The 144,179-nt window shown below is 46.2% G+C and overlaps 1 protein-coding gene across 2 annotated transcripts; it reads left to right on the top strand.

The window, feature by feature from the left end:
• The first annotated feature begins 28,274 nt into the window (after positions 1 to 28,274).
• Positions 28,275 to 110,948, top strand: TNC (tenascin C). Of its 2 annotated transcripts, XM_084821087.1 has the most exons (26): positions 28,275 to 28,737; positions 33,109 to 34,701; positions 37,054 to 37,317; positions 39,204 to 39,319; positions 39,421 to 39,577; positions 40,106 to 40,375; positions 44,273 to 44,458; positions 45,497 to 45,586; positions 48,257 to 48,520; positions 57,670 to 57,942; positions 60,759 to 61,031; positions 63,213 to 63,485; positions 64,985 to 65,260; positions 67,534 to 67,806; positions 72,198 to 72,470; positions 83,101 to 83,223; positions 83,385 to 83,528; positions 87,867 to 87,986; positions 91,152 to 91,295; positions 93,517 to 93,647; positions 95,023 to 95,155; positions 96,644 to 96,795; positions 99,321 to 99,417; positions 100,921 to 101,082; positions 106,162 to 106,325; positions 110,838 to 110,948. In XM_084821087.1, the coding sequence occupies exons 1-26, from the start codon at positions 28,275 to 28,277 to the stop codon at positions 110,946 to 110,948; spliced, it is 6,525 nt and encodes a 2,174-aa protein (XP_084677213.1). The 2 variants fall into 2 exon arrangements, with proteins under 2 accessions (XP_084677213.1, XP_084677214.1); XM_084821088.1 differs by lacking the exons at positions 63,213 to 63,485; positions 64,985 to 65,260; positions 67,534 to 67,806.
• Positions 110,949 to 144,179: the final 33,231 nt, after the last annotated feature.

Below are 144,179 nucleotides of genomic sequence, written 5' to 3'. Positions count from 1 at the left end.
AAGGGGCGTTTAGTGCAGGAGATGCCTTGGAGGTTCACAGCATCATGTAAAGAGCCGGCAAACTTCCATGAAGGAGCAATCTCCATCACAGTATAAAAGCCTGGTGTGAAGGAGCCGACACATTTCTGGAGCCCAGGATGGCTGATCAATGTTCACGTGGATGTTGTTGGACCTCCCTTTATTCTCCACTGTGGGCTATGCTGGCAATGGCTGGTGGGAGTTGCAGTCCAAATAGCATCTGAAGGACCACATGTTGCCAATGCCTGCTAGATGTGAGAGTAAATCCTGCTTTGTTGAGGCTGTGGAATGTGTGGAGGAACCCTGTAACGTTCTGTTTTCGGAGGGGGGGGGGAGATCAAAATCAGTGTTAATACAACTAGTCCTGCATCTGCACATAGTTGGTGTCAGACCATTTTGAGATCTTGTCTTCCGAAAGAGGACTCTGCTGCCTTCTCCATATGGAGTGTTACTCACAGAAGGCTCTTTCCATAATTTGACTGTTGGCTACATTTATAGCTAAATTTATATGCTGGGTTGTTGTTTTTTCTGTCATCAAGGCTCTCAAAACAGCTTTACAACCAGTGTGGTAAAGTGATTAGAATGTTAGATTAGGACTTGGGAGACCAGGCTTTGAATCCCCCATTCAGCCATGAAGCTCAGTGTCAAAAGCAGTTGTTGGTTCCTCCCCCAGTCCAAACTGCCATTTGCCCCAGTTGTGAAATAATAATAATAATAATAATAATAATAATGGCACTTCTGAGGAGGGGGGGTTTGAAACGGTATGGAGTAAAGGTGTCCAACCTGTTCGGGTTGGTGGGCCACATTTGGAATGCTGAGAATGTGTCGTGGGTGCTCTTAAACTGAGAGGAGGGGGATGCCTATTCATAAAATGGCTACCATGGTGGTCATAGCTGATTGTGAGACACTCATTTCCTAGAAGGCAACCTGGTGAGACTAAAAGAAAAGTCAAGACTTCAAGTACAAGGTGGGGTCTGAGCTCCAAAACACTCAATCATGCTTTTTTGGATCAAAATAAAGATGGTGCTGAAGGGCAAACACTTGCATTGCAACATGCCAGATTTCCAGTTTAATTTTTTTTACGTCTTTAAAATAAAATAAGAATCAGGCAGGGCATGGAGCTTGGCAGGCACAAAGAGAGGTGTCTGCTGCAGTTCACAGCAGGGCCTCATGTGAACCACTCTTTGGGAACAATGGATGCTACTTTATACTGAGAGAGACCACTGGCCCATCTAGGGCGGTATTGTCGACACTGATCAGCAATGGTTCTTCAGTATTTCAGGAGACTTTTTTCCAGCAGGCATCTTTCAGGCAAACCTTAGGAGTAGGGATGTATGAGAAATTCGTCTCAGTTCATTTTTTACCAGAATTTCCCCGGTTGGCCCCTCCCAGAACCGAACACGGACCTGGGTGCAGTCTGTGGTTAAAATCCATACATTGCTGAGTTTGTGATGCAATTCACAGGAACAATTGTATTGAACAAACAGCCCTAATTTCAGGGCATTGTGGGGAAATGCAAAATGGTACCCGGGTGCCAAAATACTTGTTGTTCTGGGCACTTGAACTGGAAAAAAACCACACAACCCTTAAGAAAAAAAGAAAAGAAGTTGTGCTATGGCTAATGGTGAGTTTCAACCTTGAAAAACTGTTCAAGGGTTTCTCCCCCACCATAAAAAGAATGGTGAAATCCCCCCCCAACACATACAAACACATTTCTCTGCCCACACATAGAGTAGAGTATTTCAAGAGGCCATTTGCTCACAGTTCTAAAAGTCCAACCTTAGCCATAGCCTAAAGGATGGATAGTTTTCCCTTCTGTTTTATTTTCACTGACATCCATTTCAATATGAACTGTAAACATGTCCCTTCTCTAAAACTCTTCTGTCTTCGCTAAACATGTCCAAAGGGGGCCTTCTGCCTCTCCACAAAAGTTTCCCGTCTTCTTCCCTGGAGTGCTTCTCTGAACCCATTCCAGCTTGTCAGTCAGTTCTCAAACAGAAGATGCTGCTCAAAATAAAAATCTTCCATGTTGAGTAAGAACAGAAACATTACTTCTGCAGCCCTAGAGATCATGCTTCTGTTGCTGACTCATTTTTTAGTTTGTTGTCCATTTATAGTCCCAAACTAATGTTCTAGCCAGTTGTCATAACCAGCCAGTCTGGCCAATACTTGTAAAGAGTGCTTATCTTGCTCCTTATCGCAGCTCAGCTCGTATGCATATTGTGGGGCTCTAGATCTGCTCTTTATTTCAGGGTTCTAGATTAACTGATCTTGTTCATTTAACAAAATAATGAGAGATGTAATGCAGACAATGCCCCTTTGAGGCAAATTATGTGGGCATGTCCTGTGGTGGCTTCTTTCAAGTTGGAGCCCCTTGTTCATATACATTTTGTTCTTGAAAAATCTGTGATAATTGTGGATGGTCGTGCACTTCTAAATTACATTGCTGTGATGCAGAGATGAACAAATAGATGGCTACAGTAGACATTGAGAGCCCTTACAGTTCCAAAGAGACTCATATTTCAAGCGTGGCAGGATAAACACTCACCCAGTGGTCTGAGGACCTTACTGCTCTTGCTCTATTTGAACATATATTCTATCATAGAATCATAGAATTGTAGGATTGGAAGGGGCCTATAAGACCATTGAGTCCAACCCCCTGCTCAATGCAAGAATCCAAGTCAAAGCATCCCTGACAGGTGGCTGTCCAGCCTCACCTTGAATGTCTCCAGTGTGGGAGAGCTCACCACCTCCCCAGGTCATTGGTTCCATTGTCGTATTGCTCTAACAGTCAGGCTTCCTGTCACTTGAGCCCATGATTCCATGTCCTGCATTCTGGGATGATCGAGAAGAGATCCTGGCCTTCCTCTCTGTGGCAACCTTTCAAGTCCTTGAAGAGCTCTATCCTATCTCCCCTCAGTCTTCACTTCTCAAGGCTAAACATGCCCAGTTCTTTCAGTCTCTCTTCATAGGGCTTTGTTTCCAGTCCCCTGCTCATCTCCATTGCCCTCCTCTGAACCTTTTCCAGTTTGTCTGCATTCTTCTTCGAGTGTAGCACTCACCCAGGTTTTATATCCATGGAAGACAAGTGACTGTAGAGTAAACTCAATCAATCAGCAATGTGTAAGAGTAGTCTCTCTCTCTCTCTCTCTCTCTCTCTCTCTCTCTCTCTCTCTCTCTCTCTGTGGGGTGTTGTGTGTGTGTGTGTGTGTGTGTGTGTGTGAGGCAGAGATCTTTTGTATAGGGATGGGTGAATGAGTGCAAACAGGAAACTTGCATGAATTGAGCAGCGATTGAACCAGAGGTCTGTGCAAGTTTCCCCAAATGTGAACAACTTTCCGAATCCTAATGCATGTAATTTTCCTCCTGAATATGTGTCGATTCAGTCTACAGAGGAAATCGGTACAAATTGAGCTGGGGAGTCAAGAACAAGAGGAACGCGAGCACATGCTCGGCAGTTTACAAATATTTACAGTGGACACATGTTTGCGCTCATGTTCAGAGCTTCGAATGGGTCGTGCTCACATGTGAACCGCCCAGAAAGCTTTGGCTATGAGGCGGTATAGAGCTATAATAAATGAAATGCATGAAGCGTTCCATGAGCAAAAACAAAATTCTCATACATCCTTACCTTTGTCTGTCAACTGAAGCATGATGTACGCACAGACACGTGTGTGTGTGGCCCCTTTGAAAAATGCAGGAGGGAGTGGCTGTGCAGGTGCTCTGGCTGCAAGGGGAGATTGGACATTTCATGCATCTGCATGTTGCACTGATGCTAGCCTGGGGAAAGACTTCAAAGGCTATATAAGGCCACCCTGCCCCTCCCCAGCCCCCTCTTTTGACTAGTGGAGCCCACTCTCCCTTCAGGAAACATTGTAAGACTAGTTGGCATATGGGCCAAGTGGGGTTTATGCATTTAGTGCCTACATGTAAATTAGTTTAAACTTGCAGACTTTGACTGAAATACACTTAGTGTGGGAAAGCATGCCTTCTTTAAATAGGAATTGATCTGGTCACAGGAATATATGGGGAAAAATGGAATAAGTAGATATTTGGGTGAGAAACAGGGAGATTGGGTTAACCTCTCTCTCTCTCTCTCTCTCTCTTTCTGTGTGTGTGTGTGTGTGTGTGCGCGCGCGCACACATGACACATGCAAGTTGAGTTGCCACATAGCTCAACAGTTTAGTCCAAATTTATTGTAGTTTATCTTTATGTCATCTCATTATTCCTGTGTGTACTCACTTTTGTCTCTGAGAAGCTGGAAGGGATGTGACTTTAGTCCAAGGTCACAGCTACTCACACTGCTGCTGGGCCAGGAAGAAAAAAAAGTTATGCGGGCTGGGAAGGAATTAGGAGAGGTGCTTTTGTCAGAATGCTGGGATGAAAATGTGGGCATGGGAATATCTACATCAGCCTTTGCCAAGTATTTTGGACTACAATTCCCAGCATGCTTGGCCATTGGCTATGCTGGCTGGGGCTGATGGGAGTTGAAGTCCAAAGCATCTGATGGCCACCAGGTTGAGTAAAGCTGATCAATGCAGATTGTTGAGATTGTGATTTTATTATATGACCTGAGTTTGTGGAAGATAATAAGGCAGGATGGTGACAACCTTGGGTCTCCCCCCCCCCTGCTTTCTGTGAGCTCCCTCCACCATTTTATTTTATTTATTACATTGTTCTCTTCAATATGAGTGTAGATTTGGGGAGTTCATGCTGACTTCACTTAGCATTTCCTCTTTTTTTTCTTTTGGGAGGTGGTAGGGAGATGGTTGCTTTTTTGTTTCTCAAAGAAATGGCCACATGAAGACCATTTTCCATTTTCTGCTCTATCCCTCCCCCTCCGAGAAGGCAAATTCTTGATTTCAACATCTCTGACAGAACTAGGCCATCTAGCTGAGGGTGTGAGCGATCTCTTAATGGGAACCTTCTAGGAACCACTTCTGTGGTCTCATGGGTGGTAGAAAATGATTTTTCTTGTTTTTTCAAATTTTAAATATACTAGTACCAAGGACAGAGGAGTTCTGATGGATGCAACATCAGCTGAGCAACCCGGGAATGATTTAGCGGGGGGGGGGGGATTCTCACCAGGGAAACTTGTCTTAGAATCATATAATGGAAATGTTTAATTCATTTTTAAGCCATTTGTGTTCCTGATACAGGAATCCAGGGAAGAATATCCAAAAACATTGTTTGCAGAGCTAGGTAGCAATGTAACAAAAAGATAACTGAATTTTCAAGCATTCCCCACGTCCAAGTTCCACACTAAGCATTAGCCTGGCCATTGTCCATGGTGCCTGAGGCTGATGGGAGTTGAAGTCCAAAACACCTGAAGAGCACCAAGTTCAGGGAAGCTGATGGATGGGGCTTCATGTCTTTCTCTGAATTTTGTTGTGGTGACCTGGAGTAGAATCCAACATAAGTCCTCCTTAGAGTAGACTGATTGACATGAATGGGACTTAAGTTAGTCAAGACTAAGTTAAGTTCCATTCATTTCAATGGGTCTACTCTATGGAGGACTTAGTTGGATTTTACCTCTGCTGTTTCCAGTCTTTATGGGGGTGAGGGTTGCTTGAAGTTGACTGTCTGAGGCCCCTTCAGTCAAGCCCTGGAAACTGTCGTAATAGGATCAGGCATTACTTTGCCATTGAAGGAAAAGCTCTCCACTTCACAATCGATATGATCGTTCTACTGGCTTCCACCTCATCTACTTTTTTTTCTTGGAATAATATGATTACAAGCCGATACCCGCCTTCTTGTTCCCTTTACAGCTTTGCCAAATATATTCATAATTAATGTAGATGTGTAAACCCTTTCCATTGAACTGGGCAATAAACTGAAGAAATTCCTGATGTCCACATTACAGACAGACCAAATGAGGTTCATATAGTGGAATAACCATTCAAAAATAGGATTAGTAGTTTAAACACCCACTTTTCCAGAAAGGCTGTTATTATGAATCCATGATCATGCTTTTTGGAAACGATTCTACAGATCCTGGAAATGAAACTGCAGCCTTATGTTTAAAATTGACATGAGTTGCTGTGATTTAGTCAGGAGAGAGGGGGAAAAGAATTACAAGTTCTGTAAGTATGAAACTGAGGCTGTAAAGGGCTTGGCATAATTTGAAATGAAGTCATTGAAAAAAATGAGCTCCTGACCATGTGTAACTTGGCAAAGGAACTTTCCAGAGGCAAATTTAGAAAGCTGTAGATCTCATGCCAGCTAGGCATATGTCTTTCCTAAAGGAGGGGTAGGATGATGGGGAAGCGTCATGCACAGCTGGAGTGCTGGGGGTGATGGGATATGTAGTCCAACACATCCTGATGGTGCCATGTTGGGGAAGGCTGCTCCAGGGCATATTAGGCAGAAAGCAGATGTTTCATGTTTGACCTATTTGTTCTGAGCCATGCTAGTTCTGCTCTGTAGAACAGCTGTTTGGGCACTTTCCATAAGACGAACGTGACGTTGACGGAGGGGAAGCTATGGGCAGTCATCGTGGCAAATCACCCCAGGTTGGCTGGATTCTGGGTTTGGAAGAGGAGTTATGAGGTTCATGAAGAAAAGCAACTGAAGTGTGTGTGTGTGTGTGTGTGAGAGAGAGAGAGAGAGAGAGAGAGGAGGGGGTGTTTCTAAGATTCAGGTATTACGATGGGACCACAATGGGTGTGCCAGGGTGCCCAGGTCTGCATCACCTCCTTTGAGGGCTTGCTCCTGATGGTTCCACATGGACCTATAGCCTGATTGGAGTCCACCAGGAGAAGAGCCTTCAGCGTAGCGGTCCCCTTTCATTGGAACTCCCTACCCCTGGAGGTCAGGCAGGCACCAACACTGGGTAGTTTCCGGTGCCTCCTGAAAACAGCACTGTTCCAGGAGGCATCCCTTAATTGACCAGTTTCGTTCTTATTGGCATTGTGTTTTTTAAACGAGTATAGTTTTAATGTCGTGTTTTAATCTTTTTATTCTTTTAGTTGTTGTTGTTGTTTGTAGTCACTGTTCCGGAATCTGCTCTAGATATGGAGTGGTATAAATATTTTTGTTAACAACAACAACAACATGTAATTGTGTATTTTAGCAACATACATTTCCAATGCATTCTCTCCCAGTCATTGGTGTAGACAGGGTTGGTTGAGAATTTTGCTCGGGGGGGGGGTGTACACACACACACACACACACACACACTTACCAACATTTCCTAATGTCTTCATAAATGTGACAGAAAGACTTTTTATTTTTATAGTTTGTTTGTTTTTTAAGGCTGTGGGAGAAAGCAAAACTGTAGGTAGGGTATGGCTGGACCAGGCTCAAGTTAAACTAAGGGGCAACCCAAAAGCAAGTCAACCAGCAGGGAACATCCCAAAGCACAGTTTTATCAGGCAAGAGGGAGCAATCCAAAAGAGAGGTCTGAAAAGCAGCCAAGGCCAAAACACAGATAGTCAGATACAATATCCAGTCCTTCTTCTCCATCTTCTCCTCCTTCTCCTCCTCCTTCTCCTCCTCCTCTTCTCTTAGTGTGAATGGCTTGATTATTGTCAAGACATTCATGGGCAATAGAAATGGGGTGTTACCAGTATGCTATTTTTATCTGCAGAAAGTGGGAGAGCATGCTCATCTCTTTAAAAAGAAAAGAAAAGTGAATCCAGATGTTTTACCTGTGGTTTTGTAAGTCCTCATAGGGCCAGTGTCATGGGTTGTCCTTTGGGGGCTCCTGCTAAGGCTCATCCTCCAGCATGGGACCCCTAAGGATGTCAGAGGAATCTGGTTGGGGGTGGAGCTCGATGAGCTTTTATCAGCTCAGCCCCCTGGATTCCATTCTGTCTTCTGCCAGCTGACCCGACTAGATGTGCAATGAGTCGGGCCATCTGGCAGAATTTCCGTGAATAATACTGTATTCGCATTAAAATTGTTCAGATTTCTGCTGCAAATTGCACACATTTGCGCAATTCCTGCAAATTAGGGTCATGATTTCCACAAATTACACAGGCTCGCACAATTTTCAGCAAAAATGTGTGCAAATTTGCACAATTTGCAGCCATTATTTGCGCATATCTCTACTTGCGCAAAGTACAGCCGAGCCCACCTCTGTTAAAAGTCCCCAGAACTCAGGGAAACCATGCAGCTAGGCTCGCGAAAGCAAGCCAAGTTGGGAGCGTGACAGAGGTCTGGCAAGCCTTCAAAGAACTGGATTTCCTAGCAATAGAACTTCCTAAGGGCCACAGTGCTGGTCCCCAGTCCCCCCTGACCCTGCCTCTGCTCTTTCTTGCTGACGTTGCCTCGCCAAGGTGTGCAAGTTGGAGGCAAGAACAAGGAGAAGCAGCAGCATCGACCTCGTGACTTTCCCTCTCTTGGGCAGTGGTGTAGATTGAGTCCAGATCCAGAAGGAGAGGACATGGGTATGCAGTGGAGACAGTGGTACAGATATGGGGCCATTCATTGTGGGGGGGGGTGGTACTGAAGGCATCTTTCTCAAGGATCCACCCCACATTCTGGGTCCTGATCCTACAAGCAGAGGCCAGACACCTCCAAGGCAACCTATCGCTGTTTGCACAAAGTGCAAACATCATTTTGGGTTTTGCTTTGGTTTTTTTATTGTTTTTTTTTAATTGGTGTGTGTGTGTGTGTGTGTGTGTGTGTGTGTGAAAATCCATGCTCAGTGCATGTTGATTGAAGATCAGATTTTTACAGGGCACAGCAGCACTCTCCAATGTGCCTGAAGATGATGAGACCGAGAACGAGAGAGAGAGAGAGAGAGTTTCCAAACAGAAACCAGCAAGGGGGGGGGGCTCTCTTGCTTTCCAGGGAGTCATTTCAAGTGGCCTATTTCCATAGTCTATTTTCCATTTTTAAAACAGAGTTCTCCTTTTCCGCTTTCAGTCTGAGTGTTGCTGTTCATCACGCCGAGGTGACCTGCTGTTTCCAATCTATGGCTTTTCTCTAGATTGTATCTGCCTGGGGCTCTTTGTGGGCGGGCCCTGTGGAAACTGGAATAAGATGATTGCTTTGCTGATGAAGGGAAAACTCACCAGTGGGTGATGAACATTATTACTCTTCCTGCTTCCACATTTGACATTGACTGTGTTTCATGTCTTCATGTACATTCTTAAGTAACTCTACATGGCTGATTGGCTTTGCACCCTGCTGGGTTTTTGCACACAAACCCGAAAGCTTCCTGCCAGCATGCTGGCTGGGTTTTGTCATCTGCCACTTTCTATCCTAAAGTAAGCCCTGTCTAAGACTATATTTGGAGGCTGCTGGCTCTGATCTCAGCTGGGCAGTGAATCTGCTCCAGGGTTCAGTCAGAACCAGTCAGGACTCTGAAGGAGCTGTCCAGGGTGCTTATGTTCTGACTAGTTTTGACTGAAACCAGTTTTCCCCACTCCACTGACATCAGAACCACCAGCCTCTACCAACTGTAATGCCCAGGAGGTTTGGGTGGAGGGGCCTCAAAATGGGAATCCCCCCAGCTCAGAAAGGTGCTCACCACCTCGAGTGACCCCCACACTCCTTTTAGGGTGCTCAAACTCCCATGAGAATGGATGCAGGCAGAATCAGTGGTACACCCAAGGTAGGACTTGGTGGCAGACAGAGGGCCCCCGAATGGACCTCAGCTGGCTTATTTGGAAATAAGTGAAGTAATGTGTGTTGCCATCTAAAAAACACCCCCAGCCCCGATGACACCATTCTGTCCCATCTAAAGATCCCTCACCCCCATAAGACCTTTCAGTCCAAAGTCTAACATTACCTAGCCACACCAGTGAATTCTATTTGGCTCCTCCTGTCCTTCAACTGTCAACTGATAGCAGCTGCTCCACCTGCCTGCAGCAGAGGGAGAGATGGGACAGTGGGGACTGCTCCATCAGTTCTGCTGAGAGACCAGCTCCATCCGTGCTGCTGCCAGTGTAGAACATGGGGGAGATGTCCAGGGCACCCTCGGCAGAATGGTCAGGAGGGCCCCAGAAATGTGGCTTCCCACATTATGAAGGAAATGGAGTAATACACATTACCAGTGGAGGCTGGTGGGTCTGATGTCAGTGGGGTGGTGAATCTGCTCTGGGTTCTAGTCAGAACCGGTCAGAAATCTAAAGGAACTATCCAAGGATTCACCACCCCACTGACATTGGAGTCACCAGCCTCCACTGCCAGCACTCTGGTGCCTTAGCACACTAGGCAGACGAGGCTGTTGATAAGAAGAGCGCCCTCCATGAGTGCCAACTGGAAGTTCTTGTGAGGAAGATCGCATTACTCAAACCCAGAAGGAAGCCCGTTTATACTCCTTCCCAGTGGAACCTGGCGTCTCTGATGTTGGTGGGCAGTGAATCCGCTCCAGGTTTCATTCAGTACCAGTCAGAAGAACTCTAAAGGATATATCCAAGGACAGCTCCTTTATAGTTCTGACTGGTTCTGACTGAAACCCGGAGTGGATTCCCCACCCCACTGACATTGTAGCCACCAGTTTCCACTGCACATTACCATCTAAAGTGGGTGGTATAAAGCCATTAAGCCTAGAGTCTAAAACAGGGATGGGCAACTCACGGCCCTCCAGACGTTTTAGCCTACAACTCCCATTGGCCATAGTCAACATAGCCAATGGTGAGGGATGATAGGAATTGTAGATCAAACATCTGGAGGGCCACAAGTTGCCCAGCACTGGTGTAAAATTATCTAATTGAACCACTGGGCAGAACTGAGGAATACAAGCAAGCTATGTCTATGTCTGCCTTGAATGTGCATGAACTGCTCCTTCTGCCTCTGGCCAAAGGACCCAGAAAGCTGAACCAAGGCTGAGGAAGGCAACTCAACAGGTGCTCCAACTCCTGGGAGGAGTGCCTTCTTCCACTGAGGCCTGGGATTACAAGTCCCATAATCTTTGGTGGGAAATGTCCATGGAAGATAAGGCTATCTATGGCTGCTAGTCACAATGGCTATATATTACTTCCAATATCAGGGATTGCATGGATGCTGTGTTATGCCAGTTGCTGGGGAACATGAGCAGGAGCATGCTGTTACCCTCATGTCCTCCTTGTGGGCTTCCCAGAGGCATCTGGTTGGCCATTGTGGGAGCAGAATGCTGGACTAGATTGGTCTGTTCTAGAAGGGCTCCTCTTATGACCCTCTGTGCATACTTTTTGTGAAGACCCCCCCCACACACACACATATACATACACTAACTCAGCCGTTAGTGTCATTGGGGAAGGGTTTAAATATCCCTATAACCATCAACTACAGAAGTCGGTGCAGACAAAGAGTTGGGTGAAAGGAACGCCATCCTAGAACCTGAGAGATGATCAACTGTGCTTTGTGCTCCCCCCCCCTTCATCGTCGTCTTCTTTTTGGGTTGATGCCAAGCCATCTTGGCTACTTCCCCAAGAAGTGGAGCCTTTCACAGCTGAAGACCATCCACTGTGGCCATGAATCTCTGACTGGTCTGGGTTATGTCAGATAAACTTTGAATGCTCTATAAACACAGTTGCTTTGAGTCTAAGTAGCACCAAGGAGTACATTATGTAATGGTTATATTTAGCCAGCCAGATTTTGGAAAAAGCCATGTTTTTTTCTAAATACAGGAATCTATGCTCTCCTAATAAGTCATTCCTGGAAATGAGACAATCAATTTAGTTCTGTCTGAATAAACGACCGGTATATATAATACCGAATTAGACACTCTGTGCTCATGTCTCAGTGTTTAATCTCATGTAAATCCTGTTAATTGTGTGTAATTAGCACCAAATCAATGTGACATCTCAGCTGGAGATAGCCCATTACCAGGCGATGGAAGACGTGCTGAGTTTTACTTTCACCCTGGTTGCCACTCTCTAACCGTTTCATCGAGGAGGTGGGCAGGTGGGACGGGAACATTCGTACCAAATAGGACTCCAGCTTCTCCTAGCAAGACAGGATGTCAACTTTCTACCATGCCATGCCAATGCCATGCCATGCCAACTACATTTAGCAGAATAATATGGAGCAGCCATAGCCCAGCTGTAGAACACATGCTGAAGGTGCCAGGTTCACTCTCCAGTTAAACTATCTTACCTGCTAGGGCTTGGAAAGAGCTTCTACCTGATCATTACCAACTACTGCTCCCTTGGTAGAGGTTACTGGGCTAGCTGGCTCGGGTCACTAGAAGGTAATTTGTGCATGGATTATGTGGATGAGCTGTAGCTCAGTGGCCCACTAGAGTTATGCAGAAATGGACTCTCACAATTTTCCACCCTGTACCTGGAGGATATCCAAACTGTGTTCTCATGCTTTTATCATTCCAAATCGAGTTCCTTTTTTCCCACTGATTTGGAGACAGAGTCATTTTTTCCTCTATTTGATGGCTTCATGTGGTGAATGCCTTTTGAAATCCTATCCACGCCTGCTCATCATTAGTGCATATAAACAAAGGGATTCATTTACATGCATCCTCAAAGAACCTAGGCAAAGGGTCCTGCCATGCACAGTCCCCCCGCCCCCTTTGTAATGGGAGAGCCCAGGGATGATACTAATCCAAATGATGGCGGTGGTTCTGGTGTTGTTGTTGTTTTAAAGTAGAACTGACAGGGTTGCCAGATAATGACCCGGCAGCTTTGGCTTTAACAATGCACAAGCAGTGACAGAACTTGTCACTGGCATGCTTCCAGCCCCCATTCCTTCCCAGATCCCTCTGCTTCTCTTTCTCCCCTGTCTGCTGCAGCAAGAGGGACTTCACTTCTGCCTCACACAACAGATAAGGGAGGAGGAGGAACAATCGGTTCTGGGAATGAATAGAGCAGGATGAATGTGGCAGCAACCTTTTCCACCGCAAAGTTGCAATATTATTTATTTATTTATTTATTTATTTATTGCATTTATATGCCACCTTTTCTCCTCCTCAAAGAACCCAAGGCAGCATACATAATCCTTCTCCCCTCCATTTTAGCTTCACAACAACAATCCTGTGAGGTAGGTTGGGGTGAGAGTCTGTGACTGGCCCAAAGTCACCCAGTGAGGTTCCATGGCCGAGTGGGGACTAGAGCCTGGATCTCCCAGCTCCCAGTCTAACACTCTCACCACTACACCACACTGGTTCTCAATCTTTGGCTTGCAAACTGGGGCCAGCCCCAACAGCAGGAGCTTCTTGTAGCTAAGATCATAGTATTGCGCCACTGAATTAGCTGTAATCATAGAAGTTTAGAAAGTTTTCAGCAAGGAGAGCATGAACAAACTAAGAATGATTTGCACTTAATTTGGGGCTTGGATACATACGCCTGACTACAAACGTACACATCCCTAGAAAGATGAAGTGTGTATGTACCTCATTTGTGATACTTGTCCCTTTCAAATACATGAATTGAGGGCCCAATGCTTTCTGGATCACTGCTCCTGTGTATTTTCAAGGAACAACCCAAACTACATGAGTGAGCCCTTCATATCTGACGAGGAGCACATGTAGTCTGGATTCAGACATGCCTAACTAAATAAAAAACAGTTAAGTGATAATTGGTTCTGAATGAATCAGTCACTGCTGATAACCTTTTTATGGGTTGTCAGCAGTGGGTTAGGACTTGCATGGGTTAGAACCAGAGAAGCACATGAGTATGTCTGCTGTATGCCACCCCAAAATCTTGATCCAGTCATACACAGAGTCACATCGAGACTGTGTTTTTGTGTATTTATTTCTACAAGCTCATGTGAACATCGGCAATGACAGGGAGAGAGACAAATGCATGGTAGGAAAGGAAAACAGTCATGCTTTCACATACACCACTTTCAAAATGAATGTTAGGAATTCTCCCACTTAAAACCAGAATTCAGAAGTAGTGGAAGGTGTTGCAGAGTGAACCAGAGAGAAACAGAATAGCAGAAATCCTCAAATCCCTAACCATTTTTTGGGGGAGGGGTCACTTTGTCCCCCCAACATACACTTGTGAAGAAACGAGTTGGTAGTTGGATTATGGCTTTGGTCTGGAACTTATTTATTTATTGCATTTATATCCCGCCTTTTTTCGTCTTGCAAGGAACCCAAGGCGGCTTACGTTATCCTCCTCCTCTTCATTTTATCCTCACAACAACAACCCTGTGAGGTAGGTTGGGCTGAGAGTCTGTGACTGGCCCAAAGTCACCCAGTGAGTTTCCATGGCCGAGTGGGGACTAGAACCCGGTTCGTTCAACACTCTCGCCACTACACCACACTACACCAAGTTGAGAAGAACATGCAGTGTCCTCAACTTGGATCACACCATGCTGGTTCAAGGCATTGTATCAGCCAGCTTGCTGATCTCTGCCTTTCAGTACCTTAAAGGTGAGGTGGGGGGGGCGATGTACCTGTCTGCTCCATCCCACCTCATTGGTCAGTGTTCAATGGACTAAATGTAGTTCTCCATTCCCATAACCTCTCAAGCTGACAGGCAATGAAAGATAGGTTGTGGGAATGACTCTTTGCCTTCAAGGTCAAGTGTTCTCTCCACTAACTTACCTATTTATGTGCCTGCATTACCTTACAGTTGGGACCAGAAATGGAAATAGCCAATCAGCAAGCACCAAATAGACAATCAGTCAAATACTAAAAGGTACTAAACATTATTGAGTAGGCAAAAAAGGTAGTTCTTGAAATAGCAGAGACCCTCCCCTCATTTCTTACCTAAGTCCCTAATGGGCAACGGACTAATCTCATGCTGGTGACTAGGGGGTTGGGGTGTGGGTGCGTTGGGTTACTGCACTGGATCCAAAGCAGCCAGGCTGGAGATGGTGATGCCTTAAATTGGTGCATGAGGTCCCCTTCCTCGCCAGCCAGACGTGGGAATGCTCACTCTGCATGTCTCCTAGAGGACAGAGTGAGAAAAAGTGCTTCCTTCTGATCTTCGAGGGATCAGCATTCTCAAATGCAGGGGAGCTCAAGAAGGCACAGCATCTTCTGCTAGTTTAGAAAAAACCATGGCAGCAACATATACAAGCACATCAAAAAGCTTCTCACTCCTGCTGTGTCAGAAGCCACAATCCTCTCAATCTCTCTGTATTTTTTTTAAACTTTTCAAGATTCTCTGTGTGTCTTTTTTCCCTGCTAAGTGCCAAAAGATGGCCCTGGGCCCAGAGTCTTTTGGCAGAGATCTGTGCTGCTAGCAGTCTTTCTTTGAACTGGGTGAGCCATTTCAAGCTGTTCCTCGTGAAAATCCATCCTGGCCGCCAGTGTTCAGGTTTTATTAATCTGCTCTAATGAGGTCCCTTGCATCTCATCAGAACATGCACGAGTGAGCTGACCTCACCGACTTCTCTAAGTTCCCACACCAAAATTGTTTGGCAGTTTGAAATATATAGGCAGAGAGAAATTGGCAGGGGTTAGAATAGGCTTCTAAATAAGCCCTTTAGTTGTTTTAAGGCCTCTGATTATCAGTTGATTTCAAGGACTCCAGACAGAGTAGAGATATAGGGGAGCAATTCATTCAGTTCACAATTTAGTGTGAACTCACCTAATTTTGCATTTGTGAACCAAAACTACATATCCTTTGAAATTCACACTTATCTGAATTGTGCAATGGAGTGCACCATTACCATTCTTTTTAATGCATACCCAAATTTGTACAGTAGTGAAATGGGCAGACCAAATACATATATTAGTGAACATAACGTTCAAGAATGCATTATAGTTGGAAAATTACTTGCCAACAAAAGGAATATGTTAGGCAAAATTGCATACAAAAAGGCATGTGTTTGAAGAAATATGCACAAAAAGGGATAAGTATTTACATGCAGAGTTTTTAAACCAATTGTAAGATTGGTAAAATTCTCAAAGTTCAGGACAAATGGAACTTAAGACTGGAAAAAAGAGAAACCAAAGCCAACAGATCTGTCTGTTCTTGCTCACAGCATTGAAGCTGGCGTACCATGACCACCACTACACACACACACACACACACAGCACTGATCACAAACTTAGATAAACTCCAATGATGTTTGGGATCAGCTCATCACTTGAGTTCAGGATCTGGGACGATGAGCTACCTAGAATGGTGTATGCTCAAGCCTCAGAACAGTCTTTACTTGCTCAAAGGAAACAGTACCTTAAAGTCATGGTGCCAACATTCAGGAATGGGGGGCTCGTAATTACAGATGGTGCAGGAGCCCCCAAAGGGGTGGAGTCCGACAGACTGCTCGCCGAGCCCTGGGATGCTGATGGACGGACCCAGCCTCCAAGCGCCCCAGAGCTGGGCGAGCAGCTGGGAGCACCATAGCACCCCAGAGCTCAGGAGGAGGCCAGGGTGAGAGCACTGGGCCTGGCCACACCAAGGACTCAGTGATCAAGTCCTTGTGTGCATAAAGCACAAGGGCTTGACTGCCGGAGTCTGTGTCGCAGAGAGTAGGGGCAGCTCACAAGGCATTGTGGCCAGGGAGGATCGCCAAGCAGGTCCGGGCCGTGCAAGCTGGGGGAGGGCAGCTCATCGAGCTCCCCCACTCTGGATAGAGATGGGTCTGTCCATCCCTACTATTAATTATGAACTCTGAGTGCATTCCCACCCCCCACCCCCCGACTGTCGAACGAGCTTCCCAGAGAGACTGGCTTGCTGCCTACATTGTGCTCTTTGCGGCACCAGATGAAGGCCATTTTTTAAATTCTCCTGGGCATTTTAGTTCTTCAGTTTGTTGTTTATCTGGTATTGTATTTTACATTTTTTCACTGCTGCTAACTTCTCATTGGTTATCATTGTTACTTTTATATTGTAGTTTAAAATGTTTACATTTTATATTGTACTTTATCATCTGTATTGTATTGTCTTGCATTTTATGGTTGTGTTTGTTGTGAACTTTCCAGACAGTTTCAGCTATTGAGTGGCATAAAATGTAGATGATGATGACGATAATAACAATAATAATAATAATAATATCCAGTGATTATGAGCAGAGCTCAAACACTACTGACATTCAGGCTTGGCTCATAATCAATTAACCAGTGTATTCACTAGATTCCCCACCACCACACCGCAACTCCCCTTCCCACTTACCTTGTGGTAGAGGTGGGAATGGGAAGAAGTCCTGGGAAGCCTCCCTGCCAGGACACCATTCCTTGCTCCCTGATGCCTTGAATCTTCCAACACAGTATCACAGGAGCCCTGGGTCCTGAGAAAAGTAGTTCTCAAGGTTTCCTGCATCTTTAGCATGCGTCTCAGGTGCTCTGGAACCATAAGACTCTGCAGCTTCTTATACCTGGGATTTGTCTGGGATGTGAAGGGGTGTTTGCTCATCAGCACCATCTTCTTCCTGCCTTCCCAGCTCTAACTTCTTTAGGCTCAGTTCAGGCTCCCAGCTCTGACGTCAAGAACCAGGACTGGCCCAAGACATGTGGCTGCCTGAGACAGAAAACAAGATCCCCCTGCCCCGCCCGCCCCATGCTCAAAAGCCGATTGGACTGGCAGATAAATCTGTCTTCAACACTGATGATGGGGCAGTGTCTTCCACCACACCACAAGGCAGCAGGCTAAATTAGGGGGTGCAGAGCAGGCCGTATGACCCACATTTCTCTTCTCCAACACCTTGCTGCCATTTCCCAGCATCTGCCACCTGAAGGAACTGCTTCACTTTGCCTAATGGTAGGGCTGGCCTTGTTAAGAACCCTGAACAGGAGAACACAGGGTACTGCCACTAGGGTGGTCATGTGCCCTGCTTTCCAGAGGACAGTTTCTTGTTTGAAGGTGTCCTCTATTTGAAGGGCTGCCCAGTCCAAGTCCAGTTAGAGCTGGTGAAACCTAAGAAGGGAGAGAAACAGGGGATGCTCATCTATAGTTAACACCTGGGCAGCAGACTGAGTAGAAGACACACTGTGCAACTTGCCCAGAATGTATTGTATTGCCCTGGTGAAAGTGGAGAGTGCAAAAGCTAGTTTGAAACTCTACATAAAAAAAAAAGCCAAGATCATGGCATCTGGCCCCATCACTTCCTGGCATATAGAAGGGGAAGAAATGGAGGCAGTGACAGATTTTACTTTCTTGGGCTCCAAGATCACCGCAGATGGTGACTGTGTAGCCATGAAATTAAAAGATGCTTGCTCCTTGGGAGGAAAGCTATGGCAAACTGAGACACCATAGTAAGAAGCAGAGACATCACCTTGCTGACAAAGGTTCATATAATCAAAGCTATGGTTTTCCCAGTAGCAACATATGGCTGTGACTGTGAGAGCTGGACTATAAGGAAGGCCAAGTGCCGAAGAATTGATGCCTTCGAACTGTGGTGCTGGAGAAGACTCTTACGAGTCCCCTGGACTGCAAGGAGGTCAAATCAGTCCATCCTAAAGGAAATCAACCCTGAGTGCTCATTGGAAGGACAGATACTGAAGCTGAAGCTCAAATATTTTGGCCACCTAATGTGAAGAGAAAACTCCCTGGAAAAGACCCTGATGCTGGGAAAGATTGAAGGCAAAAGGAGAAGGGGACAGCAGAGGATGAGATGGCTAGTTAGCATCACCAATGCAATGAATATGAACTTGAGCACACCCCGGGAGAGAGTGGAGGACAGGAAGGCCTGGCGTGCTATGGTCCATGGGGTCATGAAGAGTCAGACACAACTTAATGATTGAACAACAAACCACAAAAAAACCAAGATTCTGGCAACCAGCTTGATTGATAACTGGCAAACAGAGGGAGAAAATGTGGAGGCAGTGACAGACTTTGTCTTTCTAGCCACAAAGATTACTGCAGATACTGAATGCAGCCAGGAAATCAGAAGACGGTTACTTCTTGGGAGGAGAGCAATGACAAATCTTGATAAAATAGTTAAGAGCAGAGACATCACATTGACAACAAAGGTCCACATAGTTAAAGCAATGGTACTCCCCATAGTAACCTATGGCTGTGAGAGCTGGACCATAAGGAAGGCTGAGCCAAGGAAGATAGATGCTTTTGTACTGTGGTGCTGGAGGAAAATTCTGAGAGTGCCTTGGACTGCAAGAAGATCAAACCAGTCCATACTCCAGGAAATAAACCAGACTGCTCACTTGAGGGAACGATATTAAAGGCAAAACTGAAGTACTTTGGCCGCATCATGAGAAGACAGGATACCCTGGAGAAGATGCTGATGCTAGGGAAAGTGGAAGGCCAAAGGAAGAGGGGCTGACCAAGGGCAAGGTGGACGGATGATATCCTGGAGGTGATGGACTCGACCTTGGGGGAGCTGGGGGTGGTGACGTCCGACAGGAAGCTCTGGCGTGGCCTGGCCCATGAAGTCACAAAGAGTCGGAAGCGACTGAATGAATAAACAACAAATTCCTAAATATGTATCTAGACATACGGATAGGAAAGGAAAAGGAAAGTTTCCTCCTGTGCAAGCACCGGGTCATTATTGACCCCTAGAGGGACACCGCTTATGCTGGCGTTTTCATGGCAGACTATAGCGGAGTGGTTTGCCATTGCCTTCCCCAGTTGTGACTACCTTTCCCCTACCGACCTCGGAAAGATGGAAGGCTGAGTCGACCTGAGCAGGCTACCTGAGACCCACCTTCTGCTGGGGTCGAACTCAGGTCGTGGAGAGAGTTTCAGTTGCAATACTGCCACCTACCACTCTGTGCCACACAAGGCTCTAAGACATACAGATAAGCATATGCAAGTCTATGTCCTCTTTGGAGTCCTCTTTTCTCTGGTCATTATTTGGAGGTGTATTTCCTCATGGGGGGGGGATTTTAGCTTGAGTCCCTTAGTATAGGAATGTCAGCACTTCCAGTCAAGTATCCTACATTCTGTTTCATTCAGGATTGATTCTGGTTTTCGTTGTGTATTGAGTTGTGACCAGCACTACAGGATCCAAGCAGGTCGTACAAACACAATTGTTATTGTTCAACCATTCTGTAAGGTTTATAATGGAGGCAGCATAGGAGAGATGTCTTTTGTATGGTTCCTTCTCTGCCATTTCTCAATCCTAGCTTAGCCTTAGTGAGTGCTAAGCAACAAGAAACATTTAGAAGGGCCCTTCAGAAACAGACATCAATAGCAGATGATCACAAGTCTCCCTGTGTGGTCTATATGATGCATTGAACTGTTACAGACACATACCAGAAGGACAGGAAAGAATGTGGAATTGGTTCCATAGTTGAGATCTGGCTATTTTTTTTTTACCATGTATTGTGTGTGTCAAGAACTCCAACACATGAACCGGGAACCCTTTGATGTGATTATTTATGGGTGGAGGAAGTGAGTAATAATTAATACATATAAACACAGTAACGTTACATATCGTTAAATTTATAATGCTAGATTTATTGAAATGAGAGGGTTCTGCCCTTCAAGGAGGTCTAAACATCGTTTTAGATGATTGATAGATAGATTACAGAAATAAAAGCATTGATAGATAGTGAAGATTTCCATAAGTCTTCTCAGTTAGCCAAACCATCTTGACTCTTGAAGCATATGCAAAGCATCAGATAGAGAAAATAAAAGTTATAGATGAAGATAAGGTCAGACAACCTGATGGCCTCCAGATGTTTTGGTCTACAACTCCCATAACCCATTCCCATTGGCCATGTTGGCTAGGGCCAATGGCAGTTGTAGTCCAAAACATCTGGAGGGCACCAGGTTGACAACTCCTGGTCTATACCTAGATTTATTCACTAAAGTGAGGAAGGTCTCCACACCATTTTGAGCTCTCAGCATTAACCATTATAGTCGGAAGGGATCACTTTTGGAGATGGCTTTGCAAATAAGTTTGTGTTACCACTTTTCCTCTGTCATCATGGCCTTAGTTTTCATCAGCTACCTGGAGACAACCTCTCATTATCTCAGGCCAATAGTTCAAACACCTGGTAAAGGCCATCCCAAGATGGAAGAAAAGTGATTTTAACATAACATGTGAAGGGCTCTGCTGGATCAGATCAGAGGTATGCTCATCCATCATTCTGATCTCCAGGGAGGCCCGCCAGATGCCTCCAGGAAGCCAACAAGCAGGCATGAAGATAACAAACCTCTCCTGTTGATGCTCCCTAGCTACTGGTACTCAAAGGCATGCTGCCTCTGATCCTGGAGGTAGCATATTGTCATCAGGACTAGCAGTTGCTGACACCCTTCTCCTCCAGGAATGTGTCTAATCCAATTTTAAGCCATCCAAGTTGATAAACATCATGCAGACAATGGGGCTGTTCACACAACACAGTGACCTGCTCTCAGAGGTTGAATGTGGGCAGTTGTTGAGCTGTGGTTGTTTGCTGAACTGTGTGTTAGCGTGTTGTATGAACCCAGGACATTTTCCACAGGGGGGGGTTGTTAACCATGCAGTGTGGCTTGTTAACCATGCTGAACAACCCAACAACAAACCATGGGTTCTCAAGGTGGCTTGCTTGAGAAAAAAAAAAATAAGCCACACTGCACAGTTAACAAGTCACCCTGTGGAAAATGTCCTGGGTTCAGACAGCACACAAACCCATGGTTCAACAAACAACCCATGGTTCAACAACAACCCGCATTCAACCACTGTGTGTGGGTCAGCGTGTTGTGCAAACCAAGTCAGTGAATTCCATAGTTTGACTGTGCACTGTGGGAAACAGAGGAAATTGGGAAGTGTATACAATATGGCAGAGGGGGCACAATTATGGCCCTGGGTCCATTTGCAGCTTCCCAAGGCCTGGGTTGCACATGCCTGCCCACCCCCTCCAAGGGTTCCCTGACATACCCAGGGTGAATTTCCTCCCCCAGTGATTCTGATACAGATGGCTCTTTCCTCTCTACAGGAGCATGTGCAGAGGCTCTTCCAATCCCAGTGATCCTCATGAAGATGTATGAAGATCAGTGGGGTGTGTGCATAATTTTGATGTGTATGTGCACATGCGCTTGGCTATGTCTGTGTGTGGCTCCTGAACCCTGAGCCAGCAACAGATACAGTCCTCTGGAGGAAGAAAGTTGTGCAGCCCTGCTATAAGGTGAAGCAGGGGAAGACAACCTGGTGTCCTCCCACAATTGGATCACCCTTACCATTGGCAAGGCTGGCTGAGGCTGATGAGAGCTGTAGTCCCAAGCACCTGCATGGCACCAGGTTGCCTACACCTCTGGGAAATCGTATTGAACTCTGTGCGACTTCTACTGCAAGTCTCTCTCACTCCTTTTTGGTATATGAAGGAACTTCAAACACACCTGAAGAACCAGATGGGTAGAGATGGTCATTTTCCAGATGTCAGTCATGACTCCAATCCCTGCCCATTTGGCTCTGATTTCTTTCACAATAGATTTTAAAATTCAGCTTTGTCTGATGCTGAAGGAAGATAGTCTATTTATCGCCTTCCTGTTGCCGGAACAGCTGGAACTGTAGGGAGAAAAAGAAGGAAGAAAGGAAGAAAGGAAGAAATTGAAATGACTCTGTCAATATGCCTTTTGTCTGACTGTTTGGGCACTACCCTACACGAGAGCAAAGATAAGCAACTTAGTGTCCCCTAAATATTTTGGATTACAATTTTCATAATGCCTCACCGTTGGCCATACTCATCGGGTCTCATGAGAGTTGTAGTCCAAAACATCTGGAGGCCACCAGTTTGTCTACCCTTGGGGAGGGGGCATAGCTCAGTGTGATAGAGCACTTGCTTTGCATGCAGAAAGTCCCAGGTTTGATTCCTGGCTTCTCCAGGTAGGGTGAGGAAAGAATCCTGCCTAGAACCCTGGAGAGCCGCTGCCAGTCAGTGGTGACAATACTGGGCTAGATGGGCCAATGATCTGACTCAGTATAAGGCAGCTTCCTATGTTCCTAGGAACTAGAGTGCACTACTAAACACTGACCTGCATAGAAGTCTTCAAAATCCTTTAAACCTTTCTTATATCTGGAAGAGCTGTAAACCACTGCCTTGTTGGCCATCAAGGCTCACAAAGCCTATCTATGTAGCCCATATCTCTGGACTAATGACTAGCTATGTTTAACTAATAATAATAATATTAACAACAACAGCAACATCTGTTGTTTCTTAACAACAACGTGAAGCACCTTCTGGAGGTATAAGCAAGGTAGAATCTGTAAATGTTTATGAAAGTCTTGAGTCATCTTTGACAATATACTGGTGGTTTTGGGACTCTTCCTTGGCTTTGGGTAAACAGCATATCAAATGGATTATCTTAGGGGTGAGCGACATGTTATACTAGTTGCCTGATAGTTTTCTTTACTTTAGTGTAACTGTGCACAGCTGATTGGATCAGGACCAGCACACACTGGGAGGGGGAGGATTACATCTTCCCCCTGCATGAACTCCCCCCCCCAAACTCGAGGGGGGGGTAAAATTGAAGTCAATTGACATTTTCTCCCTTGTTTACCCCCCACCCCGCCCCAGGGTGGAATTTCAGGGGGAAATGGGTAGTATGCACTCAATATGCCCCTCAGTATGTACTGGTCCCAATCCAAATCAGGGCTGCATGCAGTTACACTCAAATAAAGAAAACTATCAAGCTCAGCTACACGCTACACTATTAACATAAGGTATTATTCCTCGCCAGTTAAGAGAACGTCCATTCCAATGGCTATTTCAGAAACAGACACTCCAGCCTTACCCTTTTGTGAAGAGTTCAAATTCATCCCTGTTCTTGACTATCCAGGAGGCTGTAGTTAACAGGGTGAGGCCTTCATGTGGCTGGTGAAAGGACAGATGTCAATAAACAGTGCCCTGGTATAAGGAATACTCTGTTCTTTTAAAAACAAAACACCCAACTTTTGCAGTTATATGGATGTAAAAGCTGCTGTTCTTCTTCCTTCGGGAAGCTAAAATGTAAAAATAGCTCACCTGGGCATTTCTACAGCCTAAAATCTGTAGAAATAAATTTAAAATGGGGCTTTCTTCTGCTTCCTTTTTAAATGCAGGATCACAACTGACTCCTTTTATGCACACTCCTTTTCCCCCTTCCCCTCTCCTCCCCGTATTTGAGTCTTCCATTATCTTCCATTGCTCTCACTCCTCTTCTTGCCGCTTTAACTCTTTTCACGGAGGAAGCTGAAACGAAACACAACAGGGCAATTTGATAGCTGATTATCTTCGATCTATTTAAAAGCAAAACAAAGGGCATTTAGTGCAGGAGACACAGTGTCACGTAAAGAGCCCGCAAACTTCCGTGAAGGAGCCATCTCAACTGCAGGATAAAAGCTCCATGTGAAGGAGCCCCCTGTCTGGCAAAATGGCTCTTTCATCATACTTAAGTCATTGTGGAACAGACACTGGCCTCTTTCTTGCCTCGCTGGCCCCAGTAGAATTAATCTGCTCTGCTTTTGGAGCTCTGTGTTTTATTATGTAAAGGAAACCAGAGCTATTTGGAAATTGGCATTACAAGAGGCCAGCGCCTTATCCTATGTCAGCTGGTGCAGAATGTGGCAGCTCGCCTGATTAAAGGCAGCCGCCGGCGTGATCACATCACTCCAGTGCTGAAGGAGTTGCACTGGCTACCAGTTGCTTTCCAGGCCAAATTCAAGGTGTTGGTTTTGACCTTTAAAACCCTATATGGTTCCGGCCCAGCGTATCTCAAGGAGTGCCTCCAGCAACACCAGACAGGCCACTCAACAAGATCAGCCTCGGATGGCCTTCTGTCTGTCCCATCAGCCAGGACAGCTAGGCTGATGAGGACGAGGGGGAGGGCCTTCTCTGTGGTGGCCCCCACTCTGTGGAACTCCCTCCCTAGGGAACTCCGCCATGCCCCCTCTTTAATGAGCTTCCGCCATGCCTTAAAAACATGGTTGTTCAGGCAGGCATTTGGGGTGGGTGAGGGTATTTTTAGAAATGCGATGTTTTAATGTGGAATTTTATTGTTTTGAACTGTTGCATTGTGCATCGCCCAGAATGGCCAGGTGACTGGCCAGATGGGCAGTTAAGAAATTTAACAAACAAACAAATAAATAAATGTCATACTGAAGAGTTTTTATTTTCAGACATCGTTTCGCCATATCATGCAAATAAGTACATTGTACCAGTGGCCGACACTCTGGCTATCTCCCCCGAGGGCCCAAGCTCCTCCTGGTCTTCTGGCATGGGCAGCTCCTTAATGCTGTCTCTGGGAACTCCAGATCTTCCTCTGAACAGGATTCTTCCAGTGGGGGCATTTTACAAATGCTTAATTCCTAGATGATATGGGACATAGATGCACGTTGCAGGCTTGTCCCTGGGTGAGGTTGTGTCCTGGAGTTTTTAGCTCCCCACACATGTTTCTAGTTCTTTTTTTGTGCTTGTGGAACATTGTACTGATCTGGATTATTATGGTGGATGGATAGGTGGTGGCGTCATCACATCTGTGGAGGGGGGGCATTGAGTTAGAATTCCTCCCCTGTCTAAAGGCCTACCCAACCCCCTTCTGTCAGCAGCTCTCTGAGATATCCGGAGTTGACTGTTATCCCCAGCCCTGGTATATGAGACTTTTTAAACCAGCAATGCCAGAGACCAAGGGGATCTCTACACCTCAAGTTTATTGTGCACTCATGGTTGCTCACTCACTGAATTGTGTGGGTCCATTACATGATGTCGTCGTTGTCCAGTCATTATTCCACTATTTCTTCCCACCTATCCCGTGTTATCCTCAAATGGAAAAAAATGGGGTGTTTTTTCCAGATATGCGCAAATGGAGCTCCATGTCCTCCCCGTGTATTTCTCCCCTAGCATGAATGAAGCACTGAGTGTGGTTGTTGGGGGTGTGGTCATGATGTCGAAGGTGGTGACGAAGGTCTGATGGGCGTTCAGCCTTCCTGCTCCTGCGCCATTTTGGCTCCTCGCCATTTTCAGCCTGCCTGTTCAAAAAAGAGTGGCAGAATGGCAAGGGGGGCAGCAGAGGGGCTGAGTGGCAGGGACTGGCCGAAAGCATGGAAGAGGGAGGAGGGGCTGGGGGAGAGCGATGGGGGGATTTCCGCATATCAGTCCCTGTCCACCAATAATGTGCAAGGGGAGGGAAAGGGGCAGGAACCCAGGTTCAGCAAGTATCCCTGAACCTAGATCATGTGGAATGCCTCTTCATGGAAATAGGGATGGCAGAGAATTCCGCCATGGATTCCAGTGAGGCTGAATTCTAAAGAATCCATGGTGGAATGGCCCCCCGGAATCCGTGGCGGAACAGTCTCCTGCCCCCTGCCCCCACCGTGGAATCCCCCCGGGACAGCACTTACGTGGGGCAGATGCAGTGGTGGCGGCAGCTCCCGCGACAGTGGCGGCTCCGGCAGCTGGTCCCCTGGCCGGCCGCGGCCGGGCTGCTGCTGCCGCCATTGCCATCCTTGCAGCCGTGATAGGCTATGTAAGAATTTACGTAGCCTATCACGGCTACCCCCCCCCAAAAAAACCCCAGTGTACGCAAATGGCGGCGGCTACAGCAGCCACCATTTGCGTTCCCTATTTTTCACCTATTTATCTTACATAAATATTTACGTAAGATAAAACGGCAAAAAAAAAAAAAAAGGAACACAGATAGCGTAGTGGGCGCTATTTGCGTTCCTTTATTTTTCGCCATTCTAGCCTGTGTAAATATTTATGTATATCACAGCTGCCTGGCTGGACGCAAATGGTGGCCGCTATGGCAGCCGCCATTTGCGTCTGCAGCAGCCCATCTGCAGCCGGAAATCCATCCGCAGACGGCCCTGGCCGTCTGCTCCGCAGCCTGGCCACAGAGCAGAGCCGGCTGTCGAGGACTCCAGGAGGGAGGACCAGATCGCCTCCCCTCTATCCCCCCCGACCGTGAAAGATTCCATGGAAAGGTAAATGAGTTTCGTACATCCCTACATGGAAACATAACACTATGGGAACAGCCATCTGCAGAGAAGGAAGAGCGTGTAAAGGGAATCAGTTGTGAGCCTTCATTTAAAACAGAAGTGGAAAGCCCTGTTTTAAATGCAGGATTTTAGGCTGGTGTGGAAATCCCCCATGCCTGCAACTTCTTTATAGGAGCGCAGTGGGTCAAGCTGGGAATTGGGGGAGTTTGGTATTCCAAACTCTCTAGTTCAGAAATCCATACTCCATTACAAACACGGTCCAAGTCCCTGTGAATTGACACCTGGAATGTAGCAGCGTTCATAGTAGCACCGTGCCAAAGATTTCTCCCACATTTTTTTTGACCGTTCTCATTCCATTTGATAGAAAAGAAATTGCTTTTTAAAAGAAATTCAAAGGAGAAGAAATTTCAGAGAAATTCTCATGGGTTGGGTTTGGGGTTCTTGCCCTTACGTTACTTATGAGGTGGCTGAGGAGTGAGTGCAAGTGTCCTGTCTTTCATTGCACAATCATCCCTCTGGCAGCCTGCAGCCTCCTTGGCTTCCCACACTTCAAGTAATTTCACATGGTGGCCGCCTTCCCTTTCTTCCCCACAAATGAAATGCCCCAGAACAATGCTAAGTATGGGACATTGTGAAGGATATAGAATGAGGGCCAGACTGCTGATGCAGTTGCTGTTATTTTCACTTGCTACGGTAGAGCACTCCCCCCCCCCTGCAAATAACCCATAGGAAAGGAGAAAGAAGCTGTGCTACAGCCCCTGCCAATGGTGAGCTCTACCTGTGAGAAACTGTTTAAGAATTTCTGCTCCCCCTGGGGAATGCCAGTGAAACTATTTCCCCAATTTCTCTAGGTGAAATAGGCTGGAGAATTTTAAGAGGCCTTTTGTACACAGCTCTAGTTCACACCCGCTCTCATGACCATACCCCACCAGTTCCCCCAGCTTCTAAGCCAGCTTTCACCAACCCCGTGCTCTACAGATGTTTTGGACTTCATCTCCCATCATCCTTAGGTAGCATGACCTAAGCTCAGAAATGCTGGGAATTTTAGTCCAAAATGTCTGAAGGGCACCAGGTTGGGGAAACGGTTCTAAGCAAACATATATGTCATCAGTTTCTATGTTGTGTTGTTTTTATTGTTGGGTTTTTGTTCAATTTTTTTTTTTAACTTTGTGCACCACCTAAAGTATTTCTATATAGGTGGGTTATAAATTTAATAAACAGCAATAATAATAATAATAATAATAATAATAATAATAATATCATCACTTCCCTGGTTCAGTTGGAGCTTCTAGCAATGCCCCCTAAAATCTAAATGGCTTAAGTGCAGCATATTTAAGGTCTCTCCCCTTCTACTTCATTATGCCCTTGATGGTCTTATTCAGCGGCAAACTGATAGCTTCCTCATTCACAGCTGACATCTTCCTGGAGGTCACCACACTGCCATGGTATTGGTTTCATAGGGATCTCACATGTTCCATGTAATTTTAACTGTTGCAGGACAATCAGGAGTGGGGAGAACTGAACAGCACCGTTGGATCGGAGAGGGGTCTTTTCATTTTCCTTTGAATTCTGCATACATCAAGCAAAAAGAGCGTCCCGAAGGATCTCAACCTCAAACATGGGCCTCCCTACATGGGCGCTGGCCTTGATTGCCATCTCTTTGCTCCATCAACATGTTCACGGTGGACTCATCAAGAGGATTATTCGGCAAAAGAGAGAGGCAGGGCTCAATGTCACATTGCCAGAGGACAACCAGCCTGTGGTCTTTAACCACGTCTACAACATTAATGTCCCCGGGGGTTCCCTTTGTTCTGTGGACTTGGACCCAGCAAGTGGCGACTCTGAACTCAAATCTCAGATTGAGCCCAGCAAACACTATCAGGAGCACATGTTGAACGAGGAAAACCAGATCGTCTTCACGCACAGGATAAACATCCCACGGCGTGCGTGTGGCTGTGCGGCGGCCCCTGACATCAAGGAATTATTAAGCAGGCTTGAGGAACTGGAGGGACTGGTATCTTCTCTAAGAGATCAGTGTGCCAGTGGAGCTGGGTGCTGCCCCAGTGGACAAACAGTGGAAGGTATGGTAGAGAGACAATGGAGATGGTGAAAGGAGGGTGGGTTAACTTTTGGTGCTCGGCTTCAGACAGCAAAATGTCCTGATTCCTGAGCCAAAATCATGGTTACATAGGAAGCTCAGGGCCAGAACAGTTTTGTTCTCTTCTCTTCTCTGAGCTGTTATTCGTTCATTCATTTCATTTCTAATGCCACCCAATAGCTGAAGCTCTCTGGACAGTTCCCAAAAATAAACCCCCAAAGTACAACATTAAACAATCACAATGATGAAAGCGTAAAACTACAATATAAAAGGACAACCGGAATAAAACCTAGCAGCAATGCAAAGATTTAAAATACAAATGTAAAGCAGCAAAGTTAAAAGGCAATAATGCTAAAATGCTGAGAAGATAAAAAGGTCTTCACCTGGCGCCGAAAGGAGTACAATGTAGATGCCAGGTGAACCTTTCTAGGGAACCCATTCCACAGCCAGGGGGCCACAGCAGGAAAGACCCTCTTCCTGGTAGCCACCCGCCTCACTTTCTTTGGCAGGGGCTCCCGGAGAAGGGCCCCTGAAGATGAACTTAGGGTCCAGGCAGGTACATATGGAAGGAGGTGATCCCTTGGATTCAAAGCCCATTTAGGGCTTTGAATGTTAATACCAGCACTTTGAATTGGGCCCGGACTTGGACTGGCAGCCAGCGCAGCTGGAAAAGTACTGGCATGATGTGATTTATTCTGGGGGTGGTTAACCATTTCATCTCATTCCATCATCATATATGCTAATAGCAATCGCAGTCGTTGGAGTGCTGGTTCTCATGAAGCAGAAACAGCACCACCTCATGCACAAGAGGGATGTATCAGCAGACCTGGAGATACCTTAAGGTTTGCAGAAGTACCAAAAAAAAAAAAAAGTTGGTAAAAAAAAAGGCATCAGAGGCAATGTCTGTCAGGAGATCTCTGGTGACCACTCTCATGAGAACCTCCCACAACTCAACCTAGTGAGTATTGAGCATGCTCAGTTGGCATCCCATGCCTCACTGCTGTCGGGTGGGGTGAGGTTGGGGATGACAGAAAACCAGGAGGAAGGGGGAATGGAATGGAGTATCCTGAAAAGGACCACTCTCCACTGCAACATCTTTCTGCTCTTTCTTGACACTCCAAATCAACTGCCTCGCTCTGCCTAATGGTAGGGCTGGCCCTGCGGGATATCCAGATCAATGCTAGGGAACATCCTTACGTTCCTATTGACATTTGAAGCAGGGGAAATGTATGTGACAAATGATGGGGATGTGCTATAGCTGAAGTATGGAAAGATGTGCCATAAAGTAATGGAAGGTGTGGTGGGGAAAGATGTGGCAAGGATGTGGAGTATGGAAAGATGTGGTGGGGATGTGCCATAGCTGAAGTATAGAAAGTTGTGGCAAAAAGTATGGAAAGATGTGGTGGGATCATAGAAACATAGAATAGTAGGGTTGGAAGGGGCCTACAAGGCTATCGAGTCCAACCCCCTGCTCAATGCAGGAATCCAAGTCAGAGCATCCCTGACAGATGGCTGTCCAGCCTCATCTTGAATGCCTCCAGTGTGGGAGAGCCCACCACCTCCCCAGGGAATTGGTTCCATTGTCGTATTGCTCTAACACTCAGGAAGTTTTTCCTGATGTTCAGCCAGAATCTGGCTTCCTGTCACTTGAGCCCATTATTCCATGTTCTGCACTCTGGGATGATCGAGAAGAGATCCTGGCCTTCCTCTCTGGGATAACCTTTCAAGTACTTGAAGAGCGCTGTCCTATCTCCCCTCAGTCTTCTCTTCCCAAGGCTAAACATGCCCAGTTCTTCCAGTCTCTCTTCAATAGGACTTTGTTTCCAGTCCCCTGATCATCTTTGTTGCCCTCCTCTGAACCCTCTCCAGTTTGTCTGCATCCTTCTTAAAATGTGGTGCCCAGAACTGGACACAGTATTCAGATGAGGCCTAACTAGTGCTGAGTAAAGGGGAACTAGTACTTCCCGGGATTTGGAAGCTATGCTTCTATTAATGCAGCCCAATGTGGTGGGGAAAGATGTGGTCAGGATGGGAAGTATGGAAAGATGTGGTGGAGATGTGCCATAACTGAAGTATGGAATGATTCCCAGATGGTAAGTAAAGTGCTTTTAAAATATGTGCTCAGTATCAGCTAGGGCATTAGCTAGATGCCTACAGTCAGGCATTATTTGGCATCTGCCTAAAGCCAAATGTCTCCGGGGGAGCAGAAATTCTCCAGCAGCTTCTCAGGGGTGAGGCAGGCAGCTCAGCATGAGCAGTGGCAGTAGCATAGCTGCTGCTTCTTCTTCTTCTTCTTCTTCTTCTTCTTCTTCTTCTTCTTCTTCTTCTTCTTCTTCTTCTTCTTCTGTCCTCCTAAGGTTAGTGTTGTTTTTGCTTGCAAGTGACAGCATTAACAACTGTGTTTATTTATCGTATTTATGTCTTTTGTGTTTATACTGCCCAATAGCTGAAGCTCTTTTGGCATCTTATTCTTGGCCACCATTTTGTATCTTCCACAATGCCACAGACAATCCTGGGACATTGTGGTTGTATGGCCGGGTGGGTGGCAGCCACCATACAATGGTGGAGAATACTGGGAGAAAATTCTGTAAAGTGGCCTTCTCTCTGTTTGAAAAATAAAAATCTCATGATTTCCCCCCCTCAGAATAATATCTTCAGAAAAACATTGGTTCTGCTATAGAGTATAGCATTGACTTGCCAGGGCCTAGAGGGCTTTCAGTCTGTATTAGTTCAGCAAAAAAGGGGAAGAAGAGGAAGTGCAGTAGAGAAAGGTTGCTGGCGGATAATGGGTACAGGATGTATTTATTTCATCTATTTAGTCTCTTTAATAATAGATATCCCATATTTCCAAATATTTGTCAAAGAGCCTCCCAACACATCCAGAACACAAAATGCATAAAACATTCAACATTTGAAAACAAAATCAATAACAAGTCCCATTAGCAGTCTCCCCCCAAATAATAATAATCTCTCACCAATGTGACTGGTATTTTTTTTTATGACTCACCTCAAATGGTGTGCCTGGGGAGTTGTATATGTTTGTGTGTGGGGGGGGGAGGCTGGTGTTGGCCTTCCTGAGGCATCAGGCCTGCTGATGGTAATTAATGATGCATACCTGGGCTTGAGGTTTTCCAATTCAAGAGTGGCTTAAAAATACTTGTAATAAATGGCAGAATCAGCACATGTATAGAAAATTACAGCAAAAGGACCAGTCCAATAAAAAAGGGTCTTCCGCTGATACTCCAAAAACATCAGAGTTAGCACCCTGCAATCTCCCTCTGGTGACCACTCACTTAACCTCAGTAGACAGGATAATTCACCACATGATCTCGGGATGAAAGCGAGTTTGTACTGATTCTCTGAAGGATCAGGTAGTCCTTCAGAGATAACAGCTGACTGGTAAGATGAAGTCAAGAAGCCCTTTCCTCTCCTGTGCTATCCTTGGAAGAAAGAGCATATGTTGTCTTTCCGCTGTGTTGGGCTTTCACTGCTTCTCACTGTTGCCACCACCTCTTGCAAAAGATTATTAGGAAAGGGCAGTCTGTGCTGATCATGTGAGGCAGGAGGAAGGGCTGATGCGCAGTGGGTGAGTGAACTTACGGAACTTTGTTTTCCCATAATATATTGAAAATGATGGTTGAGGCTGAGAAAGAGTAGCTTGCCTAAGGCCACCTAGTAAGACAGAAGATTCAAATCAGGGACATCTGGAGAATCTGGAGAGCTCAATCTCTTAGACTCTACACTACTATATCTCCTCTGATGACTTTGGGCAAGTCCTAAGCTCAGAGCCCAGGAGCACATAACCCCATGAGTAACACACTGCACAAAAAGAATCCTGGGCAATCAGGCCTACCATTGCACCATGATTGTTTTCTATCTGCCCTCCCTCTCCCCTCACCTCCATATATAATCATTGCAAGTGTAGGCAGCAGTAATGCCACAGAGGACAATGATTCAATTGAACCCAAAATGTGGTCTGAAGGCACATGAGGCAGCCACCTTGCTGAAGATAAGCAGGTCTGGGTCTGGTCAGTGCTTGGAAGCGAGACCACCTGGGAACCACATGTAGCCACCTTGAGTTCCACAATGGAAGAAAAGTGGGATAGAAATGAAATAAATAAATGAAATAAATAAATAAAGCTATGTCAAGTTCTGGTTAATTCAATTTCAGGATTTAATTTTAGTAATTGTCCAAGTTTAAACCAGAATTCAGAAGGAACACTCTGCATAGCAGAGGGATCCACAGGAACCATAAAAGAACAGAACAGGGGAGATCCCTTGGTCCCTATATCCCCTTACCCCCTTTTTATTGCCATCATTGGGGATAACATGCTTTCTTGTTTCACTGGTATAGGTCGCGTTGATGCCACGCCATACTGCAGTGGGCGGGGAAACTACAGCAATGACATCTGTGGCTGCATCTGTGAACCTGGCTGGAAAGGACCCAACTGCTCTGAAGCAGAATGTCCCTGGAATTGCAACGGTAGGGGCCAGTGCATCAATGGCAAGTGCATTTGCGATGAAGGTTACACTGGGGATGACTGCGGACAACTGACATGTCCAGGGGACTGCAATGACCAAGGCAAATGCGTCGACGGGCAGTGCGTGTGCTTTGATGGATATGCTGGAGAGGACTGCAGCCAGGAGGTCTGCCTGGTGCCGTGCAGCCAACACGGAAAGTGTGTGAACGGACAATGCATCTGTGAGGACGGCTTTGGCGGGGCAGACTGTAGCCAGCCCCTGTGCCTCAACAACTGCAATAACCGGGGGCGGTGCATGGAAGAGGAGTGCGTGTGTGATGAAGGTTACACCGGCGAAGACTGTAGTGAGCTGATTTGCCCCAATGACTGCTATGACCGAGGCCGCTGTGTCAACGGGACCTGCTATTGCGAAAGCAGCTTCACCGGGGAAGACTGCGGCGAGGTGGCCTGTCCCAGCAATTGCCACAACAATGGCCGCTGCGACAATGGGGCATGTCTCTGTTATGAAGGCTTCACAGGGGACGACTGTGGCAATCGGAGGTGCCCCAACGACTGCCACAAACGTGGCCGTTGCATCGACGGGCAGTGTGTGTGCGGTGAAGGTTTCTTGGGCATCGACTGTGGAGAAGTGAGGTGCCCCAACGACTGCCACAAACGTGGCCGTTGTGTTGACGGCCAGTGTGTGTGTGATGAGGGCTTCATGGGAGAGGACTGCAGTGAGCTGCGGTGCCCCAGCGACTGCAGCAACCGGGGCCGTTGTGTTGACGGGCAGTGCGAGTGTGATGAGGGCTTCATGGGCCCAGGCTGCAGAGATCTAAAATGCCCCAACGACTGCCACAACCGAGGGCGGTGTGTCAACGGGCAGTGCGTGTGCGACGAGGGCTTTGTGGGTGAGGACTGCGGCGAGCTGAGATGCCCCAATGACTGCCACAGCCGTGGACGCTGTATCGACGGCAAGTGCGTGTGTGATGAGGCCTTCACTGGGGTCGACTGTGGTGAGCTGCGGTGTCCCAGCGACTGCAATGGCCACGGACTCTGCATCCACGGCCAGTGCATGTGCGATGAGGGCTACATGGGCGAAGACTGTGCTGAACGGACCTGCCCCAGTGACTGCCACAACCGCGGGCAATGTGTCAATGGCCAGTGCGTGTGCAATGAAGGCTTTGTGGGCGTCGACTGCCAGGAACTGGCCTGTGTGAACAACTGCAGTGACCGAGGCCGTTGCATCAATGGGCAATGTGCCTGTGATGAGGGCTTCACTGGGGTGGACTGCAGCCAACGCCAATGTCCCAAAGAGTGCAGCAACCGAGGGCAATGCGTCGATGGCGTGTGCGTGTGCGATGAGGGATACCAGGGGCCCGACTGCAGCAAACCTTCCTGTCCTAACAACTGCAATGATCTTGGTCTCTGTGTCAATGGGAGATGTGTCTGTGAAGAAGGCTATGTAGGCGATGACTGCTCAGATAGTAAGTGCAGCTGACACATTGGCCAGCATGAAAATGGTCAACCTTGACACAAGATGTGGCATAAGTGCCATGCCCATAATTTATGTATCCGTTTGTGCACAAAGTGGGTTGTGGCTTCTAAAACACATGTGAAGGTGGCATAGTAGAGATTTGGTTGTGTTTCTACACATGTAGACATACTTTGCCCCCTGTCCCCATGTACATTCCTATAGGAAAACCATCATGGGGCATGACCATCCCATTGGATCAGACCATAAATCAGCCATTCTTTATGTGACATAGTGTCATTCCAGGGGCATTCGGGTGGCTGGGTGGGGGATGGCAGGTGGTGATGATCAGCCAGGCACATCTGGAATCTCATAGTGACCAACCAGGTACCTCAGCAATCTCATAAGTGATGGCCATCCCTTGTTCCTAGCACCTGCATTCAAAGTTATACCTCTGAACATGGAGGTTCAATTTATTTATGGTGGCTCTTACGCATTGATAGATAAGTGCTCTATGAAGCTCCTTAATAATTCCTAAAGCCATCTCAGCTCATGGCCATTACATCTTCCAGCAGTGAATTATATAAGTTCAGTAGCCATTGTATACATGAGCAATGTTGTTTCTTGTGTCCAAAACAGCTCTATTGAATCATATTAATCTCCTTCAAAATCCATAGAAAATTCAAGATGGTCCCCTACAGATCCCCATAACGCTTTCAATTCTTGAGACATACAATCCCTTCTCCTGTTACATTTTTAACCAATAATTTTATATATGGTTGAAGTCCCTATCCCATACCCATAGCCATGGGGTGAGCAACAGCAAATACATCAAACTCTCTCTCTCTCTCTCTCTCACACACACACACACACACACACACACACACACACCCTACCAAATCAAATGCCCTCTTCCACAGATAATGCTACCTCCATCCTCTTTAATCTCCTATATTTCCCATGGGCTTCAGAACACAAGGGTTAAATATACTCCATCTAAATTCTAAAATACTAACCTCAACTCTTGCAGAAAAGAATGCAGTCCTACTTAAGGACTAGCAGATTTCCTGTGGCAGAAACTATTTATTGTTAAGGTGCCACAAGTAGGATGGGTAGATGCAAAAGAGAACAGGGGCTCCTGCACCTTCATGAATTTCAGCAGGTCTAGCTTGTCATGGAAGATGCATTTGCTAAAAATCCCTCTTCTACACAAAGGAACAGGAGACCTGTCCATTCTTGCATCTGGCCACCCTAGCCACAACATGTCTTCTTCTTCTTCTTCTTCTTCTTCTTCTTCTTCTTCTTCTTCTTCTTCTTCTTCTTCTTCTCCTTCTTGTTTGTTTCAACTGATAGACATGGTTGTTGTTGTTGTTGTTCAGTCATTAAGTCATGCCTGACTCTTCGTGACCCCATGGACCATAGCATGCTGCTCTGCACATACAGCTTCTTATCGGCAGCTGGCTGGGGCAAGAAGGAAGTTGGAACTGAGCAATGGGCTCAGCAAAATCATCTTCCTTAAAGGCAGCCTAAAAATAATTACAGAAATCTGGCATAGTCCTTTTTAGACTGTACTATGTTGCATAGCAGGTGGGGGTGCCAATTTTGAATGCTCCATTACAATAAAAGCAACAACAAAACCCAGACTCCCTACATATACAATTCCATTGCATCAGTGGCAAAGAACAGGCATGATTCCCACCTGCAACAATAAAATACATAAAAACAGTTACAATATTAAAAGTGATAAAACACATAAAAACAATAAAAATAACAATAAAAGCCAACAATAAAACTGACAATTATGTTAACAGTAGCAACAGCAACAGTAGCAGTCATATCAATAGAAGGCCAAGGTAAAATAATACGTTTTCAAGGCCTTCTTAAAAGTCTGCAATGACAGAGCATGGTGGACATCCAAAGGCAGCATGTTCCAAAGATGTGGGGTCACTGCAGAGAAGGCCCTCTCATGTGTGTTCACCCACCTGACTGCTCTCACAGGTGGGCAAGTGAGAAGGACCTCTCTTTCTGATCTTAAAGTGTGGGCAGGCTGATATGGGTGTTGGCGGTCCTCCGAGTAACTTGGTCCCAATTTGCTTGCTTGCTTGCTTCCTTTCTTCCTTCCTTCCTTCCTTCCTTCCTTCCTTCCTTTCTTGTTTGTTTGTTTACATGTGGGATGAGGGGAATCCTTGAAAACAAAAAGACAATTCCCCATCTGTGGTCCAAATGGTTCCCTCCAGTGAGCTCTCTTTCACTCTCACATGATTTTACTGCATATGCAGCTCAGCCCATAGTACAGCATAGTTGAGTCAGTTTTACAAATGCAAGTCCTTTGGTGACTATTTTTTTTTTCTTATCTTCCTGCCAGTATCTCCTCCAAAAGATCTGATGGTTACAGATGTGACAGATAAGACTGTCAACTTGGAATGGAAGAATGAAAACATCGTCACTGAATACCTCATCACTTACATTCCAACTGGCATTGGTGGCTTGGAGATGCAGTTCCGTGTACCTGGCAACAAAACGTCGGCCACCATCCGTGAGCTTGAGCCTGGTGTGGAATATTTCATCCGTGTCTTCGCCATCCTAAAGAACAAGAAGAGCATTCCAATTAGTGCCCGGGTCGCCACCTGTGAGTACATCAAAGGCCAACAGAACCCTCTTGGCAAACTTGTTTGTTGACAAAATGATTTCTGTAACATGGAGAACGTGGGTGTGTCTCTGTTAGTTTCTACGTTTTCAAGAGGCTTAGCCTCAACATAACTAATGATGCTGGTGAATTTGGAATTAGGCCACTTCAGAATCCTTCTCCCAAGACATCTCCGATATTTTCACATGGCTCATACTGAGTTTTGTACCTACCACCCTGCCTACCAGTTTACTCCACTCCCCAAGCAAATTTTCACTCGTGAAGGAGGGGAACTGGCCATGGGGAAGATTCACTCTTAAAAAAGAGCTCTGATGGGCTTTATCTTTAAGGCCTTAATGTTCCTGAACATGCATTAATTTTTGATGTGGTAGGTAGGTTGTATAATTTCCTCTGCTTCTCAGTTCAAAGAATTGAGGTGGGAGGCAGAGGAAGCTACAGAACCAATGCCACCCTGGCAGGAAATGGTAACACCCATGCATGTCCAAGCCTATAGGAGTCCTGTCACCTTCGAGTAGGGATGGGTGAACATGTAATATCTGAGCTCACTGAGGTTGTCTGAATTCTTGATTGAAGCTCATTTTGCTTCATTCACATTCCCAAATGCCAGTGTCTTTTTTTTTTCCCATCAAGAAACAATATGTTATTTTTTTTTTAAGTGCGTATTTTCCCCAGTCGAAAATGTGCATTTCCTCCCATAGGCTAAAGCATGAGAACACAGATTTTGTGGGGAAATTTGCAGAAGTGCACAAGTGTGCACATGCACATTTTTCAACATGAATGCAAGTTCAAGAAACTGTGAGTTTCCTGAGGGCTGTGTCCCTGCTCGTTTTCGCATGTGGGGTTGAGAACCGGACATGTTTGCATGATTCGCAAACAGGAATGAAATTATGGTACTCCTTCAAGCACCTTTAGTATGAGCCAAGGGTAGGAGATCTGTCCTGTCTGCAAAAGCCCCTCCACACAACCAGTGCCTCCACCCCCCCCCCCGATTTAATAAGTTCAGGGGAAGACTGTGTGTGAGGGGATCTCGCCAGGAGAGCTGAAGTCACGTTTCTCAAGGTTTGGGTTTTCCAAGTTTGCTCAGACAGACCCCCAAACCTAAGAATTTCCTGAGAAACCTCAGGGAAAAAACCAAAAGAATTGGGTGATTTGGGAGGAATTTAGCCATCACTAGATACAGTAATTACAGGCTCAACAATAAGGGAAGGGAACATGTTTTCTTTTTCTCACCCTGCCCTTTGACTGTGCCAGGGGGAAGGCATTAATCATGGCCATTACTCTGATTTAGCTTTGCCCATCACCACAAAGCCAAATCTGAGTGAGGGAAATGTTTCCTGCCCTTACTCTAATGTCATATTGTATAGCCAAATTGGGCAGGGAGGGATGGCACCATGCAACAGAGGGGAGGGTGGTTTTTGCCAGTTGTGTTAAGTTGAGCAGTCCCTTTGTGCTTGTTCATAGCCCCTCCACCAGGAAATGCTAATGAGGAGCTCTTTGCAGCTTGAAAATAGGGTGTTGAAGTTGGAGAGGCTGTTTTGGCTCCCCTTTTGAGTGGTGGTAGAAAATACATGTGTTAGTCTGTTTCCAGTGTGTCACATTCCCTGTTTGTCTCTATGAATTTCATCATACTGGTTTACAACTAGTGTTCTAACATATAATTTAATTACATTTCCATAACACTCAATACTCTACAATATTGTGTGCATATGTTTGAACTGTTCTTTCATGGATAATGTCCTCCATTATTTGAATGGATGTTGTTCTTCTTCATATCTTCTGTTACCTGATCACAGAGTGCCTGCGAAGAAATGTAATTTATTCAGGTGAAACCATACCTCATGCCCTTTCTTTCTGCTTGTGCTTCTCAGACTTGCCTGCCCCAGATGGTTTGAAGTTCAAATCTGTTAAAGAGACATCAGTGGAGGTGGAGTGGGATGCCCTGGACATTCCATTCAGTGGGTGGGAGATCGTCTTTAACAGCCTGGTAAGGAAGAATTCAATGCATGAGTCTTTCGTTGTGACTTGAAAGATCTGGCTTCCATTCTTGCTTCTTAAGATATCAATGGATTGACCCTTGCATTGCAGAAAGAAGAAGACAATGGGGGAATAAGGAGCAGTCTGAAGAGGCCACAAACATCATATCTGCAACCTGGCCTGGCTCCAGGACAACAGTATAATGTGTCTCTTTATGTTGTGAAGAATCAGACCAGAGGACCTGGCCTCTCTAGAATAGTGACAACAAGTAAGTAGCCATTGGATGTCATTCGGCTATGTCAACTGAGAAGGCAAATTAAGGAAAAGATAATTCTCTGCGTGTGCCTGCAGTGGCTGTCAGAACTGATAACTTTTACAGTCACCCAGAACCTTCTCACCATATGGAGGCTTTTTTTAGAGTGACTATGAACACCAGAGCAATATATGTTTTTAATTATTTATGCATCTATGAATTCCCCACTCTTATCTTACAGAAGGGGCAATGTGTGAGTTCTGAAAAGTGTTCTACCAATTTTGGAATTGTGTTCTATGACTGTATTGGCATTTAATCAAGAGGTACAAATGCTTGGTAAACTTAAAGCAAGACTTGTTTCAGGTCATGATTTGAGGACCCTCAGCCCCTCAGATAAATTTTGCTAAGCTGATCAATGTGAATTTAACACCCTTCAAAATTCCTGTGGGTCATAGAATAGTAGGGTTGGAAGGGGCCTATATGATATGGCTTGTTGTATTCAAATGTTTTAAATTCCTGCCTTGTCTTTTTCTTCTGCACCAGGACTTGATGCCCCCAGCCAGATTGAGGCAAAGGATGTTACAGACACCACAGCTCTGATCACATGGTTTAAACCCTTAGCTGAGATTGATGGTGTTGAGTTGACCTTTGGGCCCAAGGATTCCCCAGGGGACCGAACATCAGTTGACCTCTCAGAGGACGAAAGCCAGTACTCCATTGGCAATCTGAGGCCACACACAGAGTATGAGGTGACACTAGTGTCCCATCGTGGAGATATGAAAAGCGACCACATGATAGAAACCTTCGTCACCGGTGAGAAATTGTCATTCTCTCTAGTTCCCTTCCACTCAGCTCCAATCCACGCCTGTAATGTTGTGTAGATCTCCCTTTATGGCCACAATCTACAAAACATTATCTTCCCAGAAATGCCCCAGCTGCCAGTGTTGTGCAAGATGGTGGCTCGGGGAAGGAGCGTGAGGGCTGCTGGGCACTCGCAGACTCCACAATGCTTGCAGACGTGTCTGGTGAGTGCTGCATGGTCCGTGAATGGGAGTCAAGGGGTGAGTGAGGGGGAGCCCGTTGGACTCCACGCCCATATCGGGTGCCCACAACATCCCTACGAAACACCAATTTCCCTGAAGGCAAACTGGTGTTGCCCATGAAAACGCACACACACACACAATACCCAAGCAAGTCATACAGACACACACATCAACCAGGCAAAACATATACCACACCCAAAAAAACAAACCACCTACCCCACCCCTACCCCCAACAGGAAAAGAACACACACAGGCAGGCAAAACACCCCCTTGCTCCCACCACCCCCTCTGGCCGACCAGAAAGTTCCATACCACCCATCAACTTACATTTTTCTTTTTTCTCTCAGTGGCTGGGCACACTTCATAATGAAGCATTTGGCTGCAACACCCCCCCCCCGCCGCCCCAATTGTTGTTGTTGGGGGTGGGGAGAGGCATTCTTGGAAATGAAGTTGGTGGTGGCTAACCTCATGGAGAACTTGTTTTTAATTTAAAACATCAGGAGGGGCTGGGAGCCTGGTGGGTGTCAAAAGAGGTGCCTGCAGGCACATTGCTCTGATGTGGCTACAGTAGGGATGTATGGATCCCCTTACCTCGCGTCCATGGGGGGGAGGAAGGCCGGGGGGGAGGCGATCCATTCCTCCCCCTGGAATCCTCAACGGGGGGGAGGCGATCCGTTCCTCCCCCCTGGAATCCTCAACGGGGGGGAGGCGATCCGTTCCTCCCCCCTGGAATCCGAGCTGGCCGGCTCTTCTCTGCGGAGCTGCCAGCCGGCTCCATCCTGGCTCCTACAATGTTCTCCGGAAACAAATGGTGTCAGCTACGCCATTTGTGTCCCCGTTTCTTCTTGCGATAGGATACGCCTCTCTATTTACATAAAGACTTACATAGCCTATCGCGTGAAAACCCAGGGACTAGGGATGGCAGAGAATTCCGCCACGAATCTCAGTGAGGCCGAATGCCAGTGCATTCGGCCGCCCAAACTCTGTGGTGGAATAGCCTGCCACCCCTCTGCCCCCCCCCCCGCAGATCCCCCCCGGGACGAGACTTATCTGGGGCGGATCTTCCGGGCGGCGGCAGCTCCAGCGGCAGCTACGGCGGCGGCTGGTCTTCTGACCAGCTGCCGCCGCCGCCATTTCCAGTGTTGGGGGGGGGGAAGACGTAATAGGCTATGTAAATCTTTACGTAGCCTATCACGTCTGACTTAAAAAAAAAAAAAAAAACACGCCCGTACGCAAATGGCGGCTATGGCCGCCGCCATTTGCATTCCTTATTTTGGGCCGTCTTAGTCTACGTAAATATTTACGTAGACTAAGTCGGCCCAAAATAAGGAACCCAAATGGCGGCGGCTGTAGCCACCGCCATTTGCGTACGCACATTTTTGTTTTTTGTTTTAAAGTCAGATGTGATAGGCTATGTAAAGATTTACGTAGCCTATCACGGCTGACTACAGGGACGCAAACGGCTTTGCATCCCTGCTAGCCAGTGGCTGGATGTCCGGTTGCTGGTGGAGCCGGCCGGTGGCTCCGCGGAATCCCCGTGGAGCAGAGCCGGCCGGCCAGGATTCCGGGGGGAGGGACGGAGTGCCTCCCCCCCCAGCAGAAGCCAGTGGAGCCAGGTAAGGGCAATTTCATACATCCCTACCAGGGGCGCAAATGGCATCCACTACGCCATCTGCGTCCCTGTTTTTTCATGCGATAGGCTACGTAAGTGTCTACGTAAATAGAGACACATAGCCTATCATGAGGGAAAATAGGGACGCAAACGGCGTAGCGGATAGGGATGTCAGAGTATTCCGCCACAGATCTCGGTGAGGCCAAATGCCAGTGCATTCATCCCCCCGAAATCCATGGTGGAACGGCATGCCACCCCTCCGCCCCTACGGATCCCCCCCAAGATGAGACTTACCTGGGGCGGATATTCCGGACGGCAGTGGCTCCAGCAGCGGCGGCGGCAGCTGGTCTTCCGAACGGCTGCTGCCGCTGCCATTTGCAGTCTGTTCCCCCCCCCCCATTCATGATAGGCTATGTAAAGACTTACGTAGCCTATCATGTCTGGGTTTTAAAAAAAGGCGTACACAAATGGCGGCAAAAATAAAAGGGAATGCCCACTACGCTATTTGCGTTCCCCCTTATTTTCACTGTCTTACTCTATGTAAATATTTATGTAGACTAAGAAGGCCAAAAATAAGGAACACAAATGGCGGCGGCCGTAGCTGCCGCCATTTGCATTCACGGTTTTTTTTTTAACCCAGACGTGATAGGCTACATAAGTCTTTACATAGCCTATCACGGCTGAATATAGGGACACAAACGGCGGCGACTACGGCAGCCACCATTTGCATCCCTGCTAGCCAGTGGCCGGATGTCCGGCTGCTGGCGGAGCCGGCTGGTGGCTTTGCAGAATCCCCGTGGAGCGGAGCCGGCTGGCCAGGATTCCGGGGGGAGGCGCAGAGCGCCTCCGCCCCGGCGAGGATTCTGGGGGGAGGGACGGAGCGCCTCCCCCCCCAGTGGAACCCGGCGGAGCCAGGTAAGAAGGGTTTCGTACACCCCTAGTAGCAGATGCCATTTTTGTCTGATCACTTACTTCCGGGTTCCGCACAGATGGCGGAACAGAACCGGCCAGGGGCAGATATTCAGTCCGGAGAGGCACAGGTAAGTGCATTTGTTCCACCGCGGACTTCTGGAGGCCAAATTCACTGGAATTAAGCCTCATTGGAGTCCACAGTGGATTCTGCAGACATCCATAGCCTGCAGTCCTGATGGCTCTATGCTACCTCCAGTACCAGAAGCAGTCTGACTATGTACACCAGTTGCTGGGGAATATGGGTAGGAGCGTGCTGTTTCATTCACGTCCTGCTTGTGGGTTTTCCATCGTCAGCTGGTTGGCCAGTGTGTGAACAGAATGCTGGACTAGATGGACCTCGATCTGATCCAGCAGGTTTCTTCTTATGTTTGCATGTTATCTCAAGCAAATCAGAAAGTAGCCTGCCCCCCTCCCTTGTTTCTGAGTGGCCCTGAGAAGGGAGAAAGAAGGTCTGATCCAGCATGGCTCTTCATATCTTTTTAGTGGTGCCAATGGGCACCATGTTGGGGACCCCAGCTCTATCACACTGATATGAAAAGTATTCTGCCATGGTGAAGAGGTGGCTCATAATTACTGAGCCAATTCTGAATAGACTTGAGTTCATTCATCTCCAGGGGAGGCAGGTGGCTCTAATTTCATTTTGGGGGAGATTCCATTCTGGGTTTTAGTTACAAGCAGCCAGAGGTCTAAAGGAGCTATCCAACATGCTGGAGCCATTTTAGGAATAGGCTTCAGCAGCTTGGATAGCTCCTTTAGGATTTTGGGTGGCTGTCACTAAAACCCAGAATGGAATCTCTGCCCCACCTTCATTGGAGCCACCAGCCTCCCCTGCACATCTCATAGGAAAAGTACCTAAAATTGCTTTATCCCAGGGCCCTGCCCTAAGATTCTGCATGGGGATGCTTGCCCAATTTGATCTTTCCAAAGTCTGATGAAAACTGATCTGATCCTCTCTTTCTAGACTAATGTGCAGAGCAGAACATAATTATCCCATCCTTCTGCACACTGACCCATCCTTCTGCATAGTGCATACTCAAAGTTTGCTAACAAGGACATTACACTCTTCCTTCTCCTTTTGCCTAGATTTGGATGCTCCAAAAAATCTGAAACGCCTCTCTCAGACAGATAGCACCATCACTCTGGAGTGGAAGAACAGCAAAGCAACCCCTGAAACTTACAGGATCAAGTATGCCCCCATTTCTGGTGGTGATCATGCGGAACTCACCGTGCCCAGAAGCAACCAAGCCACAACCAAAGCTACACTCACAGGTAAAATTGCTGGAAGGTTGGGAAGTTACTGCTGAACCAAATCTTTATATATGTTAATCAGTAACTAAAGCACATGTGATTTAGAGAGCAATCCTATGTCCTCTAGACAGCGTCTGGGGGAGATAGGATTTTTCAGTTTCCCAGCTCAGAGCTCATAGACAGCGCTATGAGCTTATAGCTGGGAAACGATGCTTCCCACCCCCTTATAACTTTCCAGGAGAGAACTGTGCCTCCTCCTCCGTGCCCATAACAGAAAGCACGGAAAGGTGAAAATGGGGCGTTCCTAGAGGCGGGGAGGAGAAGAGACCACAGAAGCTGTTTTAGACAGCTTCCTATGTTGTCTCCAGCCCTGTTCCCACCCCTTCCCCAAAGCTGCACTTAGACACACAAAAACATGTGTCTAAGGCAAAGTGCAGGACAACTGCAGCATGGAAGGAATCCTCTCCTCCATGCTGCTTCCACCCTAAATTGGATAGATGGTCACCTCCGATTTCAGGGGAGGTCGGAGGCGCCCATCTATCTCTATAGGGTTGTGCCCTTACTGACATTTCTTTAATCAAGTGGCAGTACAGTTCAATTTGTCTGGCTCACATTTTAATGCAAACTTACCTAAATTTGTACTTTTGTACTAATATGTGAACCAAAATTCAGTTCTCCTTCAAAATGTGCTCTTCTCCGCATTTTCCAGTGGAGTTCTCTTATCAAAAATGGTGTACAAATATGTGTATATTAGGGAAAATAATGTTAAAAAATGCTTTATATTAGGAAAATTCCTTGCCCCCCCAAAAAAAAGTATATTAGGGAAAATCATGAACAAAAAGGCAAGCATTAGGAGAAATGTGCACAAATATGCTTACGAATTTTCATGTGAGCTTTTTTCTTTAAATCTCAAAGTTCAGGACAAACCGAATTTGAGATTAGAAAAATTCTCAGTGTTCAGGATGAACCAAACATAAGATTGGGAAAACAAGAGACTGATATTTAACAGATTCATCCATCCCTAAGTGATGACGTGAATAAATTGTTGTTGTTGTTAAGGTTTGAGGCCTGGAACAGAATATGGCATTGGTGTGACAGCAGTGAAGCAGGACAGAGAGAGTGCTCCGGCCACCATTAATGTGGGAACTGGTAAGAAAACTTCATTATAAGAAGGAGAAGAATCTCCTGTCAGGGATCTCAGAGTTTAAACCAGGACCTTATAGAACCTGGCCTAGTGAGCTACTGTACTACATGTGTATTGTAGCCAGTCTTCATAGCCCTCTCCAGGCACAGAAAGGAACAGTGTCATACAACATTGCCCCCTAGGATTGGCTGACAGTATGAAGCCTTTGGACTGGTCAGGCCTGATATAGGTACTAGAAATCTGGCCTCCAGATTGCTCATTTTGGCCTCCATCTCTTCCACCTTAAGATACTGAAGTCCGGGTTCCTGAACTGGAGAATATATTATTTGGGTCTAGATTCATGTCACATCATCCACAACCTCAGTCTGGCCCCTACCATCTCCATTATGAACTCGCTAGAATAATAAGGCAGGCCAGCAAACAGAGGCTCATGATAGGTATCTCTGCCCAGTTGTGCTTTCTTGTGAGCCTTTCTCTAAAAGGCTGAGAACTGAGAAGACAGTAAGACCTTAAACCATGACTATCACCACGTGTCTAAAGCCAGTACTTTAGTATACAGCTGGAGATCCATTAATATGGTAATTGGATTCCAAAGATGCAGACCAGGAGTGGGTAACTTGCAACTCTCAGGCCCTGTGCACCCTTGGCCCAGTTTTAGAAGCCTTTTGCAAACCATCAGTTCAGACCTCTAGACAGAGAGAGTTGTGTCCCACCCCAGCTGGTGGGGGAGACAGAAAGAGAAATTGCGGTGGACTCATCCGCTTTTGGCTTTTGCCCCAGCCACTGCCATCCTGCAACTGCTGACAGATTACCCCTGAGGAAAGACAGCCCTCAACAGAAAAAAAGAAGGTTCCACATCCCTGCTTTAGGCAGACCTCTTGAAAGGCACACTGTTTTCATTGGACATGCTCCACATTCACACAGGCAGTGCTCTACTGTTTTTTGGCACTGAGCCAGTGAACATTCATAGTATCATGTATGTTTTTGTAATCCCATGCATGAGAACAACTCATTTATGCATGCTTATGACTACAATGCCCATGATGCAGCGCCCATAGCTGAGGGAAATTATGGCTAATTTCAGAAACATGCCAACGCAAAGAGGACTGGATGAAGTCTGTAAGGGCATCTAGAACTGTGAGGTCAATTGGGCTCAAATTGGATTGGCTCAGATTAAGATGAATTATCCTTTACACCCCCACCACCCAACTGCAATTCCTACTGCCCACTCCAGCCAGCCAGCATCAATCCTTTTTCTTCCCACTCAGAGAGCTCCCAAACCCCCACTCACCCACTGATTTCAGAGTGAAATGTGACCCAGAATAGAATACTCAGCTCCTAGTTGAGGAAAGTATTACAAGCCCCATACTCATATTTCCAAGAAGAGTGATGTCTTTAGAGATCCCCCCCCCTTAAAAAAATCTGTCCCTCTGGGTAAGAAAGGTGTTATTCAAGGTGGAATGCCTTCTGGAGGGGCTGCAGGCAATTAAATAAGACTTTTTTCCCCCCTGCAGTCCCCTGCTTAAGGCAATGATGACTTTGTGCCTGTGGTGAGTGCTCCTTACTCTTGGCAATACAGGTCGGATACCAGTTTGCACGATAATTTATGTGCATGGATGGATTACCATGCATTGCCTTCCACTAGACAGGACTATCGAAACAGCCTCTTCTTCCTCAGCACAAGCCACAGCACATGCCACATGATCCAGATCAGACTGTGAGCTAACATGCTCCTCGATACACTGATGAGTGCAAAGCTCCGGATAGCTCACCGAAGTGAGACAAACTAAGATTTAACGTGGGAGAAATCTCATGCCAGAATTCTTCTGAGGGGCCTACATTTCCAAATCAGGGAGAAGTTGCTTAGTTCTGGTGTGCACCAAGCCATGCAAGTTCAGAGTACATAGTGCCCTTTGCAAGTGTTGTGATATGCCCTTGGCAGGAACCATGAGATAAACAACAGGCTTATCCAGGAATTTTCAGTGCCCTTTGCTGTGCCCTTTGCAGTGCCCTTTGTAAGTTGCTTAGTTCTGACATACATCAAGCCATGCATGTTCAGAGCGCACAGTGTCCTTTGCAAGTGTTGTGATGTGTCCGTTGCAGTGCCCTTTGCAGGAACAATGAGAGAAATTACAAGCTTTTCCAGGAATTTGCAGTGTCCTTTGCAGTGCCCTTTGTGACATGCCCTTGCCGTGCCTTTTGTAAGTTGCTTAGTTCTGACATACATCAAGCCATGCACGTACAGAGTGCACAGTGCCCTTTCCCCTTATATCAGCATCTTTTCTTATTGGCACTCTGCCCATCCTGGAATGGAGAGAGAAACTAGGAAATTAGTATATGGGTAGGACATGCATTTCTGTATGTTTTCCCTCCCTCTTGAAGCCAGCCCTGAAAAGGAGATTGGCTTGACCTAAAAAGCTCCTTTTTAGTCACTTGAAAGTGGTGGCCAACCAATGATTGGCAATAGGAATGTTTTGGACCACAAGCCACCATCTGCCTACCACTGTATCTTATAACAGGGAACATTTTCCAAGTGACGCATACAAATGGGAACCAAGTGATGGGATCTGACTGAGGTTAGCTAAGAGATCCCGCCCCCACGCCGAACAACATATAATATCTTAATTAGGGGAAATGAAGACTTCATGTTTAAAAACAGTTCCTCTCACACACAGAACTGGATAATCCCAAGGACTTGGAGGTCACAGATCCTACAGAAACCACTCTCACCTTGCGCTGGAAACGACCCCTGGCCAAGTTTGATCGCTATCGCCTGACTTATGTGATGCCATCAGGGAGGAAGAATGAAATAGAGATTCCTGCAGATAGCACATCTCACATCCTGAGATCACTGGATGCTGGAATAGAGTACACCATCAACCTTGTGGTGGAGAAAGGCAGACACAAGAGCAAGCCCTCAACTGTGACTGGTACTACTGGTATGTGACATTGTTTTCCTTGCATCGTCTTCTGATTCCTCTGTTAACCAGCTGCACTTTATTTTTTCTAGTGTTCCTGGGGCTTTTCAACTATAAACTATATTGGTTCCACTGTGAAGGAGGTCCTTCATGTGGCCCTTCTATTGATGCAAGAAATGGCAGGGGGATATGAAGCAGAGCCTCCATACACATATATGGAGTGGCTATATTGACATGCTGATGTGCAAACGTACCGTGAAAAAACGTTGGTGTGAATGCTAGAAAATCCCACAGGGTTTTTTGAGCATTCAGCAGGAAAGCTGAAACAAACAACTCCTCCCAATCAAGTCATATAAGTGGGTAAAACATGCCCCTCTTCCCACCACTGTTGCCAAGTAAATTAATATGCAAGAAGAAGAAGAAACTTTGGTGGCAACAAGGGCTTACTAGACATCTGAGAGGCCAAGTAAATTAATATGCAAGAAGAAGAAGAAACTTTGGTGGCAACAAGGGCTTACTAGACATCTGAGAGGCCAAGTAAATTAATATGCAAGAAGAAGAAGAAACTTTGGTGGCAACAAGGGCTTACTAGACATCTGAGAGGCCTTACTAGGTTCCTCCTTAACAGGAAATTGCTTATGATCAGGAGCACCATTTCCTGCCAGGGAGCATGAGACTCATTCATTCATTCATTCATTCATTTTACTCTTCCTCTGCAAGCAGCAGGGGAAATCCCCTGCTGCTTTTTTGAGCCAGAGCCAAACTCAAAGGGGTCTGGGCTAGGGATGTACGTATTTTGTAAAATGTGTTCCATTTGTATTTAATGGATTGTCAGGTGCCTTTCATTCCATCGCCTGCTCACTGAAGGAAGCAGATTTTTCCCAATTCCCCAGATTTGCGCAGATACACCTTTTGTGCAAATTTGTGTTTGGGCAAATTTGCATTTCCAAAATGCGCAAATCCCCCAAATGCGCAAATCCCCTCCAATGCACATTTTCATGCTTTAGCCTATGGGAGAAATGCACATTTTCAACTAGTGTTCTTTAATTTTACACATTTTTCTACAACTAAATTTGTGTAAAATTCTGGAAATTTAGTCTGCAGAATCTTTGTGTCTCTGGAAAAGCCAGTCTACTGCAGAATTCATGGGTCAGATTGACAGAAATCCAAACTCATTTGATTCTACTGTAGATTTCTCTGACTTCCCTAGTCTGGGCCCATTTTATCATGGGGTGAGACATTTTGAATGATAAGGAGTTTGTACTGAGGACTCCCACAATTGTGAATGCTGCTCATCATAAGATGGGGGCAGCTGCATTTGTCCATTCAAACATCACCTCCATTCATGGATAAAGTAGGTGAGGGGGGGTCTTTTTTAATTTTTTTATAAGGGTTATAATTGGTGGAGGGGAGCTGATCCTCTTTCATCACCTTGGGTAAAATCCAACACAGGTCCTTCTTAGAATGGACCCATTGAAATGACTGGGACTTCAGTTACTCATTCAAATGGGTCTCTGGAAAAGACCCTGATGCTGGGAAAGACTGAAGGCAAAAGGAGAAGGGGACGGCAGAGGATGAGATGGCTAGATAGCATCAGTGATGCAATGAATATGGACTTGAGCACGCTCCGGGAGAGAGCGGAGGACAGGAAGGCCTGGCATGCTATGGTCCATGGGGTCACGAAGAGTCGGACACACAACTGAATGACTGAACAACAACTCTAACTGGATTTAAGTTGGATTTCACCTCTTATCTCCTTCACGTCACTCAATTTTTATCTCCATGTGGCCCATTTCTGATATTGCTCAGCTACCCTAATCATCAATGTGCTCACACGTTTTGTTGCAAAAATTGAACCCATATCCCACTCTCTATGCTGTTTAATACATGGCTTGGGCAAGCACATGCACAGAAAGTTCCATCCCCAAAGACTAGCCATCTAGTACAGGGGTAGGCAGCCTTTTTTGGTCCATGGGCACATTTGGCAATATGATAACTGTCCTGGGCACCATCACAAAATGGCTGCCACGGCAGGCATGGCAAAGGACAAGTAATCTGCCCAAAAGACAAAGAACAAAGCAGAGTTGAACCCACAGTTCGCAGCACCAAAAGAAAGTCTATTGCACAGCGATTCCAGTTGCTGGTGAGAACATGAGTTAATTTGAAGCAAACAGACAAAAATAAAACAAAAAACAAAACAAGCGGGAGGATTAGAGCACTTTGGTGGGTGCAAAGAAAGGGGGCACATCCTTCTGGCACCACATTGCCTACTGTCACATTCCCTTGGCCCCCACCTTCCTCATGCACACACAGACAAGAAGAGAGGCTTCAGTCTCACGTCTTTAATTCACTATCAACCGGTTAATTACAGATGCAAATCCCCAAAGACTCTCAGGCTACAAAGGAATAACAGCAGGGAATCCAAATGGGAGCTACTATGTTGCTAGCAGTTTGAACAGGGACGTGCTGGCTAGAATAACTTAGGGAGGGAAACCCCTCCCATCCAGTGATGCTCCCCTACGTCCCCTACGGGGTTGACCATCTGAGCTCTGCCTCTAACTTTTCCCACTTCGCTCTGTGCTTCAGTCTAGCATCCCTCAGATCATGCCCCACACTCCCCTCCTCCTCCTCCTCCTGGATTCTCATGGGGGGAGGGCTTCAGGCCCAGCCATCTGGGTGCTAGCATCCTGAGAAGCACACCTACCCATATCTGAACTAGCTGGGGAAGATGCCTTCCATGGAGCTCAGGATAACAGATACCGCCCCCCCTTAACCTTCACAACATCATCAGGTCAAGCTGAGCTTCGTGGCTTTGGGTGGAAATTTGAACCTGGGTCTTCCCCAGTCCTAGCCTGGGATGCTAACCACCATGCCACGTTGGCTCTCCTCCTGATGAACTTACCCCATTCATTTGGATAGCACATTTGTTCACATACTGACTTCTCTTTGATCTAAAGAGACCACCTTTTTTCTGGACTGAAGAAGTACAGTTCCATCTGACTCGAGGAAAACCAGTGTTCTGCTTTGTGTGACAATCGATACAACTGTTTCATGCTCCCCACTTCCCATAGCAATAGTTCCAGAAGTAGCCTTTGAAAGGGTTGGCTGCCTTCTGAAGAGACAGCACTGGAGACTCACGGTTCCTTTTTGTTTTGTTTGTTTGTCATATTATGTATTTGTCAGAATACAAGCTAAGCATGATAGAGCTGTCCGTTAACCCTGCAGACAGTCCTAGACTTTCAGACAGCATCCACCCCCACCCCTCCCTGCCCAGCAAATGGCATGCCTTTGGAGCCAGCTGAAAAAAAAATGCAGCCCTCCATTTCCTTTGCTCAGTACATCCTAAATGCCAGACTGTCTCTCACTTGCTCCCACTCAAGCAGGCGAAGTGTGTCTAGCGGCTAATAGCCACCAGCCATCAAAAGCCTTATTGTCCACATAAGCAAGCCTCATCTGGCCATCAATGCCTATTAAAAATCCTCTGTCACTATTACACTATATAAAAGCCCAGAGAAGAAGTTGGCCCTTTGCTTGACATGATCGTGACACATCTCCTTGAGACAGACTGCCCTTACTCTTGTTATCTTCCACCTTGCCACCTCTTCTGTTTTGTAGATCCATGCCATTTGGTTTGAAGAGAAAGATGTCACCTGCTAGCGTAATTTTTCCTCCATAGTAGAAAGAAAAAAGGGGGAAAAGGAAAGAAAGAAAGAAAAGAAAACAACAGTGAGGGGGTTGCACTGGGATTCTTTATGACATTCAGATCCTTGCTATGGACAATATGCACCATATATAGAGAAGACAGAAGCTGGAATCTTCACTTAGGCTAGAGTATAATAAATACTGGGATTTCATTTTTGGAAGGAATGTTTATAGCCATGTATCTGTTGTTCTTCCAAGAAGCTCTCAACTCCAGCCTGTATTTACTCTTTATTAATCTACCTGCTCTGTCTGGCTACCGTCCCCTAATCTAGGCCTCTACATTTCTCATATTTATTACATCTCTGTCCTGTTCTTCCTTTTAGAAAGCTCAGAATAGCTACTCAGGTCTCCCAGTCAAAGTTCATGCTCATTTCACTTCAACATCAACAGTGCAATAGAAGCAGACCATGGGTCTCTTAGAAATGGATGATGATAGCTACCCAGTTTGCATTACTTTGGCTCAGCAAAAAGCTGAGTTGCTCCCTGAGAAATTTAAAAGAATAGTTTGGCCTATTTCCAAGCCAATTCTCCCCCCTTCCCTCCCACCACACTTCCCAGTTCCAGGAGCAAGCCGTGGCAGACAGGGAAAGAGAATGGAAAGCATTTTCTCCCCACCTATACCAGCAGTGAGCGAGACGAGAGCCAGCAAAGCATTCAAGGGTCGTCATGCTCAACTCATACTTGAGGTGAGCATTACAAGCCTCCGAAACTCATACGTCTAAGCCCAGAAATAAGAGTCTTGATGACATCACTTGTTCTTGCATTCCTTTCTTTCATCTAACTCCTTTGTTGCTTTTCTCATGATATGGCTGGAACAGAAAGGATCTGATGGACAGGAAAAGTCACCTGCACTCCCGGGCTTCAAATGCTGTATCGGACGCCAGGCCCAAAGGTCCTCAGAGTTTGGTTCCTCCATGGCATATTGGCAGTTCGTTCTCCTTCTCTAGCCCCGTGGGGCCAGTTCAAATCCCTGCCCTGTTGCCAGTGGGGCAATAGAGGCTGTACCTTACTAAGGGAGGGAGACCTGCTTTGCAATGCAGATGTCGGCCATGGCCTTAGATTCCATTGCTGGTATCTTAAAAAGGGATCAGCTAGAAGGTGATTTTTGTGGATTGCCTAGAGAGCTTCAGCTATTGGGCGGTATAGATAGATAGATAGATAGATAGATAGATAGATAGATAGGAATGACCTTTTCCTGACACTCTGGACCAGCCTTCCCCAACTTGGTGCTCTCCAGATGCCTTGGACTGCAATTCCCATAAACCCCAGCCAGCATGGCCATTGGCACCAATGGAGGCTGGGGGAGCCCCCTGGACACTGACTAACATTCAGAGTAGACCAGGGTAGGGGCAACCTGGTGCCCTCCAGATGTTTCAGACTACAACTCCTATCAGCCCCAGAGAGCATGGCAAATGGTCAGGGTGATGGGGGTTGTAGTCCATCACTATGTTCCCTACCCCGACTTTAGCCCTTCCTTCTGGCTACCAGAGTCAAACTATAAAACCAAACTGGGATGTTCTGAGTGTGAATTGAACGGACTGAGTGCCATTCTGCAGGTGCTAAAGTAAAGTCATGTTCTGCTCATGTATCTGCTGTGTAATTTAATCCCCCACCTCTTTGTTTCCTGCACCAATGCTGTTTTTGCATTGGTATTTGTTGGATCTCTGAAGAAGTGGTCCTTTAAAGGGATTTCTTCACCAGTCTGATAAAAGTACAATCCTATGCATGTTTACACAGAAATATTGTCTTACAATTCCCAGCATTCCCCAGCTGGCTGGGGAATGCTGAGAATTGTAGCACTTTTTTTCTGTTTACACATGCAATGCATAGGATTGTGCCCCAAGATGACTCTGAAAAAAAGATGGTGTCATCGTTACCCTTTTAGCCTTACCATATTGTTACATGTCTGTGAAGTTGAAAGTATGCTACACCACAGGGATAATGCCTTAGTTACTAATCAATCTGCATGGTGCCTAAATAAGCATTGACATTTGGAGCATTTCTACACATGGCTTTTGTTGTGCGCTCATGAGTGGTCACTCACATTTCTTTTGTGGGCCCTTTACCCAACCTCATTGACCTCCAAGGCCCCTCCTGTCCCTGCTGGCCATTATAGAGGCTTAATTCTCTACAGGGAGAATGTGATAAGAGACTTCAAAGCGCAAGAACTTTCCCGTGAAATTCTGGAGTTGCGCTATATTGCTGCACCACCTAGTGGCTGTATAATGAAACATATAAAATTTGCCCAGAAAGAAAGGAAAACAAACAAACAAATAGATGAAACCACGTGAAAAGGAGCCGATCTTAATCCTGCAAGGAATCTGGAAGCAGAAGCCCTGGTAAGGGTGCGGGATTTTAGCCTGATGTAGAAATGCTCTTGGCTTCATTTTACGGAATGTTTGAGATGACACTCTTTCAGCGCATTGACAATAGCCATAGGCCATCTCTTGGCAGAATGTCGAGGTGCTTAAATGTTGCAAGGAGTGAATAGAAGCCAAACCAAGCATGGCGTTTGGCTTCTCCTCTTCCGTGAATTGTGCATGATGATCATTCTCAACACAACATAATTGTTCTATTCGTAAAGAGATATCCTGGAACTCAGTAGGGATATGAGTCTGTCACAGCAAACACAACAAAGAGGCTTCCGTCACTGCATGATGCCTTAGCGCCCATGCTGATGCATGCACAATAGAGACAAGGTGTGACTATTTGCATCCCCTTTCAGAGACTCAATGGGTAGAACAGCTTTCCCCAACTGGGTGCCCTTCAAATGTTTTAGACTTCATTGCCCATCAGCCACAGCCAGCATGGCCAGTGATCAGGAATCCTGGGAGTTATAGTCCAAAACAACTGGAGGGCATTAGTTTGGGGAAAACTAGGGTAGAGACTCTAGGGAAGAAGTGGAAATCGGAAGCATGATCGTGCTAGCAAATCACACAACAGTTATAGGTTGTTCGTGAAAGTCAAGTGAAAGTCACATTTCAGAGAATGTGATTTATCAGGGAGAAGTAGCAACAGCAGCAGCAGCAACAACAACAACAACAACAACAGAACTATCCCCAGTAAACAGGGACAGTTGGAGCGTGCACACCTGCCATTTGCTTGTGGCTGCAGGAAGATTAGTAGTAGGGGATGAGCTGTCTTTCCAGAAAGCACACCCATCCTTCCTGATCTTCTCATTAAGAAAAGCCTGAGATGTTTTTCAGGAGCTACAGCATTCCGCAGAACATAGTCCTTTAGGGAAGAACTATAGCTCAATGGCAGAACACCTACTTTGCACGCAGAAGGTCTCGGGCTCAATCGATGGCACTGAAGCCATGGAGAGCCAATGGTAGTCAAGGTAGACAATTTCAGGGATGTGAAGACCCAGAAAAAAGAAGAAAAAAGGATCCTGGAAATACTGGGGCAGGGGGGTGGGGAACAGAAAGATTATTTGTAAAAACCCTGCTTTCCCCCCATTTCTGCAGGGATTTTTGGAAAATTGGGGAGGGTGGGAGAGGGTTTTTCCTCAGTTTTTTTTGCTGCCCCCCCTTTTTCCAGTTTTTTTTTTTTTTTTCCTTCTCGGCCACCCTTCACATAACCACACCACATGGAGCAAGGTGGGCCAATGTTGAGATTCAGTATAAGACCATTTCTTATAGCTGGAAAATGACAACCCTAACCCTTAGTAGATTCGATGTCCTTCACGTGGCATGCTCTTAGGTTTCCTTCCAAATGAGTTGCATTATGCTTTCAAAGCTTTCCATGAGAGATGACCTGCTCCCAAATCATTGCCCCTGGAATTAGTCTTTTTAGAGGCACTCATGATGCATGGAAGTTCTCTGCATGCTCTGGAAACATAGCATCGATTCTCTCTTGGCTAGCATGTGTAGAGAGATGATGTGACTGCTATTGACGATGTGCATGCAGAAATAGCAGTTATCCAGCCCCACGGCATGTATGCCTCAGGGAAGAAGTGTTATTTATGAAGAAAGAATGCCATTTACTGGGGGTAGAAATATTTCAATATGTGATGTTTGCTCTAGTGTTAGGGAATGGGGTGGTAAATAACAGAGAGCTTTAGCACAGAGCTCTTTCCATGAGAGCCTAGTTATACTAGGCTCTCCCTGCATGAGAGCCTAGTTATATGTTGATAATGATGAAATGGCACATTCCTCCTTGGATTGTACCATTTCAGAGTACCTGAAAGGGGGGAGGGGACTGCATGATTGAATACAGAATTTCCTGCACATAGAAAAATAGCATGGAATTGTGTGGGATTCAAACAAGAAGTCTCCCACTCCATCTTGAAGTGGTACAGTCCAAACAGGGCTATTCATTTTTTTTTTCCCTGACAACTGCATCTTCTGTTCTTCGCTGCCTGGAGTTAAAGCTGATTTGGGTGTACCTACTCTAAATAATGCTTGCAGACACTAAATTTAGAGCCAATTCTTTATATAGGGTGTGTGTGTGTGTGTGTGTGTGTGTGTGTGTGTAAAAATTGGTACTTTCTTTTTGTATATAGGACAAATTCTCCTTGTTTTAATGTTTTAAAAGCTTGCAAGGGAAGTGGCCAAGTGACAATGCTTGAAGAACTGATTTATTTATGGTTTTTGTCCTTTTTTTTTTTTTTGCCAATTCCTCAGTGAAATGACATGATCAGCACCTCACGGACTAATGTATGGATCAGACTTAGTCATTCACCAAATTTCCTACTTTTTCGAATGTTGTGACACATTTAGTTGCGTTTTTAAATAGTATTTGAATGCATATTTCAAGAGGGTTTAGAAGAAATTGCAGATTCGTGCAGAAATAGAACAGAACAGAATTATGGGTTACAACATGTGGAAGTGGCATGTCCCAGAAATACACAGATTCATCCTTTTCTAACTGGATGCAAATGTAAAACTGGGAATCTTTGTTTTCCCAAGCATCTAGCTCCATCCTGAATTGGCCTGCTTCATTTCTTCTGCTCTGAATTGGCCTATTGTAGTTCTTTGCCTGGTTCACTTAGCCCTTTCAGGGGATGCCATTAACAGCAAAGGTCCCTGCACTTTCAACTTGGCTCATTACTGCCTTACAGTAATAGCTTTGGAAGAGCAAATATCAAATTGTTAATAGCCACCATAAAGCGATGGTCAGAATCCTTACAAGACCCCGTGAAGTATAATTAATGCTTGTAAAACCATTTCAGTGGAAATTGCTCCCTAAATTGCCTTTGAGTTCCTGCAACTTAATATTTTTGGGTTACATCTGTTTTCTTGGCTGGGTTTTCAGGTATCCTCTGGAAATCTCATCCTAGGGCTCTCTCATAAAGCAAATCTATATGGCTGTGTGAGTAAGCGAAAGAGAGACGAGCACATAAATACGTAACTAGTTACACGTGGGACTCATTAACATGAAAGCTCCAATCGGATGGTGTCTTGTCATCCTTTGGTTACTTTGGCCTGCAAATTTGATTAACCAATTGGCTCTCTGTCCTTATTCAGAGGAAGAACCTGAGCTGGGGGATTTATCAGTCTCAAAATTTCACTGGGATGGATTCCAGCTCACCTGGACAGCAGCTGAAGGGGCCTACGAGAGCTTTGTCATACAGGTGCAGGACTTGAACCAGACAGAAGATGTGAGAAATCTCACCGTTCCAGGCAGCTTCCGATCTATGAATATCACTGGTCTCCTGCCAAATACTCTTTACACAATCACCCTTTATGGTGTAACTCAGGGCTACAGAACAAAGCCCCTCTCAGTTGAATCCACCACAGGTATCTTTTTACATTCATTCACCTGATACAGTCTCCCTTTCTTTGATTTATTCCTTCCTTCCTTTGCAGAAAGAGAGGGGCATCTATTCCATCCTGCACCACTTTCCTTCCTCTAATGGTCAGCATATCTCCTATAGCTTGGATGTTTAATTTTGTGGTAACTTCTCGAGCTTTGGAACAGTTTACTAGAGAAGCTAACTAAGCCACCAATTTATATGCTATTTGCTCCCCTACTTTTTCATGTGAAAAAAGAAGAAGAAGAAGACAAATCAGGGATTAATTGATTGGGATATTATGTGAAGAACATTCTTAACAGACCTGAACTCCTAAAATGAGCGGAATTAAGGTTTGGCTCTGGATGAAAGTAAAATTTTCCATCCTGAAAGCCCAAATCCTAAATCTCTGGGGGCTGGCTGAGTGGTATTTCACACATGCTCAGAGGCACTCTCTCTGTGTGTGTGTTTTAATGAGCTACATGTATATATGTCTTTCTTCCAAGGTTCATAAGGCAGCACCCATGGTTTTTCCCCCCTCACTCACATACACATCTCATCATCACAGCAATTCTGTGAGGTAGTTTAGGATGATAGTTACTGAAGGTCATCCAGGAAGCTTCATAGCTGAGTGGGGATTTGAACCCAGTTCTGCTCTAGTACTCTGCTCTCTATGCCATGCTGCCTCTCTTTATTATCCTTCAATTCAGAGTTGTGCCCCTGGCATTGAAAAAAGAGCTTGGGGGCAGCCTTCCCCAATGTGCTGCCATCCAGAAGTTTTGGACTGCAGTTCCCATCATCCCTGACCATTGGCCAGGCTGTCTGGGGATAGCTGGACTCAGTGGTCTTATTGGCCCCTTCCAACCCCACTATTCTATGATTCTATGATTCTAGGTGGAGTCCAAAACATCTGGAGATCGCCAGGTTGGAGAAGGTTTTTCCAAGTTTACGCTCTTGAGAGCTTCGGCCCAAATCCTTGCTTTCATAATTAAATCTGATTGTTTTGAATTTCCTCCAGTTCCCTTTGTTGTACATTTTGAGACGTTGTTGCTACATCTTCTTTAATCCATTGCAAAGCCTGCTGTAATGTTGTAGAACAAACATCAGGGTCATGCTGCTTGCAAAACACGCATCGAGACATTCAATGTGTTCCCGCTGCATTTGGCTGTGCTGCCTCTAAGCTTGCCATAACTTGCCGTTTTCCCATTTCCACTGAAGGAGCCCATGTGAGACAGTTTTCCCTTCGATAAACCTTGGAGAGGATCTACATGCCCACAGCTTTGCCAAGTCTCTCTGCTTTTGCATCTTTTGTTTTAACTTGCTCTAGCAAACTCCTGTCCAGTTTGGATAGCCACCCAGATGTTCTTTTTTCTCTGAGCCTCAGCCTGCTCTATCAGGAAGCTTGAAAATGCAAGCTCCCGTTTTCCCCACAATGCCCCTTGAAAGAAGGTGTTGTGTGTGTGTGTGAGCTATCAGCCAACTGCAAGGGGGCTATGAGTTTTCCTCCCCCCCACCTTGAAAGTTGCATCCCATCCCCCAAAAGCTTGGACACCCCCCCCCCCGCAATTCACTTCCAGAAATAGGACCAGAAAATAGCAGGGGGAGGAATTTGGCCCAGCCTTAGAATAAGGTGGTAGAGTTCTGAGGTAGCAGAGTGGACTGTACCACTTCAGAATGAAGATGGGTATTGCATTTTTGAATGTTTAATTATCCTCCTCCCTGCAAATAGAAAACTAAAGCAGCAGGGAACAGGGTGGGCTCAAGCCTTTTCCCATGATGTGCTAATGTTTATTTACAGTGAGATCTGTACATAGCAGAGCATTCAAAAATGGAATCACCCAATTGCAATTTGAAGTGGCATTCTAATACCTCATGATGCTGTGTGCATAGACCAGGTTACAGACAGGGGGAAATTTTAATGGGACTCAAAATACCCAATATGTGGGGCTTGCCAGCTACCCATGCTTTGGGCAGACTAGTATGGCTGCAATCCTATATACACTTACCATGGAGTAAGTCCCATTGAACTCAATGGGGCTTACTTCTGAGTAGACACATCTAGGAGTGTGTTGCTAATTTCCAGTAGGAGCTGCCTGTGTTGATCTACGAAGTAAGTTCTGCCATTAGCATATGTCATTTTCTAACAACCTGAGAATGATCATGAAAGAGTCACCTGCATGGCATTTTCAAAGAAATGCTTATGGACTGGTTTGGGTTTCTCTCTTCATAATCATTTTGCAATATTCATATTTCCTTTTCTGGGGCAAACTCATGATCTAACTTTTCAAGCTTTCCTTCTTGGTGGATGACCCGAAAGACACCCATAGAGGAGATACAGCTCCAGACCACCCTTTGCTGTTTTCATTTATTGTTGGGTGGACTCCTCTAGACTTGACGCAGAATTGGTATTTTCAAGCTTCCTTGGGAGCATTTGGAAAATCTCTTCCATTTCCCAAGAGTTCTCTCCCTGCACATAAGGTTGAAGAAGTCTTATGAGTTTTGCTTTTGTTATTGATGAAAAGTGCCTCTGTTGCTGATCTAAGCCAGGGTATTCCTTATCTAAAACATGCCCAAGAGATGTCAATCCACCCTTTCATTGAGAGAGACACCACGGAAGGAGACCCATCGTGCATTCTGCTTTGATTTGCATGGCAGCTGAGGATATTCTCATCTTATGCCGAGCATCTAACTCTGTGTAGCCTTGTAGCTTTTCTCCTCTTGCCTGCTTGAGCAAGCACATTGCAAATTTTGAAGTCAAATCAAACTGGAACCAGCTTCAAACTTTCACTTTAAAAAGTTCAATATTTTTTTCCCCTTCTTCAGCATTGAAGCCAGAAGTCGGCGATCTAACCATTTGGGGCATTACCCCTGAAAGCGTCAACCTTTCCTGGACAACCACCAATGGAATCTTCGATATCTTTACTATTGAAATTATTGATTCTAACAGGTTGCTGGAACCCATGGAATATAACATCTCAGGCCATTTAAGGACTGCTCATATCTCAGGGCTCTCCCCCAAAACTGATTTCATTATCTACCTCTATGGAATCACACGTGGTTTCCGCACTCAGGCATTAACTGCTGCTGCTACTACAGGTATAGAATCCTACCTCATATGCTAACACATGTGTTAATTGTTCTTCAATCTACTTTTCAGGGCCTGCCTCTTCCCTGTTTATTCACTTGTGCTTTCTTTTGCCTTCCGATGAACTGTGGAAATGGGCAACCAAAATGTAGGCAACTTTCTCTATAAAGAAAGACTACAACATCTGGGGCTTATTAGTTTAGGAAAAAAAGGGGGGTGAATAAGGGAAATATGTGATGGAATTATTTAGGACATTTCTACACCAGGCTAAAATTCTGCAACTTTTCTGGAGCTTTCTGCTTCCAGCCTCTTTGTGAGATTATGATAGGCTCCTTTACTTGGCGGGCACATTATTTGAACTGAAAACGTCCTTTCTTGGCAATGTTCTATGTGTTCCAATTGTACAGTGCTACCTAGTGTTAGCGCAACGCCGCCATTTCACACAGCTGATGTTTCTCAATAAAAATATTGAGAAACATCCCTTATCGCTTTATCTCTGATCTTTTTGTAAGTGGGATAAAGCTCAAAAAGTGTGAGAGATGTCCTGGAGGTTGATGACGTCATGTAAAGGACCTGCAAATGTCCGTAAGCAAGCTATCTTGATTGCATGGTATAAGTGTTCACCAGTCCCACATCCACACAGACTATCTTAGCATAATACAAGTAAGCCACACTTTTCTTGTGTAAGAAAGATAGCAGTTCTACTCACAAATATTATTGCATATACAATGCAGCACAGAGTTTCAAAGGATGTTTGTTCAGTCCATTTTGTGTTCCATTACACAGGCAGGAGAGAGAGAGAGAGCAAACACCCTCGCTCCCAGCAAGGGTGGAGATCAGAGAGAGAGGGGATGGGGAAGGAAGGGGGGGGAGTAAAAGGAAGAACTCACAGGAAACTGCACTGCAGGCTATAGAGATCTTAGGCCTAGCTGTGGTCAAAATGCCCATGAACTAACTGCAACAGCATCCCCTTCCAGTAACTTGCAGATGTGGTTGCAATGTCCCCAACAATATGAACTAGGTTGATAAATTAGGCATGGTGAAGAGGAAGTGGATGGAGAGAAGGTTTTCTCCCCTCTCGCATAAATTCTAGAACCTGGAGTCATCCAGTGCAGCTGAATGGTAGGAGATGCCAGACAGACAGAAGGAAGGACTCCTTCACACAGTACATAGTTGACTTATCAAACTTATTCCATAACTGATTTGCTGCCATCAGCTGTAGTGATTCCCACTGACTGAATGGGCTTTAAAAGGAGATGAAGTAATGTCATGGAGGACAGAGCTTTCAATGGCTATTAGCATCCCTCTGATACCAGTTGCTAGAGGCAAAGGCATGAGATGGCTTTTGCCCTTGTGTCCTGTCTGTGGGCTTCCCAAGAGGCATCTGATTACCCACTGTGGGAAAGAGGATGCTGAACTAAAAGATATGCCTTCGGTTAGATCCATCAAGGCTCTTCTTATGAGGAGCAGCAGCTAACTTCTCAAGAGGTGTATGTTACATTGATTGAAAAGGGAAATGAGAATAGAAACACTCATTAGCCTGCTGGAACATTCCTCTTACTTCAGCTGCAATGGAGTGGGCTATGTAGGTTTCTAAATCCTAGTTTGTACTGAGATGTTTAACTGAGCTCTGGGCTATACCACATCAGACTAAAGGGAGGAGCTCACGTAACTGAATACTCTCACATTCTATATATACTACACACATCCCTCTGCAATTACCATGTGTAGGATGGGGATGTGTGAGAGATTTACTTCGTTGAGGGCTTTCTTTAACCCAATTTGCACCTCTTGACAATTTCTGACAATTTGCAGTCAGAAATCCATACATTTCCAAGCTTGTGATCTGTTACACACACACACACACACACACACACACACTGGAAGAATAGGCCGGGGGCAGGGGGGGCAAGGGTAGATTTATATGTGAAAGGATGTGTGTGCGAGTTCCATCTCCAGAACCAGAAACAAATTCCTGACCTCAGAGGCAACTTGTTCCACAATTCTGTATCCACCTTCCTGAGCCACAATTTGCATTTGGCTCCAGTTGGTGGGCCTTCATGTTCTAGTAAAAACAAAATAGATCCCACAAGTCTGAGATCTGCCCACACCTGTTGTTGTATTCAACGTTGAGAAGTTTTGCCAATGTTGATTCCGATGTGTGTGTGTTTTTTTTCTCCTCCTCATAGTAGCTGTACCTCTCCTTAGCAAACTCACAGTTTCCAATACTACCTCTGATGGGCTGTCCCTCACGTGGGAAGCACAGGATTTGGCCTTTGACCATTTTCTCTTAGACGTTAGAAACACCAACAACCGGTCCTTGGACTCCCAGCTGCACACAGTGCCAGGGGACTTGCGGAGCTTTGTCCTCACCAATCTAAGACCAAGCTCTAATTATACCCTCCAGCTTCACGGCCTGGTTGATGGGCAAAGTAGCCAGACTTTGACGACCCTGGCTACCACAGGTATATCACCTCCAAGGTTTGCTTTTTCTGTGATTCCTTTTACTCTAAGTGCAATCTCCTGAGACACTCTGTTCCTGTCTTCTGTTGGAAGTGAGTAGGGCTGTCATTTCTTGGAACTTGTAAGGGAGGACAATGTCACAACTGTTGTGTCCCCACAATTAAGGGCATTCAATGAATGGAACCCTGATCGGTTCTTTTATATATGCACACATGCCAATCTAGATCACATCCCTTTTTTTCTGTGTGCATATATAGATATAAATATATAGATGTGTGTTTGGGTACAACATACATATATGTGTATATAAATATATGTATATGTACTTGTTCCAGTTGTTGTCTTTCTGGATCTGATCTGCATCATCCATCATTCTACTTCTTCTGTCTTTTTTTTTTCCCCTGCCTTGTCTTTCTCCTTACAAGGCCTGGTTATTCCAAGACTCATGTCTTTCTGGGAAATGGTCCTTTGCATGCAACCTTTCTTTATGGATTGTGCTAAACAGCCAATGTCTGCTGTTGGGTCTAGAAGAAGTGAGCCCGCATCTTGGTTTTTTTGTTTCCAATATTGCAATGCATCGACCAAAGACAGGGGAAGTTGCATGAGTCTTCCAAGAGGCTTCTCTGCCTGACATCTCTGCATAAATTAGGGCATCAAGTCAGTAGCTGGAATGGAAAATGAAAGCCCAGCTCTTCCTTGAGGTGCAACCCAGAGGACTGTTACTTCCACCTTTGTCCTTGATGTCTTAGAGAATGGGACTATCTATCTGACACATCTTCTGCAATGCCAGAGAGTACTTTGGCAATGAACACCTCCAAGATATTCTTAAGACTTTTGCCTGATATGATCCTCTCAATGAATTGCATGCAGGTGCCTTTGCTTTGATCTGAATGCAAACGCATGCTTCGGAAATGTCCAAATGGAGCACAAGTGAAGGGGAAACCGTTTTTGACTTGCATGCAAGTCTGATGGCACCGTCTGTTCTATCTGTTCTACCAGCTTCAGGCAACCTTGTGTTCTCATTGAATGTCTTTCTTTCATGAGTCTTGAGCATTGGGGTGGAGGAGGACACGCAAACACTGCTTGTCACCCTTTGGCAGCATGCAGGCAGTTCTAGCATGAGTCCTTAATTGGGGTCACCAAGGCATCATTCACACAGCAAACATAAGTGAAGCAAGTACGGCCTGCTGTAAGTACCCCCACATCACTTCTGCTTGTATTCCCATTCACACCGATCTCTCCTTCTCCCCCTACACACACACACACACACACACACACACACACAAATTCACACACAAAGAAAGCTTACTTTGGGGGGAGGAGAAAGGGGAGGCTCTCGTAAAGAAGGGTGCCATGGCTAAGCATCCTGTGGATGTTGTTAGGTAATTTTAGACTCCTGGCCTTACAATGACCTTTGTGGTTGCTAGAGACACCCCCGGCCCCATTTCCTGCCATGCAGATGTCCACCAGTAATGCCTGTTTCTCTCCACTTTTTCTTCAGAAGTTGCATCACAGCTGGGCATGCTTTCACTCACAAATGCTAATGCCAACACCTTCAACCTCTCCTGGACTGCAAGAGATGGGCCTTTTGCGAAGTTGGCTGTAAATGTTAGAGATTCTTCTCAATCCCAGGAGCCTCAGAAGCTTACAGTTTCAGGGGAGGCTCACGACAGCCTTGTCCCTGGCCCAGTAGATTATACTGATTATGACATTAACATTCAGGGCACGACCACAGGCAGGGACCACACTGATCCCCTCATCTCTTTGGTGATGACAGGTACACATTTAAGTGCCATTGGCGGGGGGTTGTTTTGATTTGTTTCCTTTAGTGATGTGCCAAAAATTTCTCCCACATTTTTTTTTCTGACCGATCTCATTCAATTTGATATAAATTAAATTGATTTTGAAAAGAAATTTGAAGGAGAAGAAATTTTTGAGAAATTCTCATGGGTTGGGTTTGGGGTTCTTGTCCTTCCCTTACTTAAGTGATGACAGAGGAGGGCACCTGAGTGTCCTGTCTGTCATTGTACAGTCACCTCTGTGGCAGCCTGTAGCCTCTTTGGCTTCCTGCATTTCAATTAGAGCCTTCATGAGGAAGATGCCATGAGGCAATTCCTCCCATGGGCCTTTTTCAGTTCAGGAAGTACAGGTGGCCGGGGAGGCTGCAGAGCAATGGAACGATGTCTAACAGAGAGAGAAACAGCACCCTAGGGCCCAGCCACCTTGCAGTGATTAGGTAAACTGAAAAACCAAAGGAAATTCAAAATTCTACCTCAGAAAAGTGGAAGTCTCAACATAGTTGATGCTGTTGCCACTTGCAGGAGCAGAGCAAAAAACCAAAACCCCTCAGGAAAAATGAAAGAAGCTGTGCAGCACCCCCTGTCAGTAGTGAGCCCTACCTGTGAGAAACGGTTGGAGAGTTTCTCCTCCCCTAGGAGAAATTCAGTGAAATCCCCACCCTCATTTCTCTGCCTACAACTAGGCTGGAGAATTTTGAGAGGCCATTTGTGTACAGCTCTAGCTTCATTATGGCTTAAATCAAGGGTTGCCTGGTTTTGGTTTTGTTCTAAACTGAGCCACTGTTAGGCAGTGGGCAATTTCAAATTTTGATCCTAATTAATTACTTAATTAATTAATTTTACTACATTTCTGTACCACCCGAAAGCTGAAGCTCTCTGGGCAGTTCACAACAATTATGGCAACCCTGTTAATTCTGCATTATCAAAATAATCATATTGAGGGCAATCTATGGTGAGAGAGTTCCACCCAGCATGCCCAATGGTTAGGGATCAGTGCAGCTGTTGACCAACAACATCTGGAGGGCACCAGGTTGGAGAAGACTGATTTAACTTATTTCTAGAATGCATCAGGATCCACATTGCTTTGATTGTATTCTGGCCAGTGCCCTACACTCAGCCATGCTGCAGCCCTATGCACACTTACCTGGGATCAAGACCCATTGAATCCAATGGGGCTTACTTCTAACTATATGGACCTTACTCCCAAGTAAGTTCTTACTGGATTGTAACCCATCAGTGCAATGTAAAGAATTGCACCATTGGCTTACAACCCTATGCACACTTACTTGGGAGTAAGTTCTCTTGGACTCTGTGAGGCTTTTGTCTGAGCAAATATGTTTAGGATTGCATTGTTAATGTTATACAGGTGGTGGCTGTACCATGTCACTCACGATGGATTATGCATATGGTAGTGAACAATAGCTGCATAAACCAACCCAAGATCTTTCCTTACAATCCCCATCTCCATCAAACTGAAGCTAAAGGAAGGTTGCGAACATAAAAAGAAAAATTAGAATAAACCTAAACTGAAACTCAATGAACATTGAAAACAGCAACACTAAACAGACAAAAAACCCAAAAAACAACAACCAAAAGCCACCCATAATTAAAGTCTGCTGAAGGCTTTAGCAAAAAATAACAATTTTCACCTGGCATCTAAAAGAAATAAAGTGCCAGGCAATGTTCTGGGGTGGGTGGGCAGGCAGGCTTCCACAGTTAGCTTGTGGGAAGCTCCCATCTCAAATATATTTTAATATGATCCCACTTATCTTACCAGTTGCACTGCATCCCACTGTTAAGAACGTAAGACAAGAGATGCTGGATCAGACCAAGTGTCCATCTAGTCCAGCCTGCTGTTCACACTGCAACTATTGTAGACTGCAGTAACCATGATGCAGTACAATTGTTAGGGAAGGGGATATGTGCAAACCCCCCCACAAAACCCCTGAGGACGAGGACCTATATATCCATTAGTGCTGTTCTACTAATGTTAAGTACTTACGCAGCCGCTGTTGACCACATCACACAACCGGACTGTGAGTTAAGTGAGCTATTCACACAGTCTATGAAGTATAGAGATATTGAGTGGTATGGTATATGAAACAACCCCTTTATATAAGTTTCTTCATAGAAAATACCACAGCATAATCGTTGCTATTTTTTTTCCTTTTCTGAAAACCTGTGGTTTATATCAGGTTGAGCATCTATCCGTGTCTAATTCAGAGTTTCTCATGCCTTTCCCTTCTTTCAGAAGTGTTGCCCCCACTGGAAAACCTCACTGTCTCAAACATTAATCCATATGGGTTTACAGTGTCCTGGATGGCATCAGAGAATGCCTTTGACAGCTTTCTAGTCATCGTGGTGGATTCCGGCAAACTGCTGGACCCCCAGGAGTTCCTCCTTTCGGGAGCCCAGCATCAACTGACACTTAGAGGTCTCATTACTGGCATTGGCTATGAGGTTGTCCTTTATGGTTTTGCCCACGGTCGCCAAACGAGGCCCTTAAGCGTTGTTGCTCTAACAGGTATTTTTGAACACAACCGGAATGTTCACTTCCTTCCTCTCTCCTCACTTTTCTCCTCTGGAAGCTGTTTCATGTAATCTCCATTTGCCAAGCCATCCATAGCTTCCCTCATCACTGGCTACTGACACATCCACTAACGTGACTTCATTCTCCTCTTTTTCTAGATGTTTCTTCTGTCTCTCAGAGGGCCAAAATGAAGGGAGTGACAGCAATTGGATATTGCTTTGTCACCCTATCCAAAGGGTGGGCTCTGATGCATCTTTATTTTATTACTCCTTTTTTATTATTCAATGTATACCCCTCACTCTGACTTTGAGAAAACAGCTTACATGAGGTGCACAGAAGAAAAAGAAGAAGTTGTCCCCTATCCAAACAACAACCAAGTTCATACTTGCTTAGCTTCAACACTGCTAGAGCTATGGGAACTCCTAGGGCATTCATACGTTCCTTATGGGATCAGTCAAGCTGAACACTGGTGAAAAAAAAGTGAACATGGTGGTTGATCAAGTATTTTAAAGTGGGCACCTCACTTCCAAATCCAGCACTCCATCCATGAAATTACATCGAGATCCACCACCATATTGTCTTTAGCAGTGGCTTTCAATAAAAAGGAGATCAAAAATAGTTTACTCTGTGAAGGAAGAACTATCTAGCATTCTTCTTCAGTAGTACAGGCTATAGGTGACTCCAACCTTCATAAGTTTCTTCTTCCATGATGTTCCCATGTAATGGCTTCACACACAGAAGAGAGAGACAAGTCGATCTGCAACATTACCATGTCTTAACCAAGTTGCATCCATAGTCAACAACTTCTCATCTTCCATGTAGGCCAAGATCTTCAGCTGCATTGGACACTCTCGGAAATCATGTTATATAATTAACTTATATCCTGCCTTCCTTCTGTGGTACTCAAGGCAATATATGTAGGGTTTCCTGGCAGTCTCCCATCCGTACACTGAGCAGACACCGACTTGCATCATGTGCCTTCAGAACATACCATGGGATCTTGGTCATGTCCTTAAAAGAAAACTTGACTGTACTCTGTAAAGGGCCATGCACACTTTATCATCATCACCACCACCACCACCACCACCACCCAGAAATAATGGGCTCAAGTTACAGGAAGCCGGATTCTGGCTGAACATCAGGAAAAACTTCCTGACTGTTAGAGCAATAAAACAATGGAACCCATTCCCTAGGGAGGTGGTGGGCTCTCCCACACTGGAGGCATTCAAGACGAGGCTGGACAGCCATCTCTCAGGGTTGCTTTGACTTGGATTCCTGCACTGAATAGGGGGTTGGACTCCATGGTCTTGTAGGCCCTTTCCAACCCGACTATTCTATGGTTCTGTGATTTGATGATGATGATGATCTGGTCCAGACTTGTAATGATTTTAGCCCAGTGTTCAAAAGCAGCACTGACCACTGCAGATGAAAGGAGGGCAGGACATGTATGAGCCATTTAATGATGTTCATACCTAACTTTGCATTGCAGAATTCTATACAATTACAGAAATCTGAGCTTGAGGGAATACCTGATTAGACTATATATCAGCCACACCTATCTTTTTTTTTTCTCTAGTCCTTTTTTGAAACATTGTATTAGTTCAATTCCTAGCATAGATTGGTTCTCCAGTCCTTAGCTATACCTTTAGATGTTCACCCATATTCAGTTATAGAGTTTGCTCTCTCCCTCTCTCCCTCTTTCTCAATTTGTGCAAATCTTGGGAAGTCAAGCAGAAGCCTAACTGAGAAAGATGGAAGGTGATGCAGGTGTCTTTGTAGTGTATAGCATTGTACACCTACAGTGTTATGCTGATACAGCTTTATTAAGATCCTTCCACCTGTAAGTAGAAAAGAAGTGCCCTGCAGGGTCAGACTAAAGGTCCATCAAGCCCAGTGATCAGTTTCCATCAGTGGCCAGCCAGATGCCATTGGGAACCTCCCAAGAAAGGTGGGATTGTAATGGCTATCCCTATTGTTTGTACCCAGCATTCCACTTTCATAAACAGGGGTTCCATTAAGCTCTTATGGTTAATAGACATTGATAGATCTGTACTCGCTTTATTAAAGACACCGGTTAGAATCCTGTTTGAATTTGAGTTACATCCTAAAGCTGGGTTCAGATATGCAATTATCATTCCAGATTCACTTTGTGTGAGTGTGTGTATACATATTCTGCCTTAATGTGATGCAGAATGCATGTCCAGATATATCATCATGTTATGTAATTCAGCAATAACATTCTACAAAAAATCCCTTTTCTGTGCTTTTTGGTGGCATGATATATGCAGATGAAAATGTATGCAAAGTTCAACAGATCCTTGGAAACTTTTGCCAGATCCTCAGCTAAAACGTATTGTACCTGGTGGTGGTGAAGCTCTGGCACTGACTGGCTGAGCTAGAGTGGTGGAAAAGGTAGTCTATTTACAATCCAGCTACTGTGAGGAAAGGGAACATTGTCAGTTCCGCTGGGATATTTTAAACCACATACAAGTGGTTTAAGGACTTGGAAGAGGTCCAGAGATGTAGGTAAACTAAGGAACAGAGAGCTCAGGGACAAAGGAGGCTGAAAGGGTGGTGCAGAATAGTCACTGGACTGAGAAAGAAGAACCCCCAAAACTGCAGATGGAAAATGAGACTGGAGGAAATGAGAAGAAGAGAGGCATGTCAAATGACAGACCATTAAAGGAGGAAGTAAAGGAAACACTGGAGGGAGCAACAGGTGGTGAAGTTGGAACATTTATGAACAGAGGAGCCAAGAAGTAAGTAGAACTCGGGCATAAGTGTGAAGTAGAATTGGTGTAATGAACATAGTTCTACATTAAGGATGAGGAGGAGAGCAGATTGACAATAACGCTGGGGTCAAGTGAATATATAGTGAGACAGATCCAGATTAAGTAATACCTTGAGTAGACCCATTGAAATCAATGGGACTGATTTTAGTCATGGCTAATGTAAGTCCTTTTCACTCACTCTGGATCCAACCCATTGTCTTTGCTTGTTGTGGAGCAAAATGTAAGTAAGAAGATTTCAGCATGGGAAAATGCACATTCCAACCTACCCTACAAAGAGGCCAGAGAAGAGTTTTCTTTAGGAAAAAAACAATGGGGTGTTACATTGGTTCTATTGGTAGGGAAGCAAGTTTCCAAGTCATGCAGAACTCTTCAACATGAAGAGAACAGTTTCATGCCTCTCAAGAGCTTGCTCCAGTTGATCACCAATGTAAGTAAGAGTCAGCCAGGCCATCTTGAGTCCTAGTTGTCTGTAGGATTAACCAGCTAACCACTTGCAACTTGTTGGAAGAAATGCCCTTTCAAAATGCCATCTTAGGGTGTGTGGTTCACACACACACACACAAGTTCATCACTCACTGTATCTAGTGATGGTTTGTGCATGTAGGAAACAGCCATCACATATCAAACACCCATCACCTCACATCATCGCAGACACAAAAATACTTTACTGAACTCAGTTCATCACTTAAGACAATTCACATATGCAGAGATCACCAAGAGTTGAATAAAAATGTTATTTTACTTAGTGGAGAAATATTTTAGGGACTGGTTGGACTTTGTTTTGCATTGGGCTTGGAAATATATTTCCTAGCCCAGTTCATCCCCTCCGCCCCAGCACCAGGGAGGGAAGGAGGTGCTTGGGTTTCAGATTACAATCAAAGCCAAGTTAGAACATTTCCGTCTGGCATCATGTCCAGCTTGGAATACAGCTGCTCAGTGTCAGCTGGGCAAATTCACATTCGGAACCAGATAATTCGGTGTGATATTGCCAATTACGTTGTGTCAACCAAGCAGCAAAAGCACGGTGAAAATCAGGAGACTATGAAGAATTGGAAGCGGGGGGAGGATTTTGTCCAGAACTATAGGAAAAAGGACTCCTTTGATGTGAACTTGAAAAAGAAAAGAAAAAAAAGAATATCTAGGTTATTTACAATGGCTTTGCTTATAGCTTTGTAAAAAGAGTGGCAAAAGGATAGGTGACTCCGATGGAAGACAGAGTACCAGTGAACATCAGGCTTACTACCAGCATGTTTAATATTGCATGGCAGGGGGGACTGGTGGGTTTATATATCCTTCAGTACTGCTTTGGGGTCCTTGGACCACACCTCCACCCACATCTTTCGTTGGGAATGTGTCTTGCTCTTAATCTCTGAATGCATTTTTCCCCCCTTTTTGGATAGCAGACCCAGTGTTCTCACTTCTTTGAACTTGTGGCTGGAACGTTCACATCCTAACCTGACTTGGGGGACAACCACCTCGGAGTTTTCTTTCCTCTTCTCATCTCTTTCTTTTTCCAAAAAAAAAAAAAGGACATTAAAATCTCAATTTCCCCCCTCCTGCTTTCTTTCTTACCCCCCCCCTTTCCAATTTCAGAAGCAGAGCCTGAAGTGGACAACCTTCTGGTGTCAGACGCTACCCCTGATGGTTTCCGTCTGTCCTGGACAGCAGATGATGGAGCCTTTGACAGTTTTGTTCTTAAAATCAGGGATACCAACAGGCTCTCGGACCCTCTGGAGCTCATTATACCAGGCCATGAACGTACTCAAGATATAACAGGGCAGAAAGAAGGCACTGAATATTACATTGATCTGTATGGAGTTACCAGTGGACGCCGTTCCCAGCCTGTAAATGCAATCGCTATGACAGGTATTGTCTGCGTCGAGCATGACAAGGAAGAGAACGGCATGATCCACCCACATGCATGAGTGTGTCTTTCACATCTCTCTCCACTCAGTGATTTGAAGCAAAATCCATAGAGATGTTCTCCTATGCAAGCCTGATTCAAAAGACTGGCAAATACTTCAGCTGCCCCCTCCCCCTGCAGGATAAATCCCTACTCCTATCATTCCATATAGTTCTGATGTTCAGGCTGTGAGTGCTATTGCTTTCGTAGCCAAAACAGTACCACCCATGCACAAGAGGGAAGTATCAGCAGGATCAGAAGATCTCCAAGGGTCCATCTAGTCCAGCATTCTGTCCACACAGTGGCCAACCAGCTGCCTATGGGAAACCCACAAGCAGAACATGGGTGCAACAGCACCCTCCTGTCCATGTTCCCCAGCAACTGGTGTACAGGGGTATACTGGCCCTGATACTGGAGGTAGCACATAGCCATGAGGACTAATAGCCATTGATAGCCTCCTGCTCCAGGAATTTGTCCAATTGAAACCATCCAAATTGGTGGCCATCACTCCATCTTGTAGGAGTGAAATCCATAGTTTCACTCATACAACCTTCCCCAACTTGATGCCTTCTGGGTGTTTTGGACTACAGGTCCCATGATTCCTGAGCATTAGCCATGCTAATGGCAGCTGAAGTCTAAAACATCTGGAGGGCACCAGGTTGGGGAAGGCTGGTCTAATATAACCTTTACCCAAACAACACACATCCGCTGGGCTTTTAAATTAGTGGAGGACAGACTGTTGTAGAACATATGAATGTACCATAGGAGAGAAGAGACCTCAGCAAGGTGTAATGACAGCCTTGGGCAGTAATTGTTAGTATTGGAATAAGGATGTCATCGCCATCAGTTAGGGATGGCAGAGAAATCCGCCACGGACTCCAATGAGGCCAGATTCTTTGGAATCTACCCCCCCCCAGAGTCTGTGGTGGAATGGACTACCCCCCCTGCCACCCCCCAAAATCCCCCCCGGGACGGAACTTACCTGATGGCGGCTGGTCCGGGTCGCCGTCTTCTACTGCTGGGCTGAGGAACAAAATGGTGTCTGGTGTAGGACACCATTTGCGTCCCAGCTGTTGGCTGTGATTGGCTATGTAAATATTTACATAGCCTATCATGCCATTTGCATCCCTGCCATTGGCTGTGATTGGCTACACAAATATATACATAGCCAATCACAGCCAACGGCAGGGACACAAATGGCATCCCCTATGCTGGATGCCATTTGTGTCCACAGACCAGGTGTGGCCGGAAGTCTGGCAGCGGCCAGAGCCAGCTGGCGGCTCCACAGACTCCCCACAGAGCGGAGCCGGACAGGGAGGATTCTGGGGGGAGGACCGGATCTCCTCTCCCACCTGCGGATGCCCCAGACTGGAACGGGGTAAGTACTTCGTACACCCCTACCATTGATGTATCCCTGTTTCCATTTGTAAAATGTTGGAAGGTATGAAGTCAATGCTCTTGCATAACTCTCATTCTTTTTAACAAGGATTGTGCAGGAGAACTTCTTGGTCAATTGTGCACCTGGCTACTAACAATTCAACACCACTCCCCACCCCATTTCTAAGGGTCCTTTACTTGTGTTCAAACCTCTTTTTTGTCCATTGATCTGATGGAAGATTTTCATGGAATAGGCTCATGTCAGGATTTCTCTGACACCATTTCCTCTATGTTCAGGCTGTGAATGCCAATTCTTAGGTAGTTAAAATGGCACCATTTAAGCATAAGAGGGAGATATCAGCAGGCTTGGGGAGAACTGTAAGGTTTGGAGAAGTACAAAAAGCAGGGGGCAACTAAGGAGGACTCCAACAATGAGGAGAAGGTGTCATGGAAAATTGTACAGTGGGCAAATTGAACAGAGGAGCTGAAAACCAGAATAGGATTTTTCTGCAGGTCCCACTTGTTCTTTATAGATTGTAAAAAAAATTGTAATACTCAATGAGTATTTGAAAGGTGATCTATACAACAGCACACTGCAGACCTGTTCAGTCTTCCAGGTTTTTGCTGAGAAAAGCCTACGCATAATCAGTAGTCCATAATCATTATTTCTTTGTTATGGATACCACCCTCTTCTACAAATGTAACCAGAGCAGTGTACAGCAGAGGGACTGCATTATCTCTCAGGTCTATTTCTCACTGAGAGCGGTGAACTTGTGTCAGGGCTGTGCCACTTGAAATGGTAAATCATTCTGTGGGTTTTCCCTCCAGATTAAACAATAAAAATAAAAAGATTCATGTGCATAGAAAACTAGTCTGTCAAGAAGAAAGGTTCTAGCTGAGCTTTCCTCTTGAAAGGAAAGCTAGCACTAGCTTTCTCCATGCAGGGGTTTATATTGCTATATATTTTTAAGATGGAGGAGCATTTCATGATGTGAGATATGTTAGCACTGTTCAAGTACTTGAACGGTTGTCACAGAGAGTAAGGCCAGGATCTCTTCTCAATCATCCCAGAGTGCAGGACACGGAATCATGGGCTCAAGTGACAGGAAGCCAGATTCCGGCTGAACATCAGGGAAAACTTCCTGACTGTTAGAGCAATATGACAATGGAACCCATTCCCTAGGGAGGTGGCGGACTCTCCCACACTGGAGGTATTCAAGACGAGGCTGGACAGCCATCTGTCAGGGATGCGTTGACCTGGACTCCTGCATTGAGAGGGGGTTGGACCCGATGGTCTTGTAGGTCCCTTCCAGCCCTACTATTGTATGATTCTATCATGCAGCCTGAACAGGCACAGCCCAGACACAGACAGAGAGAGAACTAGGCTTTGTTTGATATAAAGCATTTGTAAGTTTGAAAAGAGGTATTAGGTTAACATCTGACGCCCCTATGTGAAACATCCAGTCATCCCTGGTTGGTTGGTCTTCCTTTGGACTGATTCACCCAAGAAGGATAGCTATTCAAGAAGACTGACTTTACTTGTTAAACAATAATTCCCTTTTTCTATTGACTTGTACTAAATTATGGAAAGACATTGATAGCTATTACAGTCCCTCTATCCTGCCATCTGTGTCAGCAGCAACATATACTTAGCCCTTTTCAGAAAAGATTTAGGAGCCCAGAAGTTACTCCATGAATAAGTTGGTAATAAAACAGAGGCCATTAAAATTCCCGACAAAATAGCTCACGAATGACACAGAAAGTTGCAGAGCTCTGTGGGAGTCATAGCCTTCCTGGTTCCTGAGGGAAGCATAATTAGCTGTTGATTTAGAGCCTTCTGCCCGCTTAAGACTTTTCATAGTTTCTTTTCTTTTATTTTCTCCTTTGATGGTAATGAAATGTTTTCCAAAGCCAAAGAAGGAAGCTGTGGAGGGATTAGGCTTCATCTTGTTTCATAGAAACTTCTATGATGGTAATAGCATCACATAAGCATGGAAGGAAGGAAGGAAAGTTGGTTCTAGAGCTGAGCCAACATTCAGAAGACATTTTTCTCAGAAAATCTGTTTATCCATTATTTATTTATTTGAAGTATTATTATGCCTCTCCTCAGCCAAAAAGGCTCCTGGAGTGCTTTACATAAAATCAATTTTAAAAGACCATTTCCTCCCCACATCCCCCAATGCCCTATAATGGCACATTGTGAAGGAAGCAAAATGGCAGCCAGGCTGTCAATACAGTTGCTGCTGCCATGCATGTGCAAAACCTTTGGGTGGGTGGGGGAGGTTAGAGACAGAAGCTGTGTTAATGTCTTTAAAAAATCATGTTGATGTTTTCTTTGCTGTATTTATCATTTTCTTTGTTATTTTATTTTTGCTTGATTTTTTAATGATTCCAAACTGCCCTAAGGGCATTTGCCAGTTGGGCAGTATATACATCAAACAAACAAACACATACTGCCACTACTAATGGTGAACCCCACCTGCAAGAAACTGTTGGAGAATTTCCCCTCCCACCAGCGAAATTAAGTGAAATGTGCACACACCATTTATCTGCCCACACATAGGGTGGAGAATTTTGACAGGTCATTTGCACACAGTTCTAGGTCGGTCACAAGAGAATGTGCAGAGGCCCACCCTCTAACCTGTCCTTGCAACCTTGCCCTTTTATTTATTTATTACATTTATACCCCACCTTTCTTCCACTGTGGAACTCAAAGTGGCTACATGTGGTTCCCAGGTGGTCTCCCTTCCAAGCACTGACCAGACTCAGAATTGCTTAGCTTCAGCAAGGTGGCTGCTTCATGTGCCATCAGACTATGCCCATTTCCCCCAAATGTCACCAAACTGAAAGCTTCAAGTTCAGCAACACTACCAACAATCCAAAGTAATCAATATATACATAAGTTTTGTTCCTCAAATGCATGTTCTCCGTCCTTTCTTGAAGTTCTTCTGTTCCCGAATCCCAGCTAACCATCTGCATGGGCAGATGTTTGGGGTGACCTTGCCATGCTTTTGAATAAACCACAGCTGTACAAATTTGCCCAGCTGCTTTGGAGGAATGTTCTTTAGAACCCAGAGGTTCTCTGGGCATTTCTTCTCCTCTTTAATTAATTAATTTATTATTATTAAATTTCTTTATCACCCATCTGGCAAGTCACCCAGACACTCTGGGCGATGTACAATAATACAACAGTTTAAAACAATAAAATTCCACATTAAAACATTGCATTTCTAAAAAATCCCCTAACCCGCCTCCAAGCGCCTGCCTGAACAACCACGTTTTTAATGCATGGCGGAAGCTCATTAAAGCTTCTCTTTTAGAAAGGGTTTAAAGCTAAACCTTTCTCTTTGCGTGAGTTATCATAGAGCTGGGATGATGATGGGCAGGGAATTAAGAGGTGTGAACTCATTTCCCTTGGGGGAACCTCCCCACTCCTTTTGAAGGGGGGGGGTTCCCAAACATCTTTCACTCCCAGTCAGGGCTGGATTAATTGCTATGCTAAGTCCTTTCTAGAATAAAGCCCCAGCAAATTCAAAGCCCCTCCAGTGGTCTATGCTCATTGTTCTCTCCAGGTTTGGGGTGGGGGGGCTTGGACAAGGCACTCCTCCCTCAGTGAGGCTACCTCCTTCTCACTCTGATGGTCACCAGCGGCCATTGCTCCTCATCTTCTCTCTCATCACTGTTGCTACTTACTTGCTTAACAGGCAGAGAGCCAGGGGGCAAGCTGGCCGTGGCATCTCCTACTCCCCCTTCTCACCACCTCCATTGTCTGGACCAGAATGAGAGGCAGGTGAACAAGCAAGTTGCAATGGTGAAGAGGAGGAGCAAGTCCAGGGGGCTCTTGTCAGTGGGCCCCTGCTGGGGTATGGGCCCTCGGCAGTTGCCCGACCATGCCTACCCTTAACTCCGGCCCTGTCTACGTTATCTGAACTTTGGCATTTCTCAGTGCAAAAGACATGGGGAATATTTCTCCTTGTCTTCTCAAGTTTCCTGGAGATGATATTTAGGTGGTGTCCTGGAGACTAAGGAACAGTGTCAGGACCCATGCAAATGCACGCGGCTAAAGTTGCTCCATATACGTAAACCATTGAAAAAGCTAAAATGAAGTACCAAAACCTGTCAACACAATAACCAAATGAAGTAATGTGTTCCCTTTGCCTCCTGGCTTATACACTCTGCCTTACTGTTGTGTGGTCAAGGATAATTATTTTCCTTTTTTTGTCCTGATCGCCTCTTCTCAGTAGTGCCGTGCCCATTTCACCCGAAATAAGCAAATGTTAAAACCCCAGCTGACAATCCGCTCAGTAGGAGATGCGACATGTGTGCCCATCATTGAAGGTAGATGAGACAATGTAACCTGAGAACAGAATAGCCCTGCTGGATCAGGCCTAAAGTCCATCTCTTCCAGCACCTAGTTTCCCACAGCAGCCCATCAGTTACCTCTAGGACAGGGGTGTTGAACCTCAGGACTGTGGGCCAAATATGGCTCCCCTGGGGTCCTGATCCAGCACTCCAGGGGTCCCCAAATGCCTTCTGGCCCCGCCCCCTTTCACCCAACTGCCAATCATTTGGTGGTTGCCTGCTTTTGTGGCAATTCTTCCCATTCTAAAAGGTTGAAATGCCTCTCCAAAGGTGGTGTTTTTGGTGTGTTGGCCCCAACGTTTTTTGTGTTTGGCCACACCCAACACCAGAATCCACCCCCCCACCCCCCGGGGGTTCTCCAAAACTGAATTGGGCTGAAAGTGGTTCAAGGCCTCTTCTTGAGGAAGTCCGCAAGCAGGGGGAAACAAAGGGAACAGCCCTCCCCCACAAATGTTCCCAGAGAACGGTTACCCAGGGGTACACTGCCATGCTTAAAGGCTGTGGACAGGCCATTCACTTATCCCATCCTTTATATTATAGCATAGTATACTAAGTTCGTAGAGCTCCTAAATCCTTTAATATGACTCCAACCATTGTACTTGCCTGACAAATCTAAAATCCACTGTCATCATCCCACAACCCAGGTTGCAATGGTTTTAACTGTCACTGGTATTTTAGTTTTGATTTGTGATGGAATGGTATCTTAAGGCTGCTGTTTTTAGTTAGTTAGTAAAATCTGTGTGTGTGTGTGTGTGTGTGTGCGCATGTGAATATATATATATTTGTTTCATGTTTTTAGCCTTGAGAAGAGAAAGCTGAGGGGAGATATGATAACAGTCTTCAAGTACTTGAAAGGTTGTCACAGGGAGGAAGGCCTGGATGTCTTCTTGATCATCCCAGAGTACAGGACGCAGAATAATGGGCTCAAGTTACAGGAAACCAGATTCCAGCTGAACATCAGGAAAAACTTCCTGACTGTTAGAGCAATACGACAATGGAACCAGTTACCCAGGGAGGTGGGGGGCTCTCCCACACTGAAGGCATTCAAGACAAGGCTGTACAGCCATCTGTCAGGGATGCTCTGACTTGGATTCCTGCACTGAGCAGGGGGTTGGACCTATAGTCCCCTCCCAACCCCACTATTCTATGATTCTATGATTATATTATCTTTTTCTTTTCTTTTCTTCTTTGTAAACTGCCTTGAGAAGGGTTTTGTGGTGTGTGTGTGTGTTACCTTTAACAGTGATATAAAAATATCAAAGTGGAAATAAAACTTCGTAATATTGAAGCAACCAGCAAAATGTCACTATATGAATGCCTAATATTTTCAAGTGCTATTATTGAAAACTTGACTTTGATTGAAAGGTAGAAAAAGAAAAAGAATCCTGTTTTAAGCAGGTTCACTTGGGTGTAGGCTCAGCATTACAGCCTTAATCTTCCATTCTTGCTGTTGAATTTTAGGGTTATAGTAATGTTAACAGTGCTAATGTTCCAAATTTTATGAATTTACTCTTGGGGGTTTCTTTCATTTTTTTAAAGCACTCATAATTCAATATTCTTCACAACTGGAAATAATGAAGAAATTTCAAATTTGGATTTCTCAAGCAAACTCATTTTTCTCCCTCCCAAACATGTTGGTTGAATTTTAACTGGCCGATCTCCATCGTGGCTTTTAATACGGTTTGCATGCATCTGGTATTTGTCTCTCGTTTACTAATAGATATCACTTGTGTGGGCTGTTTTTTGTTTTTTGTTTAAACACACACACACACACACACACACACATATTTATATATATATATATATATGCCAGAGTTTCTGTCATTGCAACTGGGGGAAAATCCATTTACAACTGTAAAGCTGAATATAAACTTCGGAGTGCCCGATTTTCTCTGGGTGCTGGAAAGCTCTTCCCCTTTCCTTGACAATTTGACTTTCCAAAATCCATTTCAGACCATGGCAAAAATGTAGTTTAGAAACTTGTAAACTTGAACGACTTTGACTTGCATGTGGTTATATCATTACCTATAACAAGTATGCAGGGACATGTAAACAATAGGAAGGCAGTCTATGTGCAAAGCAGACGGGTTATTTAACATCTACCACATTTTTCATGCAATGAGTAGCTGCTAGTGTTGTGCCAAAAATCCTTCTTTATTTTGCCACAACCATTCTCATTTAATGTGATGTAAAACAAACTGGTTAAAGAAAAGAAAAATTCAAAGGAGAAAAACAATTTTGGTGACATTTTCATGCATGGGGCTTGGGATTTTCAGTTTTCCACTTAGTTATGAGGTGGATGAGGAGTATGTGTGAGTGCCCTGTCTTTCATTGTACTATAATCTCTGGCAAACCTGCAGGCTCCCTGGCTTCCCACACTTCAATTCAAGCCCAGGGAAAGACACCAGGAGCTAATACCTCCGATGGTGCTTCTTATGTTCTCATGTTCTTTGGTTCAGGAACTGTGTGGGCAGCCAGGAAGGTTGCAGAGCAATGGAGAGAAGTGTAATGGAAAGTGAAAACGAAACCCCACACAGAATATCTTTAGCCACCTCAAAGAGATAAAGTAAGCTTAACCCCCCCCCCCCAAGAAATAAGAACATAAGAAGAGCCATGCTGGATTAGACCAAGGTGCCATCTACTCCAGCCTTCTGTTCACACAGTGACCAACCACTGTATCGATGGGAAACCCACCAGCAGGACATGAACGCAACAGCACCCTCCTGCCCATGTTCCCCAGCAACTGGTGTACATAGGTTTACTGCCTCTGGTACTGGAGGTAGCACATAGCCATCAGGACTGGTAGCCATTGATAGCCTATTCCCTCCAGGAATTTGTCTAACCCCGTTTTAAAGCCATCCAAATTGGAGGCCATCACTACGTCATGTGGTAGCAAAGGCCATAGCTTGACTATACACTGTATGAAGAAGTCCTTCCTTTTATCTGTCCTGAATCTCCCCCCAATCAGCTTCATGGGATGACCCCTTTGGGTTCTAGTATTATGAGAGAAGGAGAAAAGTGTCTCCCTATCCACATTCTCCACACCAGGCATACTTGCGTACACCACTATCCTGTCTCCCCTTTCTTGCCTCTTCTCCAAGCTAAAGAAATTCAAATGCTAAAGAAATTCTAAAGCATTCCGACTGAGAACAAGGCAGACAAATTGAAGGCTCTTACATGGGGAAATAAGACTTTGGAGGACAGATTTTGGCACAGCACTATTATTTACATGTGACTCTGATCAATATGATGGCGCTTGCTCCATGAACCCAACACTGTGGCAAAAACTGCCCCCAAGTCTATGTGGAGTGGGGAGACAAAAGCAACATTTCAAACTGTTTTGAAAATATACTTGATCATTGCTATATGTCCACATGAATTTGCGGGGGGGGGGGCTGTATATGAATGCCTATGCATGCACACACACACACACATGCGAACACATTGTAGTCACATCCTGCATTGCGGTTTCTGCACTGATCAGGAGATTGAACTAAAGGACTAAAATCCTTTCCACCCTTATGATTCTGCATTCATGATATTGTTGACACGTTAGCCTAAATATACACCCACATACCTGTAGGCACCTTATGCATGACCTGTACCCTGGAGAAATTGAGGGTAAGGATCTGCTGTAGGTAGCATGTGCATGATTTGCCATTTCTTGATAGGGTCCTGAGCAAGAGCCATAGGACCTTGTATGATGGTGCATTCCTATGCATGCCAACTCATATGTAAGCCCCATGGGCTTCAATGTGTAAGTGTGTATAGGATTTCAGTCTGGTTCCTCCATCCAGGCCAGTAGTATTGTGTACATTGTCTAGTGGCAGTCCTGCAGGGAGAGAGTATTTCCCATCCCTGCTATCTAATCCCCATTTTAACTGGAGGTGCCAGGGACTGAATCTGGAACTTTCTGCATGCAAAGTGGGTGTTCTCCCACAGAGCTATGACCCTTCCCTCTTTTGGAAGGCTTGCCTGTGATGCCTTCAGAGATCTCCAGAGCTCCAAAATAGAATACAGAGACTGCAAAATTAGCAGAGATTTGTGAACCTCCTTATTTGATGGTGACAATGCTCATGCTGAAACATTGGCCAAATGTCCCATCTGAGCTGACCTATTTCAAAAGAAAGATCACTGTGGAGTTTTAAACTCATCATCTATGATTGCCTGGGGGACAGTCTTAATGTGTGCACTCTGATCTTGTCATCGGATAGAGAGCTCTGGTGCATACACAGAGCTCTCCCAACTGCAATGTCTTCTCCATTCAGGTCAACAGATGGACCTACTCCACATGTGCATTTCTCTGCATATAAAGAGTGGTGCCCTTTGCAAAAATGAGTGGAGTTCCTCCACTCACTGGAGTAACTCCACTCCAGTGCAAGAACTGTAGGTGCGTGTGTCTGTGCATACCTGTATCTCAAGTCTGGGGTAATGTCACCTGCATCTATATAACATCGAGGATCATGAAGAGTTCATTTTGCATGCAAGATTTGTTCGGCTCAGCTGTATCCCTTGGTAGAAGATATCTTAGGATTTCAACCTTAAGGTTCTTTTGAGCTGTTGTTCTTGTTTGGCATGTATGAGTGTGCGGTGTTCGATGTGACTGCATGATTGTTGTCAGAATCAAAAACATGGCCATAAAGAGACTTGCTTGGAAACAGCAACAAACACCTTTTTGGTATGGAACTTTCCATTCTAGTCATGACACTGGATCAAATATTTATTGTAGCTTTAGCTCCTGGATTAGAGATCTGAGACCAAATGTTTTGCCAGCCCCCACAACCCATCAGATGGGCTGATGAAACCATGCATTAACTCCTTTTTGTTTGTGTTCATGTCTTTCTCCTTGGCTAGCTATGGGATCTCCCAAGGAAATCACTTTCTCAGATATTACTGAAAACTCAGCTATGGTCAGCTGGACGGCCCCACGGACGCGTGTGGACAGCTTCCGGATTTCCTATGTTCCAGTTACAGGAGGTGAGAGAGAAGGAGGGTGCATGAATGGGTGTGGCAAACTATGCTGGTAACATGTCTTGAATGTTGGAAAATCAATTCAGAAAGATCTTCTTTTTGACTTGGCCTCTTTTGAACCTAGCACCTTGAGTACCCTCATACATTCATGCTTCTGTCTGGTCCAGGTCCCCCTAATGCTGTGACAGTAGATGGAAGCAAAAGTAGGGCCAAACTGATCAAGCTGATCCCTGGTGTGGAGTACATTGTCAGCATCATCTCTGTCAAAGGTTTTGAGGAAAGTGATCCCGTTTCTGGATCTCTGACCACAGGTATGTACAAGGAGGAAATGGTGATGAATAGACCATCAGTAGGAGTGACACTTTACAGGGCACAAGAAGACAGGTCTCTGCTTCAAGGAACTTGCAGTCTGCAATTCAACACAGCAGAAACAGCAGAGGATGGAAAGGGAAGCGTGGGTGTGGGTAAACAGAGGACCCATGTGTGTGGTTGTTTCAGTTGCATGTGCTCAGACTTAATCACAAGTTGAGTTACAGAAGGGCATGGGAATGAGTGGTTTGTGCCAAAGGATTCATAGAAAAAGTTGGTTTGGAGGAGGGGGGGTGGATTTGTTCAGTTTGCCTATTAATGCAAACGTAACTAATTTCACACTTTCAAATCAATATGCAAGCAGAAACTCAGTTATCCTTCAAAATTTGCACTTTTCTGAATTTTGCAATGGAGTCATCCAATCAGAGAATGCTTTCAAAAATGTGTATATTAGGGAAGGGAGCACACAAAAATGCATATATGTATTAGTGAAAAATGTTAAAATGCATATTAGGAAAATTTCTTGCAAACATCTGCATATTATGCAAAATTAAATATAAAAAATAATGAGCTGGGAGAAACGCGCACATAAATGCACATGAATTTTCATGCAAACTTTTCATGGCAAAACCCTCTATTTTTTCATGTGAAAAAAATCTCCTGTGTTGAACTGAACTTAAGACTGGAAAAATGAGAATGTGAGAGAAACCAAAATTGACAGTTGCTTCCATTCCCCTAGCTTGAAGGAGGAGGGATTTGAAGGAGATCAGAGATCTGTCATCACACACGTCTTCTGGGAGGAAGTTCCAAGCATATGTAGACAGCAAGAGAGAAAGGGCAGAAGCATTTGAGGGAGCAGAAGAACTTTGAATGGCATGGAAAAACACTGTGGAAATATAACCTAAAAACATTTATATTGTGCAATCACTCCTTTGATTAATCAGAAAGGAGGCCTCTGAAGACCCAGAGGTTGATGGAAGGTTATCCTTGACATGTATTTTGCCTTCCCCCCATTCCACCTGCCCCCAAACTTGAGTTTTCTCCAAGAAAATATTTGGAACTGGAATGGAGAGTGAGCAAGAGAGGTGTAAGCTGAGAAAGATGAATGACACCAGATACAGAATGCTTAAGCCAATAGTCCCTCATAATGCTGGAACAGAATCAGTTTTGCTTTGTTTCAACATGTTTTTTAAAATCACGGTCCATAATGACCTCCCATCCTCATGTTGATGATAATTCTTCCATGTCTTACGAGGGCTGGTGCCCATTTCTTTTCGTGTCTTTAAGTTAGCACATTTGAGACAGCCAGTTTTTCTCATTGGAAAGTTGGGGCATGGTCAGCTGAAAGGTCATGTGTTGTCAATTGACAATCATGGAGTGATCAGGAAGAGCACAATATCCATTCCAATTTGTTGTCAGGAGGGGGTATTATTATTATTATTTATTTATTGCATTTATACCCCACCTTTTTTCCCTTGCAAGGAACCCAAGGCGGCTTACATTATCCTCCTCCTCTCCATTTTATCCTCACAACAACAACCCTGTGAGGTGGGTTGGGCTGAGAGTCTGTGACTGGCCCAAAGTCACCCAGTGAGCTTCCATGGCTGAGTGGGGACTAGAACCCGGATCTCCCAGCTCCTAGTCCAACACTCTTGCCACTACTAGACTCTCAACATTTCTAGGAGGCAATCATATTTAGCACAATTCTTTGTGTTATTTCTTACTCTTCTAATAAATGAATAATTTAACTGATTCAAAGGTCTACATTTCACATTATGCTGGGAGATCCTGGATTGATCTCCTGGTTATTTTTTTTTTAATGACTGAAAGCTGAGTGAGATCTTCTTCTTCTTCTTCTTCTTCTTCTTCTTCTTCTTCTTCTTCTTCTTCTTCTTCTTCTTCTTCTTCTTCTTCTCCTCCTCCTCCTCCTTCTCCTCCTCCTCCTCCTCCTCCTCCTCCTCCTCCTCCTCCTGACGTTTAAGAGCAATGAAACAAAACCAAAAATCCCTCGCTCAACTTCCAGGCACTCACCAGGCAAAAGCACTGGAAAGCCCCAAGGGAAGAAATCTTGGTTAAATCCTCTATTATTTGTTTGTTTGTTTGTTTGTTTGTTTGATTGATTGATTGATAGATTGATTGATTGATTTCTATCCCACCTTTGTACCAAAAATGGCACTGAAGGCAGCACTCTAGGGGGCTTTTTCAAAAAGCTCAAGCAGCCAGAGAGGCTGCAAGGACAGAACGGGGTAAAAGAGTCAAAATAAAAACCACACGTGAACCCCTCAGCACCCTCCTTCCAATAAGGCAAGCACTGAAACCCTGAACCTTGAGACATTTATCTGAGATGCTCACCCCTTCCCACAATCTTTGGGTGCAATTAGGGGTGCTGGATAAATTTGAGATGGATTAATGAGTTCAGATTTCTAAGAATCTGAGCTGCAGAATCTACTGTGGAGTGCCCCCCACAGGCCATGTGGAGTCCGTGGACTTTTGGATGAGTTTTTTTTTTTTTTTTTACTTTCCCAAAATTTATAAATCTGCAGAAAAATATGTAAGCTGAAGAAATGTTGAATGGAATGGGGGACAATACACTAAATGTTACGTACTGAGGTAAATTATGTAAATACTTACATAAATACCAATGTAAGTATTTAAGTGAATATTTCCATATTTTTCCACATGACCCAAAAAATAAATAAATATTTGCATCCATCTGTGGGCGGATGATGGAACGAAAGGCGCCTGACAATCTGCGAAACACAGACGGAGCAGATTTTTACACAGTCTGTACATCCCTAGGTGCAATTTCTTTTTACCCCTCTCCCCAATGAAAGGGTTGAAAATAGCTTGGAAAATTCTGCACAGTGCTAATTAAAACATTAACAACACAGTTTGAAAGTTTAAATTAAAAGGATATTCTAACAACCAAGAAAGTGGGTGACAGTCGTACTCATAGATCTTGTCTTGAGGGAGTACATTCTACAGTTTGGGAGCAACACAGGAGAATTCCTTGTCACACATGTCTAACAAATGGGCCTCTTCAGGTAATGGTGTCCTCGAAAGGGTCTCTCACGCAAATCTTAATAATAATACTCGAGCAGGTTGGTAGCAAACTGCTTCAGCAGGGCCAGACCAAGACATTTTGGTACCTAAAGCATAGCAGCAAATAGTCCCCCTCCCCTCCCCAAATCAAAGTACATACTATCCAAAGCCAGTCAAGTTCTTTTGGTACATTAGGCAGAAAATCCCATAAGCACCACTCCCCATCTCTGGCAGTAGAAATACAATAATAACTAAGTAAACAACTAACAATTTGCTGCCATTTTAGGACACCCCAAAATCTGCTGCCTGAGGCGACTGCCTCACTCTGCCTCATGGTAGGGCCAGCCCTGTGTTTAGGGCTTTAAAAATTAAGACCAACACCTTAAATGCAGCCTTGACAGTGATTGGCAAGCCAGTGCAGGTCTTTCAGGAGAGGGTGTAATACTGACCTGATACAATATTTCTCCAGTCGATCAACTGATGTGTGTATTTGAATATGTATTTATTTCATTGCATTTCTATACTGCCCAATAGCTGAAGCTCTGTGGGCGGTTCACAAAAATTTAAACCAAAGAGCACACAATAAAACAATATAAAATATATAAAACATTAAAACCACAGTATTGCAATACAACCAGAATAGAAGAACCAGAATAAAACCTAGCAGCAATGAAGGGATTTATTAAAATACAGATTTTTAAACAGCAAAGCTAAAAGTCTAGAAAGCTAAAATGCCTGGGAAAATAAAAAGATCTTCACCTGGTGCCGGAAGGAATACAGTGTAGGTGCCAGGTGAACCTCGCTAGGGAGCTCATTCCACAGCCGGGTGGCCACAGCAGAAAAGGCCGTCTTCCTGTTAGCCACCCTTCTCTCTTCCTTTGGCAGGGGCTCATGGAGAAGGACTCCTGAGGATGATCTTAAGGTCCGGGCAGGCACATATGGGAGGAGGCAGTCCTTCAGATAACCTGACCCCAAGCCATTAAGGGCTTTGAATGTTAATACCAGCACTTTGAATCAGCCCCAGAATTGGACTGGCAGCCAGTGCAGCTGGAAAAGTACAGGCATAATATGAGCTCACTGGCCAGTCCCTGTTAACAATCTTGCTGCCCTATTTTGGACCAGCTGAAGTTTCTGGACCGTTTTCAAAGGCAGCCCCACGTATAAACGCATTGCAGTAATCCAGATGAGAAGTTATCCGAATATGTGTCTGTTATGACCAGTGAAATGCCACCTTTATCTGTCTTGTCGTGATATTGCATTCCTTGTGCGTGCGTGTGCTTGTGTCTCCTTCTCTTCAGCTTTGGATAGTCCATCAGGACTAATGGCAGTGAACATCACAGATTCTGAAGCTTTGGCTGTGTGGCAACCAGCAATTGCTGCTGTTGACGAGTACGTGATTTCCTACATGGCTGTGGGCGGTAAGTCAACATTGCTCTGCAGCAGGGCTCTGCACATTCTGTGGTTCTGCACTGTGGTTCCTTGGTACAAAATGCTGACGTTTACTGAAATGCTGAAACCAAGAGCAAAACTGGAAAACTCAGATTTCATTTTGTTAAAGGTTTCTGGCCCTTCATGTCGGGAAGGTAGACATGCCGGTGTAATCTAGGGATGGCGGAGGATTCTGCCACAGATTTCAGTAAGGCCGAATGCGCTGGCATTCGGCCCCCTGAAATCCGTTGCGGAACGGCCTCCCACCCCCCGCCCCCCTGCGGATTCCCCCCTGGACGAAGCTTACCTGGGGTGAATGTTCTGGCGGCAGCGGCTCTGGCGGCGGCTGGTCTTTCAACCAGCTGCTGTGGCCGTCATTTGCATCCTGGTCTTTGCCATAATAGCTTATGTAAATATTTACGTAGGCTAAAACTGTGGGGGGGGGGGAAGGAACACAAATAGCGCCCACGACGCTATTTGTGTTCCCCTTTTCTTTTGCCATAATAGCCTATGTAAATATTTACGTAGGCTAAAACGGCGAAAAATAGGGAACGGAAATGGCAGCCGCCATAGCCGCCGCCATTTGCATATGCATTTTTTTTTTGCTTGGCTTGCTGTCATAGGCTACATAAATACTTATGTAGCCTATCACGGAAGCCTGGCTGGACGCAAATGGCAGCTGCTTCAGAGGCCCCCATTTGCATCTGCATCAGCCAGTCCGCGGCCGGGACTCCAGCTGCAGACGGCCCTGGCCAGCGGCTCCGTGGAGCCACCACAGAGCAGAGCCATCCGGGCAGGATTCTGGGGGGCGGAGGACTGGATCACCTCCCCCCACATCGATGATTCCGGGGGGAGGGACAGAGCATCTCCCCCCACACCACGAATCAACTCCGTAAAAAGGTAAGTGACTTTCGTACATCCCTAGTGTAATCACAAAATTCAGGGTGGGGGTTGAGCAGGATATCCAGTAGCCAGCGGGTTATTTTCAGTGCCCTCTACAGCAGTGGAGACTGGAGACTGGTGGCTTCGATGTCAGGGAGTGGCATGAATCCGCTCCTGGTTTCAAGCAGAACCAGTCAGAACTCTAAAGGAGCTATCCAAGGTGCTTCAAACCTTGGATAGCTCCTTTAGAGTTCTACCTGGTTTTGCCTGAAACCAGGAGCGGATTCAGACATACACAAACCCCGACAGTGGAGCCACCAGCCTCTACTGTTCTGTACTGGATTAGCTGAGACAGAATTAAGTATCCAAGGGATGCAAACATATCCATATTTCCTTAGGTATATAGTTCCCACTCTTCCTCCAAGGATCTCTGAGCTACATATGTAGTCTCCCTCCCCCCATTTTATGCCCATATTAGTCCTGTGAGGAAAGTTAAGCAGAGAGAGGGGGGGGGAGGGAACAGGTGGTTGGCCCAAGGTCGCCTGGGAAGCTTTCCAGCGGAGTGTGTGTGCCCATGTGTTGCATGCAGAAGGTCCCAGATTCAGTCCCTGGCATCTCGTAGAACTGAAACCCGGTAGTGCCATTACCAGTTGGTGCTGGCAGGACTGAGCCAGATAGTCCAATGGTCTGACCTAGGGAGGCAGTGGGCTCTCCCACACTGGAGGCATTGATTCAAGACAAGGCTAGACAGCCACCTGTCAGGGATGCTCTGACTTGGATTCCTGCACTGAGCAGGGGGCTGGACTCGATGGCCTTGTAGGCCCCTTCCAACCCTACTAATCTATGATTCTATGCTTTGACTTGGATTCCTGCATTGAGCAGGGGGCTGGAATCAATGGCCTTGTAGGCTCCTTCCAACCCTACTATTCTATGATTCTATGATTCTGTGACTCAGTATATGTTCCTATGGGATTTCAGTCTGGGTCTACCCAGTCCTTTGACTCTCAATATTTACTAACGTTCAGCCATAATGGCTCCCAGTTCTCAAACACTGCAGGACTTTTTGCAGTGTAGAATTCCTCTACATCCAGTACATCGGGACAGATCTTTAGAAATTCTTTACAGAGCACAGGCATTCTTTGCTTTCCCTGACCTGGTGCCCTAGAGATGTTTTGGGCTACCGCAACCATCATCGGTGACCACTTGGCCACCCCGGGTGGGGCTGATGGGAATTGTAGACTGAAACATCCGGAGGGTGCCAGGTTGGGGAAAGCCACCAACGTAACTGTAAAGCAAGTCTCTGAACATGCATGGGATTCTTTGTCACGCTGATGGCACTTGACGATGCTCTGAAGGGTGACCCCAAGGTGGGCTAAGCCACTCTGCACAGAGCTTGTCCCAAGGCGTAGAGATGGTGTGGGAGTCCTGTAGAGGAGGCCAGGGCGATAGCGCCTTGGACTGGACACTCTGGGACTCGGCCTGCCTTTGCTGGCTGTCAAGGGCTTCCTTAACTGGTGGCATGGGGAGGAAAGACTTTGGCAGCACGTGGCACTCTCGCCCTGGCCTCCTTGGGAGGAGGCTAGGGTGCAAGCGCTGCAGGCTGGCTGTGCCAAGGACTCAGCAGTCAAGCCTTTGTGTGCATAAAGCACAAGGGTTTGACTGCCGGAGTCCTTGGTGCAGAGAGGATGGGTGGCTTGCATGGCTCGGTGGGTGGGCAGGGCAAGCAAGGAGGCTCGTTGAGCAGATCCAGGCCACATGAGCTGGGGGGGGCAGGTCGTCAAGCTCCCACTGCCCTGGATGGAGATGGTCCTGTCCATCCCTATCAAGCCCTCTGGTATGGTGTAAATGATGTCATCAAACCCCACCGGAGGCCTCCTCCAGTCAGTGGAAGCTGGTCGCTCCGATGTCAGTGGGGTGGCGATCCGCTCTGGCTTTCGGTCAGAACCAGTCAGAACTCTAAAGGAGCTATACAGGCCTAATAGTCTGCACCAAGCATGTCCCAAAGCAAGTCCTGGATGTGATTTTGCAATCAGCCCACTCCAAAGATAAAGCAAAGATACATCTGGCTTGGAACACAGTTGAGGTGACATTTGGCAGCAGCCTGAGTCTAAGTAGAGTGCATTGGAGATGCCTCTTCTCCAGACTGGTCCACCTAAGTTAGCCAATGGGAACAATGCATGCAAACAGGAGGAATCCAGAAGCCACTTCACAAATGCACCGAACAATTCTGAGTTGCTCACTGATCAATTGAGCTGTTCTTCTTTGTGTTTTAGAGCCAGAAGTGACTCAGAGCGTCTCAGGCAACACTGTGGAATATGATCTCATTGGCCTCCGTCCAGCCTCTGAGTATACCCTCCGGATCTACGCTGTGAAGGGACCACAGAAAAGCACTATTATCTCCACCAAATTCACAACAGGTACCTTGGGGCTGGGCAGGCTTGATCCTACCATAGGTTCCAAATGAAGCTAGCTTGCGGCGCTAGAATAAATATACTGCTAGAACAGATATACCACTACAACAAATATACTGCACAGGCTCAGGGGCTCCAGAAGCAGGCATACGTCTTTGCATGAAGTGATCACTTGGGATTGGGAACAAGGTTTCCATGAGGGTTTCTAAAAGACTGTAGATTGTGTGAGGACAATTTTCTTCAGGTGACAATTCAAGGGTTGGTGGGGTCACCAATGAGAAGACCCTGCTCTGTCCACCCATCAATCTTATATCAGATAAGGCAGGAACTTTCAGATTAGTCTCTTCCCACGTATCTTTAAAGGGTTGGGAGAGATGTAGGCAGGATCAGGGTTTCTCTTCAGTTTTATTTTTTGCAGAGCATCTGAAAGATTTTAGGTGCTTTTGAGATAGTAAGTCACAATAATAACAACGTGAACCAGACCAAAGGGAACAGAGCTTTGTGGGTATGATCCAGCACCTCAGATTGCATCTGGAGCCCAAACAAAGTGGGGGTGGGAGTGAGAAATGAAACTGTAATGAAGCTGACACATGTAATTGAGGATTTCCCATTGCTCAGTGGTAAAAAGACTAGCTTTGAACATAGAAGTCCCCAGGTTAAATCCCTAGAATCTCCAGTTTAAATTATTTTTGGTAGGAGGGCCAAGAGGGGGGGGGGAGAAAGAGAAAGAGTAAGAGAAAGAGAAAGAGAAATGGAGGGAGGGAGGGAGCCTAGCACAGATGTCCCCAACATCTGATGTCCTCCAGATGTGTTAAGACTACCACTCCCATCATTCGCAGCTAGGTTGGGGAAGGTTGGCCTAGAGCAACATTCCTTAACTTCCAGATGGTTTTCACTACAACACCTATCTTCCCTGACCGTTGGTAATGTAGGCTGGGAATGATATAGTCAGTGGAGACTGGTTGGTCCAATGTCAGTGGGGTGATAAATCCTCTCCAGGTTTCACTCAGAACCAGTCAGAACTCTAAAGGAGCTCCCCAAGGTGTGGAGAACCTTGGATAGCTCCTTTAGAGTTCTGACTGATTCTGACTGAAACCCAGAGTGGATTCACCACCCCACTGATGTCAGAACCACCAGCCTCCACTGGTTATAGTTCAAAATATACAGGGCGGTATAGGGCAGGCTCCCCAGATGTCAGGGGAGGTTGCCATAGGGAAGGCGCTGTCATTCAGAGAAGACAGTGTGGGGTAGATGGATAAGTAGCTCAAGGTAAAGCATCTTCATATATTTGTGTAACTAGATTAAAGCGGAACCCTACTGTGCATTTAAAACAATTATATATTTGCTCCCCATCTGCCCGCCCTCTTCCCTAATTGCCCGAAAAACCATTTGGGGGTTTTGAGACTTCCTGTAAATTGGAAACCCCTTGATTCCTAGCAGGAAATGACACCCTGGGCATCATTTTCAATCTAGCAAGATGGCAAACCCTTTCCTGTGCAGTAGTGACCTCTTCTGGCTGTCTGTTATCCCCTTTCCCAAGATAAAGGCTCCCCCCACCTTTCTTTTTTGCTTGGAATTGGTGTTGCACTGGCAGGGAACAGCAGGAAGGGTGGAATGCAAACTTCAAGTTGAGCCCAACTCAAAGGGCTTCCTGGCTGAAGTTGAGCCCAGCTCAAAGGGCTTCCTTGGCTGACTTAAGGGCTTCCCCAGCTTCCTTTGAGCCCAGCTCAAAGGGCTTCCTGGCTCCAGTTGCACTCAGCTCAAAGGGCTTCCTTGCCCAACTTAAGGGCTTCATTGCCCAGCTTAATTTGAGCCCAGCTCAAAGGGATACATGCCTGAGTTAAGGGCTTCCTTGTCCAGCTTCCTTTGAACCCAGCTCAAAGGGCTTCCTGGCTCAAGTTGCATCCATCTCAAAGGGCTTCCTTAAAATAGGGCCGGTCTTTTTGAGCAGGGTGAGTTTGCATTTTGAGCTTTCCCCTGCCAAAATCTCACGCCATCCCTAATTTAAACATAATAATGGGTTACAGAAACCTTCCCCAAGCTGGTTTGCTCCAAAAGTGTTGGACAACCATCTCCATGCTGGCTGGGGATGATGGGGATTGTAGTCCAATACACTGGGTGGAAGCCCGGTGAAGGGAGGGTGGGTTACAATTACAAGTGAGATTTGCACTGATGTTGTTCCATTTTGTGTGGTTGATTTGCCCCAATCTTCTTATCTTGCTACTAGGCATTGATGCTCCAAGGGAGCTGACTGCCACCGATGTTCAGTTCGAAACGGCACTGCTGACGTGGAAGCCACCCCGTGCCTCTGTCACGGGCTACCTCCTGATCTATGAAGCCATCGATGGAAAGGTCAAGGTAAGTGTTTGGGTCCAGTATGACAGTCTCCACTTCCATTGTCCAGTAGGGATGTCAGAGACATCCATAATGGAACCAAATGAGTTCAGATTTTTATAACCCCAACCTACAGATTCTGCACTGGACCAGCTTTCCCCCTGTTGGGCAGATTCCATGAAATTGGGGACGGTCTTCTAACTTTTTCAAATTTCACACAACATTTGTTGTAGAAAATTATGCAAAAAGAAAAGAAAAGTGAATTTCTCCCACAGGCTAAAGAATGAAAATTTGAATTTGGGGGAATTTGTGCATTTGGGGGAATCTGCGCATTTTCACACGTGTTGATTTTCGCAAATCTGGAAACATAAAAGAAAGAAAACCAATTCTGTGGATGGGCAGACAATGGAATGAAAGGCCCCTGACAATCCACAAAACACAGACAGAATGGATTTTACACAAACCATACATCCCTGTTGTCTGGTAGAATGTTATATCATAATGTAGCATCTCACCAAGGGACACTCAGGGAGGAGGAAAAAAAATGCAGTGGCAATCTGGAAACAGTGTAGTGGAATGCCAACGAGTTTCACAGCCCCATCATCAAAATTCGCCCCTGCCCTGGAATTTGCTGAAATCCCTCTCCACAATTTCATGGCCTAATAAGAAGAAGATGATTGCAAATGTTTGGAGGTGATGGCTAGATCTATTCAAGCATGGAAAAGACTGCCTCGGGAGATGGTGGCCTGTCCTCCACCAGAGGTATTGAAGCAGAGGCTGGAAAACCATCTGTCAGGGATGTTGTAGTTGCAAAGTTCCTGAACTACGGGGCTACACTAGATCACCTCTAATGTTCCTTCCAATGCTCAGATGCTGTGACAACCCTTCCTATATTTGTCTTTGGTTTGTAAGAGTCTTGGAATTGTGCAACCAAATTGTTTTCTATGCCAGTGAAGGGCCTTTTACACCATTTGGGATTGTCTTCTAAGAAGTGAAAAAGAATCCCATTGGAAAACACTAACAACCCTTCTCGCCATTCCATGCAGTCATGTTCACAGTGGGGAACATATCTAAATGTTTGATGCACTCCAAACATGCAACTGTAATTAGTGCATGTGTCAGCCATACCAGTGCCTGCCGCAATCTGACATTTTAGCCATTCCGCTTCAACATTTTCATATGAAACATTCGTTTTTGGACCACATCTCTCCTGCTTCCAATGGGGAGGGTAGCAAGTGAAGGTGCTAGCAAGGACAGCAATATCCTCATCCATCATTGAAACCGTTTTCTTAAAGCAGCATGAATGATTAATCAAAGGGCAGCTGGGATATGTAAAAAATGTAAGAGCTCGGTGGTTGCTCGACAAAAAGTGGTTCTCCATTATTGATTCTCCCCACAGGAAGTTATCCTGGGACCAGAGACAACTTCCTACAGCTTGTCCGACCTGAGTCCATCCACTCAGTACACGGTGAAGTTACAGGCATTAAACCAGAACATGAAGAGCAGGATCATCCAAACCATTTTCACCACAAGTACGATATGTGCAGGGTTTGGGGCATATGGGAGATGGCACTCACAAAGCAAAACTGGCCTGTATCTAGGGATGTCAGAGAAATTTGCAATGGAATGAAATGAGTTTGGATTTTCATGAATCTGACCTGTGGATTCCGCAGCAGACCAGATGCCCCCTGTCTGATGGATTCTGTGGACTTGTGGACCGGTTTTCTAACTTTCCCAAATTCTGTGGAAATTTAATTGTAGAAAAATATGCAAAACACACACACACACACACACACACACACCCCACAGCCCAAAATGCACATTTCCCCCATAGGCTAAAGCATGAAAATGTGCATTTCGGGGGAATTTGCACATTTTTGCACATGCGAAATAAATAATCAACCGTAACAACAAGCAGTATTCGGCACATGATTCATGAAAATCACAACTAAGAAAGCTCAGCAGGTAAAACTTAGCCAAAACCTACAGTTCATTACATTGAACAAATGCAAGCTGGAAAAAGTTACTCTTTAATGTCCCCTTAAAGGCCAGCAAAGTGGGCACTTCCCATTCCACAGCTCTGGGACCACCACAGAAAAGGCCCTGCTCCTGGTACTCCCCCCAACCTACCTCACAGAGTTGCTGTTCTGAGGATAAAACAGAGAGGAGGAGAATGATATGCACCACCTTGGGTTCCTTAAGGAGGAAAAAAAGGCAGGATATAAATGCAATAAATGAATGGATGAGTGAATGAATGAATGAATAAAATAATGCATATTTTGGCTCTCAGGTGCTGATCTTAAAGCTCAAGCAGGCTCATATGGGTGCAGGTGATCCTTCAGATAAGGGTCAAAGCCTTATGGAGAGAGGGTGCAGCCTGGAGGGTGGGGTTGGGAGAGGAGACAGTGAAGGAGGAAAAGAAGAGGGCATGTGAGGAGGACAAAGGAGAGCAGGATTGTTTGGGACAGACAACAGGGGGCTGATTCAGCAAAAGAGGTGCAGGGAGACTGGGACTGGACACTTACATGTCTACATCCAGTGGTGTCAGAGTAAGGGTGTCAGAGGAATCCAGATGTGAGGAGAAGCTCGATGAACTTTCTTTGGCTCAGTCCTCTGGACTTCAGCTCATTTTCCACCAGCTGGCCTGGCTCGATCTGTGTCAAGTTGGGCCAGTTTGCAGATTTTCTGTATCTTTGGGGTTTATTTGCATAAATAGTGATCAGATTTCAGCCACAATTTGTGTAATTTGCACAAGTTTGGCAGCAATTTACTCAATTAAAAAAAAATACAGAGAAAGTTCCCAGATTTTGGGAAAAACCCGCAGCTCAACGCACAAATGTGAGCTGAGTTGAGCATGCCGGGGGACTCTGTAAAGTGACAAACGAAATGGATTTCCCTGCGATGGACATCTTTAGCTGTGTGAAACCCAGCTTAAGGCCCTTTTCCTGGGTAGAAGAGAACCCACGGCAACCCACGTGGAGCTGGGTACTCAAAGGCTGATTTGCTCCTCTTCTTTGCAGCTGGACTTCTTTATCCCTACCCCAGAGACTGCTCCCAAGCTCTGCTGAATGGAGAAACAGCCTCTGGCCTCTACACAATTTATTTCAATGGGAACCAGTCTCAGCCGGCAGAAGTATACTGCGACATGAGTTCTGATGGAGGCGGATGGATTGTGAGTTTGTATCATTTTCTTCCCTTATTATTGACGTTCATTGACGTTTACATCCACCCATTACTGAACTTTGTATCTCACCTTTCTACCCCAACAAGGATGGGATCCAAAACAAAGCCTGGGTGAGCTGATTTAATGTTGCCACTAAGGATGTCACCACTAAGGATGTCAGAGTAATATGCAATGAAACCAACTGAATCCAGATTTTCATAAATCTGAGCAGCCGATTCCACAGTGGACCACCTTCTCCCATCTGGCAGATTTGGCCAACCTGAGGAATATTTTTCTAACTTTCCCAATTTTGCACAGATTTTGTCCTTGAAAAATAGGCAAAATGTTCAAAAAAGACCAACAATGTGCATTTCCCCATAGGCTAAAGCGTGAAAATGCACATTTGGGGCATTGTGTGCATTGGGGGGGGGGGATTTGCACATTTTTGCATGTGTGAATTTGCACAAGTGTGCATTTATGCAAATACTCATTTGTGCAAATTCAGGAACTAAAAAAATCTGATTCCATCAATGGGCAAACTGTGGAACAAAAGGCACCTGACAATCTGCGAAACACAGACGGAATGGATTTTACACAATCCATACATCCCTAGTCACCACATTTGTTTCTGGGCTTCTTAAAAGCAATATGACATGACGGCCCAGTATGAATTAATGCACTTTACAATGTGAAAAACAAAAGCAGATATTAAAGTATACCTTATAAATGAGCTGGCTCAACAAGCTTCACAAACTAGATAAATGCCATGCTTGCCTGAAGAGAAGCCATTCTGAAAAGCTATTCTTTGAAATATCAAAGCACACTCCGTATGAAAGTGTAAAGCTTTTTGACTGCTGTTGTGCCCAATGCAAATAATTTCCTTTTGATGCATGAAGGGCCTTGATTGGAATAGTAAAATAGCTCTGTTTGCTCATTCATTGCCCGCAATCAGTTATGGATCACTTTCCAAAACAACATTTTTCATTTCCAGTTGTGTTTTATGTGCATGCAAATCATTTGTAAAATATGGACAGCTGCAAACACTGATTGTTTTGAGCCGAAATGTTTGCTGCTCTAAATTGGCTCTGCTCTATCTGCCATGGATGGCCAGCTTCTTTAGCTGGTGGGATGGGGTGGGGTGGGGAATCCTCCCTGGAGAAGTTGCCAAAACTTCCAGGTCCTCCCTGGAGATCCTCCCTGGAGAAGTTGCCAAAACTGTGCACTTTGGTTGGGGAGTATCCATCATATCCCTCCCCTGGCAGAAGTGATAGGATTTCGCACCCTTGGCCAAAACTGTGGCCTGAATTAAGTCGCTGAAGGAGCGGCCAGGAAACTGATTCTAACCTGGGGTAGGATGGCTACAAGAGAACAGAAGAGAACCATGAAACACTGAGGCAGGGCCAACAGCCAATGGGTTACCAGCTCAAGATATACAGGTCTCACCTTATTGTTGAAGAAAGAACACCCATTTCAGCGATGGATCAAACAATCATATTGCTTCTTGTTGTGACCTGCTTTGTTTATCATTTGGCCCAGATTATATTTTGCTAATGTTTTTGCCAGTGGTGAAGTGCTTATGTGAGGGCTCAGTTTAATGCACCATCTCTCAATCCCCTTGGCAATGGCCCATTCAAACCATGAGGGTGGACCCTCCATGCAACCTCTTGGCTATAGGCAAAAGCACAAGGACACAATTTGGACCAGCCTTCCTCAATGTGGTGTCCTCCAGATGTGTTGGACTACAACTGCCATCATCCCAGCTAAAATGCCCAACTGTTCATCAGCTCCAGACAGCATGGCCAATGGATAGGGATGAAGGGAGCTTTAGTCCAGCAACTTCTGTAGGTCCACAGGTTCTCCACCTACAGTGAGTGTAGACAATCCTGAGCTAGATGGGCCAATGACCTGACTCAGTGACTGGGTTTACACAACACACTAACCCACACTCAGTGCTTGAGTGTGGGTTGTTGTTGAACCATGGGCTGTTTCTTGAACTGTTTGTTGTTAGCATCTTGTCTGAACCCAGGACATTTTCAATGAACCATGCAGTGTGGCTTATTTTTCTCGAACAAGCCACCTTGAGAACCCATGGTTTCTGGTTGGGTTCTTCAGGATGGTTAACAAGCTACACTGCAAGGTTCACAAGCCACCCTGTGGAACATGTCCTGGGTTCAGACAACACGCTAACCCACAGTTCAACAAAAAAAACCCACAACTCAACAACAACCCACACTCAAGCACTGAGCATGGGTTAGCATGTTGTATGAATACCCCAGTATAAAGTTGCTTCCTAAGCTCCAGAACAGATTTGCTGTCCACGTGAGCAGACCTGACCTCCAGACTCCAGTGCGTAAACGTCCTCTGTGATCAAGTGTAAGCTTTGCACTCACAAGGTCCCAGGTTCCGTTTGCTGTGAAGTCTGAGGCTTTACAGAGCTGCCAATAAACATAGCAGGCAGGCATACTGGGAATCTGGAGTTTGCCACTGTCCCATTCATACTCTAAAATAGCAGTGTTTGTTTGGGGTGCCCTCAGGTGTTTTTAAGACGGCAGAATGGATCAGAGGATTTCTACAAGAATTGGAGGACTTACGAGGCTGGATTTGGAGACCCAAAGGGTGAATTCTGGCTAGGTACGTAGTAGCTCTTCACACAATACAGTAGGAACTGTCCCTTTCAATTTGTGGTGAACACCCCATCTGACCTCCTATAGCTCCTCCAAGGCTTAATTTCTGCCAAGGTTCCCCAGGGCTTAGCCACTTCTACCACCACCACCAGTACCTTCCCATTGTCAGAATTCTCCTCTCATTCATCCCAAAGCCATCATATAAAGAGTTCCTCTGAGCATGGGTAGAGTTCCTGCCTCCCCCAACCTGGTGCCCTCCAGATGTTTGGACCACAACTCCCATCACCCCTGGTGATGGAGCATGATGGTTGGGGTGATGGGAATTATAGTCCAAAGAGCACCAGGTTGAAGAAAGGTGGGTTACTCTACCTCTCTATGTGTTCCTCAGGTAGGGAAGGCAGAGAAATCCACCATGGACTCCAAAGAGTCCGGATTCTTTAGAATCCAGCCCCCTGGAGTCCGTGGCGGAATGGACTACCCCCCCAAATCCCCCCGGGACAGACCCTACCTGGTGGCAGCTGGTCTGGGTCCATCGTCTTTGTTCCGCAGCCATCCGCTGCTGGGCTGCAGAACAAAATGGAGTCCGGCGTAGCAGACACCATTTGCATCCCTGCCCTTGGTCGTGATTGGCTACATAAATATTTACGTAGCCAATCACGGCAAAGGGCAGGGACGCAAATGGCATCCCCTACACCTGATGCCATTTGCGACTGTAGCCTGGCAGCAGATGGAAGTCCGGCTGCAGGCGGCCCCGGCCGGCGGCTCCACGGACTTGCTGCAGAGTGGAACCAGCCAGGGAGGATTCTGGGGGGAGGGGTGGATCGCCTCCTCCCCAGCAGACCCTGGAGCAGAACAGTAAGTGGGGTTGATACACCCCTTTTCTCAGGGCACCGTCCCTCCCAGAAGCTTCCCACGTCATGTAGGATCACACACAGCTGGTTCTGGGAGGAGACAGTCATGGCTATCAGCCAGCGAGTGCCATCCAGAGTTGCCACTGCAGCCACTCCCCCACCCCACAAAATTTTTTGCCAGTATTCCTGCTGCAAGATCAGCAAAATCCCCTTCCTCTTCTGCCACATGTGAATGGGGTAGCAAAGCAGAGGTGGACATCTCTCTCTCTCTTTCTCTCTCTCTCTCTTTCTCTCTCTCTCTCTTTCTCTTTCTCTCTCTCTTTCTCTCTCTCTCTCTCTCTCACACACACACACACACACACACACACCACACCATGAAACTGGAAGGGATGTTGTCATGATGGGTTATTTTACTGTCTGATGTTTGGAGCTTTAGCAGACAGCTATCATTTTTTCATGGCTAGGAGGAGAGAGAGAGAGAGAGACTGAGAGAGAGAGAGAGAGAGAGAGAGAGAGAAACCTTTAGCATAAGAGGTTGTGATTCTGCCTCCAGAAGGCTAGTGTCATAAAAGGTGTGTCTGAGTGAACTACAGCTTGATGGCCAGGAGATGACAGAAGCAGCACCCACCTAGTGTTTAATTGTTCTCTGTTCCCTCTAGGTCTGGACAAACTTCACAAAATCACTTCCCAGGGCCAATATGAGTTGCGTGTGGATTTGCGCGATCATGGAGAGACGGCTTACGCCCTCTACGATAAGTTTACTGTGGGAGATGCCAGGACGCGCTATCGGCTGAAAGTGGATGGATATAGTGGCACAGCAGGTGCGTTTATTTGTTAGACATACAAGGAGAAGGAACAGCACCAGTGGAGGATGGCGGGTGGCAGCTCTGATGTCAGTGTGGTGGTGAATCGGCTCCAGGTTTCAGTCAGAACCAGTCAGGACTCTAAAGGAGGCAGCTCTCCAAGGTGCTTCACCTTTTTGGAAGTGTAAGGAAAGCAACTCACAGTCCTTCCACATAAAAATCCACTCCTAGCTGTGCGAGTTTTCTTCATTTCAGTCATATAATTTAGATGAGGATTCATTTTGTTGTTGCTATTGTTAAACAATGGGGAGACCGAAATCTTTGCTGATCTACTTCACAAGAACCAAGGATCTACCGGTAGATCCCAACCTACTTTCTGCCCTCTCCTGCCCTACAGTGTAGAGGCACGCATCTGCTCCCCCTTGCTGACTTCAGTCCTTGTCCCCATATGATCTCATTCTCTCCTAGCCCCCACCCCACTATCGGTAACACAGCCTCCGCAATTAACTGCCTTGCTTTAGAAACAGGAATGAAAAGGCACTAATGGATCCTTTAATCCAAGACGCCACCCCACTCGAAAACATGACATCCTGACCTAACGCATCACATACCTCTCCAATCTTTAAATGTACACTTCTGACTGGTTCTGAAACTCAGAGCAAATTCACCACCCCACTGACATCAGAGCCAACAACCTCCTCTGATGGGCACCTGATACCTTCTCTTACTGTTTACTGAAGAACCAGGTCATCTTCTTCTACTACGATCAGCATCAGCATCATCGTCGAAGTCTCTTGCATTTAGGGATGTATGAATCCCCTACCTGCCAATCTGGGGGGAGGGGGTCCACAGGGGGGGAGGTGATCCATTCCTCCCCCCCCCCCGGAATCTTCTTCAGCCGGCTCCGCTCTGTGGCAATTCCGCGGAGCCGCTGGCCAGCTCCGAAGTGCCAGTGATACAGCTGCCATGCCGTAGCGCTGGCTGAAGGGGACTACTGACTGTGGACGCAAATGGTGTCCAGGACACCATTTGCAGCTGTAAAGGCCTTAGTTTAAGGTAAATGCATCCATTTACAGCTGCATTTACCTTAAACTGAGGCCTTCACTGCCGCAAATGGCATCCTGGATTTGCGTTTGCAGTCAGTCCCCTTCAGCCAGCAATATGGCATGGCGGCCGTGTCACTGGCAATCTGGAGCCGGAGGATCCGGCCGAAGAGGATTCCACGCAGAGTGGAGGGTAAGTCTTCTGTTCCGCCACAGACTCAAACTCAGGAGGGGGGGGTGCTCATTGGAGTATGTGGTGGAATTCTCTGTCATCCCTACTTGCATTTATATTTAGCGAAGGGTGAACTTACTCCATCAGAAATTGACATTTTAGCCCACCGCATTACGAATCCAGTGTGTGGCATGCTCAGGCGAAAGTTCTCTGTTCTTTCGAGATCTCAAAAAATCTACTGATTTTTGCACAATTCAAATATTTCTTCAGACGTGCATTGTTATTGTATCGTTTCAGATCCAAAAATTTAGAGTGGTTGGCTTGTCTAAAGAGCAACTAATGATGCAATCCTATGCATGTTTAAACAGAAAAAAAGTCACAATTCCCATGCTGGCAGGGGCACGCTAGGAGTTGTAGGATTTTTTTTCTGTCCCTTGTACCCTAAAGGGTGAAAGTAAATCATGCCACACACACAGGCATTGCAAATGAGACATTTACATTTCCTTCAGGATGTAAGGCATTACAGCAACTGACTTCGGGGCATGAATAAAATGGCAGAGTTTGAATGCTTAGCCATACAGACCACACGGACACAGAAAAAAAACATGAAATAACTGCTAATCTATCTCAGTTTGAATGACAAACATATAAAAAGTTTGTTGGATCAAAGTCCAGACTCATTACACATTCAGGAATTATGAAACTAATTGATTCCACGCACAAACTGACCAATTCTGAGTTTCAGCAGCATTCCTCTTTATACAGATGGATGTAAAGTCTTGCATTTAGGTACAAAAAATCACAAAGTGTAGGCTGGAGCAGACCTGAGTTGGCACAGTAGTCCATGTGAAAAGTACCTTGGTGTCTTAGTGGATCGCAAGCTGAATATGAGCCAGCAGTGCAATGCAGCAGCAAAGAAAGCTAATGCAATCTTGGGCTGCATTAACAGAAGCATAGTGTCCCGATCACAGGAAGTTACAGCCCTGCTCCATTCTGCACTAGTCAGGCCACATTTGGAGTACTGTGTCCCAGTTTTAAGAAGGACACTGACATGTTGAACCGTGTCCAGAGAAAAGCAAGCAGGATGGTGAGGGGTCTGGACACTAAGCTCTATGAGGAGCGGTTGAAAGAGCTGGGAACATTTCGCCTGGAGAAGAGATGATTAAAGGGAGACATGATAGCAGTCGTCAAATATTTAAAGCTGTCATACAGAGGATGGAGTGGAATTGGCCTCTGTTGCTGCTGCACAGGGAAGGATTACAACCAAAAGGTGGAAATTGCAGAGAAGCAAATTTTGGCTAAGCATTAGGAGAAATTACCTAACAGTGAGACCTGTTCAGCAGTGCAACAAATTGTTTCAGGACGCAGTGGGGTCTCCTTCGCTGGAGGTATTTAAGCAGAGGCTGGGTGGCCATCTATCAGGGATGCTGTAGCTCCACCCTGCAGTACAGAGCCTGCATTGAGCAGGGGGGTGGACTAGATGACCTCTGAGGTACCTTCCAACTCTATGATTATTTTAAAGCTCAACATTGGGGCACTACAGGCTCTCTGAAACAACCCCCAACTCATTGTTTTTCTCTGTGCCTTCTGTTTTATGGACCTGATGGTGTTTTCTTGGACTCCCTTACCGTTAAATGTCGTTCTCAAGCCAGTCGGAGCAGAGGCCTTGCTTCCTGCCCTCAGGCTACGGGCTTGTTAGTGGGGAAGCACTTTGGATTGCTCCTTTGGAGTTCTGACTGGTTCTGACTGAAACCCAGAGCGGATTCACCGACCCACTGACATTGGAGCTACCAGCCTCCACTGCCCTCTGCACGACATCACCTCATTTGGTTTTGGTCCACAAATCTGCATACCTGACCCCAGGATTGGTGCTGTCGGTGGGTGGGATATATCTTTGGTTTCTGCAAGCGATTCTAGGCCCTCTCTTTATAATATTGACTTGGTATGTTTCCATTTTAAATTCATCTCACGCTGGGTGATGCACCACTTGTTAGGGCAGGCTTTTCCCAGAATGTAAACGAACAGCGCGAGTCCAGCAATGTTTCCCATGAAGCTCTAACTACCTGTCACGAATACAGTTTACAATAGCGAGCACCACAGCCTCGGCTGCCAAGAATGTGCTTGGCGTTCCCCCATCGTAGCAAGCTGGATACCGTGTGCCAAAGCCCGGAAAACGTTGTCGAAGACCACATCTGCTTTCTCGCACGGGAGGCCAGCCAACTTCTGCAGGGTCCTTCCAGTCTTTTCTTCGCCCCACCCTCTAGTGAATCGTGTCCTGGCAAATACAAAGCATCAGAGAGTACAAATCAGGGTGATTTCGTTCCCCTCCCTAAAAATGTGGGAGCCCAGAGACCAGACTTTGCTCTGGAAAGTCAGGGTTCTAAATGAAGCAGGGAGCATCCATGAGTAGAAAAGGCTCCGTGCTGCAGAGGTTGCCCATCCAATGGAATGGAGGCCTGAATAGATGGGGGAGCGAGGTTGCAATGCAGGGGATGGGACTCATTCCCACTCTCTTTCTCGTGCAATTCTAACTGCATGGGGAATGCACTTTAGTCACCCCCCCCCCAAATTAGAATACCCCTAATATTGTAACTTTTCCACATAGGGATGCTGCTCCTCTTCCCAGATCATCTCGGTTGCCCTTTGCTGCACCTCTTCCAGCTCTGCGGTAATAGCAGAAAGGTCGGGCAGGTTCCAGATCCAGAAATAGCATGGGAGTGGATGAAAGGCCCACTTTGGACATCCTAAGGCTATGCTACACCCAAGTCCCATGCCCAGGGGCCTCTGACACACCAATGGAGAGGCTCCCTCAGCTCACCAGAGGCCTACATGAAGTCAGTGGAGTCTGGTAGCTCCGATGTCAGTGGGGCAGTGAATCTGCTCCAGGTTTCATTCAGAACCAGTCAGAACTCTGAAGGAGCTATCTAAGGTGCTTCACAAGTGTCAAGTTCCTTCGTCCTCCCCCTTCGCAATCAACACACTCCAGGATACCAGGCTTCAGGATAGGGATGGCGGAGAATTCTGCCACGGACTCCAATGAGGCCGGATTCTTTAGAATCTGCCCCCCTGGAGTCCATGGCGGAATGGAACACTTACCCCCACATCTGTGAGGAATCCTCTTTGGCCAGATCCTCTGGATCCGGATTGCCAGCGATATGGCCGCCATGCCATATTGCTGGCTGAAGGTACTGACTGCAGACGCAAATGGCGTCCAGGATGCCATTTGCAGCCATCAAGGTCTTAGTTTAAGGTAAATGCAGCCATTGTGTCCGCAGTCAGTACCCCTCAGCCAGCTATACAGCATGGCGGCCATATCACTGGCAATCCGGAGCTGGAGGATTTGCGTCCCTGCTATTTGCCGTGAGATAACACAGAGCTTAATGAAATGAATTAATGAATGAAAACCGCTAATAATGAATGAAAACAGCTAATGAATGAAAACAGCTAATACACACAATTACAAATATCAATAGAGGAGCAGAAGTGGACAGTAGAGAAGTTGCCAGCAGTCTGGGCAAGAACTTTAGGGCCAGGCTACCTTGCAGGGATGCCCCTACATGGGCTTTCACGCATAGCCAACCTGATGGAGCATCTGAGCTCCACCTCTAACTTCTCCCACTTCGCTCTTCGACAGACCCTAGCAACCCTCACGTCACACCCCTCACTCTCCTCCTCCCCCAAAACCTGGGTTCTCATGGAGGAGGAACGGGGAGGGTTCAGGCTGAGCCATCTGTGAGTCAAGGTTTTGGGAAGAAGGCCTTGCCATGTCTGAGCTCACTAGGGAGGGAGCCTCCCCCTGTTCTGGCTGTTCCCATTCTGAATCTGAGCTGCTAGACATCTCCACGTGGATTTTGGTTTGTCTCCCCCACTTCCTCCATACAGGTGATTCCATGACCTACCATAATGGACGGTCCTTCTCCACCTATGACAAGGACAACGACTCAGCCATCACCAACTGTGCGTTATCTTACAAAGGGGCTTTCTGGTACAAGAACTGCCACCGGGTCAACCTGATGGGCAGATATGGGGACAACAGCCACAGTCAAGTAAGTTGTTGTCTTGTTGTTCCTATTTATGTTATTATTTATTTTATTTACTATGTTCAAATGACCACCAGCTTCCCCACAGCACAAGGCTGCTTAACAAGATCAGCCTCAGATGGCCTTCTCTCTGTCCCATCAGCCAGGATAGCTAGAATGGTGAGGATGAGGGAGAGGGGTGGTGGCCCCCACTCTGTGGTGGCCCCCACTCTGTGGAACTCCCTCCCTAGGGAATTCTGCCATGCCCCCTCTTTAATGAACTTCCACCATGCATTAAAAACATGGTTGTTCAGGCAGGCATTTGGGGTGGTTTAGGGGTGTACAAAACCACGCTTACCTGGCTCTGCCGGGTTCTGCAGGTGGGGGGAGGCGATCCATTCCTCCCCCCCCCAGAATCCTGCCCAGCCAGCTCTGCTCCACGGCCAGGCCACAGAGCCGCTGGCCAGGCCAACCCACAGTGGGGCCTCCAGCCGCTGCCAGGCTGCTGCGGACGCAAATGGCATCCTGCGTAGGGGATGCCATTTGCATCCCTACACAAGCCTATGATAGGCTACTTAAATATATACATAGCCTATCACAGGCTGGCGTAGGGACGCAAATGGCAGCCGCTATGACGGCCACCATTTGCTGCCACAGCAGCCTGGCAGCAGCCGGAGCCGCCGCCTCCAGAGCCGCAGCCAGGTAGGCTCCATTTCACGGGGCTTTCGCAGGGTGGTGGGGCAGGGGGCTCCATTCTGCCACGGATTCCAGGGGGCCGAATTGACTGGAATGCGGCCCCCCTGGGATCTGTGTCAGAACTCTCTAACATCCCTAGGGTAGGTGAGGGTATTTTTAGAAATATGATGTTTTTAATGTAGAATTTTATTGTTTTGAACAGTTTTGATTATTGTACACCCAGTAGCTGGGTGACCCGTCAGATGGGTGATTCATAAATTTAATAATAATAATAATAATAATAATAATAATAATAATAATAATGAAAAATAAGTCCCCCAGGTGGATCACAAAACAGATACAACAGGAAAATCCAATAGGAAAGCATAAAAAATGATAAAAACTAAAACACAACTGAAACATAGACTAGAAACTGAGAGACCCGGACTTTAAAACATGAGCAATGTAAAAAGCCTGGGTCACAGGTAGGATAACTTGGTGCCCTCCAGTCCCATAATCCCAGAACATTGCCCATGTAGGCTGGGTCTTATGGGAGTCGTACTCCAAAACATCTGGAGGGCAGCAGGCTGCCTACCCCGAGCCTGGGTAAATCAAAAGTTCTTCGCCAGACACCAAAAAGACCCAGTGGAGGCGTGTGGCTCCGATGTCAGCGGGGTGGTGAATCTGCTCCAGGTTTTAGTCAGAGCTCTAAAGGAGCTGTCCAAGATGCAGAAGCATGTTGGAGAGCTCCTTTAGAGTTCTGACTGGTTCTGACTGAAACCCAGAGCAGATTCACCGCCCCACTGACATCAGAGCCACCAGCCTCCATTGGTTGGATTATTACATTGGGTTTGTTTTTAATCATTGGCTGGGAGTGATACATGTATGTTTGTGTTTGTGTTTGTGTACATGTATATGTATATGTATATGTATATGTATATGTGTGTATGTGTATATACAGGGTGGCGCAAAAGTAGGGATACAGTTGTTTAGAAAGTTGATGGGAGGGGGAGAGAATGACTGAGTAGAAGATGGGTGGGTGGAGTCAGAATGACAGTTGGGAACAGGGAGTGACAGTTAAATCAGTGAAGTGTAGAGAGTGAGGGGAGTGAGGCCCTTAAGTAACTAGGTATACAGTTGTTTAGTTATTTTTTTTACTGATATTGTGATTGATGGCAGCGAACTTGAGTCAAGAACAAAGAAAGTGGATTCTAAAGCAGTACTGGAAGACTGAAAATTCTCTCCCCCTCCCACCAACATTTTAACAACTGTATACCTACTTTTGGGACACCCTGAATGTATGGGTGTATGTATGCATGTGTATGGGTATATATATACAGTCAGGGCCAGAAATATTGGAACAAGGATAACTGTTTTGGCAGTTGGCCTCTGTACACCACCACATTGAAGATGGAAGGAAACACACCCAGATGGGAGCGAAGTCAGGACTTTCAGCTGTAATTCAAGGGGTTTGACAAAAGTGGGGCACTAACCATTCAGGAAGTACAGCCAGCGGCATAAATACACACCCATCGTTGGTGGCTCATAAGTAATGGAACGAATGGCTGACAAGCAGCTGCATGGCCAGGTGTGGCCTGTTTCCTGGGTACCCCATGACCAATCAAGCAGCTAAAAGGCCTGGAGGTGGTTCTGAGTGTTACATTTGCATTTGGTAGCTGTTCACTGGAACTCCCAACATGAGGTTCAAAGAGGTGTCCACACAAGTGAAGGAGGCCATTGTTAGGCTGAGGAAACAACATAAACCCATCAGAGAGATAGCAAAAACAGTGGGAGTGACCAATACAACACTGTGGAACATCTTGAAAAAGAAGGAATTAACTGGCAAGCTCAGCAACAGCAAAAAGCCTGGAAGACCACGGAACACACCTAAAGTGGATGACCGTAGAATTCTGCTCAGGGTGAAGAGGAACCTTTTCACATCATCTAGCCAGGTCAAGAACGCTCTTGTGGAGGTAGGCATGTCATTGTCAACATCTACAGTCAAGAGACACCTTTATGAATGTAAATGCAGAGGCTTCACAACAAGGTGCAAACCACCAGTGGTAACATTCAAGAACAGACAGGCCAGATTAGCCTTTGCCAGCAAACACCTAAAAAAGCCTGCCCAGTTCTGGAATAAGATTCTTTGGACTGATGAAACCAAGATTAACTTGTACCAGAATGATGCGAAGAGAAAAGAATGGAGAAGGAAAGGAACAGCTCATGATCCAAAGCATACCACACCATCTGTCAAACATGGTGGAGGCAGTGTTATGGCATGGGCATGTATGGCTGCCAATGGAACCGGGTCACTGGTGTTTATTGATGACCTGACTGCTGATAAAAGCAGCAGGATAAATTCTGAAGTGTATAGGGCTAAACTTTCTGCTCAGATTCAGCCGAATGCTGCCAAACTGATAGGACGCCGCTTCATATTGCAGATGGATAATGACCCAAAACATACAGCAAAAGCTACCCAAGAGTTTCTCAAGGCAAAGAAGTGGGATGTTCTTCAATGGCCAAGTCAGTCACCTGATCTCAATCCAATAGAGCATGCTTTTCCCTTACTGAAGAAAAGACTGAAGGCAGAAAGACCCACAAAAAAGCAGAAGCTGAAGGCAGCTGCAGTAAAGGCCTGGCAAAGCATCTCGAGGGAGGAAACTCAGCATTTGGTCATGTCCATGGGTTCCAGATTTCAGGCAGTCATTGACTGCAAAGGATTTTCATGCAGGTATTAAAGGTGATCCTAAGTTAGGGATGTACGAAAGGCACTTGCCTTTCACGGACTATGTTGATGGTGGGGGCGGAGGCGCTCTGTCCCTCCCCCCGGAATCCTGGAAGGGGGGGGAGGAACGGAGCGCTGAATTACAGCTGAAAGTCCTGACTTCGCTCCCATCTGGGTGTGTTTCCTTTCAACTTCAAAGTGGTGGTGTACAGAGGCCAACTGCCAAAACAGTTATCCTTGTTCCAATATTTCTGGCCCTGACTGTATATATATGTATGTATGTTTGTATGTATGTATGTTGTATAATACTTTAAAAAAGATATTGGTTAGCCAGCTTAACACACATTCTGGGAAATATGGTGATATAGAAGGTTCTTTAGAAATAAAATGAAATATATAAACACATGCCATGCAGAACAACCCAAACCTTTAGATCTTCTTCAGAAGCCCTGCTCTGAATACTCCTCCCCGTCCCCAGCAAATGTAGTGAGGCAGGTCACAGCTATGGCAGGGATGTCAAACCTCTTTTAGCCCGCGGGCCGAATTGAATTTCAGAGAACCTCTTAGGGGCTGCATTCCAGCGATGGATAGAAGAGAGGGCTGGGCCAAAATCAAATGAGGCGGTGCCAATGTACTAATAACACAAGGAATACCAGCATATTTTAGCTTATGGGCACAATCCTATGCATGTAGACAGAGAAAAGGCCTAGAAGTCCCAGCATTCCCCAGCCAGCATGGCTGGCTGGGGAATGCTGGGAGCTGCAAGCCTTTTCTCTGTCTAAACATGCATAGGATTGTGCCCTTAAGCTCTTATTGTCTGCAAGTAAGACTTAGTTGAGGGATCTCAACCTTTCAGAACATTTAAAAGCTGAGAAACCACCACATAATCAGCAGACAGGGGGAAAGGAGTGGGGCTAGAAAAAGGAGGCATGGCTATCTGGGGACCTCCCGAGGACCAGACTGAGACACCAGGCAGGCTGGATTTGGCATGTTGACCTGAGTTTTGACACCCCTGCACTAAGGAGAGGGCCTTTTCAGTAGCAGCACTCCCAGGTATGGTAGATTCCATACCAGCTTGGAAAGAGTTACCTTGCCATGTTCATTGATATTCACCTGATGCCCCTGCTTGTATTTTTCAGGGTGTCAACTGGTTCCACTGGAAGGGCCACGAATACTCCATCCAGTTTGCAGAGATGAAACTGAGACCTTACAGCTTTAGGAATCTAGAAGGGAGGCGAAAGAGAGCATAAATCCTCCCCCATAGGCTTGGCACAGACAGAGAGAGAGGGAGAGAGAGAGAATGAGTGGTCAAAGGTTGTTGGGTCCTTTCCCCCATCCCCAAAAACTGGGGAAGGGAGATTAGCAGTGAAGACGGAAACTTAACCAAAGCATCAGTGTTGCTTGACCTAACTTGGCTCCTTTGACCATTTTGTATTGGGTGGGGGTGGGAAAGCCTTCAAAACATAGCATGCTCTGTGGAACATCCTTCTTCTGTCCGCAGCTGGCTTTGCACCAAAGATGACAATCTCCAGGGAGGGGCGGGGTGGGGGCATTTCTTTTTCTCAGTGGGCTTTTGTTGGCATACATCTTTTGGTGTGGGCTCAGAAGAGCAGCAATGGGATGAAAGGACACCAACTATCAGTTCCTTTTTTAAACAACAACATGTTTCTTCTTCACACACACAAATATGTGTCACTATTGTGATCATTTTTACCCATCCTTAAGCTGGTCATCTGGAAGTATCTGTGTGTGTGTGTACCTGTGTATATATATATATATATATATATATATATATATATATATATGTGTGTGTGTGTATATATATATATATATATATATATATATATAGTGTTTGTGTGTGCGCTCATGCGCATGTGTGTACCACAAAGAAAAAAGGAGGGAATGGAAGCAAACGGACCAGTTTAAACATTGCAGCCTAAAATTAATATTATTAATATAATGAAAAAATAATAATGCTAAGGACGATGATGATAATAATAAGCTAAAGATTGTCATCTTTTTTTAAAACATGCTTTCCAAAACACAGCAGGACAGTGTCTGATTGTAAATTTTTTTAAAAAAAATAAAATAAAAGCACAATTTTACTTTTACAGAAATCTCCAGTTTTCTTCTGGTGTTGTTGTATTGTGTTGTGCGCAGCCAAGCGGTGTGTGTGTGTATCTATAGATATATAGATATAGATATGGAAATGCCATAGGTCAGTGGTAGAGCCTCTGCTTTGCATGAAGACCAGATTAAATCCCCAGCATTCCTGGTACATTGGTTGGAATTGGTAGATAGCCATGGTTTTACAAAAGGTATCCATCCCCAGGAGATGATCAAATTGACCATTTCTGAGGTTTTCAGACATGCCTTAAAAATTGTTCTAATTGTCTCCTGGGACATAGTCACCATTCTGGCTCATTCCCATTGCCTTCATTCACAAGTGAAGGCTTTGTTCTCCTCCAGTGAAGACCTAACCTAACACATGCCTACCTGGCTAGTGCTGGAGGACAACTGTTCTTCTTCCCTCCTCTAGAAAGCATACACTTCTGTACTGGTACTGGTGGATGCAGTTCTCCAAGAATGTGCTTCTCCTGTGCACAGGTGACCCATGAAGCACATGAGGGCTGAAATGCACAGCTCCCCGTTCAAGTGACACCCGCATTTCTGTTTGTGGAAAGCCACATTTAACTCATTCACCTTTCACAGGTGAAAATGGGGGTGCTTTGTAACATCCCTCCTCCCATACTGAGATGTAATGACTGAGCTCCTCCTTGACCCAATTTTTGATCTTCCACTGATTGAAAAACCAAGAGGCTGGTAGTTCTTTGAGTTAAAGATACACTGGGACGGGGCGGGGCAGGGCGGGGCGGATCATTGTCTCTCATCAACAGTTCAAAATGCACAGCCCCCAGTTCAAGTGACACCTGCATTTCTGTTCATGGAAAGCCACATTTAACTCATTCACCTTTCACAGGTGAAAATGGGGGTGCTTTGTAACATCCCTACTCCCATTTGTTCAGTCGTTCAGTCATGTCCGACTCTTCGTGACCCCATGCATGGACCATAGCACGCGGCGCCAGGCCTTCCTGTCCTCCACTCTCTCCCGGAGTGTGCTCAAGTTCATATTCATTGCATCGGTGATGGTCTAGCCATCTCATCCTCTGCCGTCCCCTTCTCCTTTTGCCTTCAGTCTTTCCCAGCATCAGGGTCTTTTCCAGAGAGTTTTCTCTTCGCATTAGGTGGCCAAAATATTGGAGCTTCAGCTTCAGTATCTGTCCTTCCAATGAGCACTCAGGGTTGATTTCCTTTAGGATGGACTGATTTGACGTCCTTGCAGTCCAGGGGACTCGTGAGAGTCTTCTCCAGCACCACCCTACTCCCATATTGAGATGTAATGACTGAGCTCCTCCTTGACCCAATTTTTGATCTTCCACTGATTGAAAAACCAAGACGCTGGTAGTTCTTTGGGTTAAAGATACACTGGGGCTGGGCGTGCCATGGCATGGCAGATCATTGTCTCTCATCAACAGTTCAAAATGCACCTGTGCCCTGCAGTGAGTGAAATGGCCACAGTGCCTTAGTGTTCATGCGTGTGCAATTTAGTGCATGTGTTCTGGAGACAAGATGCATCTCACGGACACCTCACACAAAGAAAGAGAGATTTAACTTCTATAGCAGGGGTGCAGAACCAGCAAGGAGGGGGATGAATGGCCCCCACCAGGCCCTCTGCAGGCCTGATGGTGTCAGTGGATGTGACCACATTAGGGATGTACAAATCCCTTACCTGGCTCCGAACAGGGGCATCCGTGGGGGGGGGAGGTGCTCCGTCCCTCCCCCCAGAATCCTGCCCGGACAGCTCCGGACGGCCGCAGACGGACATCCGGCCGCTGGGCAGCCCTGCAGGGATGCAAATGGCGGCTGCCATTCACATCCCTGTATTGAGCTGTGATAGGCTACGTAAATATTTACATAGCCTATCACGGCAGGGGGGCGGGGAACCCAGCATACGCAAATGGCAGTAGCTGCCGCCATTTGTGTAAGCTGGGGTTCCCCCCATGCAAATGGCATCGCTGCATTAGCTGTGATAGGCTACATAAGTATTTACGTAGCCTATCACGGCTAGGAAGAGGAGGAAGCAAATTCGCAAAGCAGCGTGGACGGGAGCAGGTAAGTACTCCATTTCGCGCACCTTTCATGGGGTGGGGGTGGAGGGGACTTCGTCCCGTGTGCCTTTTGTGGGGCGGGGGGTGGGGGCTTCATTCCGCAATGGATTTCAGGGGGCCGAATGCACTGGCTTTCAGCCTCACGGAGATCCGTCGCGGAATTCTCTGACATCCCTAGACCACATCCACTGATGCCATCAACCCCATGGATGTGTTTTGCCTTTCTCTTTTCTGAGAGAGGCACAGTGTGTCCCATGCCTCTCAGCATGGAGAAAGGGACTCAGACAGTGCTGAGTCCCAGCCAAGTCCCTGGCTTCACACGGCCCCCAGCATCACCCCGGGGGGATCATGCAGCACATACAGCCTCTCCTCCAGTGCTCAGAAGAGTGGCTGCACTTCCCTGCACTGGCCAAATCCCCCACCAGCCACATCCCCACTTTTATTTCTGATCTGAGATTGGAGAAATGTCACAGCTTCCTCCAGAAATATTTCTCCTGGGTGCAGAACTTGGGGACCAAGCCCCTTCCCCTGGAGGACCCCAAGAAGGCTCTATAGTCTGGACACAGAACCTCTGCAGGCTGGATTAGGCCATGGGCTCAGGGTTCCAGATTCCTATTCTATAGTCAGGGCGCAATCCTGAAGAAGGGCAAAATCTCAAGCAACCAGTGAAGGCAGGTGGCTCTAATTTTGGTGGGGTTGTAACTAGGGATGGTGGAGAAATCCGCCACGAATGCCAGTGAGGCCGGATTCTTTAGAATCTGGCCTCCCAGAGTCCTTGGCAGAAGGACTGCTCCCCACCACCACCTTGTGAAGTCCAGTCAGGACAGAATCTACCTGGTGCCAGCTGGTCCAGTTCCGTCCGCTGCCATCCGCAGCCATCCGCTGCCAGGCTGCGGACACAAATGGTGTCTGGCATAGCGGATGCCATTTGCATCCCTGCTCTTTGCCATGATAGGCTATGTAAATATTTAAGTAGCCTATCATAGCCAAGGGCAGGGATGCAAATGGCATCTGCTACGCCAGACGCCATTGGTGTGGCAGCAGACGGAAGTCCGGCTGCAGACGAGCCCTGCCGACAGCTCTGTGGACTTGCCGTGGAGTGGAGCCAGCCGGGAAGGATTCCAGGGGGAGGGAGGGATTGCCCTCCCCCCCCCAGCAGCTGCCACAGACTGGATGGTTTAGTGGGGTTCATACACCCCTAGTTGTAACCCATTCTGTTGTTTCAGTCAGAACTCTAAAGTAGCTCTCCAAGGTGCTGAACCCTCTCCCCAAAATAGGCTCGGTGCCTTGGATAGCTCTTTTGGAGTTCTGGCTGGTTCTGACTGAAATAGAATAGGAAAAAAAGATAGAAACAGCACCACAGTGAAGGCACAAAGAGAAGGGCACGCTCTGGTGCTTATAAAAATGATTCTTTTTTTCAAGAAGAGCTAATTAAAGAATCATTTTTTTTTTATAAGCACAAAAGCGTCTCTCTCTCTCTGTCTTTGTGCATGGTTCTGACTGAATGGATTCACAGCCCCACCAAAATCAGAGCCACCAGTCTCCACTGTTAGCAACTCACACTAACAATAAAAAGAGACCCCCCCTCCCCCCCCAACACACACATCTAAATAGGAACAGAATAGACAAAGCAAAGGAGCAGACCTGGCCCAGGAAATGGGGGCTGGCCCAGGTAAATGTGGATAAGGGAGGACTGAAACATGTTTGTGCATGTGTGGGATGAGTGACCCCCCCCCCAAAAAAAACACAACAACATACATCAAGTCTTGTTTCCATCTGGGTGGGTATCAGAACTAAAAGAGGGGGAGGACAGTAGTTTGGATTAGCTGTAACAGCTGTTCAGGATTCACAACCACCTGTGTAAATATCTTTGTTCGATATAAGAACAAAGCCTGTGTGTTGTTCCCTCTGCACCATACTCTTTGGATAAAAGCCAATAAAATATATTGTGTTGTCCTATGCCAATGCCTCGCTTCGTATTATGTGCCACTTCCATGTTCTGCCATTGGCTGCAGCTGACATTTAGTGTGAAAAACAAAACAAAAATGCTAGGGCCTGTGCAGCAGGGATGGGCAGAAGGTCGTTCAAGATTTACTGGTAGGTCTTCAGGTGGTTTGCAGGAGACCAGGGAAGACTTCCGGCTTGCAACCGCTTAACCGTAAAAGTATACTGCTGAAATGAAAAGAGAGAGAAAAAAAAATTCAGGATAACCGGCAGTGTCTTTTTGTGTGGAAGATCTGTGAGGATGATAATGAAGATGTCATTATTTCGATTCCCATGTGTGGGATCTGATCTGACCGAGGCTGTGGAGGCAAGCGAAGGACTGATGGGGGATGGTGGGGCTAAGTCAGGCTGCCTGCCCACCCTCCGGGCTTTGGGACCCAGTCCTCCCTCAGGTGATCTGGGATATCCTTCGCTGCTGCTGCTCCCAGTTAGAGTGACACACACACGCACCCCCATGCAGCCGCTTCCTTTGCCCTCAGAGGGCTGAGCCTAGGGGTTGGCAGTGCCTTCTTTGCCATTGGCCCTGTGGATGCAACTAGGACCCTTCTTCCAGGGCTGTGCTCATCTCCTTGGTGGCTGCTGTTGTTTTTCCATCAGATCCTCTGTGTTGATCCAGTGCTCAGTAAAGAAACGAACCCATCCGGGGTGTGTTTTATTATCCATGGTAATATTTCTGCTTCCAAAGATGCGGGGGGTGAGGGGAGTTGCCTCTTCATTAAACAGAAAATAGGGGAGACATGTTTCCCAGCTGATGGAAAACCTCAGCCTAGACCTGCCCTTGGGGCTTGGGGGTGGGGGCCTCGATTCCATGGTTCGCCTGGGGCATCAGTTGCTGGCACCTAGTCGAGAGCCATTCCTATATGAACAGAGCATAAGATAGGGATGTTGGAGAATTCTGACACAGACTCCCGGAGTCCGTGGCAGAAGGGGGCAATCCCCACCACCACCCTGCGGAATCCCCCTGGGACGGAGCGTACCTGGCGGCAGCTCCTGCGGTGGCTCCGGCGGCAGCTCGGGTGGTCTTCTGGCCGCTGCCAGGCTGCGGCCGCAAATGGCGGCCTCTATGCCGGCTGCAATTTGCATCCCTCCCGAGCCGTGATAGGCTACGTAAGTATCTACGTAGCCCATCATGGCTAACGCAGGGATGACATTTGCATCCCTGTCTTTTGCTGTGATAGGCTACGTAAATATATATGTAGCCTATCATGGCTAATGCAGGGACGCAAATGGTGTAGCAGCCGCCATTTGCGTTCCTGCCTTTTGCCGTGATAGGCTACGTAAATATATATTTACATAAATATATATTTACGTATATATATATATATATATATATATGCCGCCCACAGAGGTCCGGCTGTGGGCGGCCCTGGCCCAGCGGCCCTGCGGAGTCGCTGCAGAGTGGAGCCGGTCGGGGAGGATTCCGGGGGGGGGATGACAGAGCACTTCCCCCCCACCGCGGATGGCCCCAGCAGAACAAGGTAAGTGTTTTGTACAGCCCTAGCATAAGAGGAGGCAAGCAGGAGCACCTACGAGGCATGGCTTTGCTACCCCACATCTGACCCCCAGAGAGAGAGAGAGAGAGGCTCACCATGCCACCCAAATGCTTCTCTTCCCACTAACCTCTGTCTCACTTGCTCCTTGCCTCTGTCTTTCCAGCAAGCATTTTTTTCTTTTCAACAGCAGATGGCAGACATGCTCCGCTTTGGTGAGCAAAGAACCCCTTGGAGCTCGGCAGGCCACAGAAGGCATCTGCACAAAATCAACCCTTGCCTAAAAATAGCAGGGGACTCAGGAATTGTTTGTGGCCACCGCAACATTCTCTGTGGTTTCCATGCACTTAGGAATCTCGCGGGAGTCCAAGAGGGGGTGGAGTCCAGCGGACACCACACACACACACACTTGGCCTCCAGGACTCCCGTGTGTGGACTGCTGCACGCAGCTGACTCAGCGCACAGCCTGTCGGTCGGGATGTTAGGGAATTCTGCCACGGATCTCGTTGAGGCCGAATGCCAGTGCATTCGCCCCCCCGAAATCTGTGGCGGAACGGCCTGCCCCCCCCGCCGCCCCCGGGGATCCCCCCTGGGACGAGACTTATCTGGGGCGGATCTTCTGACCGGCTGCTGCTGCCGCCATTTGCAGTCTGGTCATTTGGGTTTTTTTTGTTTTTTACAGAGATGTGATAGGCTACGTAAAGACTTACGTATTCTATCACATCCCGGTTAAAAAAAAACAAAAACGTGTACGCAAATGGTGGCGGCTACGGCCGCCGCCATTTGCGTTCCTTATTTTTCGCCATCTTAGTCTACATAAATATTTACGTAGACTATGACGAAGAAAAGAAAGGGGAACACAAATAGTGTAGTGGGCGCTATTTGCATCCCTTTTTGATTCGCCATTTTAGCCTACGAAAATATTTACGTAGGCTAAAACAGCAAATCAAAAAGGGATGCAAATAGCTCCCAGTACGCTATTTGTGTTCCCCTTTCTTTTCTTCGTCATAGTCTACGTAAATATTTATATAGACTAAGACGGCGAAAAATAAGGAACGCAAATGGTGGCAGCCATAGCCGCCACCATTTGCGTACGCGTTTTTGTTTTTTGTTTTTACCCAGAGCCCTCCGCGGCTGGAAATCCGGCTGAGGACGGCCCTGGCCTGGGCCTGGCCGGCTGCTCCGCAGAGCCGCCGCGGAGCAAATCCAGCCATCGAGGATTCCGGGGGGAGGGACGGAACGCCTCCCCCCCACCATGAACATAATCCGTGGAAAGGTAAATGACTTTCGTGCATCCCTACCAGACGGGCAAGTGTGGTTTTCCTTGCTGGTCCACCCAGCTGCTATTTTATGTAAAAATGGTGGCTCAGCGTTTTTTTGTACATCCCCATTTAGGCAAATGTAAAGGCGCTATTAATGCAAGACTAAATGCTCAGCAAGGGACCAGGCAGTTGTGCGCCACTCGCCAGGTGCCTGTGAGCTGGCGAGGAGCTCCCTGAGCATCGCAAGCACAGGCAAGTGGATGGTGGGGGGGGTCCAGTGAGTGGTGCATGGCACAGGACCCAGTGAGTTCATCCATCCCTACTCACACTGACGCCAACTCTTTCGATCCAAATTGATGGAGGACGTACCTAACAATGAATGGCTCTCAGCCATAATGGCTACAGGCTGATGGTCATGTGGATGTTTCATTATTTCAGCCAGTAAGAGACTGGGACAGAATGGGGAAAAAAGCAAGGTGGGAGTGCGAGCAGAGATTTTTTAAATCAAACTACAAATAGTCAGAATCAGTGATTAAAAACTTTAATCATGAGAGCTAGCAACCCGAGGGGATGCACTGCTGAAATTAGAGAATCTGGTCTTTCCAGGGATCGATCTAACAGCCCCAGGCTCTGATTTCCACCATTGTCCTGGGCCCCATCCACATGGAGATGCTTTCTGACATGATTCTATGTAAAAACGGATTTTCACCATTTCAGATTTACTCCTTCCATGGCACATCTTGTCAGGTAATGCAGTGTATACTGGGGGAAAACCACTGTCTCAGGGCAAACGTCAGCAGTAGAGACCACACTGTTTTGTGCATATGTCGGCAGAGTCACATGACTGAACAGCACGTGATCAACAAATTTCCTTCCTTCTTCTTGTTCCTTTTTTTTTGGGGGGGGGGGTTTGGTAACATTCATTAATCTTGGTGAGAAAGAGTGGTGTTTTTTTTTTTATCCCAAAAACAACCTGCTGACTTTCTCGAGAGTAAGCCTTATTGAACAGAATGTGATTTACTTCTGAGCAGACCTGGTTATCTATGCCAGCCCGTTGTTCCTTGAGGAAAAGAAATTTAAATTATCATCCTTTCATCTGTAAGCCTGGGAGGATGGCTTCCCACCCCTTCTCTCTGCTCCTTACATCTGAGTAGACATATTTAGCCAACACCTCTTTGTCAGCAATAAGCTGCTTGGTACCTGCCCAATCTTCCTTGCCGCAAATGGATGCTGTGGGAAAAGAAACACAAGAAAAGGGTCAGCCTGCCAATGGTGACCCAACGTCAAATCACTCTCCCAAAAATACATGTGGTAAGCAAATTTTATTTGGGGATATGGGGCACACTCCAGTGGAATGGTGCGAAAGCCAGGTTAAAGGGAAAATGTGGCACAAAAGGCCTTTGTGAAAAATGCAGGTTTTCGGCTGGAAAGGATGGGTTTGCCGCAGAGTAGCAACGACATCATGTGTCATAGACAACTGTGAGCTGCAGTAGCACAGGGGAAAACCTCCTGTGCAGATGGGCCCCTGGCTTCCATACTTCTTTATTCCTCAGGTCCCTGGCCCCATATCTACCTATCTATCTATCTATCTATCTATCTATCTATCTACCTACCTACCTATCTATCTGCCACCTTGTCACGAAGCCTGAATAACTAGGGATGGCAGAGAATTCCGCCATGGATTCCAGTGAGGATGAATTCTAAATTGAATTCTAAAGAATCTGGCCCCCCAGAATCCGTGATGGAACGGCCTCCTGCCCCCCCCGCCGCCCCCACAGAATCCTCCCGGGACGGCACTTAACTGGGGCGGATGCGGCGGATTCAGCAGCGGCGGCTCCGGCAGCTGGTCTCCTGGCTGGCCGCGGCCGGGCTGCTGCCGCCACCATTGCCATCCTTGCAGCCATGATAAGCTATGTAAGAATTTACGTAGCCTATCACGGCTAACCCCCCCACCAAACCCAGCGTATGCAAATGGCAGTGGCTACGGTGGCCACCATTTGCGTTCCCTATTTTTTGCCATTTTATCTTACGCAAATATTTACGTAAGATAAAACGGCGAAAAAAAGGGGAATGCAAATAGCGTAGTGGACGCTATTTGTGTTCCCCCTTTTTTTGCTGTTTTATCTTATGTAAATATTTACGTAAGATAAATTGGCGAAAAATAGGGAACGCAAATGGTGGCCGCCATAGCCGCCGCCATTTGCGTACGCTGGGTTGTTGTTTTTCTGCCCAGCCATGATAGGCTACGTAAAGACTTACGTAGCCTATCACGGCTGCCTGGCTGGATGCAAATGGTGGCTGCTACGGCGGCCACCATTTGCATCCACACCAGCCAGTCCGCAGATAGAAATCTGGCTGCGGACGGCCCTGGCCGGCTTCTCCGCGGAGCCGCCACAGAGCAGAGCCGGCCGTTGAGGATTCTGGGGGGGAGGACCGGATCACCTCCCCCCCATCGAGGATTCTGGGGGGAGGGATGAAGCACCTCCCCCCCCAAGAACAGAATCCGCAAAAAGGTAAGTGACTTTCATGCATCCCTACGAATAATGAGGCAAAGTGGGCTTATTCGGAGCAAAAACCTTGTGATAGACATGGGTCAGAGCAGTGCTGAGGCACCTTGGGGTGAAGCGCACCCCCACATACACATGAAGCACCTCCTCTGCCTCATATATTCAGAGCTCTACGTAATGCTTGAGCCGTTCAGACTGGCTGTCTCCAAAATGTATCAACTTCTGAATGCTCGCACAGAGGGGCATGAGGAGGAGGAGGAGGGAGGGAGGAAGGTGGAGGGATGGGGAAGGCAAATGGACACTGGAAGGCAGGGGAGGAGGGAAGGCAAGCGCATGAGGAGGAGGGAGTGTGCTTTGGCGAATAGGAACTCTCGGCCAGAACTGATGCCAGCAGTCTCCAATCAGAGAGGGTGGTGGAGGAAGGGGGTATATATGCTTCAGCGAAAAGCTGTGTTCAGTTATTGCGCGAGATGTGTCTTTGGGAGAGGGCTGGTGTATGGGTAGATGATCATGTGCGTGTGCATTTCTTGGAGTTGTTTGTTTTTGATAGCCATTAGGCTTTCCTCAATACTTCAATTAAAAGGAAATAGATTGGTTGCAGTGGGATCATTTCCTCTCTCCTTGCTTGACCGTCCCCTTTGGGATGGTGTCTTTGCAGCACCCCTTCCGGCCACCTTCTCCTATTTCTTTCTACCTCGGACTCGTTTGTTATTTGTCAATGGGAAAACGCCAAAAATGGGCTATCTGGATATCCGAATCTCGAAGCAGAGGAGGGATGAAGCGATCCAAGGCAGATAGGGGTCACTTCGGAGGATCCGAAGCGGCACCCGAAGCAGATCGAGGGGTCCGTGCACAGCCCTGCTATCTATCTATCAATCGGATGAGGCTGTCTGATGACAGTGGGGCAATGAATCTGCTCCAGGTTTCAGTCAGAATTCTAAAATAGCTATCCAAAGGTTTGTTGCACCTCGGATAGCTCACTGAGAGTTCTGACTGAATCCCTGAGAGGCTTCACTGCCTCACCAACACTGGAGCCACCAGCAACCAGACTCCACTGCTGTCTGTCGGTCTGTCTGTCTGTCATGTACATTCAAACCACTTAACATTCAACCCAGCTGTGACCAGTGATTTTAGGGCATGGTAGGCAACATGGTGCCCTCCAGCTGTTTTGGACTACTACTCCCATAAGCCCCAGCCACCACGGTGAATGGGCAGGAATTGTGGCTGTCTCCCAAAACATAGGAAGAGTACCAGGTTCTCTTCCTCTGCGGTAGCCTTCCCAAACCTGGTACCATCCAGATGTTCTGGACCAACTCCCATGAGCCCTGGCCAGTATGGCCAATGCTCAGGCATGCTGGGATTTATAGTCCACAACATCTGGAGGGCACTAGAGTAGAGAGGGCTGCAATGGAAATTGGGTCTCTCTATTAATAATAATAATAATAATAATAATAATAATAATAATAATTTCTATATTATAATACTAGGAATAGGATTAGTAATATTTCTGGCTGATTGATTTTAAGCTTTATTATTATATAGTAGCTAAAAGGCATTATATGGCCAATGGAAATGAACTGTAAGCTTGCTTCCCTGTTATAAGCCTGAAGATACAATATTGAAATTGATTAATTATGCTGTATTGATTTGTAAGATTGGTAATACTATAGGTATAATTTCTAAGTAGAGTGATATTTGAAGGTTATGGGTAATGTAGTTTAAATTTAAGTTTGTTATGTAATCTTTTGTTTATATTTTGCTCTGTTTTCTTTTGTTTTGTTTCTGTTTCTTTCCCCTTTGTCCTCCTCTCTCCTTTTTATATTTTTTTCTTTTCCTTCTCTTTTTTCTCTATTTTATTATTGATGGGTCCTCTTAAGAATACTGTAATGTTGGAAACTGTAGGAGATGATTATGTTGCTGGTGTTCCTTATTTCATTTATAAAGATAGAAGTAGAATAGAAGGTATTATCAAAAAGAAAATGAGTCTCTCCTCTCTCGTACCTTTAGTAGAAGTGTGAAAGAGAAGTTTTCGGAAGATGAAGCTTTTTGCAGCTCTGCGGTGCTTTAATGGGACATGCTGCATGTGCATTCATTCTCTCTTCTCCAGAACTAGTGCTGTGCCAAAATTCCCCCCCACACACGTTTTTTCTGACCATTCTCATTCAATTTGATAGAAAATAAATTGCTTTCGAAAAGAAATTCAAAGGAGGAGAAATTCTGGAGAAATTCTCATGGGTTGGACGTGGGGTTCCTGTGCTTACCTTACTTACGAGCTGGCTGAGGAGGGTGCCTGAGTGTCCTGTCTGTCATTGTACAGCAGTCTCTGTGACAGCCTGTAGCCTCCTCGGTTTCCTGCATTTCAGTTAAAGCCATCATGAGGAAGACGTCATGAGGCAATTCCTCCCGTGGGGCTTTTTCAGTTCAGGAAGCGGGTGGCCTGGGAGGCTGCAGAGCAATGGAAAGATGTGGAACAGAGAGAGAAAACACACATACAGCACCCTGGGCCACCTCGCAGGGATTAGGTAAGCTCAAAAATACCCCCGAAAGAAATTCAAAATTCTACCTCTGAAAAGTGGAAGCCTCAACACAGTTGATGCTGTTGCCACGTACAGAAGCGGCACAATAAACCAAAAACCCTGAGGAGAAAAGAGGGAAGCCATGCTACAACCCCTGCCAATAGCGAGCCCTATCGGTGAGAAATTGTGGGAGAATTGTTCCTTCCCTAGGAGAAATGTGGTGAAATTGAGACACACACACACACACACATTTCTCTGCCCACACAAATAGGCTGGAGAATTTTGAGAGGCCATTTGTGCACAGCTCAATGCGGAACTATACATGTTCTCTGTTGGGTCCCTTCCAGCCTTCTTCTTGGCAAGCTGCCACCATATTTCATATTTGCAACCCTGTCTCCCCCACCCCCACCCCCCACCCCCAGATATCACGGGTATAATATGATTGGAGCAAGGGAAGATGTGAAACCACCAAAGTGAGGCCAGCCACAGCCAAGAGTGTGCTTTGCAATCAGCTGGGGTTTTCATACCCAGCCTCACCATCTGTTCGCTTTCATGAGCAAATCACATCATGCGTTTGCACTGGCTTGCAAGGATGCAGCTGGCAATGAAGAAGCAAGTTGGCTCAAGGGTGAGCGTATTGACATGGCTGCTACTTTAATTTAGGTTCTTGTCTCGGAAATTAAAGGCACCATTTCCTGTGCCTTTACTGTAAGTCCTGTGCCTAAGATAGAAAAGAGGACAGACACAACAGAGGGCTTTGATCAATGATTTCATCACTGCCGGAGAAATATAAACTGCCAAGAGAGCATCGGTTCTTGGGCGGTATAGAAATGTTACAAGTGAAATGCTGCTACTTGCATGGTTGTTTTTCTTCTCCCTCCCTATTCCTTTTTTTTCCCTTTTGTGTTAGATAGAGACCTGGAGGCAGGGATTGTCTCATCTTTCAATATCTGTACAGCACTTAGACAATTTTAGTCCCTTTATAATAGGACAATGGAACCAATGATCTAGGGAGGTAGTGGGCTCTCCCACATTCAAGATGAAGCTGGAGAGCCATCTGTCAGGAATGCCTTGACTTGGACTCCTGCACTGAGCAGGAGGTTGGACTTGATGATCTTATTGGCCCCTTCCAACCCTACGGTTCTATGATTCTATGATTCTATGAAGCTGGTCAGCCATCTGTCAAGGATTCTTTGACTTAGATTCCTGAACTGAGCAGGAGGTTGGACTCGATGGTCTTATAGGCCCCTTCCAACCCTACTATTCTATGATTCTATGTTCATTATTTATTATTATTATTTATTACATTTCTATACCGCCCCATAGCTGAAGCTTTCTGGGCGGTTTACGGAAGTAAAAACATTAAAATACAATATACAAAGTTTAGAAACCATTTACATAAAAGCCTATGGGCAGTATATACCAACAACATATAACTAAAAACAACTTTGAGCTAAAAACATTTTCTTTTCTTTCTTTTTTTAAAAAAGAATCCAACATTAAAACCACGCAGCTTAAAAACAGTATTCAAAAGCCATCAAAAGGAAGAAGAGTTCTCAAAAGGGAAGGCATGCCGGAATAATAGAGTCTTCAATGCCTGCTTAAAAGACCTTCGAAGAGGTCAGCAGGTGCATTTCAACTGGCAGGTTGTTCCACAACTGAGGGCTGGCAAAGGAAAAGGTCCTCTTGCATGTGGCTGCCAATCTCACATTAGGCAGCCTCGGCAGAGAGCCCTCAGAGGACCTTAGGTGGATGACTGGGATGCAGGGGAGAAGATGCTCCCTAAGATGATGACAACAATAACAACAAGCCAAGGTCCCCAACTCACTGGGGGTCCCGGTTTGCACTGCAGTATGGGTGCTAAGCCAGGAAGGCTGTGAAGGAGGGGGTCCGAGGCTGCAGCCAGCTGCTTATGGCTACTGTCTGGGCTTGCAGGGGGTAGGGCTGAAGAAGAGGCCTGGAGGGATGAGTGTTCCCTCCTGTCCATTCCTCAGATACTTCAAGGGCTGGGCCTCCTCCTCACTTTGCTGCCTTAGACCTACCCAAGCCACCCTACCCTAAGTAAGGTTGCCCATTGCTATGGACTGCTGTCAACCGCCAGTTGACGGCGCTGGGAAGGAGTTTTACCTGGGGATCAATTGGCTCATTTCACAGGGTTTTGCCTTCCTCACAGCAAAGTAAGTCACCTGAAATGTCAGTGATTGAGCACCATTGTCACAACTTTAGTACAGATGGGATTGGGCTGGATCCAAGTGAAGGGGAAAGGGGGTACATGCCCCACTGCCCAGGGAACGGGGATCCCTGGGGGTGGGCCACAGGGATCCAGCCCAGCTCAGGGGCTGGCATGCCAGTGCCACACCCAGGGGAGCAGCGGGAAAACATGTGAACGGCCCACACCATGGCATGGTCAACCCCATGCTCTGGCCAAAACCTCCCCTTTGGGACTACCCAGCACTCAGACTGGGAAGTGAATTGGTCAGCAGGTGGGCTGGCCAATGACCAGATCCAACCCTGTACCACGTCAAGCTCTGCACTGTAACCAATAATGTTGTGGCCAGTTTATAACCCCACACTGTCTCGATGTAGTCATTGCTAGACCTTCCTGGGGCAGCCACCCAGTAAGTGCTCCGGACCCAACAACAACAATTCATGACCCACCCCTACTGTTAATTGCTGCAGTGTGTCTCCTCACTGCTGCAACTTCGTAGCCAATTCTTCTCCCCATCCCAGCTGTCTCCCTTCCCTGAATGATCCCGGGAAATCATGGGTCATGGAATAAACATGATGCCATGCAACCAATCAGATTTGGCTACCTGATTACGTCATGAAGGAAGTTCAGAGTGAGGGCAGGAAGCATAGTCTTCACTCTGAATGGATGTGGGAGTCACACTGTTGTCAGATTTGCTCTTTCTAGTTGACTTCCCCCCCAATCAACAATGGGGACAAGTTTCAGGATGGGGATGAATGTTCATGAAGGTCCATGAAGGTCTTCTACCATTTCAGTTAGCCCCTATTAATATCTTGATTGGGCACACAAGTGGAGGGCATTTAAGTGAACTCTATTACCTGGCATAATATAGTTTAGTTTTGTCTAAACAGTAGAAGTCTTGTGAAACCTTAAACGCTAACCGAATTAATGTGGCATAAGCTTATATGGACTGGAACTCATGTCCTCATACATCTATTCCACTGCGTATACACTACACCACACACATTTCATTCTAGTCCATGAAAGCTTAAGCCACGCTCAGTCTGTCTAAGGTGCCGTGAGACTCCTTGTAGTTTTCTTTTCTTTCTTTTCCTTCAACAGAGAAAGAGGGATACCCTCTGGAAATTATGCCCTACAGTGCGTAACAGCCACAAAAACAGCAATGACCAACACATGACTGAGATCAACAGCACTTTCTATAAAGGAATGGCTGTCTAAATGCTGGAAGGTCACTGACAAGGTTGGTTTTCCACAGCATTACTGACAGCTCTCCACCATTTCTGCAATACTCCATTTTCTACTAGGGCTGTGCACAGACCCAGCGATCTGCTTCAGATGCCGCTTCAGATCCTCTGAAGTGACCCCTATCTGCCTAGAATCAATTTGGACCCCCTCGACTTTGACTCAGATCCGAATCCAAAGCGAGGTTCGGAAATCCGGATCGCCCGTTTTTGGCGTTTTCCCATTGACTTGCATGGGAAAACACAAATGGTCATAACGTTTTTTAGTTTTCATCATACAGGCATGAAATCTGGGGACCTCTCCACTCCCCTGGAGAAAAGGCCACCTGCAAAACTTCAGGCAGTTTTGTAGGGATGTCAGAGAATTCCACCATGGATCTCGGGGAGGCCGAATGCCAGCGCATTCGGCCCCCCGAAATTGGTGGCAGAATGGTCTGCCACCCCCCGGGATGAGACTTACCTGGGGCGGATCTTCCTGGTGGCGGCGGTTCCGGAGGCGGCTCCAGCGGCAGTTCAGCAGTGGCGGCTGCAGCATCCGGTCTTCCAACCGGCTGCCGCAGCCACCATTTCCAGTTTAAAAAAAAAAAAAATAGACGTGATAGCATAGACTACGTAAAGATTTACATAGCCTATCACAGCTAGGTTTAAAAAAAAACGTGATAGGCTATGTAAATGTTTACATAGCCTATCACGGCTGACTTAAAAAAAACAAAAACAATGTACGGACGCAAATGGCAGTGGCCACGGCTGCCGCCATTTGCATTCCCCTTATTTTCGCCGTCTTAGTCTACTTATTTTCGGCGTCTTATTTTCGCCGTCATTTGCGTACGCGCATTGTTGTTGTTGTTTTTTAAGTCAGCCATGATAGGCTACGTAAACATTTACGTAGCCTATCATGGCTGACTGCAGGGACGCAAACAGCGGTGGCTACGGACACCTCCATTTGCGTCCCTGCTAGCCAGCAGCTGGATGTCCGGCTGCTGGTGGAGCCGGCCGGCAGCTCCGCAGAATCCCTGCAGAGCACAGCTGGCCGGCCAGAATTCCGGGAGGGGAGGAATGGAATGCCTCCCCCCCCATCCAGGATTCCAGGGGGAGGGACAGAGCGCCTCCCCCCCCCACCATCAACATAATCCGCGAAAGGTAAGTGACTTTCGTACATCCCTACAGTTTTGCCAAGTGGTGTTGGTGCTAAAATCTGATGTTTTCCAGAGCTGTAACTCTCTGTCTCCATGCACACATGTGAAACCTGGCCCCTCCCAGCCCCCCTTGATGGCACCTCACCCACCAAAGTCCAGGCCGTTTAGCCCCCTGCCTTGTGTACTAGGCACAGGTTGAATTTGATATTCCCAGAAACTCAGACCAAGCTCTGGAGGGAAAGTGTGCTGAAGCAGAGTTCATTCACTATCCCTAATCTTTGCTGCAGGTTTCTTTGAAGTGCAAAACAAACCTTATTCAGAAGAATTGCTGGCTCAGCTCCAGCTGCTGCCGGGCTGGTGCGGACGCAAATGGCTTCCTGAGTAGGGGATGCCGTTTGCGTCCCTATGGTAGCCCGTGATAGGCTACGTAAATGTTTACATAGCCTATCACGGATAAAACGGGAACGCAAATGGCATAGGGGACGCCATTTGCGTCCCTGCTTTAGCCGTCATAGGCTACGTAAATGTTTACGTAGCCTATCATGGATAAAACAGGAACCCAAATGGCATAGGGGACGCCATTTGCGTCCCTGCTTTAGCTGTCACAGGCTACAGAAATATTTACGAAGCCTATCACGGGCTACCATAGGGACACAAATGGCATCCCCTACTCAGGACGCCATTTGCGTCCGCACCAGCCCGGCAGCGGCTGGAGGCCCCGCTGCAGGTTGGCCCAGCCAGTGGCTCTGCGGCATGGCCACGGAGCGGAGACAACCGGGCAGGATTCCGGGGGGTGGGGAATGGATCACCTCCCCCACTGTCGAGGATTCCGGGGGGGAGGAACGGATTGCCTCCCCCCACCTGCGGAACCTGGCGGAGCCACGTAAGCAGGGTTTCATACACCCCTACTGAATATACACATTACCTGGCAGGCCAGCTGGAATATATATATATATATATATATATATATATATATATATATGTATGTATGTATATGTATATATGCTTTTGTTTATTTCTAGCACACACTAAATGAGTATGTGGAATGCATCTTGAATGAACACGGTCAGTGCCTAGCCCAGAAGGGCCACTGATTTTTGAATGCTGGAAGCCTCCATCTGGTGGACCCATACTTCCCCCACCCCCTCTCCTCCATGGTGGCCTGCACGCCTGCAGGCGTTCCAGAGCCACTGCCAGCCTGATGCTGGTCCCTGATGCTGTCCTGCTGGGACGTGGGGGCCTCTTCCCCGAGCAAGATGGATTGGTGCTGCCTCCTCACATGCAGGAGCAGGCTGCTGGTGCTGTAGTGCCCGGGCTGTTTCCCCCTGCTCAGAGGCACCTTGGAGTGGCAGCATAGGGCAGTGCTGAGATCCGGTCCCCACTTGAAATGGTCCCACGCAATGCTGCCCTGACATTCTGGGGGAGGAGACGCAGACCGCCTGCCCTGACTCTGGGGGCTCACCACAGGAGCAGGGCAAACAGTGGGAGAGGGGTGAGGTGCTGCTCCTCTTCCAATACCCCCTGGCGGATCTCCTCCTCTTCGCCCTCCACCACACTGAGGACATCAGTCTCCTCTGACCTCTGACTCTGATGCTCTGACTTGGATTCCTGCATTGAGCAGGGGGTTGGACTCGATGGCCTTGTAGGCCCCTTCCAACCCTACTATTCTATGATTCTATGATTCTATGATTCTATGACCTAACATCCTTCAGCGAGCTCCCCTCTTCCTCTACAGAAGGAGATGCTGCTCCGCCTTGGGCAAGAGTGCGACTGCTGCACCTGCCCGCGCCAGCCTCCTAATGACAGCAGCACCTCGCCCACCTCTGCCCTTGCCAACAACACCCCGAAGATGCCTCATATAGCACTGGATTGCTTTGCCACACTGTGGAGTGTTCCTGTACACAGCATTCCAAGTGTGGTCACACCACAGATTTCTGTAAGGAGAGTATGAGCGTCGTAGTTTTATTCTCAATTCCTAACATGGAGTTGGCCTTTTTTTACAGCAGTCACACACTGGGTTGACATTTGCATCGAGCTGTCCACCACAACCCCAAGATTTCTTTCTTGGCCGGGCACACCGCTAGCTCAGGTCCCATGAAGTTATACTTGAAGTTGGGATTTTCCTTTTTGCCCCAACATGCATCACTTCTTTACATTGCACTGCATGGATGCTCCAATGGATGCATTTGGATGCTCATTCTCCCAGTTTGGAGAGAGCCTTCAGGAGCTCTTCGCAGCCCCTTTTGGTTTTAACCACCCAAAATGATATGTGCCTGTAGGCAAACTTGGTCACTTCACTGCTCACTCCTAATTCCAGGTCATTTATGAACAGGTTGAAACACCTTGGTCCTTCTAATACCGATCCCTGTGGGATCCCACTGTTTACTTCCCCCCATTGGGAGAATTTTAGGGGTGTATGAACCCTACTCACTGATCTGCCTGGGGGGTCCGTGAGGGGGGGAGGTGATCCGTTCCTCCCCTCAGAATCCTCCCCGGCCAGGTCCGCTCCACGGTGAGTCTGCAGAGCTCTGTCCGCTGCCCTGCCAGTGTGCGGATGCAAACTTCGTCCCAGAACAACCCTACCTGGCGCTAGCCGGGTCTGCATCCGTCCGCTGAGTCCTTGCATCCGCTGCCGGTATGAGAATGCAAATGGCGCCTGGCGTAGCAGACCATTTGCATCCCTGGTCTTTTCGTGATTTGCGTCCCTGATCTTTTCTTCTAAAGAATCTGGCCTCATTGGAGTCCGTGATGGAATTCTCCACCACCCCTAGAGAATTTACCGTTTATTCTGAGTCTCTGCTTTCTGTAAGAGCAAGACAAAATGCTCTGAATATTGATAGGAAGCTCAGCTGTGAAATGGATGCTAAGACACAATTTAGGAATGGCATAGGTATGGCACAGGCACCCGATCAGGTCTGGGGATCTGACGGCCCCCCCCCCTGCCCACTGCCCTGAGCCATGCCTGCTGAGCCCCCTGCCCTTCCTGACACCCTCCCCCACCCACCAAATTTCCCACACTCACCCCAGGCCCATCCAGCAATCTCCGCTAAGGTAACCTTGCATATATCAGCCATTCACAGCGCCATTTTATGGAAGAGCAAATGCGTCCATATCAGTGCCTGCCATTTTTTTCCTGCAAAATGGCAGGCACAAAGATCACTGGATGGGTCCAGGGTGAGTGTGGGTGGCTCAGCGAGTGGGGGGATGGGGGGTGCAGGTCCAGGGGCACATGAGCAGGAGCTTGGCAGGTGTCCAGAGAACCCAGATGGGCAGGGTGCCCTTCCATCCCTACCTGGGCATGTCCTCGCTAGACTGAAAATGCAAGCACACACAAATAGTACATATTCTCCAGCTGCCTGACATTTCTACAGATTAAGGATTCTTTTCCACCGGGAGGGGGGGGGGGGGATACATTTCCTGAGTCATTGCCTGAATCATACAGCTGTTCAGATTCTCTGCTGGAAAGGCGTCGGTAGGTCTATTTTCATCCAATCAACGCTGATTGTAAATTCATTTACCCGCTTTAATGCTACTCATCCAATATAGCTTGGAAGCTCAGGAAATACATGTATCCTTCCGTGGGTTCTGTACAATCTTGGTCTTACACAGGTTGGCAGATTTTTTGAGGTCAAGCTCATTCAGTCCCTTTTCCACATGAGCTTGAAAGATACACACACACACGCACGCACACAATCATAAGGAAATTTGTATGCATTTCCTATGATGTATGAATGAATGTATGCATTTCCATGCACATTTTTAAATGCACCTTTTTTCTCTTTTTCTTTTTTTGGAAATGTACCCATTGACTAAAGCATATTTTTGAATGCATTTTTCTGTGTGTACTTTTCAAATCCACACCTGTTGTGGAACAGCTAGTTTGTTTTGCATTGCAAGCTTGGAATATGTGGATTTCTGCCTGCAAATTTTGTGTGGATCCGTGTTCAGGTCTAGGAAGTGCAAATTCTGTAAATCCGTAACAAAAGCTTGACTGAGCGAATTTCTCACACATGCCTAATAAAGATCAAACTATCAGATCAAACTATTTGTCCAACAGTGGGAAACACCAACCTTCAGGGAGCAAAAAAAGAAAGAAAGAAAGAAAGAAAGAAAGAAAGAAGAAGCAAAGGTTTAAAAAGATGATAAACATTGACCTTTATAAAATATCTTCATTGAGAGAGAGAGAGAGAGAGAGAGAGAGAGAGAGAGAGAATCCCAACATGTTCTGAAAACAACCTTCCTCCCAGGCACAGGAATACAGTCCTTTTATTAACAGTGGTGGAGTTTGGCAATTTTAGATGCTGAATTTAATGGTCTTGTGTTGTGGGGGGGGGGGTGTTAGACAGTGATGGGTATTACTTTATTCACTGCAAAATGTGGTAAGCCAGTCCTGCTACTTTTTTGAGTAAGTATGGGCAAATTTGTCACTTTCAGTTTCTTCCACCCACATTTGTTTTTTGGGGGGTTTTTTAAACAGTTCTTTCTGTCCCATTTATAAAGATTTTTTTTTTTTTTGGAAATGTCTTATCCAAAAATAAGCCAAATTATATTCCCACCCATCCCTACATTTGGGTGCCTTCCTACTGGTTCTAATGAGTGTGGCTTTGGACGTCTGGGATGGCACCACTATCAAGACAACAGCTCCTTCATTTGTAAATATTTCTCCCAAGGAGGGTCATTTGCCTCTGATACAGAAAGAAGTAGTGGTAAAGCCTCCATTGGGTGTGTGGGGTGAACACCTTTCCATTCCTCTTAATGAATAATTATCAACCAGTTTCGAACATTCCTTTTGTTCTTGTCCTTTTTGGGGAGAGTCTGTGGTGGAACTGCAACTTCAAGGGCTCTTAATGAAACTGATTATCTTGTTTCAACTCAGCTGGATTTTTATCCTGGGCTTAGTACAGGCAGTTGCCTTGTGGTGGGAGAGAGACAGAGAGAGAGATGATGTAAACCACCTGATCTGCCGTTGAGGTATGGCTCCTATTTGGATTTGTAGATGTCTTGGAAGAAAGAAAACTTTGAGACATTGCAGAGAAACACTGCCCCCCCACCGCCATCTGGGTGGCTTTGTGTAAGACAAGATGTCAAGACGGTAGACAGTTGTGTATTTTCCAGGGAACTTGGACATCCTTAGCATTGTGAAATACAATGTCTTCGGGGACTCTTGTCTGTGAGACCTCACCGCTTCTAATCCCACACAGCAACACAATAAGTAGAATGAGGCCAAAGACACATAGCTAGAACGTATCTCATTTCCCGAGATGAGCCCTTCCCATCAGCTCAGTCTGGGCCACAGGAAGTCAGATGTCTTTGGCAGTTCACTTCTAGGGATGGGTACATTTGCTAGGTCCATTCTCATGGACTTTCTCTATTTTCCACCCTCAAGTCTATTCTATGCTGGTTCAATGCAAACTTTAAAAAAATGAACATAAGAATGTAAGACGAGCCCTGCTGGATCAAACCATGGGCCCTCCAGTATCACAGGCAGTATGTCTATGTACACCAGTTGCTGGGGGACGTGGGTGGGAGGATGCTGTTTCACACAGGTTCTGCTTGTTTCCTGCAGGCAGCTAGTTGGCCACTGTGTGAACAGAATGCTGCATTAGATGGACCCTTGGTCTGATCCAGCAGAACTCTTCTTATTCTATTCACACAGTGGCCAACCAGCTGTGGATGGGAAACCCACAAGCAGGACATGACTGCAACAGCGCCCTCCCACCCATGTTCCCCAGCAACTGGTGTGCATAGGCATACTGCTTCTGAGACTGGAGGTAGCACATAGCCATCAGGACTAGTAGCCATTGATAGCCTTCTCCTCCAGGAATTTGTCTAACCCCCTTTTAAAGCCATCCAAACTCGTGACCATCACTCTCGGTCTTGTACTTGCCCAGTTAACTGCCCTCAAAAGTGGGCAGGCGAAAGGGGCTTCCATTGCTGATCTTCAAGTGCAGGCAAGCTAATAGAAGTGAAGGTGGTCCAAGTAATGTGGTCCCAAACTGTTTAAGCCTCTAAAGGTTAAAACCAGGGATTTAAATTGGGCTCAGAAACTCACTGGTAATCAGTGTTATTGGTGCAGTATAGGTGTTGTATGATCCGACAATCTTGCATCCACCAAGCTGCACCAGCTGAAGTTTCTGAACCATCATAAGAACATAAAAGCCGTACTGGATCAGACCAAGGTCCATCTAGCCCAGCATACTGTTCACACAGTGGCCAACCAGCTGTGAATGGGAAACCCGCCATCAGGACATGAGCACAACAGCACCCTCCCGCCCGTGTTCCCCAGCAACTGGTGTACTGCAGGTAGCATAGGAAATGAATCCATATGGAATATTTTAAGGACTTTATAAAAGTGATTTGGGTTGCACATGTTTCAAACTGAACACATTTTTTGGTATCCATTCATCCATTGAGCAAAGTGTGTTTGTGCACATTTTTGTAATCGATGCTTTCCTTTGCACACTTCTGAAATTCATCCACTGTTCATTGGCCATGTTTGTTATGTTCCATGAAAGTTGGCACAGGTCTAGAAATGTATGGATTTTCGGAACAGGGACTGGCCTGAGCGCTCATATTACGCCAGTACTTTTCCAGCTGCACTGGCTGCCAGTCCATTTCCGGGCCCGATTCAAAGTGCTGGTGTTAACATTCAAAGCCTTTAACGGCTTGGGGCCAGGTTACCTGAAGGATCGCCTCCTCCCATATGTGCCTGCCTGGACCTTAAGATCATCATCAGCGGCCCTTCTCCGTGAGCCCCTGCCAAAGGAAGTGAGGCGGGTGGCTATTAGGAGGAGGGCTTTTTCTGTTGTGGCACCCTGGCTCTGGAATGAGCTCCCTAGTGAGGTTCGCCTGGCGCCTACATTGTATTCCTTTTGGCGCCAGGTGAAGACCTTTTTATTTTCCCAGGCATTTTAGCATTTTAGCTTTCTAAATTTTTATCTTTGCTGTTTTAAATCTGTATTTTAAACTCCTGCACTGCTGCTAGTTTTTATTGCGGTTGCATTGTTATATTGTGGTTTTAATGTTTTATATATTTTAAATTGTTTTATTGTGTGTTGTTTGGTTTTAATTTTTGTGAATCACCCAGAGAGCTTCGGCTATTGGGCAGTATAGAAATAAAATAAAATAAATAAATAAATAAAATGCAACGTGTGTCACCCAGTTGCCCAGCACTGCTGCTTTGCATTGCCACTGCAGGTGCATCAGTGAAGGAGGGTGGTTCCTGAAGGCTCACTCCAATCCTGAGTTTGGACCTGAGCTGCTGATTATTTCAAGATTACTTATCACAGCATTTCTTTCCATGCCCCCCCCCCGCCACCCTCTCTCACACAGTATGACATCTCCTAGGAAGATCTGTTAGATCGGGCAGTCAGATTCCAGGATACAAGAAGCCAGGCTGTTAGTCCAAGTGGGCCAGTGGCAGGTGAGGGATCAAAACCAGGCAGGGGTCATCTTTCAGAGCAACAAAGGAGGCCTGGAAAGGGCTGATGCAAGTGTGTTGGCAAAACTGAGGCAGGAACCAAGATCTAAGGGAATGGGAGCTTTCATGGTGGTGTCATGCTGGAGACAAGTTGTTCAGACTGAGGAGGAAACTTTGAAGCTGGGGCTTTATAGGGCTTGGTGGATGGGGATGGGCTCTTGTGGGGACATCATCTGATGGAATGCTCAGGTAAGCTGGTACTGCAGCCTAGGGCACTCTTGAAGCACACAGTACATTCTGCCAGGTTTGAACAGGGATGTTGGAGAAATCATCCAGATATCCTCGTACACATGATCCTTTCCTGCTGCTTCTAGCAATCACTTCCAGGATTACTGTGTGTGCACATGTATGTGTGTGTGTGCATGTTTGTGCACAGGTCCTTGTGTTTTCATGTGGCTATGTGCATATAATGCAGCCCTCCAGGCTTAAATGTAGTGTGCATCCCCAGTCAATATAAACTGCAGACCATATGGCAAATTACTTGGATGAGACCGCCTGGGAATCAAGCTTCCTGCACTGAGCAGGGGGCTGAACTCCATGGTCTTGTAGGCCCCTTCCAACCAAATGATTCTATGATGTTGAGCAAAGGGCTGGATGCACCTGATCTCGTCTGATCTCGGAAGCTAAGCAGGGTCAGCCCTGGTTAGTACTTGGATGGGAGACAGCTGGGGAATCAGGCTTTCTGCCCTGAGCAGGGGGTTGGACTCAATGGTCTTCCAACCCTATGATTCTATGATTCTATAAAGCTTCCAGGGGAAACAGAAACCACCGTGTGCTCTTTTGCACCCAGTTGCCGTCCTGCTAAGACAAACAAACAGAAAGAGAAGACTTCTGAGATTCGTCAGCACTGTACCTTCCATGCCTCACTAAACAAAACCACAATGACTTGTCTAGGGGTGGAAAAAATAAGAATAGATGCTAGAAGCCTGTCTTCCCCTCATGGCAATACAAGCCTTTTCCTAAATTCATCTAGTTTTTCCCTAACACTAGCACATTCATTGCACCTTTAGCACACTCATGGGGGATACCCAACTTCAAAACAGTTTTCCCCAAGTTTCTAGGAAATGCTAACACACACACACACACACACACCACTGAGACTGTTAGTTTCTGATGAAGTTAGGGACAGGGGAGGGGCAGACCCCAAGAAGGAGGCATGACACTTCTAAGACAATGCAGCATTTGTCGGAGGAAAATAGGAACCTACTGATGATAGTCTTGTTCTCATACCAAAGACCACTGCCTGATGCTTCCTGCCCACCCCCAGCTCCCCACTGATCACACATTTCTGAAGGCTTGGCTCCATCTGCTTTGACACTAGAGCCAAGCCAAATTTCTCAGAGATTCCTGAGATTCCCCCACCCATTTTCACACCCTCCACCCTGAAGAAAAAAGAAGGCCACATTGCAGAATTTTCTCTGAATATTCTCCGCCATTTGGGGTTGAGGCAGTCTCTCCCGCTCCCATGACCCAGAACAATGGTATGTCTGAGGCATTGTGGGGGCTGCACAATGGTAGCCAGGCTGCCAGCAGGGTTACTGCTGCTGCCACTAGAATAGGAATGTATGACCCCCACCCCACCCCCAATATCCCTCTCCCTGCCCTCAAAGAGCTTTTCTACTTGAGCCATTTATTGTACGCTCATCATTCCCTACTCATGGTTGTTTATGGGTTCTTTAGATGATGTTGCGACCCTCCCGTTTCTCTGTTTTTAAGCTGCACTTTCAGCAAGGTCTTTTTTAGAGCAGGGAAAATGCAGTATTATTTCCAAAAGTGAAAGAAAATGCAATTTCCACAGGTGTAATTGCACTATTCCACTATGTCAAACTGCCACCTAAAGGTTATGTAGTGGGAAAGCAGGAAACACTCTTCATGTAGTGCTCGGATCTCAATTCTGCAACAAAACCAAAAGTGGATTCAGCAGATTAACAGCCTCGTGTAGAAAAGCTCTAAGGCCACAACCTCCCCTTGAATGTGAATAGAACTCTTTGCATGATCAGGAAACCTAACCCCTCTCTGCCTGAGAGCCTAGAGAGTTGCAGCCAGTTAGAGTAGACAATACTGGGCTAGATGGAGAAATACTCTGACCTGGGATAAGGAAACTGCCTCTGTAAACAGGATATAGTCATGGTAGAAAGTACCATTTTAAGAGGGTGATCCAGTGGAGGCTGGTGGCTCTGATGTCAGTGGGGCAGTGAATCTACTCTGGGTTTCAGTCAGAACCAATCAGAACTCTAAAGGAGCTATCCAAGGTGCTTCACAGGTGCTTCACACCTTGGATAACTCCTGTAGAGTTCTGGCTGGTTATGAACAAGAGCCAGAGCGGATTTCCCACCCCACTGACCTTGGATCCACCAGCGTTTTTACCAGTGTGTGTAACAGGGTGAGGAATGCAGGGATGTTTCTGAAATTCTGCTTTGAAAGAAGAGGAGCCCAAGTGACAAGTCACTCTAGACCCCTTTTATATCAGCCCACCATAATAGCTTATTAGCATGGTCAGAGCCAATCTGCAGCCAGTTGATATCAACAGCAAAGGAACTGTGAACTTATTTTAAGTTCTTTAGATAGTAGACCCAAACCAGATGGTATGTCATACACATGGCTTCTGCTGACCCATAGCAACTTAAGAAGCTGTCTTATACCCACTTCAACCCCCACACTGTTGACAGGGAATTTAAAGAAAAAGAAGCAGCTGGCTGGGAAGGTTTAAACCTTCCCATAACAGTAAGAAGAGGGCCCAATCTGGATCAGGAACCCATGCACTTACACAAAAGAAAATAAAAGAGTATCAGCTGCATACTGCATATGTAAAGAAGTGTGCAGTTTAGTCCTAACTGGGCAAGAATCCATTTTTTCCCCTAGTTGTGCCCCCAATGTTATTGTCATGTATTTGCAGTGGGGCTTGCTGTTGGAGCAGAAATATCTGGGTCCAAAGGAGTGGTTTTGTGTTGCTGTGTGAATCTCATGATGTTAAAATAGCTTGCCTCAAATAACCCTTTCTGTGAAATGGCTTGCTGCTGTCGCATACAACCGTAGGTTCAAGAGACTGCTTTGGTGATGTTCTGTGGGCCAGAGACCCCTTCCCAACCTTTGCTTTGAAATCATGATGTTAAAGTAAACTTGCATACCTTTGGTGGTATGGGCCGCTTCTATAGAATACCACTTTGAGTTTAAATGAGTTGTTTTCTGTTGTTGTATGGATCAAAAACACCTCTGCTAAACCTTTGCTTTACACTCATGATCTTTACCTTCACTTGCCTGCCTCAATTTGCCCTTTCTGTGCAATGGGTTTTCCTGTGGATCAGGCAAATGTGGTTTCCAATTAATGCTTTTGCGTTGATCGTGGTTCAGGATCTCTCTTTCTCATTTCTCTCTCTCTCTCTCTCTCTCTCTCTCTCACACACACACACACACACACACACTTTTTTCCCCTTTCCTCCCCCCCCCCTTTTTTTTGCTTTGTACTCAAGATTTTTAAGTTAACTTGACTCAGTTTGTCCTTTCTGTGCAATGGATTCCTGCAGTGCAGCAGACTCTTGAGTGCCTTTTCTGACCCCTTGGCTCCAACTACTGTTAGCTGACCTCCCCTCAACCGCACCAGCCCCAGTGGGCACTAGGTACCACTGGCTACAGAGACTACATGAGCCTTTACAGAAGAGGAGGAACAAGAAAGAACTGGCACACCCCAAACCAGAGCAAGTGATCCCAAGGAAGAGGGAGAGCACAACGCAAATGTGCTGAAAAGGAGAAAGAAAGAAAGAAAGAAAGAAAGAAAGAAAGAAAGAAAGAAAGAAAGAGAGAGAGACGAGAAGAGAAGAGAAGAGAAGAGAAGAGAAGAGAAGAGAAGAGAAGAGAAGAGAAGATTGCCTCCTCCTACCCAAGCAATCAACCTGTAAGTTACATCTCTGGTAGATTTTTCCAATTTGGGTCAGATCTGGGTCAGACTGCTACTTGGCAAACATTTCAGCTTTATTTGTTTGTTTGTTTATTACATTGATATGCCACTTTTTCCCTCCTTAAAGAACACAAGGTGGCGTACATCCTCCTCCTCCGTTTTATCTTCACAACAACAACCCTGTGAGGTGGGTTGGGCTGAGAGTCTGTGACTGGCCCAAAGTCACCCAGTGAGCTTCCATGGCCAAGTGAGGACTAGAACCCAGATCTCCCAACTCCCAGTCCAACACTCTAGCCATGACACCACACTGGCTCTCTGGCTATATGAAGAGGATCACTTCCCTTTCTAACTTACGTGCACCTCAATTGCCTTATATCCTCCCAATTCCATCTAACCTAGATGGCTTTTTCAGTGAGCAACCAATCCTCTCACCATACCAACTGCATCAGAAGTAGGCAGAAGTCCTTACCTTGCTTGTTTTTCTTTGAGTTTCATTTGATGCATGGCGGTAGCAGAATTAACTGCTAGCCAATTAAATCATATCAAAGACCAAATACAACAAGAGCGAGTGCAATTTATTCCAAGCCTGTGTTGGAGCACAAGGCCTTTGAAGCACTTCTCTCTGCTGATGCCATCAGAGATTGTATCAAGGTTCTTTTTATGTAATGTGTTACCAATGTGCAGCGAAGGGCTGCATGCATACCTCGTTAAAAAAAATGGAACGATAATTTTAAAAAAACAAACATGATGGGATCATACCTGTCAATTTGTCTTTTTTTCTTTTGGAGTTTTATCAATGCATCCAAGCAAAGAGATGTATAGATTGTGTAAAATCCATTCCATCTGTGTTTTATGGATTGTCAGGGGCCTTTTCTTCTGTCGTCTGCTCACTGGGATCAGAATTTTTTTGTTTCCAAAAATCTGCACAAATTTGCATTTGTGCAGATTCATATTCGGGCAATTTTGCATGTGTGGAAAAGCACAAATTCACCCCAAATGCACATTTTCACACTTTAGTCTGGGGGGGGGGGTGCACATTTTGTACCCGTTTTATTTTGCGTATTTTTCTACAACAAAAGCTGTGAAAGTTAGAAAACTGGAAGTCAATGGAATCCACCCAACAGGCGAAGAGCTGCTCACTGCGGAATCTGAGTGTCAGATTCATGAAAATCCAAACTCATTTGGTTCTGTTGCTGATTTCTCCCACATCCCTACCCATGTGTATGGAAAGCAAAAGAGGGGAACTGATGGAAATGAACAGAAAGCTCCAGTTGTGGAACTGGTAGGTTCCACAACTCTAAGGTAGATAGATGAACTTGATGGCTTCTAACAAAACAAAATATCACCTAACTCCTCTGTTCTAGGTTCATGAGAGCTGGTTTTGGCAAGCTTAGTCATGAAGGGTTTGTGAGTTATTTTTCAGGAAAAGGAGTCTTAGGTCCATGCTACGCCCTGAATTGCTGAGTCCCCAAGGAGTAGTCTGTGCAACATAGCAGACTGGTGAAAATGACACCAAACCATGCTTATGCATGTATGTGCATGTTTGCCTACACACACACACACACACACACACACACAAACACACACACGATGTATGCAAATGCCAAGTGGAAATGACACATTGGAAATTTCTGATTGTAGTCACAAAGCACCAGCGCTCAAAAGCACAGAGTAAGGTAGATTTTTATCTATTGCCACAGAAATGCTGAGGCTGATTTCTCAAATTTCCAAAACCTGAAGTCCTTCCCCTTGAGGTTTTCGGTTTCTTTCACAACGCCCACCTTCATCTCCTCCATCTCTGTTGATTTTCTTCTATTTGCTTTGGCTTTCCTGTGTTGTGTTGTTGTTGTTGTCTTGCTCTGTCCCTTTAGATTTTAGAGTGGGTAGGTTCCTCCCCCACCCCCCCACCCCCCGAGCTGCTTATGAGATTTTTTGGCACCTCAATCTCTCTCCAGATTTTCAGTTTTCTGAATGGCCAAGTCTTCTTTCAAGAGCATCACTGATGCTTTAGGAATCCACCATTCTTCTGTGTTGACATTTGACTTGATAGTGAAGTTTGCCTTTGCACAGTCTGTTGCAGCTTGACAGGGATTTTGCAGAAGGAAGGATTTATGGTGGAGGAACCACAGCTTCCTAAGGCTGCTGGGTCATGCCAGCCAGTCCAGAAACTTGGTTCCCTTTCACTTTTTTATTTTCCTTTTTTTAATTCCCTTTGTGCTGAGTTTCCACCCCCACTTCATTTCCCTTGCTTTGACACCAATGGGAGGGAAATTAACTACATCAGCTCCAAGGCTGTAGAAGTCCCTGCCCTCTGTGTTGAGTATGTTGGGGAGACAAAAGAAGCATCAGATTCTGTGGACTGATGGCCCCTGGAAAGCTCTCTGTTGGGATGGCAGGGCTTTCCACTGCTGTACTGGGAAGGCCTCCACCTGCAGACCTCCATCTCCACCTTAACTGGTGACCCCTCAAGAAGCTGGTGTGACACTTTAGTATATAAAAAATCATAAGATCATTCTTTCTCTCTTTCTGCTACGGCTGAGGGAAAGAGTTCAGAATCTACATTTCACAGTGGAATCAAGTGCTATGGCTGAACTTCTGATGGACCTTTTCTTGGTTTCAGATTCATTGAGTTGGTCGTATCTATCCATGTTTGGGGAACCTAAAAATATTTCTACCAGCCTGGGAATCGATTGCTCTTTAAAGGTGTGTATAATTCTCTGGGAAGCTATCTGGGCAAAGGCCTTTGTCTAATTTTAAACTATGGTTTAGTTAATTTATTTCCCCCAAATGGAGGAGTTTAAGCCTGTCTGTGGGTGTCTGAAATACCAAGAAGATTTGTAGCATCTAGGAGAAGCTTGATCCCCCAGAAACAAGGTTTTGTTGACTCATACCATTTTTCAGTACATCTTTGAGAATATTTCAGACATAACTTCCATGGAGATCACAAATGTGCCATTAGTTCATCATTTTATTGCAGGAGTGGGTTTCTATTCTGAGTCATTAGCAAAAAGCCCTGTCCAAAATGTAATTAAAAAGTCACTCTTTGTGGTATAGAGACTGTATACTTTTGGCTAAAGAATATATATCAACTGTTGAATCCAGATTTAGGCATACTTGGAGGAGACCCATTGAAATCAATGAGTCTTATGTCAGCCATGACTAATTTAAGCCCCATTCATTTCAATGGGCCTAGTCTAAATAGGACTTCTGCTGGACTATACCCAATATGTGCAGACCCAGAATTCTATGAGGAGAAGAAAAAAAAAAGATCTTTTTAAATGTCTGTATATTTTCCACATTTTCTATTACAGTGCAACCTAAATATGTCTACTCAGAAGTAAGTCCCACTGAGTAAAGTAGTGCTTACTGTGTATAGGATTGCAGCCTAAGGGAGCAAACCTATGGGTATAGGAAGCCGCCTCTGAACTCAGAGGTGACTGCCTATCCAATGCAAGGCAGGCACAGCGCAGAGGGGATCTTCTCCACCATGCTCTGGCCACCCTGCATTCAGGGCTAGACAGCCAATTTTGGCTGTCTAGCCTCAGGACCTCAGCGCGGGGGGGGGGGGGGGGAGGCTGGACAACACATAGGAAGCATTGTACCAGCCCTTCCACACTCTCTGCCCCCAGGAACACCCCCTTTTGCCCTGCTCCACACTGCTCTTACAAACACGGAGCCTAGAGATGTTCTGTGAGGGGGTGGGGAGGGGCAGGGAGGCGGTTCTCTGGGAATCACCCAATCCTATGGCTGTCTAGCTGCTGTCTAGCAGCCATAGGATTGAGTCTGTCTCAATATCTGTCTGTTTTCCCCTACCACCACCACCAGAATGAAGTCATGACAAGATAGTTGAATACAAGGGCCAGAAGGTAACATGGATCTTCAACAAGCCTGACATTTAATGAAGAAATGCCATTTCTTTTCTTTCCGGGGGGGGGGGGAGTCCTTTTATTTTTACTCCTTTTCTCAGGAAAAAAAAAGTCTGAGAAATTTCAGCTCTCTTTATAGTATTATTAAACATCAACAGTTTGCTGCAGCTTCCGATGGGTCAGCTCATTTACACATTTCTCCCCTCTCTACATTACCAATGTGTGTGATTCGAATTACGGTTCTATCACGCTTATTTTGTTTGTGGCAATTTACCAATATGCAGGTACACATCTATGCATCGATAAAATATTAATATACAAAATTGATAAATATGTTTACTCCAGGATTGTCTTTTTTTGCAGGATGTTATTAACATACGCATGTATACACATCAGTTATGCAAAAAGGGAAGGAAATGCAAATGCATATATCTTCCCAGACTTTGAGATCCATCTTTGGAGGCCTTCTTTGAGTGCCCCCATCAAGGGAGGTACAGTAGGTGACTCCTAGAGGGAGGGCCTTTTCAGTGGTGGCACCCCAGTTGCAGAATCTTCAACCCAGAGGCCCAGCTGGTCCCTACCTTATTTATTTATTTATTTATTTATTTATTTATATCCCTCCTTTTTTTCCTTTTGCAAGGAACCCAAGGCGGCTTACATTATCATCCTCCTCTCCATTTTATCCTAACACCAACCCTGTGAGGTA

The sequence above is a fragment of the Heloderma suspectum genome, chromosome 14, assembly GCF_057233095.1.
Source record: "Heloderma suspectum isolate Gila_16-S chromosome 14, 16-S_ref, whole genome shotgun sequence".
Classification (NCBI taxonomy): Eukaryota; Metazoa; Chordata; class Lepidosauria; order Squamata; family Helodermatidae; genus Heloderma; species Heloderma suspectum.
This window is presented reverse-complemented; position numbering and strand designations above follow the sequence as displayed.

Bases quoted from the DNA above. Each gene is read 5' to 3' on its own strand.
- TNC (XM_084821087.1), top strand. From the start codon at position 28,275: ATGGGCCTCCCTACATGGGCGCTGGCCTTGATTGCCATCTCTTTGCTC. The intron at 61,032-63,212 runs GTATAGAATCCT...TCCTCATAGTAG, and splicing joins AACTGCTGCTGCTACTACAG to CTGTACCTCTCCTTAGCAAA. The intron at 101,083-106,161 runs GTGCGTTTATTT...TCCTCCATACAG, and splicing joins TGGATATAGTGGCACAGCAG to GTGATTCCATGACCTACCAT.